The sequence below is a fragment of the Cydia amplana genome, chromosome 4 (genome assembly GCF_948474715.1).
Source record: "Cydia amplana chromosome 4, ilCydAmpl1.1, whole genome shotgun sequence".
Classification (NCBI taxonomy): Eukaryota; Metazoa; Arthropoda; class Insecta; order Lepidoptera; family Tortricidae; genus Cydia; species Cydia amplana.
This window is the reverse complement of record NC_086072.1, coordinates 21953137-22097315: the sequence shown is the minus strand read 5'-3', so window position 1 is coordinate 22097315 and position 144179 is coordinate 21953137. Positions and strand designations below refer to the sequence as shown.

General features: G+C 40.2%; 6 protein-coding genes across 6 annotated transcripts; 4 read left to right on the top strand and 2 right to left on the bottom strand.

The window, feature by feature from the left end:
* Positions 1–74551: 74551 nt before the first annotated feature.
* On the top strand, positions 74552–76273 carry LOC134647409 (uncharacterized). Its single transcript, XM_063501761.1, has 3 exons — positions 74552–74742; positions 75080–75346; positions 76151–76273. Exons 1-3 carry the CDS (start codon positions 74638–74640, stop codon positions 76262–76264), a joined length of 486 nt encoding a protein of 161 aa, XP_063357831.1. The 5' UTR covers positions 74552–74637; the 3' UTR covers positions 76265–76273.
* Positions 76274–77349: 1076 nt separating this feature from the next.
* LOC134647411 (uncharacterized) lies at positions 77350–79575 on the top strand. The gene is made up of 2 exons (XM_063501765.1): positions 77350–77536; positions 79303–79575. The coding sequence occupies exons 1-2, from the start codon at positions 77412–77414 to the stop codon at positions 79565–79567; spliced, it is 390 nt and encodes a 129-aa protein (XP_063357835.1). The 5' UTR covers positions 77350–77411; the 3' UTR covers positions 79568–79575.
* Positions 79576–79833: 258 nt separating this feature from the next.
* LOC134647405 (uncharacterized) lies at positions 79834–80731 on the bottom strand. The gene is made up of 2 exons (XM_063501758.1): positions 80423–80731; positions 79834–80204 (listed from the first exon to the last, which is right to left on the bottom strand). Exons 1-2 carry the CDS (start codon positions 80661–80663, stop codon positions 79867–79869), a joined length of 579 nt encoding a protein of 192 aa, XP_063357828.1. The 5' UTR covers positions 80664–80731; the 3' UTR covers positions 79834–79866.
* A 510-nt stretch (positions 80732–81241) lies between these two features.
* On the top strand, positions 81242–83144 carry LOC134647377 (replication termination factor 2). The gene is made up of 4 exons (XM_063501715.1): positions 81242–81422; positions 81553–81732; positions 81875–82081; positions 82507–83144. The coding sequence occupies exons 1-4, from the start codon at positions 81354–81356 to the stop codon at positions 83029–83031; spliced, it is 981 nt and encodes a 326-aa protein (XP_063357785.1). The 5' UTR covers positions 81242–81353; the 3' UTR covers positions 83032–83144.
* A 799-nt stretch (positions 83145–83943) lies between these two features.
* LOC134647416 (protein pigeon) lies at positions 83944–109984 on the bottom strand. The gene is made up of 16 exons (XM_063501770.1): positions 109727–109984; positions 109123–109545; positions 107735–107874; positions 106572–106700; positions 105247–105408; positions 104522–104702; positions 103327–103475; positions 102287–102433; positions 101829–102008; positions 101197–101397; positions 100557–100733; positions 98554–98735; positions 97062–97276; positions 96059–96158; positions 94638–94741; positions 83944–84096 (listed from the first exon to the last, which is right to left on the bottom strand). Exons 1-16 carry the CDS (start codon positions 109785–109787, stop codon positions 83948–83950), a joined length of 2700 nt encoding a protein of 899 aa, XP_063357840.1. The 5' UTR covers positions 109788–109984; the 3' UTR covers positions 83944–83947.
* Positions 109985–110527: 543 nt separating this feature from the next.
* On the top strand, positions 110528–127433 carry LOC134647558 (G1/S-specific cyclin-E). Its single transcript, XM_063501912.1, has 9 exons — positions 110528–110803; positions 111570–111623; positions 111711–111777; positions 111849–112129; positions 115231–115429; positions 124192–124303; positions 124780–125211; positions 125932–126155; positions 127254–127433. Exons 2-9 carry the CDS (start codon positions 111610–111612, stop codon positions 127431–127433), a joined length of 1509 nt encoding a protein of 502 aa, XP_063357982.1. The 5' UTR covers positions 110528–110803; positions 111570–111609.
* Positions 127434–144179: the final 16746 nt, after the last annotated feature.

The window sequence follows — 144179 nt, the reverse complement described above, 5'->3', positions numbered from 1 at the left end:
ATGCCCTTAAAGTTAATTTTTAAAGTTTTATTGACACACTAAATAACGAGGCTGGCCTTTAGCCTTCTGACGACCGGCGCGGCGTCCTACACGTAGGCCTCAATTAACTTTTGACTCTTTGTCAACTTGACAGAGTTAAATTTAAGTTGGATAAATTTTGAAACCCGGTCGACAGGAGGTTTAAGCTTTACGACGTGACCTACGTAAAGTAGATGTCGGATGACCATTGCTCCATACAAACGAAGCCCTTTATTTTGAATAATGACAATAAATTTGCTTGTACAAAATGCCGTTCAAAAAGTTATAAAGCTAAGTAATAAAAACAGCAGCATTTCCATTAAACCGCACAACTAGGCTCTCAAACATTTATGAAAACCACTCTATTGCCTACATTTTATAGCATGTTCTGATCTAAATTTAATATATTTTAGCACTTTTGCTGGTTAATGGCATCGTAATTATATTAAATATAGTAATATAAAAAATAAAAAATAAGCCAAGTCTATAAACATGCCAATAGATATTGGACAGGGTTCGGGCGTGGCAATTCAATTAATTCAGGTAATAAGCGTTTTAATCGAATTATACGTTAATACAGTCGCGGATTACGGGCTCTATTACCTACCGCATAACAGTTTAAGAATAAAAAGCATTTCTCACAAGCGAAATTAAATCTTAAGTCAATGGCGTAAGGACTTTAGCATGAGCAGGTCTCGCCCTAATGTAATTAATTATAGACACGTTTGTCTAATCAATAGTAAACTCCAAAAGATTTCTCATTATCTGTAGTAGGCAGGGATCGGAACCGGTTTTTTGCAAAAACATCGAAATAACCATATTTTTCGAATTATTTTATACTCGAAATGTAGGACTCAGTTGTGTGTTTAGGGAACGACTTCGTATTATTAGATTTCCCAATTAGAAATGAAGTAATTAGCAAAGAACGAAAAAATACCGTTTCCGTTCCCATACAAAAAATACCGGTATCCGATCCCTGGTAGTAGGTACCTATTTAAATTCAACCGCATATTCACGTTATGCGTAATTACATATTTATTAGCATAACGCTTAAACTTCATTTATTTTAGAAAGGACATAATGGTGAACTTCTGTGGGTGAACTCGATTATTCCACGCATTTCCAATAGAAAATTTCAACACACAGTTAAGATTTTCTGATAAATCAACCAATCCAATAAATTCATCATTATTCGCGTGCAATACCAATAAATACAAGCAAGATGATTTTAAACAGTTTATTGAAGGTTTGCGTTTAGCTTCTATCTTCCTATTAAGTATTAGCCGAGGATATTCTTATCTTCCGTTTATATCGGCTTGCGTTTTGAGGTGGGCAACTCACCGACCAAGTTTAGTATGGTTCCGTATTGGTTAGAGTTCCGCAGGTAACATGAAACCCATAAACCTTCACCACAAAAACCCTAGGCGGGAATTTGCTCGACACTTCCTCATAGTTGACCACCGTAGACTCAGAAAAACAAATTATATTTATTTTATACGATTTCACTCTGCGCTTTTTGTTTGTGGGGTCCGTCTGTCTGTCCATGGACAAGTACCTAACACGTGTCATGTTAGCTGTCATGTTAGGACTGTAGATTTTACAATATGTACTTACCTACTCCAAAAGACATGAGCCTGCTTTTTTTCATCTGTCAATTAATTACTACTCAATCAAATCGATTTTACTCAATTAACCTGATTTTACTACTCACAGCACCTGGTCCTACTACCTGTCAGTCGTCTGTCTGTATCTGATAAGGTTTTATCTCGGAAACGGATATTAATCAAGTGGTCGAGCACCGCGAACGGTGCAGATGTGGCATACCTCCAAGGATTTCTGCTGGAAATTATAATTTTAACCGGGAAGATTAAGCTTATGCTCATTGTATAATATTAATTACTTATCAAAATTAATCTCTTATTTAACAATGAATATTAACTAATTTAATATTTATTTCCCCTGTTATAAAAGTAGGTATATAAAACCTACCTAGCCCAACTACCTAGTTGTGCTGGTTTAGTAGATATAGTTTGTAGCTTTCTAATAGACCCCGAAGGCTAATCCTATTGTCTATTGTTAAGAAAAACCGCTCGTGCCACGTGCCACAACCACCTGCATAAAAAATCGGTACTTCGGTTACTGAGTGCCGGCGAGTCGAACGTTACAGAACCAGTCTAAAATGTGTCATCGAGATGCGTAACAAAGGCGCGTTATCGGAGAGCGCACCTACACTGGTTTTTTGAGCGTTGGACTAGCCCGCGCTCAGGTGCCAAATATAATAATTAGGACCCTTTTTTGCAGGTAAGTAGCACGTGCGGTTTTACTGAACAATAGACAATAGGATAAGCCTTCGGGGTCTACTAGAAAGCTACAAACTATATCAGCGATTTTCAAAATTATCCTGTTTTCGAAGTTACCCTACCAATTCACCTTATCTCTGATTAGTGATTACCTACGTTGAAATAACATTTACAAAAAATACTGGACCTCAACGCTAACATCAATAGTTTGTCAAAAGACTGTCTCATTTCAAACATAGACAGAGAGAATCATACTATCTTTGTCTTACACTAGTACCCTACTACCCAAAAGAAAAGGATGAGTATAGTTTTTTGTTCTTATATTTACTGACAAATTGGTTTGACCAACTATCTAACTCTACACCATCGTACCTATTCAAAAGAGTCACATAACATCAGATTGTATAGCGGTACCAAACCCACAAAATGCCGCATAATTTCTCCTCACTCCGATAACCTAAAAAAAATGTGTCCACATTTATGAAGCCTCACAAAAAAGTCTTTGAAGAGTTGTTTAATAAGTAATGCCACGTATAATCGGATTGCGCTCATTGACTGCCGAGAGTGCCGAGCCCTTTTATGTAAGCCTGCCACAAATGACGTGGAATTATAAAAATAATGGCCTGGAACGAAATTTCATCAAATATTTATGGAATGTAATTTTGTTAGTGAGAGTAATCGCACGTCGATCAGAATTTTCGTGATTGGATTACCTAGGATCATTTAGTTTGGACTAACAATATTAATCTATGAGCTGTTATTTGGGGTTACTGTCGATGTCGCAATAGACTAATATGTATTATTATGTAGTTTACGCCCGTTCGAGAAATGTATCCTTATTATTCATCTTCCTCGCGTTGTCCCGGCATTTTGCCACGGCTCATGAGAGCCTGGGGTCTGCTTGGCAACTAATCCCGAGAATTGGCGTAGGCACTAGTTTTTACGATAGCGACTGCAATCTGAGTTTCTACCCAGAGAAAAACTAGGCCTTATTGGGATTAGTCCGGTTACCTCACGATGTTTTCCTTAACCGAAAAGCGACTGGTAAATATCAAATGATATTTCGTACTTACATAAGTTGCGAAAAACTCATTGGTACTACACGTCACAAGGTCTAGATAATCATAAGGTCAGTTAAGAATCTCCGTACCTTAACTTTTACTGCTTGTCTGACCTCCGGACGGGGCACGGAAAAAATAAAGGGCCTTACGGCCCTTATTACAGAAGGTCCTAACTGGCGTCATTTCGCTTTGGGATTTGCCATTTTGTGTTAGGCCTGTCGAGTGGCCAGGTAGAGGCTTTAGTATGGGATATCTGCTGGACTTTTTACTACCCGGCTGCGCAGTGTAGACTGGGTTATGTTTAAAGAGGTCTATTTGGGCGATTTGTAGATATTTTGTCGGACCTTTTTTCTTAATTTTATGATAAAATTGGTGGAATCCAGAGTTCCCTATTCTACACAATACCTACTTGTTTACAGATTGTATGGAAGTTTGAAGTATTCACAATTTATATACAGATTTGATAAAGCAACAGGATAATCGACCGCGGCCGTTGGCTCCAACACAAAAAAATCCTAAACCCCTTTAGATTGTAAAATTTACCAAATCATTATAGCTGTTCGATAAAGTGATAAACATTCTTGATTTTATCATTAAATACCAATTTAATTCATGAATGCCGAGATTTACAATGCTATTTTTAATTCTAGATAGGTACGCAGGCAAAAGCTTACTCTGTTTATTCCACACAATAGGGATCCGTGTTTAAATTGAATTGAACTTATTCCGAACTAAAGTCCACTTAGCAACAAGCCCGCCAAACGTAAAACAACCAGCTCATATATGTATATATATATATATATACCTTCTTACAGCACCCAATCCTAAAACACCTTAAGTTTTCTGGAACAGCACTGCACCTACACCGTTTTTATATGCATCGGCAGATATATTGAACCGCTTAAGTACATTAGCTGTATAAGGCGCTTATAGCTTTGTTAACATACGTTAACAATGCCGTAAAACGACGTAAATGAGTTGCTAAAGTCTGTCGCTTACGTCGTTTAGTGCGATAAGGTCCGCATAGCAACGAGACGCCTACCTGGGCTGCGCGGGCGCTCCCAAAAGGAACAAGAGGCTGCATTCCTGCCTTCGATGGGTAGGGGTGCCGCCACGGGTGTCGGTTTAATTTTATTATGCCGAGGCGTGGTTTTATTGTATGTCTGTAGTAAGTACGTATATTATAATAGTATTCGAAGGTGTAGTTGAATAATATGGAATTTTATTTTACATATCGGTCTAGTCTTATATGATTTAATTAGTAAACGTGGGTAGGTATTTGATAATATAAATAAAACCTATGTATGTAGCTAACGTACTTTTTTATTTAAGTGCTGAGTTTTCCTGAAACCGTAAGAATTTAGAAAGTTATTTTATAAAAATTCTGTTAGTCCGATCGTCAAGGCTTTTAATAACTAAGCTACTGATACAATTTATAATATCATCGTTGCAGCTTTGCAGAAAAAAAACGCTACGACCTGAAACATGAAGAGGTACCACTTCATGTTTCAGGTCGTAGCGTTTTTTTTCTTCTCAGGGCTTTATTATTAACTAGCTTCCGCCCGCGACTGTGGATTGATGATGATAGATAGAAACTATCCAATGTCCTTCCCCAGGCCTCAGTATTATCTCCATATCAATTTTAATCCAAAGCGGTTCAGCGGTTTAAGCGTGAAGATGTACAGGACAGACAAGACATACAGACAGAGATACTTTCACATTTATAACATTAGTAGGGATTGACATATACATACACATTTTCATTTTAGTAGCTAAACTTTCTCGTAAATACTCACATTCGTACCTTAGTTATAATGCGTTCAAAAAAATCAAAGGGTGTGTGCAGCCCTACCCCTCCGCCGCCGCACCCCGCGCTGCGCCCGCGCTGCTATAAATGCGGCCGCCGATTAATTCGGCCGATTCAACTGTCAATTACTGACGAGCGCCCACTACTAATGAGAACAACTCATATTGAGTCATTTCACTGGGCAAGTAAATGATTCGTCACGAGACACTATGTTAGACATTGCACATAATTGGCACGGCTTACCCTTTAAAAATTATACACCTAAAACTTCCTCAAGAATCAGTCTAGTGATAGGTGCATATATGTGTGAACCGCAGGAAATCTGTTCAGTAGTTTTCGCATGTTTGCGACGGATAGACAGACGCGGCGGGGGACATTGTTTTATAAGATGTAATAGATTTAGGGCTTCCAATACCGGGATCCCGGTATTTCGGGATCCCGGGATCCCGTCTTTTTAAACGCATTTTTCAATACCGGTATTTTTAAAGGCAATACCGGGATCCCGGTATTTTAAAAAATGAGGGAAATGGGCAGTATACAACCTTTAAATCCATTATATTCGGCTGTATCAAAAAGGTTACTAAACGTCAAACGCATCTAGAGTTAGACCAAGAAAAGTCTGCAACGATTTTGATAGCACGCGCAGTGCAAGTGTTATATTAAACGTCAAACTTCTATGAAATTATGACGTACAAATAACACTTGCACTGCGTACTGCGTATGCTATCAAAATCGTTGCAGACTTTACTTGGTCTAACTCTAACTGGTCTCTAGCCCGCATTTTATTATTGAAACAAGATCGTTGCCTAATGCGTCAGATAAATATTTGGTGGTTGGTGGTGGATGAATCCTGAGTGTGTGAGTGATGAATATGATGATAGTGACATTAACATTAACATAATTAGGTCTTATAATTTTATCAAAAAATAAAACGAAAGAGCAAGGATAACTGTAATAATGGCAAACCAATTTTGACGGAAATTTGAAAAAATGTTGTCTGGTTGGTTAAGTTGGACTACAAATGTGACTGGTGAGGTGAAGTCAACAAATTGGATAAAATTATTGCCAACGAAATAAAATTATTGCAGATGGCGGTATTGATTGTTTATTGTTGTAATAGCTTTTAGGACATATCTGGTATTCCAGTTAGCCTTTCGAATTCCCCTTTTTAATAAAACTATATATTTTTAAGCGATTCATATCCAATACCGGGATCCCGGGATCCCGGGATCCCGGTATTGATGAAGACAGTTTCGGTATTAATACCGGTATTGTGAGAAGTCCGGTATTTGGAAGCCCTAAATAGATTACATGCAACTTTTAAAAGTTTAAAAAGACCTTTAGTGTAGATTATTTTCACTAGTTATCATAACACGACGGTGGTGTCCACCCAAACGCTTGTTCACCACCCTTAAAGAAATGTCCAAACAAATATGTATAAAAAACAAATACGTAGAAATAAAATTACAGATGCTTGCCAGCGCCTTCTCGGTCCCACAATCAAACCCATTACACCGATGTACATTATTCCAAGGGTTGTCTTAACCGCGAAGGTCGGGCCATCAATCAACTAGAAAGTAGACCGGCCGTTATGATCGGACATGTTTCTTACAACTAAAATAACTTAAGCGTATTGGAAGTTCTTATGTTGATACGACCTTCTTCATAGAAGCTCGGCACAGTGTCTTAGAACTAAAAGAGCTTAAGCATATATGAAGTTCTTATGACGATACTACTTTCCTGATAGAGGTTAATATGTACTGAGCATTATTGTGGTGCTCTGATGTCATAGAGAAAAGCGTGTATAATATACGACCGCTATAATACACGACCTATGTATTTCAAATTGTAATTTATTTTCGGCATTACGTGATAATTAAGGTTTGGAGTGTTAAAAAAAGTAGGATATAAAATGATGATTGATGATGATATTTCTCAATTATATATACTTGTCATAAATATGCCAAAAATGTTTATTGTCTTGAGTAATGAGTAGCTAGGTATTGTTCTGGAGTACCTAAATGATCCAACTTAGAAGCCTTCAAATATATATATAATGAATTAATGACTTTACGTTTTACCTACCCACTCACAAGTTTGTAACTTTAATAAAACTTACAATATTTACATATATGAAAATCGGACAAATGTGGAATCAATAAATACTTAACCCTAAATGCCAAGGACATCATACTATAAACAACTTGTAATTTATTTTCAGAACTAGGGAAAATCTTTATTTATTGCGTCAAAAGTCCTTTTTCAATTAACGCTTTTTTCATTCAATACAACGTGCACTCTTGCTACCATCGCACCCAGCCCATATTTCCTATCGCACTATTCGCACTAGATCAAAGCCAGGCAGTACCAGTTCCCTAGATTTTCGAGAAAGTCTGCACCAGATAGGTACAACCGGTACGATAAAGGGCTGTGCACACCGCACTGGAAGTAAACAAAAAGGAAGGACTGTAAAAATTTAAGTATTCATCGCTTCGGGCAAGATGCGAACTTCCGACCTTATGGAACATCGATTCAACCGCTCTTAACCGGTTGACCAAAGCGATGAATTCTTCAATTTTTTCCTTTAATTTCTAAGCTTGTAAAATGGATAGTAGACGTTTCTTATGATTCATATCACAAGATGTCACATAACATATAGAAAATGCAAACCCTCCGGTCGTGAAGGATTTGAAACCGTCTTCAGCTTTCGCGTCTGACACCATTCACAAAATAACCATTCAAAAACAAGTTACTGTAAAAAAATACATAATCACACTTTATGCTGATTGTACTTTTTCTCATTTGTACGTCTATCAAGTATTTTTCAAGACCTTTCTAATGAGCCTAAACTCAATGTGTTTGTGGTTTTCCATCGAAGAGTTCCATTTGCTAGATCAGATCGTCAGATCAACTCGATGTTAGCATGTTATTGTAAAGTCGTCCGATTTAGGGACGTACTCCAAATTTCAACGGAATCATAAACCTATACTCGTAGGTACTAGGAACGGGTTTATGTTTAATTTACAATATATGAAGCACAATATACGCATATACATATAAGTACAAATATATGCCACTGCATATAAGCTAATCTAAATAAAAGTGTGTAAAAAATAACAATTGGCCCTGAAAGGGCCTCACGCCATGATTAATCAACGAGTTACTCAGGCCCTCTTAAGAGCAGTGACATTCAAAACCCCGGGCCCCGTGCGAGTACAATTTCCTCCCAATCCACCTTCATCACTTTTATGCCAGTCACTGTACTTTGTACAGTCACCAGCATTCATATATTACATAATTATCTGATCAGAACGAAATCATAAATAAATAAATGATTACGCAGTCATAATATTTATATCTTTGTGGTCGGCATTACTTTGCATAGAAGAATATACGTAGTATTTTCCATTGAGCATACATACACTTTAGTCGTTTCGTTTTCGTCAGAGGATAACGTAATAAAGCACCTTAATTGAAATTAGGGAGAGAAAAAATATTGTTCGAATTAAAAACCTGATTTCTAAAAGGCGGGATTATCAAACTTTATTAATTTTTACATTTTTTTTCTAGGCGATAGAAAATAATATAATTTCAAGTAAGTTTTATTAATTTCATAGTATAGGAAATACAAAACGGTTTTACTTAATCGTGAAATTAATATTCTTTACTCGGAATAACAGATTTGTATAAATTCTATAAAACTTTCCTTGAGTTTATAAATGGTGTACTAGTTACAGTACGTAAAGATTACTAGATAATACAAATGGGATTTATTAAAATCGGTGGCTACAAATGAGTATTAATAATTATAAGTCAATTCTGATTTCTATACTTGGTAATCTTGTAATAACAAGTCCCTTTCTTATTCTTATGAGTTTTATTCTTATTTCCGTAAATAGTAAATAGCTTTATAGATATTAGTAAAGTGTACTAATAACAAGATTCCTAAACGCACTAGCCGCCCCTCCCCCCGCACACGTACTCCGTATCCATCTTTGACTCGTCCATTTTGCTTGTAACCTCATCGGCGAAAAGAGCTTATCGGAGAAATTATGTTTGGTGCATGTGGTGTGTCGTTGAATGGAACTATGACTAAGTCTAGTTTTAACTACGTTGAACATATGGTTTGGTTTATATTTTACATATAACAAAGAAACCTGTAAAATTGGGCCAGCGACTTGTAAGTAACCATAATTGCAATTTACAGATGCACCCGTACCTGATCCTGATCCAATCCATTCAAGCGCGATTGTGGCGTGCCACGCAAATTTAGATCACATAAGAAGTGATCGTTCCTTACGGGATCTAAATATGTCTGGTACGTTTCGATAGCGTTTGGATCGCTTGTAGACCGCGAGCCACGAACAGGTTTCCATGACCAATCGCCTCCCAGGCGATAACTCCTATAGTGGTTAACGGCTACGTATGATGAATCCTCGTGGACGTCAGCTGCCGCTCCGTTGGTGGGTTGAGGAATGGCAGCCACCGAAACACGTAAAAAAAAAATATTTTTTCAGTCATCGCCTCCCGTTTGATACTTTGCCAGATGATAGTTTAGATGCTATTGTTAATAAAAAAAATCGTCAGCCGGTTGTATCGCGGTGGAAACACCGTCAGCTGGTCACATCAACATGTAAAAAAAAATTTTTTTTTCAGTCATCGCCTCCCGCTTCATACTTTGTCAGATGATAGTTTAGGTACTATTGTTAATAAAAAACATCGTCAGCCGGTTGTATCGCGGTGGAATCACCGTCAGCTGGTCACATGAACATGTAAAAAAAATTTTTTTTTTCAGTCATCGCCTCCCGCTTGATACTTTGTCAGATGATAGTTTAGGTGCTATTGTTAATAAAAAAAATCGTCAGCCGGTTGTATCGCGGTGGAATCACCGTCAGCTGGTCACATGAACATGTAAAAAAAAATTTTTTTTTCAGTCATCGCCTCCCGCTTGATACTTTGTCAGATGATAGTTTAGGTGCTATTGTTAATAAAAAAACTCGTCAGCCGGTTGTATCGCGGTGGAATCACCGTCAGCTGGTCACATGAGCATATCAAGCAAATAAATAAATAAATAAAATCTAATATATGTTCATGTGATCCAGATGTGTTTTTTAATTAACAATAGCACCAAAACTATCATCTGAAAAAGTATCAAACGGGACGCGATGACTGAAACCAATTATTTAGGTCTCCGTGCCTTCGCTTGAACCACTTACGAGATAACACCCTTGTAACTCAGACTAGGGCTTGCGATATCCGCCCATTTTTCGTATCCGGATATTTGGAATATTTATTATTTTAGTATCCGGATATACGGATAAAACGGATAATTCGAATACTTACTTTTTATTTCATAAAACCCAGATGAATTTAATAAAAAGTGTAATATAATACAATTTTATCTACACACATGTCATTAGTGCTCTATAATGCGTTCAGAAACCGTAGGAAATGACCAGCTTTATTACAACAAATTTTACTATGAGAACTTTCTTATCTGTGGTAGTAGGAAAATTTGTACTTTAATGTACATAATGTTATAGATTGTTGTAAGGTTATGAGTTTAAATTTGGAACAGCAGTCAATACTCAAGTGGGTCTCTATTATAGTATCCATATAGGTATTAAAATAGTTATCGATACGAAACGTCAATTTAGTATGTTTTTTTATTATAAACCGCACGATATTTGATCTCGAGTGACATGAGATTAGGGACTTCATTCTTTTGTCTAGTTATTTAAAAAAACTACGGATGCGTGACATGCTTGAAAAAATTTTCATTCACCGCCATTTGATCTTTTAATTCGTTTTAAGTATGTGTTTAGATAAAGTAGTGTATGTAACTGTACATAATTAGGTATTAAAACACTCGTGTGATCCTATTAAGAAACTCACTACCGTTCGTTTCTTAAACCCACACTCGTATTTTAATGCCTCTCATTATGTAGCAGTCACATAAACTACTATTACGTACACAAGGCTGCGTACCAGCAAGTATTAAGCTATTTGTGGCGTTCTACCTTTTCGCCGATGATTTGAAGTTGATGTGCAAGTGCAAACATACAGCTGGTGTAACCGCGCGTGAAGTTAGGTTAGTTAAGTTAGTACCTACGAATTATTGTGTTGATTTGCCACGTAATGGTAAAATTAAATTATACTCTCCAAAAACTAAAAATGAATTTCGGCAAAGATTTCATACACAACCTTTAATTGCCTGACTAGATTAGATATGGTTTTTCGAACAAGTGATACAAACTATACCACTACATAGTATAAAACAAAGGCGCTTCCCGCTGTCTGTCTGTCTGTCTGTCTGTATGTATGCTTAGATCTTTAAAATTATGCAACGGATTTTGATGCGGTTTTTTTAAATAGAGTGATTCAAGAGGAGGGTTTATGTATAATTTGTTACCCGTGCGAAGCCGGGGCGGGTCGCTAGTTAGTAATAATTTACTAGGTTATGGCGATACTTCAACCCTCAATTTAATATTGGCAGTCTGCGCTGCGAAATTCATTTCTTGATAGGGGTTTTGATAATATTTAGAGAATCGAATATCTTCTAAGTGTTAGACCAGTCTCTTCTTGTTGAGATTTTACATTGCATTTAAAGTCAATCAAGATTTTCATTACAGATTTATTCAAATACAAAATGCTAAAACCTTCTTTATCGTCTGCTAAACCCTACTGCATTTCGTTCGGCAGTTCAATATCAACCGAAGTCCTCCTCCGTTGGACTCGATCTAGTTCTGTTCGCCCTTTGTTAATAACGTAAGTATTCGGACGCTAACAATAATAACAGCAAATCATGTTTGACAAGAACACGGTACAAAGTACGCTCAAAGTTACTTTTACGGAGCTAGGTCGATCTGCATAAGAATATCGACGAAGAGTCGGCAATCAAGGAGTAATATTTCAATAAACAGATTTTATAACGTAAAAAATGTATCCAAATAAATAAAATCAACCGAAAACGTGAATACTATTATAAATTTCAAAGTTTTTAAGATAGTTTTCTTAAAATTTGTAGTATTACTTAATCTAAATACGGATATTAAATTGGACGGATATCCGGATATACGGATTGCAAGCCCTAACTCAGACATAATCAAGCGAATTCATCAACTAGTAGCGACATTTATCGCGCCACTCAAGTAATAATACCGCCCGGTTGCCAGCACTCGGCTGCTTTCACCTCGGTACCATATAAGCCGGCAAGGCCCTTAGCGGTGGTTCAAGCTTCGGCAGGAACCTAAATATCCGTTTTTTACCCTTCGGGGGAAAACGGTTCTATTTAGGTCTCCGTGCCTTCGCTTGAACTACTTATACGTGTTTAAACCTCTGCCGGCGCGGGCCCGGGCGTACTGTGACTGTTAATATTTATGCAAAAATCACATAATGAGAATATGGGCCTGAAATTTATTCCGTATTGACATAATAAAGGATTGTTTGCGTCAACCTTTAAGTAGATTTTCATCATATGGATTTACCGATAGATGAGACAATTCTTAGCACTGACTTGCCACATAAGTTAAACATTGCCACTATAAAACTACTTGAATTTTTATATAAAACAAAACGGTTTGACTATTACTTGAATGACTTTTCCTTAAATGATTATTAAAGACATAATCTTATATGAACCTGAATGTACTATCTTACGCAAATAAATAAATTATGAATTTAGTACGTGTAGGTTGTACACATTTTTGTGTAACCACTATCTGAGTAGTAGTTCTGATGCTTGTAAAATAAACCTCATAAGTGAATTTTACATCAAACCCTTTCAGACTACCTCTGATGCTTTCTTTACAACAACCCACTTGGTGATAAAAAGGTTTTGTTGTATTATGTAATGATATTATTTTAAGAAAATAATTATAATAAAATACTACTTGTCTGTTGCTTAACCACAAATAATAGCACTGCCGGCCCATCGAAAAACCTGTTTTAAATTTGTAACTAATAGGAAAAGCTTGGGTCCTCTTTTAACATATTTTCTTTCTGGTGGAATCTCCACAACCGCCAGGTGTACAATCTCAGGAATTATTTTCTTAACAACGAGTGTGGGATGCATCGTGATGTGGTGGCAGTAGACAGTAACCTCACGCCGCTCTCCTTGGCTAACGAGAACTGGCGCAAACCTGTGGTACTAAGTACTGCGGATCGCAAGCCGGCATGGGAGAGTAAGGTGCTACACGGGCGGTTCTACAAGGCCCTCACGGGACCCGATGTGGACCTGCTCGGGTCGGTGAACTGGTTACGATTCGGGGACCTCTTCGGAGAAACCGAGGGTTTTGCCTGTGCAATTGCGGACGAAGTAGTGATGACGAACAACTATCGGAAATACATCCTGAAGGACGGTACGGTCGACATTTGTGGGGCATGCCGCCGTCCCGGAGAGTCACTCAGGCATATCATTTCCGGTTGTTCTCATCTTGCTAACGGCGAGTACTTGCACAGACATAATCTCGTAGCCAGGATTATTCACCAGCAACTTGCTCTTCTATATGGTCTTGTGGACCGCGAAGTACCGTACTACAAGTATTTACCTGCGCCTGTTCTCGAGAATGGTCGTGCCACGCTCTATTGGGATCGATCTATCATCACTGACAGGACTATTGTAGCCAATAAGCCTGACATTGTGATAATAGATCGATCGCAACGTCGGGCCGTGCTCGTTGACATCACCATCCCCCATGATGAGAATCTCGTGAAGGCCGAGAAGGACAAGTCCAGTAAGTACTTGGCTCACGAGATAACCGCCATGTGGGATGTTGATTCGACGATCATTGTCCCGATAGTCGTTTCAGTGAACGGTCTAATAGCGAAGAGTCTCGACCAACATCTTGAGAGACTCTCGCTAGGTGGTTGGATCAAGGGCCAGAAGGCGCCAGATGCAGCAGAAGGCGGTGATGTTGGAAACGGCGCGGATAGTCCGCCGGTTCCTCTCTCTGCGGCCCTGACCACCAGCAGCTTGGGCCTTGCCCCGCTGCTGGCGGCACCCTAGGTTAGGTTTTTTATAATGTGTTTATATGTATTTTTTATTGTTTTGTGTTTTTATATTTTACTTTTATATTCATATTATAAAAAAACCTAACTTAACATGAAAGATAAATAAAGTGATTAATAATAAAATACTTTATTGCACACTACAAAAGAAATGTTACAAAAGTATGAACAGGTACAAAAATGTAGGTAACAACAGGCGGACTTATCGCTAAATAGCGATCTCTTCCAGACAACCTTCAGATAATGAGACGGCGGAAAAGATTCAAGTTAACGGAAGTTAAGAGCCAACAGGAGCTAAGATTTAAATATTTTAGGTAAATATACCCGTCTCGCTAACGGAAGCGGCTCCTAAAACTAGTGCGATAAGGACAAGGCGAAAAATCCTGCGTAAAAATATCAAAAATCGAGGTTTCGTACTCGACTGTTTCCTCCTCCAAAACTTAACCAATCGTAACCAAGTTTGGAAATCTAAATGATTATGACATTATCTGTGTCGGACCGTTTTGCTTTTTTGACTAATTGATATCAGTTTTGAATAGAACGCCTCTAATTGCGGCATAGTCAATTAGGCCATTTTGGCCATTTTTGAAGGGCTCTAGCGCCTTAAAAAACAAAAATATCAAAAAAAGTAAAACGGTCCGACACAGATATTGACAATATTAATCTGTGTTGAAAAAATCATTGCTCTAGCTTCAAAACCCACGGAGGAAACAGTCGAGTACGTTTGTATGGAGAAATGACCACTCCTGTTGGCTCTTAAATAAAGATGTTGGGAACTAATACCAACGGTCCCTGAGCGCGAGCGCCGCTGCACTGCACCGCAATCACCTCCGTTTAGATATCTACACTACACGCAAATTTATTATAATTTTTATGTATACATAGATAAGTATCTCAAAAGACGTAGAAGATGTAAGGTCACAATAACTAAATAAAAAATTAATCTGTCGTGAAACTATCCAGTAGGTAGACAACTCATTCTGCATAGGATAATCCTATATTCAGTTATATCGTACTTATTTTAAATTCCTTTATTGTTTTAAATATGTACTTTCTGTACCTACTTGCGTTATGCTGAATAATGTTTTGAAGTGAATGCGTGTCTAAACTAGGGCTCCCGGTATCCGTGTTACACGCCGAAACGAATACCCGTGTTCTTAAGCCCGGCGGTGCTAAGAACACGGTTTACACGGAACCGCCGGGATCCGGATACGTCTCCAATAAACGTTCCCAAGACACGTTTCTCAGATACGTATCTCCGTTTACACGGGTACTTAACACCGGCCCGAACGGATCCGAAACAAGTTGACCCAATCAATGCTCTAGGTCTGTGGGTATGTAAGGTCTAATATTGAATGTTGACTTCAGATGCCACTTTCCCGAATGAAGGTTGAGAGAGGCGATGGCTGAGATACGCGTCATACTCGTGAACGGGTGCTGTTTGTGGAGACTGGTCTATTTAAGCTAACACGAGCTATTATATTTAGTAACTTTATTTTTGAGTATAATTACATGGACACACCTCATTCGGTTCTCGTATGCTATTTTATTTTTACTATCATTTTCTTTAATTTAATGAATGTTTTAATTAGGTATACAGGATTTTGACTCTTGGAGACCCTATACATCTCTAAGGATAATTTGATTAACTACTATATATTGTAATCTTTTAGTTATGATGACACTTAGAGACATTTACATCTCTAAATAATTTTAGATTATAGTTTTTGTATCTTTGTGTTTTTTTTTTCAATACTATTGTTATTGCGTTTTTTGTAATTCGACATTTAGAGGCTTTATACATCTCTATGTTAGTTTGATTTGATATTTACGGCTTAGTTGTATTTTATAATTATTGATGTGTTTTTTTTTGCTGTATGTAAATTCCATATTAACGTGTAAAAGTGCCCTTGTGGCCTATTTGCTGAATAAATGTTGATATTTGATATTTGATGAACTCGTTTGGCGTACGATTTTTTTTTTTATTATTTATAACTGTGTTGATTAACATATTTAGCCAACTATACAATATATTAATCGAAGTAGGTGTCCCTATCCTATATTGTCTACTATTTTTAATTTTAAACCTACTCGTCCCTAGTTGAAATTAAAACCTTAATTTTTTTTACTATTATTGCTTTTAAGTAGAGATGCCACGAATATTCGGCAACTATTCGGTATTCGGCCACTTTGCCGAATATTCGGTATTCGGCCGAATGTTGCCTACTATTCGGCCGAATACCGAATATCTGTTGCCCCTAACTAAAAAGAAAAGCGGCCAAGTGCGAGTCGGACTTGCCCATGAAGGGTTCCGTATTTAGGCGATTTATGACGTATTAAAAAAAACTACTTACTAGATCTCGTTCAAACCAATTTTCGGTGGAAGTTTACATGGTAATGTACATCATATATTTTTTTTAGTTTTATCATTCTCTTATTTTAGAAGTTACGGGGGGGGGGGGACACACATTTTACCACTTTGGAAGTGTCTCTCGTGCAAACTATTCAGTTTAGAAAAAAATGATATTAGAAACCTCAATATCATTTTTGAAGACCTATCCATAGATACCCCACACGTATGGGTTTGATGAAAAAAAAAATTTTGAGTTTCAGTTCGAAGTATGGGGAACCCCAAAAATTTATTGTTTTTTTTTCAATTTTTGTGTGAAAATCTTAATGCGGTTCACAGAATACATCTACTTACCAAGTTTCAACAGTATAGTTCTTATAGTTTCGGAGAAAAGTGGCTGTGACATACGGACGGACAGACAGACGGACAGACAGACAGACATGACGAATCTATAAGGGTTCCGTTTTTTGCCATTTGACTACGGAACCCTAAAAATTACACGAAAAAAAACCGGCCAAGTGCGAGTCGGACTCGCGCACGGAGGGTTCCGCACCATCAACAAAAAATAGAGCAAAACAAGCAAAAAAACGGTCACCCATCCAAGTACTGACCCCGCCCTACGTTGCTTAACTTCGGTCAAAAATCACGTTTGTTGTATGAGAGCCCCACTTAAATCTTTATTTTATTCTGTTTTTAGTATTTGTTGTTATAGCGGCAACAGAAATACATCATCTGTGGAAATTTCAACTGTCTAGCTATCACGGTTCGTGAGATACAGCCTGGTGACAGACGGACGGACGGACGGACGGACAGCGGAGTCTTAGTAATAGGGTCCCGTTTTTACCCTTTGGGTACGGAACCCTAAAAAAATACCAAAAATTAGGTATGTAGTATATTTAATATTTAAAAAGTATTATTGGAAAGTTGTTAAAAAGGGAGACCCTTTTTTAAGCATTTGTTGATTATGGAATATTTTCATTTTATCATGGGTCTGATTTGATTGACTCTATTTATTAGTTCTGTTTTACAAAAAATATATCTTAGCAAACGTTGTGCTTTGTTGGCGAACAGTTTTCATAATAATTGTGACTCACAATGTTCGCATCTCATGCCGAATATTCGGTATTCGGCCGAGAGGGTGGCCGAATATTCGGTATTCGGTATTCGGCCAAAATCACTATTCGGGGCATCTCTACTTTTAAGCTAACATATTCATCATTAATTACATAATTAATATAATTATATTTCAATCAAAGAAATACATTTTATACATGTATAATTGTGTAAGTAAGTAATATAAGTAGTTTCGTGAAGAATAGATGTGCAGACAAAAACTACCTATATTAGTTAAAAATAACAGATAATAACAGGTAGTAAGTATGAATTACTTACTTCGTGGTTATTTCTTATTATTATCAATTTACTGCTGAGCGAAAACAGCAAATCTGCCAACGACGCAAAAAAAGTACACACAAGCGGCATTCGAAACGAAGGATTTCACGCGAGAACCTTAAAAAATAAAAACCCATGCTACTTTGGTTACCTAGCGATTATATTGTTAAGAACATTAAGATAGATCTCAAAATTGGTAATCATTCATGTTCACTTGGGTCACTTTCACACGAGTGTTCAGGTAATAAATGCCGGCCGCTGGTGTTCCATTCATTAGAACGTGTTGTTTTCCAATACCCTTTTGTCTGATATCGCCGAAAACAAGTTGGTTCCCAAACCATTATCAGAACTGCCACAACCAATTATAAGCTTTATGTCGGTGTAATAAGGTGAACACGTCTACATAAGAAATTGTAACAAATGCAGCGGCAGGTTCACATGATTATTTATCAATTTTTACATGGTTTACTATAATACTTAATACCTAGATGCCTGGCTTTCGTAAGCCCCTGGAGCGCCCCAGAATTACCGTAGTATGGAACTCCTATACTAGTTACTAGCACACGTGTCTTGTTAGGGCGCTCCACGGGTTAAAAAATAATACGATTAAAAAATATACATTTCTTATTGACAGAATATTTATTCGATAAAATATACCTATTCGAGAAAACTCACACATACATTGTAGGTAATATCAGTAATATGATTGACAATTGATTGAATTTTAATTATAATTATACTTATAGGACTTATATCTACAGATTATTAAAAATATAAGAGCTGTTTAATAATGTGCAATTGGTAAGAATATTGTATGTATACCTACCAGATCATGCATGGCCAGTTTTTATCGTACAGTCTTCTCTTTATACTCTTTATTGCTTTTATTTTTTATTACTAGCACTTTATATTTATTGCTTTCAAATTATATAATATACCATAAAGTATTAGTATTTGAAGTCTTATACAAAATACTATTTTGATAGTAGCATGTAGGTATACCTACTGTATTTCTAATTTTCTACTCGTATTGCAACATTGCAAGCAAAAACTACCTGCTCAGAAAAGGGTTTTGTAAACCGTTTATTGAATTTCGACTCTATGAACCACGAAATAAGGTTAAATATGACAGAAACTCCTCATGAATCTTTTGTCTATTCATTTGTAGCTCTTAAGTACCTACGCCGGTTCGTTCCTTCGCTACTCGTCAAGGACGTCTCCGGAGCCACGGGTAAATAAGATCCGTTTCTTCGAATACCCGTTTATCCGTGGGAACGGATCTTAATTACACGTTTCTTAATTACACGTGCGGAACGGGCCAGAAAACCGTGTACGTGTTATTCGAAAACGGGTATTCGAAACGTGTAAACGAAACACGGACTCGACCGCGAGCCCTAGTCTAAACTAAATGCGTGTAGGTATACCTACTTCAGTACGGTCCGCCGTGCGACTCAAAACATTTTTTTAAATACAATTATTAGTCAAAAATGGTTGATAAGTTTATTATTCTATATAGTAGAATAACTGGGCTATTCACATGTATTTTTTTTAGAGCAGATCCTCATAGTTTTAATTTTGTAGAGGATTTTCAAAAACAAAAAGTGTAAAGATTTTTTTTGAATTTTGAATTTCTCGATTTTTTTGTATGGGTGAGTGAAAGTTTAGTCACAGAAATGAATTCTTCATCCTAGAATTATACGAAAAAGACACCAAACTTGATATAGTTGCTAGATGTATGCAGATATAAAATTTAGAGTGAGGCGCGCCGGAGGCACTTTTCTCCCCCCTCCCCTGCCCACCTGCTGGGAGTGACCTCTCGGCAACCGGGCGAAATTAGCTCGGATCACCCCCAGGAACACCTGTTCCAAGCGGTTTGCTTTGTCTCCAAAATGCAAGGTCCCCTTAGAAAACGGGATCTAAGATCTAATACTACTAGGCCTACATGAATAAAGTATATTTTGACTATTGACTATTGAAATAAATTAATAATTGTATCCTTTATATGCATAAAACATACTTATGTTCAATAGACATTTGATTTTAAGAAGTGTGAAAAACTGAAAAATAAAAACAAAGAATATATATTCCTATTAGCAAAATAGCACGATTATAGCAGCTTCACTGTTACGTTGAGTAAGTAATCTATCGTAGTAAAACTTACGTAAGTTTTGACACAGTTAAAATTGAGGTGAAGAATATTCTTGCCCAATAAAATACCTTACTGTGGGTTGTTTACATTTTGTTATGATATCGGGTGTATTTAAATCGGCGATGCCGATATATCGGCCTGCCGATTATATCGGCCTGCCGATTATATCTGCCGATATATCGTATCGGTATCGGTATCGTTACATCCCTTTGTCAAATAACATAATAAAAACAAAAATTACAAAGTATTCTAAATATTAAAGGTGATTCGCTACTTGCGTAGTTTTATATTTTCATTCATTTACGTTAATATTTCGCAGTCAGAAATTCTTCTATATTATAGAACGACCGCTCAAAAAGCCAAGTTTTTAGTTTGTTCTTAAAGAGTAACAAACTAGGTGCGTCTGTTATTATTGCTGGCAGGTTATTATACACGGAGGGGCCCATGACGTGTATAGTTTTTGCTCTCTTTGCTAAGCTACGGGGCACCGCTGCTAGTTTTTGTCCGTATCGTGTAATCCGGTCGCTATTGTCGGCCCGTCTGGGGTATTTATCTCAATTCTCTCGCGTGTATAAGGCTGTTTGCAGTATCAATAGACCCGGCAACGTGATAATAGGTCAGATGTAATGTAATATGTTTTTTTAATGTGGACAAATACCCAAATATTGACATTATTTAGATTTAGACATTAATAGTTATTGACTAGGTATACCAGCTTTATTTGTATATAGCCCATTACATAAGGACAACATATTCCGTAAATGTGTAAGAAATTATGTACATGATGCGTTTATTTGTGAAAATAATTTAATATTATTTCGAATCGAGCACTCCTCTGCCTAAATGTAGCGTCAGAAGTGAAGAAGACAATACACTGCACGATTTAATGTATACGTTATTAACTAGTAACAATTCTCAGCTACCTAGTAATAGTTTCAACTAAGCCGATACTACATCCTATAGAGGTACCTTAAGTCAACGCACAGTATCATAGATATAAAGATACACCAAGTCAATTACTATTATTGTGTAAATATTGACAATATTTGGGTATTTGTCCACATTAAAATACATATTACATTACATCTGACCAATGATACATCTTACCATTTACATTAAATTGATAGAATACGTTAAACCAGAGAGGACCCAAGCTTTTCCTATTAGTAACAAATTTAAAATAGTTTTTTGGATGAGCCGACAGTGCTATTATTTGTGTTTAAGCAATAGACAAGTAGTATTTTATTAATTTTTTTTTGTGAAATAATATCATTACATAATACAACAAAACCTTTTTATCACCTAGTGGGTTGTTGTATCATCAGAGGTAGTCTGAATGGGTATGATGTAAAATTCACTTGATGAGGTTTACTTTACAAGCATCAGAACTTCTACTTCAGATAGTGGTTACACAAAAATGTGTACAACCTACACGTACCTTATAAGTAGGTCTTAGGTATTCATAATGAATTTATTTGCGTAAGATAGTACATACAGGTTCATATAAGATTATGACTTAAATAATTATTTAAGGAAAGGTCAATCAACTAAAAGCCAAACCGTTGTTTTATATAAAAATTCAAGTACTTTTATAGTCGCAATATTTATCTTCTGTGGCAAGTCAGTGCTAAGAATAACCTCATATATCGATAATTCTAAATGATGAAAATCTACTTAAAAGTTGACGCAATCAATCTTTTATTTATTATGTCAATACGGAATAAATTTCAGACCCATATTCTCATTATGTGATTTTTGCATAAATATTAACAGTCACAGTACGCCCGGGCCAGCGCCGGCAGAGGTTTAAACACGTCTCATAAGTGGTTCAAGCGAAGGCACGAAGACCTAAATAGAACCGTTTTTCCCCCGAAGGGTAAAAAACGGATATTTAGGTTCCTGCCGACGCTTGAACCACCGCTAAGGGCCTTGCCGGCTTATATGGTACTGAAGAGAAAGCAGCCGAGCGCTGGCAATCTCGTAAGTGGTTCAAGCGAAGGCACGGAAACCAAAATAATTGGTTTTAGTCATCGCGTCCCGTTTGATACTTTGTCAGATGATAGTTTAGGTGCTATTGTTAATAAAAAACATCGTCAGTCGGTTGTATCGCGGTTGAATCACCGTCAGCTGGTCATATGAACATATATTAGATTTTATTTATTTATTTGCTTGATATGTTCATGTGACCAGCTGACGGTGATTCCACCGCGATACAACCGGCTGACGATGTTTTTTATTAACAATAGCACCTAAACTATCATCTGACAAAGTATCAAGCGGGAGGCGATGACTGAAAAAATATTTCTTTTTTACATGTTCATGTGACCAGCTGACGGTGATTCCACCGCGATACAACCGGCTGACGATTTGTTTTATTAATAATAGCACCTAAACTATCATCTGACAAAGTATCAAGCGGGAGGCGATGAATGAAAAAAAAAATTTTTTTTACATGTTCATGTGACCAGCTGACGGTGATTCCACCGTGATACAACCGGCTGACGATTCTTTTTATTAATAATAGCACCTAAACTATCATCTGACAAAGTATCAAGCGGGAGGCGATGACTGAAAAAAAATTTTTTTTTTACATGTTCATGTGACCAGCTGACGGTGATTCCACCGCGATACAACCGGCTGACGATTTGTTTTATTAACAATAGCACCTAAACTATCATCTGACAAAGTATCAAGCGGGAGGCGATGACTGAAAAAAAAAATTTATTTTACATGTTCATGTGACCAGCTGACGGTGATTCCACCGCGATACAACCGGCTGACGATTCTTTTTATTAATAATAGCACCTAAACTATCATCTGGCAAAGTATCAAACGGGAGGCGATGACTGAAACCAATTATTTTAAATTTTAGACTGTATTTATTTATTTGCTTTATAAATTCATGTGACCAGCTGACGGTGATTCCACCGCGATACAACCGGCTGACGATTTTTTTTATTAACAATATCACCTAAACTATCATCTGACAAAGTATCAAGCGGGAGGCGATGACTGAAAAAATATTTTTTTTTACATGTTCATGTGACCAGCTGACGGTGATTCCACCGCGATACAACCGGCTGACGATTTGTTTTATTAACAATGGCACCTAAACTATCATCTGACAAAATATCAAGCGGGAGGCGATGATTGAAAAAAAAAAATTTTTTTACATGTTCATGTGACCAGCTGACGGTGATTCCACCGCGATACAACCGGCTGACGAGTTTTTTTATTAACAATAGCACCTAAACTATCATCTGACAAAGTATCAAGCGGGAGGCGATGACTGAAAAAAAAAATTTTTTTTACATGTTCATGTGACCAGCTGACGGTGATTCCACCGCGATACAACCGGCTGACGATTGTTTTTATTAACAATAGCACCTAAACTTTCATCTGACTAAGTATCAAACGGGAGGCGATGACTGAAAAAAAAATTTTTTTTTACGTGTTTCGGTGGCTGCCATTCCTCAACCCACCAACGTAGCGGCAGCTGACGTCCACTAGGGTTCATCATATATGGCCGTTAACCAGTATACGAGTTTTCACCCGGGAGGCGATGACTGACGAAATTTGCGCCTGGCTCGTGGACCATTGGATCAGGCTCAGGTGCGGACGCATCTGTACATTGCAATTACGGTTACTTGAAATCAAATCGCAGCTTACTGAATCCCATGAATTATTCTATAGATTTGTAATTTCTAGTAAAAATATTACTGAAAATAAGAGTGCTGCTTTATTGTTTCCAAGCAAACTATTGTGAATTTTAGTCACTGGATTAGTAAAACCAAGAAACAAAACACTAGTAAAAGGCGGCATCGTCAAACAGCGGTCTTGACATCACTACGAGAACCGGGGATAGAGCAACACTATGCTGTCTGTCATCTAGAGATCGGTTTTTTTTGCGCGTCATCGGCGTCGCGTATTACCTAAGTCCAAAACTCTGATTATTATTGTGATTCCCTAATAAATATTGTTTTAAATGGTGCTCTGGTGTTTTTACCCTTACAGCTTCAGAAGTGGGATAGTGATTCCTCGCCTACTACGATATAATTTGTCGAAATTGACATTACGAAATTTACCGCGCGTAGTCCTTCCTTGTTTCATTGTTCTGATCGTTAATCTGATTGTAATGAGTAAATGCACCAACACCACTCATCAGTTAGGGACTTAAATATACAAAGTCCAAGATTGGTGTCAAAATCATACCTACAAGAATAGCCTACAAAACTAACCTGTGCCGGCTATTGGCTGGCGTATCGTACCTTTGCCGTGTGTTTTGTGTGTTTTGTGTTTGATTTCAGATACCTATTTCAGTTTATGTACATCAATGATCATGACTGTCAAAAATAAAACATATTGACAGTGTAATAAAGCTGCTGGCATGTATGTATTACAATATTCACAGCAGAAGATCACAAGACATAAGCTGACAGATACCATTAGGTACAATTGAATTTTGATATTGGTATGAATGAAATAAATCCTTGGGATTATAGAGTAACTCAGGTAAAAGTTAACTCAGGTAAGAAGTCTGTTGATCCAACACCTAACAGTGCTCCGGGGCCAAAGTGGTAAATATTCACTGCCTCACTTATATGTTGTGTTATTTTGGTAATCCATGTGCTTTCAGATACATAACATAATGTGATTAAGTATGTCTACATGACATAACAACAAAATGCTATAAACATTTTCTAAAGTCTGTGTCGTGGTGAAATTTACATTCAAGTAAAAAGCATATAAAACAAGTTTGGTAATGTAGCCTTGATTGATGCTATATGTATGGTGGTAATATGCTTTCATGATTAACAATGAGTGCTATTTAATACTTTATCCTTTCAGTCAAATTAAAATAGATTACAAGTTTTCAAAAACACTGGAATATTGGTTACAACAACAATGAGGAGAAATTACTTGTTGTTTCATATGTGTTTGTGTGTGTGTGATATTACACATGCTTATTGCAACTGAAATAATGCTTTGTTGGTATGTTTTTAGTCTGTGTAATTTCCAGAAATTTGACAGCAATGATTCTTGAATTGTACGACCATACCGTCGTTGAAGGCACTAGAGTGGCTATCGGGTCAGGCCTCTGTAATGAACCCGGATGGACATGGCTAATATTTCAAAATTAGTTGGTTATGGATGCCAGGTTTAATATGTCCTAGTGTTCAACTAATTCATTATATGGAGAAAATATGTTGATAAGTGACTAATCTCCGATGTCATGGAAAATGAGGTATTTATTTAGAAATAAAATGTTTGTTCATGTTGTACATGTATACTAACGGTCAGTACGTGTTACATTGACTGTGTGTGGTTAGTAAAATGCGCTTTGTGAATAAGCGAAAGGTGACATTTATTTCAAGCTGGTTAGTAGTGTCTGTGACAAATGTAGTCACTCCATGTTTCCGGAGCCTCCTCGGACTGAATATTTTAAAAAACAGTCCATATCACATATAACCTCATGCATTCTCGCAATTAACATTAAGTTGCAGACATACTGATGATGTACAATTTCTATCTGTACATATTATTGATTGGTTCTATGTATGAAAAATCTTATGAATAAAATGTTTGTACAAATTAATTGCATACAGCTTATAGTATGTTGTGGTTGTTGTTTTGTTCATTGGGATGTTGGTTAAAGTTTGCATTGCAAATATTTTTACAAAATGTCATGTTATAAAATGAACCAAAGACATATATTTAAACAGACTTACCAAACTAATGAAAGTTTTATTGGCATGACATTGTCAAGTGTTTGAGTTATTGACAATGATAATCATTTGTGTTCTAACAGTATGTTTCAGATGCATTTCATTATAACAAAACTTTATTACTGATGAAGTTTGATGAATTTCCAAGGTTAAAATCTTGTCAAAGAGATGGACATATTGAACAAGATATTTACTGAGCTGAGTATGACACTGGTAAAGCAGGTTGTTGCTAATGGTAAGCGAGGTAAATACTTTCAGGAGTCAATATGGATATTGACGGTCTACATGATACATGTCTTTTACATACAAGTGCGACTGGACTCTAAACGTTCCAGTCCGATAAGTGTTTTATGGGTGAATATTAAACGAAGGTAAATAGCTTGGTTAAAGCTTTCCTAATAACTATTTTAACCCATTCACTGCTAATGAACATTGACCGAAGAGTATCATGTCATGAGCTACTGTTTGAAGTTATTGACGGTTTTCGTCTGAACTTGTAGTGTGTTATGGTACCGTTTGCATTAATAAACAGTACACTTTTATTACTTCTGGGTTTCATAAATCAGAAGTTATAAATAATAATATGTTTCGCAAATTTTGTGGGTTCACTAAGTATGTATTTCATTGTTTTGAAAAATGCATAAATTGTGGTTTATTATGTTATGAACTCATTTATCTTACAATGTGTGCTTGCATGGCATTTAACAAAATTATTTAGTTTTGTGCAGGTATAAGTTAACCTGGATGATGATGTGTTGAGTTATCTACACATAAAATGCACATGCACAGCTGGAGAAAATCAACCATGTGTGTCTTGGGATTGGAAGCTTTATGGTTTAAGCATATGTGCCATGATTTGACTGATTGGTCATTATCAATATACACTTCATGATGGTTGAAAAATACAATTTGTGAAACCTCGATAAGGCGAACCTGGGTAAGAGAGGAACCTCGATAACATGAACTTCTGTTCAGGCTTTAAGAAGCGGACCATTGCATGTGATATAAGACTATCCTTCAGAGGATGGTTGTTACAGGTATTTGCAGTGTAGGCCTTAAGAGGCGGACCATTGCATGTGATATAAGACTATCCTTCAGAGGACGGTTGTTACTGGTATTTGCAGTGTAGGCTTTAAGAAGCGGACCATTGCATGTGATATAAGACTATCCTTCAGAGGATGGTTGTTACAGGTATTTGCAGTGTAGGCTTTATGAGGCGGACCATTGCATGTCATATAAGACTATCTTTAAGAGGATGGTTGTTACTGGTGTTTGCAGTGTAGGCCTTAAGAGGCGGACCATTGCATGTGATATAAGACTATCCTTAAGAGGATGGTTGTTTACTGGTATTTGCAGTGTAGGCTTTAAGAGGCGGACCATTGCATGTCATATAAGACTATCTTTAAGAGGATGGTTGTTACTGGTGTTTGCAGTGTAGGCCTTAAGAGGCGGACCATTGCATGTGATATAAGACTTTCCTTAAGAGGATGGTTGTTACTGGTATTTGCAGTGTAGGCCTTAAGAGGTGGACCATTGCATGTGATATAAGACTATCCTTAAGAGGATGGTTGTTACTGGTATTTGCTGCAATGCAGGCCTTAAAAGGCGGACCGTTGCATGTGAGCTTAGATTATCCTTAATAGGCTAATTTTGTTACTGGTATATCTGCAGTGCAGGCCTTAAGAGGCGGACCATTGCATGTGATACAAGACTATCTTTAACAGGCTAGTTTGTTCCTGGTATCTGCAGTGCAGGCTTTAAGAGGCGGACCATTGCATGTGATATGATATTATCCTTAAGAGGACCATTATTTCTACTACCGATGAATGTTTTATCTATATCGTATCGTACTATTTGTTGTTGACCTTGAGAGGTTGGCTTGAGACCTTGTTTACAAAAGGATATTTTAATGACCTTAAGACTGATGATCTCAAGGTTACCTTGAAAGGGTTGCTTACACTTATACCTTCTAGGGATCGCTGGCGAAGTACCGGATCCAGTAGAGTTGGAGGGAGTGCCTGTTCGAAATACCCAGTTGGAGCGAGTGCGTGCACCGGGCTCCGTGACAACCTTATCGTGAAGGGCTGACTTCTACGGTCGTTGCGCCTACAAGGGCAGTGGTGTCCTAGCCTAGGCAGCTCCGCACATGCATGAGACGTGTCCCATGTTAGCCTCTCACGAGTTGTACGCATTTTTGTGCGTGCATGCGAGGGAGTCTTACATCCTACAACGGAGAAGCCAATTGTGAGTTTGTTCCAAGTCTTTGCTTTTAAAACGACACAAATAGTCATTGTTACGTTAAGCGGTCAGTATGAACGCACCGCTCAATGGAAGGTTTGGGCTAGCTGCATGGGTATACATGCTAGAAATTTATCAAAATCTAATAAATCCTTGAAAGTTATATGACGTTATTCACAAGAAAATAATTTATGTTAGATGGTGTTACAAAAAAGGGGGTGGTTTATCTACCTGCCGCTAGATGTCACGCTCATCGCAATATTTTATTATTTTGCATAATTAATTAATTGGTATTTATATCCTCTTGGTGTCATATGCACGTGAATTAAGCCTTTTGTGTATTTCAAGCAAGTGCTGAGCAGACTTGCATATCCTAACACCTCTCATACCACGGATTATTTGGTACCTAGCCTGGTCATGCTTTCTTACATTTGGTTCAGTCGGCTTAAGCCCTTACTCCAATTCGACTGAAATAGAACTAAATATCTTGGTGTAAGTTGACAATAACGAAATAGACCGTTTCAACGGAACTCGAGTCGAATTACTCAAAAGGACCAAGGCTTGTATATCGGCTGAGCGTAAAAGGTGGTTGTTCAATTCGCAGAATATTGAACTGGTGGAGGCTACATCCACCTGGTGAAGACCCAGCTTGCTGCGACTGCGTTGGCTGTGGCAGACTTCAGTGGCTGCACTGATGACAGTGACCTGCGGGGCGCTGGTCGGGTCAGGCGATGGCCGAGCTAAAAGGCGGCATCGTCAAACAGCGGTCTTGACATCACTACGAGAACCGGGGATAGAGCAACACTATGCTGTCTGTCATCTAGAGATCGGTTTTTTTTGCGCGTCATCGGCGTCGCGTATTACCTAAGTCCAAAACTCTGATTATTATTGTGATTCCCTAATAAATATTGTTTTAAATGGTGCTCTGGTGTTTTTACCCTTACACTAGATAAAACTTCTCAGCTTTATAAATTCCATGACTTTTTTTTGTAATTTCTAGTAAAGTTTACTTGTTTTTAGTAAACAGTATTGTTGTTCCAAAAAGGACAATTTTTTTGGTGTTAGTAAATACAATTAGTAAAACTGGTTCATTCATAACCGTTAGTATAATCTACTTGTCATGGGATTCACTAAAATTTTACTAATGATTAATATTTTTTACTTGATTCTACAAAAAATTTCTCTCCGTGTATAAGTAGGCAATACTAACTGGCCTTATTTTCTAGCCTCACCTCTAGCCGACCAAGAATCGAAACTTGCCAAGACAAAGTTAATACTTACGTTTAGTAGCAAATGTATGAACACATACTAAACACTAAATAAATATGCAAACAGGCTCTAAGGCAAGTGTACACAGCTCGTAATAGGGGCCTTATCAAATAAAAATAAATAATGAAATATCTCCAAAATGGAGTTAATTAGAATACCTTTCTTTGAGAAAGTTACTTAATTTAAACTCAGGAATGCACCCTTGAAATTAACGGATCCATGCCATATTTCAGCTTTCTAGCACTAACGATCACGGAGCAAAGCTGCGAACGGACATGGCGAAACTATAATAAATAGGTAAGGGAAAATACATAAGGGGTCCTAGTTGACTACGGAACCCCAAAAAAGTTCTGCGGCCCTTATAAGCTAAATTGACATAGGTAGTATTTCCATACAAAGTAACCCTTTTTTATTGCTCTTGCTTGAGTGTAGTAGGTACGTCGAGTTGGTTGACTTTAATCCAAGTAGGTACGAGTTTAGTTGCAACTTGCAATGTCGATATATTATCTTGAATGCCCGGATATTCGGACGAGTTCTTCAATGTCCTGCTGCTACATTCATATAAACACGCTTTTTACATACTTACTTACAGATAATAAGTAGGTAAGTGTGAAATTAGTACATTACATACCTAGGGAGGTGAATTCGTGAATGTTCCAGATCGCAGATCATAAATATGCGATCTGGGGCTTTACGAATTACCGCCCGTGGTTTGTCTAAAGTTTTACGTCTTGCCTTGGCCAGGAAGGGAGATTTTCTCCTCGCGTAGCGGGGAGAAAATCTAGTGATAAACACGACCGAAGGGAGTGTTTTAAATCGACACGAGTTGTGAATTACCTATTCGAACGTGTATCGTACAACGTTTATTTAGATTCAAATGTGAATCTTAACCACATCTATTTAGAAATAACAATAACACTGAATCATCCTTTAAATTTATAACATCGACACTAGATCGAAAAAGAATTAACATAATAGCCCCCCGGCGTCTCATCTCAGTCTAATAACAATAACTAAATAACCTAACTTTCCTATTTCCCTCAAACAATCAAACATTCCAACCTAATTAGAACTGTCTTACACCACAACAGGATTTAAATTACTTTGATATAGTTAGAGAAGATACGAGATTGTAAAGGTTAAAACGAAGTACATGAGAAGACAATCTTGGTCGTGACCAGTTGCGTGTCTGTGTGAGTTAGATACATGCGTGTGCGAGTTACGATTGTATGAAACTGTGTCCATTTCCATGTATGCATTAATCCCCGTCTTGTTCCTGAAAAGGTTTGTGGTAGTTGTGGTACATAGCCGAACATGTATTGACGTTTGGAATGTAATCAACAAAACGGCGCTCTCAATCAGTGATAGTAAATATCCCTGTTGCCTTCGACAAGCCAAGCAACAATAACAAGCCAAGCCACAACGAGACAAGGCAAGTCAACATCGGACACTGAGAGCCACTGAGAGAGAGCACTGGAGTATATGAGTCAGACTAATGCAGATGACGAAATTTCAATTTTCACGGTAGCCTCTCTGACTCTAACGTGCAAGAGTGGCGGTTGCCTACCTCTTTATATTTATTTATCAGTTCAAGATAAACAAAACAAATTCACTCTACGATTCGCAGCAGCAGTGCAATGGGCACGCGCTCAACTCGTCCGAGTACCGTCTACCACTGTTAACTTAATCTAAACCTTACATTACACAGACATACGGTCAACCGATGGTCAGTCAAGTGTCGAGTTAGTACCGATAATAGTACACCGGATAAATGGACCAGCTGGGCTTGGAGTCATCGCACTGCCGCTGACAGAGAATAGAATACTACATACCTAAGTATCCCTACGAGTAGAATTTTCACTTTATTATTTACGAAAACGGGACTTAATCACGTATAATTAAGTTTTAATACTACCCCAGATGTTTCGAGGACGACGTTGTCCCCGTGATCTCGGAGAAGACTGGCTGAAGCAGACATCAACATCTATTATATTATATAGTAGGGTGTAAAATCAGGTTTCAGGGAGCTTTCCGTTCAAGTCATCTCGGATATGGGTAAATATGATATTAAAGCATTCAGTATGATACCTATCATGAATACAAGTATATGAGATGACAAGCGCGAAAATAGTGGGATTGGTGGGGGTAGTAACTGTGAAGTCATGAAGTCGGTGGTACAAAGAAAAAAATGTTTTTCTTTTAATACCAAACGGGGTACCAAATGAAAGGGCTTTGTGAGTAGATTACAAATACATAACATGCTTTAACATTTACACTACTAGATCTAACAAATTATTAGAAACGTCTAAAAATTTCACAATGCAGAGTTGACTTTGAATCGCTCTAGATTAAAACGACTGGATGGATTATTCCAAAATACATACCTATACCTACCAAATGACTGCGAATATCCACACTATACCGCTTAAAAAATAAGGCTTCTCCAGACGCCCCGTGATTTTATAGCCACTTCTTACGTGGCTGTAGGTATTATACCTAACTATATCTATGTGTAGTATGTGTATATGTATGTCGGTCGTGTCTCGATAACGTAACGAGCGGCGGGCGGGGCTGCAAAAACTGGCCGCAGGACCAGTCCCCGAATACAAGTGTAGCGCGACTGATGCGCGCGCGACGCTCGAGGTTCCACACTCAGAGCTCGCGCAGGCAGAGAGCGGTCTGGACTCTGGAGTTCCGAGTTCCGCGTTCAGAGTTCTGCGTTCTTTCGAAAGTACACAGCAAGCGGTCAGAACTCCGCTTTGACCGCCGCGTTCTGACCGCCTGCTGTGTGCGATATCGTAAAGACTCACGTTACATTCGAAAGAACGCAGAACTCGGAACTCCAGACCGCTGTCTGTCTGCGCGGGATCTTAAAGTCTTCGTTGAGTTCAAGCTCAGAGTCACATACCTACTCAGAGCCTTCGTCGAACTCAGACTCGAGTCGCATACTCATTCTGTAATTCTGCTCATTCGACGGTGTCTGAGCAGTGAGGTTTTGCAGCGACTTTTGAGCCGACGCCGAGTGCACCAAGACACAATTTTCATTGGCAGCTCAACAGACAGGATGACGAAGGAGACTAGTCAACAGCACAAGTTTGGCGGATTGTTGTTGAGATAATTTGTACGACGTTCATTTTCACCCTTTGAGGCCTGTATAAATATTCGCGGATTATGTAATTTCGGAGTAATTTTACTCTGTGAACGCTACGGGTGTGAAAACCCCTGACGATATTTCAGAGATTCGATCAACACTCTCGTGGGGCTTAAAATACAGCCTTATTTTGTTCAATCACTCAATCACAATCAATCGCGCACTCATATAGTTTGTTGAATTGATAATTCGCTAGGAGCAATGACATTAAAGTAGCCGCGTTATACTAAAATGGCGCCGCTCTCGGTCCGAATGGCAAAAATACTGGTCGAGTAGTAGCGTTCACCGAAATCTTTAACGATGCAACCGTTACGACGTGATTAATTATTGCTCCGAGCTTCCCAGGCTCCGGGAGATGCGGTCGATCTTTGGAAAATCTGATCTTGATTTAATTTTGTATTAACCAGAAACGTCTGCAAACGGTACCACAATGCTTAGAAATAAAGTACAAGTGAAAAACTCAGTCTCGAGCGGGACTCGAGCTCATATGCGCATATCCATGACAGATCCCCGCTTCTAAAGTGTTATTCTATTGTAAACACCATACAAGTGCCGCCATATTGAAATTGTCTCTGAATGATTAATTTACTAGTGCCTTTTGAAATAAAACTATTTAAACGGATTATATCGCGTATATTGAATTTATACTACATATTATACTACGTATTTAGTGCGTCTTATTCAGTTTGTTAGCAAGTTCCCTAGAATGACACTTTATGGTTTGTTGTCAAAACGACAGCAACTCGTGGCGCAAAATACTGGTTCTCTGTGCCGGTTCTATACGTTAGTAATAATAGCTTAGTTCAATGACTGCCAGTCGCACATTTAAAATCAATATCAAATCAAAATCAGGATTATGAACTTCGAATGCAGGGCTGGGCTCCGCCTCATATGCTAATACACGGTTATTTGAGCCCTTATTTCTCGAAACTACGTGCAAGAATAAGATTGCATACGGATGCTTTTAGCAGAACCGTCAACTGCTGTACTGTCGGCACCGTTGCCATCAGATATGGGCCCGATTCGGATTTTGAACTAGATATCTATTAGACATCGCCAAGATATGTCAGTGCCAAACAAGTGTCAAAAGTGACGTTTTTGTTTGAAGAAACGTTTTTTGACATCAGTCTAATAGATATCTAATATTGACGTATCTTAAAGTTCGAATATGGCTGTATATCGGATTGGCCAAGGTGCGCACAAATATCTGAACATGCACTCTATCTAACGCCTTGACAGTAGAGGCACGTTCAAACATTTGTGGGCACCTTGGCCGCTCCGATATATCTGATGGCGACTGTACTACAAAATACTTTCGCCTTACAATCCGGCCCGCTGGTGGAGCCCTGGGTGAGGCGTCACATTTTTCATTTTATTAATTTATTTATAATAACGGTATTTACAGCTATCATAACAGTTTCCCAATGCGATCGATAGTGTAGCAAATAGCAATTAGAGACCCCTGATCTAGGCAACATTTCTTACACATGAGCTCAGAGGGCCTACCGCGAACCACGTTCAACGTGTTGCCTCTCTGTCGCACTTGTAAATTCGTACGTAAGTGTGACAGGGAGGCAACACGTCGAACGTGGTTCGCGGTAGGCCCTCAGCTTCAAGATACTCCGCTAAGTAGCAACCCGTGTACTCTGACGTCTCAGAAGGGCTACCGCGAAAACCGTTTTACGCAAATTGCGGGGATCTTTCTATTTTACTCCAATGTAGGCGTAATTAGAGTGACAGAGAAAAATGCCCGCAATTTGCGAACTTCGATTTTCGCGGTTATAGCCCTGACGCGAGCTTACTATAGCGGTTGACACGACGCTCCAAGACCACATCGACATCCAAAAACAGAAGACTTATTCCAAACACAAAAGCTTTAATACTAATTTGATTTCAATACTGTACTTGGTCAACCAGATCTTGACAGTAGAAAAAGGCGGCAAATTTGAAAAATGTTGGCGCGAAGGGATATCGTCCCATAGAAAATTTGAATTTCGCGCCTTTTTTCACTTTACTCGATTATTTTTATTGTGTTATTAGAAATATTCCAACATTTTTTTAATGTTTGAAAATGAGTGGATCTATTTTGTATGTTGTTATATTGTCTCCTTGTCTAAGGGACAATAGTGTGGCACAGTTTGTTAGGAGAATCAGAAATTTAACAGTTGTTTTTCCCTGGACTACTAACATACCTAACCCTGGCAACAAGTGACTCTAAAAAGTTGTTTCACTCAAATAATAAATGTTACAAGTTTGAAATAACTTCCAGCAATCGGAACACCTCATTACGTAAAGCATCATGCATTAAGCATCAGAACCCTCGCGTAGTAACGATACGATAGTCCAGCTTGCGGTATGCTAATCTAGGCTTTACTCGAATAGGACCTAACGATGGTCGAGCTAGCTAGAGAATATATAACTTGTAACAGGGTTGACACTAAAACTTCTAATCAAATCTGAGGATCTTAGACACCAAGTAAACCGTAAAATTAGTTTGATTATTAAATGTTCTTACTTTAAAAAAGAAAAATTCACCACCTCTGATGTTCCAAATAATGGTCGAAAGTTCAAGTTTTGCCGGAGGTAGTGTTTTTTTATATTTCCGTAATATAAAAAATATAGTATCACTCGCAGACGTTTCTGCTTCATAAAATTGAAAAATAATATATGTTACAAATTTTTACTTCCAGCACTCCTATATTTTCGACACCTCATTACATAATTTACATTACAGCATTTACGAACAGTGCAAGACACCCCCACAACACCCCCACAACCACACAATATACTATAGATGCAACTTGAAATAGGTAAGTTGTCGCGGTCCTAAATATAATAGATTGGTACGAGTTACGAGAGTTGTCCTAAAAGCTTCTTCCACTAGTTGAGATAAGCTACGGGTCATCAAACCATCATACAAAATAGGAGAGGAAACCTCCTACACGATCGCGTATTACTAAACATTTTGGAGGGCAAGGGCAAGGTCGAGGCAGGAGACAAAAGAAAGCCAAGATATACATATCTCTGATAAAGGAAGGATAAAGTTGCTGTCACCTTGTGCCACCAGGAAGTTAAGAGACTTAAGTACAACTTAAGTATTGATGATTCTTCGTCTTCTCGTGTCGATGGTTATAGACTGTGCAGCCCTGTCTGTCGCATCACAGATTCTGCTCAGAACAGGCATGCGAGCAGGCTGGACAAGATAGCATGTGCTCCATTGTTCGGGGAGCCATCCCATGCGGATCTCGGGCATCTTTAGATGGTTGGCAGTTCTCAACTGTGCAACAGTATCGATGATGATGATGATGTGCCAAAACTGCAATTGAAGACAACCCTACCCGTCGTCCATGCTAGACGGGCCGGTGAGAAACGAACTGATATTGAATGAATAACGACCACCCGCGCCGCGCCGCGACCCTAGCACGGCACGTCACGACTCCCGTCCCGTCTGAAACGACAGAGACTAATTTCCACGCCGATATGATTTGTGCTGACCAATTTAATTTTGCCATTGAAAACCTTGATCCGACTTAAAATTTTATTCCCGTGTTCTTGGGTAGGTATAGAATTTATACATATTATTTGTAATCTAGATAACTTTTTGATAAAGCCCCAATAATAATCTTTGTAGATTTTAGCAGAAAACTTTAGTTTCTTTTGACTCAGCGTAACAATAACAATGAATAAACACAAATACACCAAAATCACTATACAGTTTTACGTACGACAAGGATGATGTAGGATATCCTAATATAAGATATATCTACATAACCTATGAGTATCACAATTAGGAAGAACTAAGGAGATGAGCAGAGACAAAAGGAGCGTACGGGATTCAAACAATAGCATTGGCAACAAAAAAGCGGAGCGGAGAGAATATGTGGATTACAACCAATGATATTGGTTGATTCCCGGACGTCTCCTGTCATCTCCGCGCTCATCTCGGCCTCAGTGGAAAGGCAGCCTTATGGATATACCTAAATTCAGTCTGTATTTCCGGTAAGAAATGAACAAGGGTTTCAGTTTCAAAACAAAGGCTCGTCTTGTATACCTATTAAATACCCGATGTGCCGGGGGAATATAGCCTTTATTATTATAACTGAATAACTGTCCAATCCAAACCAATACACAATAGGATATTCTGAAGCTACTCAATCACGGCGATGCGAACGGCACGGACAGACTGAATTAATCATTCTTTGTCAATACACCTAATTAATGAATACACTCAGCGGCTCTGTACAATGTTAATTTACTAAACTTACCTTATGACTTGACATATAAGGTTAATTTTAGAATTTTTTTGAAGCGTATTAGATGCATTGAAGCTTAGTTATTAAAAGAGTTACCATAAAGGTGCCGGGAGCGACGGAATAGGTATATAGGTATAGAGGAAGTTCTCAATACCTACATATTTGACTTCGAAAAACTATATCACTTAAAGTTATCCCTTCTGTGTCCCTTCTGCATAAAAATACCCCAAAATATACAGTTTTAAATAACACCTACATTTTGAACAATGCTCCATTTTCCGCTACGTATTAAAAAGAATCGGTGTCTGCCGGACACCCTTCCTCGGCTTCCTCCCAAAACTCCTCCTTGGTGAAGGTCGCTAAGAGACGTTCAGTCGGAATCGGAACGCTAGCCGCCAAATATTTTTATAAAAATTCACATTGTGTCGAGATTCCACCTTCGCGACCCTTAAGGACGCATCCGAACTCGATTCTTATACCTACTACTATGCAATGTCCTCATTGTTAGAATGTGTAAATGTGTTGTGTGTTGTCGATTTCGCGAATTTCCCAAGATATTATTGCATGTGGATATACCACATTAGCTAAACTCAATTTAATTTCAATTGCACTTCCATGCAATATTGGATACACCGATAATAGCTTCTATTACTTAACACGCGACCAAGCCATATACTCGTAGTCGGTTACATTTGCGTGCCGGATTCAACAGCCAAGATAAACAAATGTACTGCATTAACGTGCTCTTGCATGTCTTCTATCTTATTTTAAATTTGAATAACATGATATATAAATAATAATAAATAATGCCTTGCTGTACTCTGAGAGCTGAATATGTCATACTAAAAATATTATTTTTTACCGAAAAACCGACAAGGTGTAGGTATTTAATGTCGGGGATTAAGCCACATATATGTCCAGTTCAAATCTCTGATGGAGAAGGCGGGCTGAGGCGCATATATGAAGGATATGGTAGAATTCTTCGCTATCAGAGGTTAGTCTCGGTAGCTCAGTTGATATAGGAGTCTCAAGTTGGAGTCTCGCCCAAGACAGTCAAGACAGTAAATTTTTCCCATTTTACTTAATTTCTAAGCATTTAATGTTACCTACTCAATAAAATACTCGTAGGCACACATTAAATCACATATCTATAATTTCAAACAAATTATCCTTTGTATTCATAGCTTGAATAAACAAAACAATGAATTAATTGGGATCCATTACGAACTAAGCCTCATTAAAATGTCTGAACAGTGAGATGACAAATCGCCGCGACCAATCACCACAGTCAATTAAACCCGCATTTGTATAACCTGTTGTAAAGGGACGTGGCCCTTTTCATAAAAGGTACGTTATACCCTATGTATATGTACACATGTATGTCTTTTGATGGAATGGATTTGCTCGGAGCTTTAGCATGAAAAAAATACGTATTAAATTGATATGATTGACTGGAAACCAGAGGGCAAAAATACTTCTGATTAGTTATTCTAAAGATTTCACATAATTTCCAAAAGTTAAGCCATATACATACGATTACGTAATTATGTGCAAATTTTACAGCGTGACAATCGTACATTCCACGATACCGCTATCGCAACTTGACAGCATGACATACGACATACGGCGCGACTGTCAAATTAGCACACGACCGATAAATCGGTACGATATGACGAAACTGGACGATATATCAGACTGCGCATTTTCTTTGCACCGATTTAAAACGAACAAAGTTAAAGAGTATCCTTATAAACGTCATAATTTTCATAGAACTTTGTCATTAATGATGACATTCCCATAGTATACATATATGCAGTATATCAAAAACCCGCTTAAACGCGCCTATAAGGCCATTCGTATAGGTATTTACAAATTGTTCAAGGAACTTAATTATTATTTTAAGGTAGGAGTAATACACACGAGTACACAGGAGTACACTACGAGTAATTTTAATTACGATCTTTGCAAAAATATTATTATATATTATATTACTGTCTTAACGCCGAATTAAGGGCTCATTTAGACGGTGCAAGAACTCGCAATTGCATGCGAGTTGCATTACATTGCGTCATTTGATCGGTCGGCTGAATTGATGTAACCTCAATGGTCCGCAATGTAAAATCGTATACGAGTTCGGACGCCGTCTAAATGAGCCCTAACACTGTCTCAATGTAGATAAATCAACATCTTTCACATAAAACCAGAGATATGTGTGGAAATAACCAAACAAATACTGTGTCTCATCCGCCACATCAAAGCTTCACGAAACACGACATCATCAGATAAAGTAATTGTTAAATACTTAATAAAATACATGAACGTTATTCAATCATAACAAACTATATTTTTCAAGTGACAAGTGTCAGTACAATAACAACCGTTACTAGGTAATGCGTGTGACGAGGTCGTGACGCTGAAGGTTGGGCTATGACACGCCTCCGCCGTGATTTCCTGGAATCCCTGGAGCCGGGAGCAGCTGGTCCAGGTGGCGTACACGCCCGTCGTCAATCGCAATTTCGTAATGTAGATTCCCGAGCCGGCGTTTTACTGTACCAAACTGCCACTTCTTACCAGACAAAGAGTAACTTCGCGCCTGGACTCTACTACCTAAGGCGAATTGCCTTGTTGCAATCGGAGCTAGTCGGGGAGGAGACTTGGGAGACGCGCGGATCTTTGCCGTCAACCTTGTTCTCACTTCTCTCCCGAACATGAGCATGTAGGGAGTATCTCCTGAAGTGCCTGGCGTACCTCGAAGTATACTCTTAACTTTTAGAATCTTCTGTGTTATCACACCAGTCTCCCCCTCTAATTTGTGCAGTGCTTTTTTAATTGTTTGTACAAAGCGTTCTGCTTGACCGTTGGTCGCCGGGTGGTATGGCGCAATGGTCTTATGCACAATACCATTATTGCTTAAGAAAGTTTGGAATTCTTGTGATGTGAACTGTCTTCCGTTGTCAGAGACCAGGGTGCAAGGGAGTCCGAACGTGTCAAATAATTCGTCTAATTTTTTAATTTTATCGAATTTCTTCTCGTAATTTTCTAAGCTTGACAGTCTCTGACTTACTTCTAAATCTGATGTAGGTTCGTTTTGTTGTAATTGTTGTTGTAATTTCGTCAGTTGGCCGCGTATTGATGCTCGTAGACGAATAAGGCGTTCGATTTCTTCCGCCATCGTCGCCAATTTGTTAAATACTTAATAAAATACATGAACGTTATTCAATCATAACAAACTACATATATTTTTCAAGTGACAAGTGTCAGTACAATAACAACCGTTACTAGGTAATGCGTGTGACGAGGTCGTGAAGCTGAAAGGTTGGGCTATGACAGTAATCGCCACCCGTCTTGGTGTAGCCGGGTCCCATGGTCCCGTAATGTAATTAGGTAGCTCGGGGTCTTGGAGTCGAATGGGACCTTGTAATGGTGGCGGGAATTTATTCGTGTTTGCGAACCAGCCGCGGATACATTCGAAAGCTTGTATACGCAGACTAGTTAGATACAGCAGTTCCAGATCTTCGTTAGTGTCGAGAGGTCAGGGCTATAACCGCGAAAATCTAAGTTCACAAATTGCAAGCATCTTTCTCTGCCACTCTAATTACGCCTTCATTGGAATAAAAGAGAAAGATCCCCGCAATTTGTGAATTCCGGTTTTCGCGGTAGGCCCTCTGGCACTTATCGACTAACTAACTAACTATTTACGGCTCAGCGATCCAAAGAGGATCTTGGCCTCCGAAACAAGAGCACACCACTTTTCCCGATCTTGCACCGTTTCCTGCTAATTATCGGCTTGAAGCTGACGCAGATCCGTTTCCACACTGCCCCCCCAGCGGTATCTGGGCCGACCTACCGGGCGGCCACCAGTCGATCTTCCCAGGTACGCCCTCTTGGCAGCTCGGTCCTCTCCCATTCTCAATAGGTGACCGAACCAGCGAAGTCTGTGGGATTTCGTATCGCCGATGATATTGGGTCCGGCCACTAACTCCTCGATTTCGGCATTCCCCCTTATCCTCCAGGTGCCGTTGTCTCTCTTGATAGGTCCCAGGATCTTACGAAAGATTTTCCTTTCCGCTACCAGGAGCTGACTTTCCTCTTTTTGTGTTAGTGTCCAGGCCTCACAACCATACATAAGGATTGGTCGGATAACGGTATTATATATCCTTAACTTAGTATCACTTATCGGTAAACAAATATTTTTCACCTCAGATGATTCAACACGCCAGAAGATCTATAGTCTCCATCAAGTTGATCTACATACTCATATTTATTCACTTAACAATCAAAATTTGTTTTTTCATTTCACCCGTTGTTGGCTATACATAATAATGCAATTACGAGCAAAACCGCGTTTTGTTCACTGCATGCAGAGGAATTCAGTATTTTCAGCGAATTTTCAGCCAACGCCGGGTAGCGAAACTTGCGAACCCACTGTGTACGAAAGCCGCTGCACCTTTGGGCTGCAGTTACTACAGTCATTAAATGAAGATCGTATCGATTAGCAATGGATCCACTGTCGCCTACTAAACTGTGCGAACACGATCGCTCTCAATGTACACTGGGGACTAGATTTTCTGTAAATAGTGTGCATTAGCATAACTCGAGCAAACGGGACACCTCGGCTGGAAACATTCTCCAAGGAACCGTATTTCTGTGTACACAAAGGAGGCATATAGATTTCGTGTTTATACGAGTGTTCGTGTCATTCTGATATCAGAGTGTACGTTCTAATTGGCCTGTAGCTCAGAAATTTGTCAGCTAAAGTAGACAGGGCTCTCTGAGTCCATAAATTTTGTGATTGTTAAATCAGTATCAAATCAAGTTAAGGTTTTGAAACTTCGAATACGCCTCAGGGCTCCAGGGCGCCTAGACAAGATGACAATCATTGATAGAAAACGCCAATCGAAACTTCAATCATGATCATCGGCCACAGCATCTGTTGTAGATGTTTATTGCGGCGCATGTGGGTTTACGGGGTCCCGCATCGCCGTCGATGGCTAAAGAGTCCTATAGCAGCGCAGCACTTTTTGCCGCATCGATCGCACACAAAACGCGAGTCCGCTGGAGGTGGTAGAGCACGAAGAAGACTTTTCCGCTTTAGTTTCTCAAGCCAGCCGTCGTCATGTTTCGATGTTCCGACTTTAATGTCGTGACGCCATTCGGGTCTCATCTCGGCGCGCTTCTCCCAATCGTCGGTTCGAATACCAAAACTGTTCATGTCCCGCTTACAGGAGTCCTTAAATAGAGTTGGACGCCCAACTGCAATGGTCTCTTTATGTCCGCTAACTGACCCAGCAGTACCTTTCGTGGTAGTCTCTCAGGGTCCATGCGTTATACCTACGTGTCTGAGCCAGCGGAAACTTCAATAATGCATAAAAATAATCACGTGACTTTTCGTGGCATCTGTCATCCCGATACAGGCCGCGTAGCCAACGTGCCAATCGCTTACGCTCCGTAGCGATCGAAAAGCAACTGTCACTGTCGCACTAATATGGAAAAGTGATAGAGAGACACAAAGCGATTCGATGGCGAAGCGATAGCGATTGTCACCTTGGCTAGGCCGTCAGTTTTCGTTTTGCGTCTGTCGCTACGATAGTCATCTTAGGTACACATAATTCGAACATGCCTGCAGATTAGGTATACCTACTTAGGTATACTAATTGTCTACGTCCCACATTCAGACGCAGGCATAAGCAATACGCATCATTGCCGAGATCCGGGAATGATGTCATACCAATAGGTACACCAGCAACGTCAAAAATATATGCACATTACTGCACCTTATCCCGTTGTAACAAAGACCCTTATAGTAAACATGTTTTTGACGTACCGTATATACTTTACCTACTTTCTAATGAGTCACTGAGTGTTATTGCTAATATATAAACACTGATTCCTGGAAATGTTATATTATTCCATTAGTAATAACGGTACTTGCTTGTCCTAAGTTGTTATATAGGTACCCATTATGTACCGAGAGAGACGGACGGGTAATAAACTATAAAGTAGATAGTTTATATTTATTCATTTCAAGTTATTATGATCATTTATACCATAAGTAAATACACTTCTATCTAGCTGTATGTCTGTCTATATGTTCACGCTTAAATCGCTGAACTGATTTAGATCATGATATGGAGATAGTTTGAGACCCGGTAGGGTAGTTGTTATCAATTACCATTCCACGCAGACAAAGATGGTCGTTTTTAGGGTTCCGTACCCAAAAGGTAGAAATGGGACCCTAAGACTTCACTGTCCGTCTGTCCGTCTGTCTGTCTGTCTGTACGTGTCTGTCTGTCTGTTCGTCTGTCCGTCTGTCTGTCTATCACCAGGCTGCATCTCATGAACCGTGATAGCTAGGCAGTTTAAATTTTCGCAGATGATGTATTTATGTTGCCGCTATAACAACAAATACATACTAGTATATACATACTAAAAATAGAATAAAATAAATATTTAAGTGGAAGTATACAATAAATTCGATTTTTATGCCGTTTTTATGCGTAATGGCATGGTCTAATAAAACATGGTCTTCTCTTCCCAGTGTGTCACTTGCCTACGTCACAATAACATTGCCACTTTATTTCAACATAACATGTTACATGGGTACGTTATATCTATGGTTAATAAGTTAAAATATTTCTTTATAATTTTCATTTATATGTATTTTGTCTTAAATTTTACAATAATACGTCATTTTTAATTATTCGTTAGCAATATCTTCCGATTCACGAAAGAAATTTCAGACGTTCGGGTAATTCTGTTTACACTACTGGCAACACAGGATAGCGCTGTCACATTTGACAATCCGCCATTTTGTCCCTGACCGTTATCCTTGTCGAACGCGTGTTAATTGTTATTTCCTTCTCGCTCAGTGTCAGCAGTCGCAGTGTTTTCCAAACTTTTCACGTCGTAAGCTTGGTAATTAATGTTTTGTTACGAAAATGGTTGGCCGCTCTATTCGGAACTGTAAGAGTAGGAGTGAAAAGTGCAGTATAGATTTGTTTTATTTTACTATGTTTCTACATGAATAACTTAAAATTAATGCCATTAAAATAATTTTCATCGTTGGTTAAAATTCTCCCACTTTTTAAAGTTTGAGAACCTGTAAACAGCATGATGACGTAGGCAAGTGACAGTTAGGTCATTCGCGAATCTCGGAAGAGAGTACCAGGCGGAGTATATTATTATACCATGGCGTAATGGTATGGAACTAGGGTTGCCAACTATTTTTTGGTGGAATATAGTATTTTCCAGAATAAGTCATCAAAAATATAGTACTTTTCAAAAAAATATAGTACTTTTAGATAAAATACTAAACATAAGTGTATTATACGTTTAATCGGAAATATAGTATTTTAGCGTACTATATATTTTTCCAAAAGTATATAGCACAGAGAGCCAAAATATAGTACAATACTATATAATATAGTACGGTTGGCAACCATATATGGATGGAACCATGCGTGCGCGAGTCCTACTCGCACCGCCGGTTTTTTTAGTTTTACTCATGCATCCTTTTAATTTGAAACCGTCTAAAATTGACACTGACGTCATAAAGCAAAATAGGGTGTAATGGTAATTAGATGAGTCAGTCTAAAATATTTTTATTGGCGATCGTTTTTAGATTTATTAGTAAAATAATAACGAGCAGTCAGGATCTCACGGAGTTCACGGAACAGTCATTATAGAGTCATAAAATATGAGTTATTTAAGTCAGTTTCATCTTGGGCACCTACAGGCCAGACATTTCTAATGGCGGAGACGTTTTTTACGATTTGAATATACAAAAGCAGTGAAATGAAGACGACACAAGATGTAAAAGAAGTAGAAATGAAGGTAGAAAAGAGGCATTCGACGTCATACACACACTTTTGCACCTGCCTACCCTACTGCTTTGTAATATCTACATAATATAGTATACGTACCTATAACGAGAATTCCATGTATCTCCGTTCCTGTTGAAAAACGTAAATAAAGAAAGAATGACGTAAGCTGAAGCATCAATCCGAGTCATTGTCATGTAATGAGTCCCGTTTTAATTGGCCCGCCCACTCGGCTCGTGGTGTACAGTACACTGGGGAGTTAACTAACGATCCCACGTAAAATAGGAACAAAAGAGTAACTATACAGAGTCAAAGTAGAAAAATATACCAACACACAGTCGCATGGATCACCATTGTTAAAATATACCAACACACAGTCGCATGGATCACCATTTTTATGTGATAGGTAGTTCGCGAGCGAGCAGAGGAGCTACCGCGAAAACCGAAATTCGCAATTTGCTGGGATCTTTCTCTTTTACTCCACTGAAGGCGTAATTAGAGTGACAGAGAAATATTTTCGCGGTTATAGCCTAGACAAGCCGCCTGATGGGAACACCGTCGCCGTCACCCATAAGCAACATCGGAGGAACCACTTTTGCGTTGCTGACCCTCATGAGAAACCTGAATATCTTGAATAACTGTGCCATGTCGTAGTGGAAAAGAAGGCAACTCATTCCACATTCTGCACGTTCTAGAAAGAAATGAGCGAGATGCGCGCTTATTTTTGATGGTGTTGGGGTCACTTGTCGAACATAAGTAATTTCTGGGTATCGATGATAGATTTTTATTATTACAAGAAGGCCAAGGAGTCGTGAACTTTTATCATTATCATTAAGAATGTCCTATCTATAACTGGAATACTTCCATACTTGAACTATGACTATTTGCTCATTGGCATATGTCCACCACGTACAGAAGACACGCCAGACTGCCCAAAACTGGCCCTTATCCCTTTCTAATACGATTCACAAATGGTCAGTTACCAGTGTCCTCGGTACAAGGAAGATCGGAACCTTTGCCAAATAACCACGTAAGATAATTACAATTGTAAATACACCTACGTATGTACGTGACTTGCGTTGACAAGGTTTTGAAGGCTAGACTTGGTTTCCTTTGCTTTAGGGAATTCATTATTTTGGTACCTACATCCATAGTAATTAGGTTTTCCTGAGGACGTAGTTTACCCAGGACAGGGCCTAGTTCCGATTGAACCCTTATACGCACTTGGTACTTATATAAAGTCCTTTTCAACTACTTTTATTAAATGCGCTACATTGAGATTGTGCTAGTTAGTTATATTATAACGTGTTTTTGTTTGTTCTCATGTAAGGAATAGATATATACATATACATATGTATATAAAGGACAAATATGTTAATTTGATATCAATCAATCATCAACGACATCAACGTTATATTTAAAACGTTACAATTTGTAGCGTTCCGTGCCAAACTTGGCTTATATTGTTTTGTTTATTATGTCATAGATTATGTACTTATAATTTCATAATCTGGGTGTGAAATGAATGCCAAAGGTTCAAATTAATTACTTCTTACAACAGTATTAAAAAAGTAAAATACCATAGTGTGTGCAACCTAAATGTATCAACTTTAGCACAAAACCATCGCTAACACATTAAACTGTTCATTCGTAAACCTTAATACAACGTCATAAGTACTACCAATGATCAATGTGTTATCGCTGTCAAAACCATATTTAGTCGACACACAAATTTAAACCTTACGGATTCTACATAAGGTCTACTCTACAACGGCCGGTGTTGTCGCCACGAGCGGCGGAGGTCCGTGACACACGACCGTCTGGTCACGACGCGACCTGTGACGTCACAGGCCACAGTCTATGCACGCTTTGGCTATGTCGCAGTCGGATCGTATAATCCACCGTATTGCATTACGGCTAGCCGTTTTCAAAAACAGGGGCGTTTTGAAATGCGGCGGTTTAACGATTAGCCGGATTGAATACGGAATACAAAGTATTGCTGCAGTCATAAGCTACCTAGTAAACTTGTCATTCACTAGTGGAGTCTTCCCGGAGCCCTTAAAACTCTCTCTTGTTAAGCCACTTCACAAAAAGGGTAGTAAAGAATGTGTAGAAAATTACCGACCAATTTCGCTGGTACCTATTATCTCGAAAATATTTGAGAAGGCGTTTCACGAACGCCTATTGTCATTTTTAAATAAGTTTAATGTATTGAAATCCGAACAATTTGGATTTCAAAAAGGTAAATCAACATCACTAGCTGCCTTTACGCTGACAAACAAGATTTTAGGTCACTTGAACCAGAGCTTACCAGTAACGACGATTTTCTTTGACATGACTCGAGCTTTCGATTTTGTGTGCCACGAGACACTCCTGGTTAAATGCGAGCACTACGGTATCAGAGGTGTAGTTAATGAATGGCTCCGAGATTATTTACGCACTAGGGCTCAATTTGTGGAAGTATCTCAAATTGACTCGGCTAACACTATTGAGGTTTAAAGGTCTTTCACGAGAGTAAACAAGGTCGACGTACCGCAGGGGAGTATCCTGGGTCCTCTGCTCTTTCTGCTGTATATTAACGACCTACCGAATGCGATAAATTTTGAGTGTATACTCTTCGCGGATGACCTATCGGTCGTCATACCATGTAGTGATGACAAAACGTACAATAGTAACATAAACAAAACAATCGCTGATGTAATAAACTGGTTGCATAGGAACAACCTTCAAGTAAATCTATCAAAAACCACATTTGTCCAGTGTATAAATAGAAATGGCAAAAAGCAACAACTGACTGTAACTTTCGCAGATCAGGTGATAACAGAATCAAGTCAGACAATGTTTTTAGGCATTTGTTTAGATGACAGATGTTCTTGGGGTGAGCATATTAATAAATTGTGTAGTAAAATTAACACGTTTGCGTATGCTCTTTGGAAATTGGCTAAAATTAGCACCAAGCAGACCGCAATACAGGCCTATCACGGCTATGTTTGCTCACTCCTCAGATACGGCGTTCTCCTCTGGGGAAATTCAATCCATGCAAGACGCGCACTTTTAGCACAAAAGTCCCTCACCCTCAAGGGGAGGTCCCCAAAAAAGCACACAGTGCATCAGGGCGATCTGTAACGTAGACGTCTTAACATCTTGTAGGCCGCTATTTATAGACCTGAATTTATTGACTGTGCCGTGTATCTATATTTATGAAGTTTGTTTATTCGTCAAGGCCCACCCAGAACTCTTCAAAACATTCAAAGATATATGCAACTTTCCTACAAGGTACCCAAATCGTCTCGTTGGTCCTGGCCGTAAGACACAATAATTGTAAATAATTGTCTGGAAGAAGTCGCTTTCCAGCAATAAACCTGTTGTTTATCTGCTTAAAGAGCCTTTTCTCGATTATTGTTTTGTTTATTTTATGAAGGTTTTTTAATCATAATAAAAATCTTATCTAATCTATCTCTCTATCTAATACCTTTAAACGAGCAATTCTTGTTTATTTATTTATTTATATATATATTTCTGGGATCTCGGAAACGGCTCTAACGATTTTGATGAAATTTGCTATATGGGGGTTTTCGGGGGCGAAAAATCGATCTAGCTAGGTCTTATCTCTAGGAAAACGCGCATTTCCGAATTATTATATGTTTTCACCCCATATATCACCCAGATATTATTGACAGTGTTATAAAATAAACGACCTCATCAGTCGGTATAGTGACCGGCCTATCGTACGAAGCTAACCTAGGACTTCCCTAGGTTCGAATCCCGGTACCTACTATTTGTGTATTTAAGGGTGCATGTGCCCTTATATTACGAAGGAGCCCACCTCAACAGTAATCTGTAACCCACCCCCGCCGAAAAAAGACTTACTCTGCAAGCTTCAAATTCTAAAAGAAAACTTAGGCACATTATACATTTTCTTGTGTAGAAGTTTGACCAACAAAGCGCATAGCGATCGTTCCGTGAAACGGAACGTTCAGATCACAGATAGCACAGAATGCCACAGATAACATCGGGCACGACTAACGCATTTATAAGTCTCGCCATTTTTAGTGGTGGCCAAAATTGGAACTAAATTTAGATTAGAGTTAGACCAAGCTACGTTGTTAGCGATTTTGATAGCACCCATACTGCGGGAAAACCAACAGAGTTGAGAGTTAGGTCATTAGATAGGTATTTTTCTGTACTTCATTTCGTTCTATGGGCACCAAGCGGAATTCCATTGCAGAACTGAGATATTGGTATTTTAGTCAAAATGTTGTCACCCTTATTACCTAGGCAATATAGTCCACCGCCGGGCCAGCGCGGCAAATCATTCAGTGTGCTCGCCCGGCGGTGCGCGAACATCTACCCTGCAGCAATTAATTTACTTACTTGGACTCTATTGCCTAGGTAATAAGGGTGACGACATTTTGGCTAAAATACCAATATCTCAGTTCTTCAATGGAATTCCGCTTGGTGCCCATAGAACAAAATGAAGTACATAGAAATACCTATCTAATGACCTTACTCTCATTTCTGTTGGCGTTGGGTCCAGGCTCCATACAAAGTTGCCCATGGTTTTTTCATAGAAATGTGACGTTTAAAATAACACTTACACGGTCTGGGCTATTAAAATCGCTGCCAACTTAGCTTGGTCTAACTCTAGATTAGTTTATTACAGGCTTTTGTTTAACTTGCAATGTATGTAACTATGTTAGGATCAAATCTTGCAAGCTAAATTAGACCCATGCACTTTCCATTATTTGTGAACTGAAACTTCACAGACCTACTTATGTCAGTTGGGTGACAATGCAATATTATAGTACCATCGAGCTAATCTGATGATGGATACACGAGGTGGACATAAGAACTCTTTTAAAAACAAAGCAACCTAATTGTGTTTGGTTTCGTTACAATTGTCTCGATGAGTATTAGTTGTATATTGAAAGAAAAGTATACACCCAGCGATTACCGCTTGTCCTTCCATAAAAAAAAAACAATTTCGCGCCTTTTCTACTGACAAAGTTGGTTTGCCAGAGAATATCATATGCGGTTCCGCCGCGAGCATGAGTTTATAGTAACGGCACCAGTCATGGGACATTTAAGAGGAAATTTGGAGTATTTGTGATATTTCCCTGATACATGTAAAAGTTCTACCGCTTAGCTTGTTAAAAGATGAATATCCTATCCTTCTTTCATGTTTCAGGCGTGTTGTATCAAAGATACTGCAGTTAGTTTCCACATAATTAATAAATTAAAAGTATGTTTTTTTTCTCCAGTCATGGACACCAAAGCTCCAGTAATGGAACCCCGGTAATGGACGTGGATCCAGTAATGGGCCCCCTATAATGGGCATATCAGTATAAGATATTGGAATAGGGAATAAGTTTTTGGCAAAAAACTATTTATTAGTCATTTTTGTCACCCGATTGCATTGTCATTCGATTTGCATACGTATCCAAAATTTCAACTCAATCGGAAATCCGAAAGTGGCTCAAATGCCATTTCCAAGATTTGAACCACACTAACTAATACAGGGTGGATTTTCTTTTTGGGTCAGTGAGGGCAGCTACCAGATCCCGTGCTGCTACGAGAAAACGGTCTTAGAAGACATTCCCTCGATTTCAAATTAATGAAGATTGGCTTTTACAGATTTTGGAAAAAACATACAGGGTGCGAGGAAAAGGTAATTTTTGACAAACTTTTTTTTTGGTGCCAATCGATCCCATTCCTATTGAGGATCAAAAGCTTGTATGGAACAAAAAAAAATCCGGCTAGAAAAGCCACATATCGAGGAAAACATTTCCCATACAATTTGTATGAAAATGAAAACTTATATTTTTCACATGCTATTTTTGTATGCCAATCGATTCCATTCCTATCCAGTATCAATAGTTTTTTTGGGGTCAAAATTAAATTTCACATTTTCTCCATAGTAAATGTACCTATGGAAAAAGTTTTTATTAATTTTTGGCTTTTTAGTACATTATCGTAAGTTGACCCCAAAGAAACTATTGATACTAGATAAGAATGGAATCAATTGGCATAGAAAAATAGCATGTGAAAAATAAAAGTTTTGATTTTCATACAAATTGTATGGGAAAAGTTTTCCTCAATTTGTGGCTTTTCTAGCCGGAATTTTTTTTTTAGTTCCATACAAGCTTTTGATCCTCAATAGGAATGGGATCGATTGGCATCAAAAAAAAGATTGTCAAAAATTACCTTTTTCTCGCACCCTGTATGTTTTTTCCAAAATCTGTAAAAGCCAATCTTCATTAATTTGAAATCGAGGGAAGGTTTTCTAAGACCGTTTTCTCGTCGCAGCACGGGATCTGGTAGCTGCCCTCACTGACCCAAAAAGAAAATCCACCCTGTATACAAACTAACAGGGCAAGTTAAATAAAATTTTGTAAAAACGATATTAATTTATCCGAAGTCCGAGAAGACCTCGACATAGTTCGTACGAGTAACTACATTATACTTCTGTATTGTTTAAACATGAAATTACGCCATGGCAAGCATCATTATGTAAATTATCCCATCATAGGAGGTATGCAGTTTTACAGCTCCTATAATGGGATTGGGCAAAATACCACTATTTTTTATACATCTCTAGAGTCACATCATAATGTGTTGTATACCTTATCTCATGGTAAATGCAATTAACAAAACACATTCTAGTTTACACCAAGTAATAATTAATTACAATTTAATATATGAACTCACCTCTCTTAGCGAAGTTGTTAAGAATTCTTACTGGTTATTTTTTCCAGTGACACGACAACTTTTGGGTTGGCGCCAATTTCTTAAAAATTAACCGAAATTAATAAAAAGTCAAACTTAAACAGCTCTATGACTCTTATTTATGGTAAAATATTGCCAGTGTTTATAAACTACTTTTACATACTTATTTTAGAGGATTTGTGGTTTTATGTCCCATTACCGGTTCCACGTCCATTATAGGGTCCATTACGTTATATGATGACTTCTCAAATCTCAAGAGGTCAGTGGCCTCGCCCGCGGTGCCAAAAAAGTGGACTCGCCCGAGGCGCTACGACTATGGAGTTCGATTAAATGCTTTGTTCTTTCCGTTTCAATGAATAATGTTCATTATACGAACACCTAGAGGCGTATACAATAATTCATGTACAATGAGATATAAAAATATTGCTTTAATGCGATGGGTCCTCACTCGGAATAATAAACCAACAGGAACCGCCATTAACAGGCGTTCCCCTCTGCCAAAAGTCGGCGGCCGCCGGTCAAGGATGTTATATAAAACTAGTTGCCATACGTCATACGCCATTCAGCAAACGTCAGTCTAAGCGGAATGTTAGGAGCAGAAAATGCCGAATTGTAGCGTTTTCTCCTGTAAAAACCGATCGGAAACTTAAAGAACTTTAGGTTAGGTTAGAATCAGGCCCAATTGCGGAGGCCGCAGCGGGTTATGGCGGTAAGGATGGTGAGGGCATACCGCTCCGTCTCACACGAGGCAGCGTGCGTGTTGGCGGGGACTCCACCCTGGGACCTGGACGCAGCGGCACTCGCTGATGTTTATTGGCGTGTCTCTGAGGCGCGGGCCACGGGGGTCCAACCACCTCTGGAGGAGGTCAGACGGTGGAGACTTGACTCCCGTCGAGTGCTCCTCCAGAAGTGGAAAGAGCGATTGGAGGCGCCAAGTGCCGGCCACTGGACCGTCGAAGCCATCCGACCCGTTCTGGAGCGATGGATCAGAAGAAAGGGGGGGTTCCTCTCCTTCCACCTTACTCAGGTCCTCTCAGGGCATGGTTGCTTCGGGAGATACCTGTGTAGGAGGGCAGGACGGGAACCAACGATGCAATGTCACGACTGCGGCGATGCCGAAGACACGGCGCTACACACGCTGGCCATTTGCCCAGCCTGGGCGGATCAGAGGGCCGCTCTCGTGGCCGTAGTGGGGAGAGACCTTTCCTTGCCAGCAGTGGTAAAATCCATGCTTGGTGGGGAGAGTAGATGGAAGGCGGTGGCCTCCTTCTGCGAGGACGTGATGGTGCAGAAGGAGGCAGCGGAGCGTGGCAGGGAGGAAGATCCGGCCTCTCAGCCAATGCGCCGCAAGCGCGTGGGGCGGCGGCGGTTGGCATACGACCGCCGGTTACCCCCATAAGGGCACTTGTGGGCGGCAGGCCCGGGGACGTCTGTCGCCTACAGAAAAGTCCCTGCGTGGGCGGGCGCGATGCGTAGCCAACGCGCCCAATGAGGTGAAGGGGTGATTTCCCCAAGGGTCGGGTCCGAGTCCGGACGGCCGCTGGCGAGGTTGCGGAAGAGTACTTCGGCGTTCCTGGGACCTCGCCTTATAGCAGCGAGGCGGCAACAGAGGGGTTTTAGTGGGTAAACCTGGGGTCTCATTAGCCCACAACAGGGAGTCCCACATAACCATCCCGGCCCGTCCCCGCGCCGGGTGGTATGCGTAAAGCATTTCCCCTCTTAAAAAAAAAAAAAAAAAAAAAAAAAAAAAAAAAAAAAAAAAAAAGGTACTAGCGTACTTAAAGAACGCGTTTCTTTTCATATGTAAGTACTATTACATCTAAATAGTGTACTAATTTAGCAAAAAACTAAAAAACATTGTCAATCTGAAAGTGATACCACTTCATGGTACTAGATCTAATTTAGGGTAATATTTAAAAAAGACTTTCTAAATATTAATTAGGTTTCTAATTTGCGTTGCTTATTATTATATAATTTATATAACACATTATTTTTCTATAACACCTTATTTTAATATCAACGTAATCCATTCAATCAAATAAATAGTATAAATCATAAATAACGTGATATTACCGAAAGCTAGTTTCCGTCCATGCTCTAGTTTTCGTCCACATGACAGATTAGCAAATAACATATTTGATATTTAATTTGCTACTTGCCAAATACATTTTTTATGTAGATAGATATATTGTCTCGACATTAAGGATTGCATTAAGTCCAAATTTGTGCAGCAATGTAGATTTATATTCAATTTCGTCAAGTGGACGAAAACTAGAGCTGGACGAAAACTGACGCACCTACCCTACTACTGTTTTGAAAATTCATTTTTCTCTTAGTTTCTATCGTATTTTTTATTTGATATGTCCAATATTTGTATTGTATTTTATTTACTTTAAGGTATTTACTGCCGTCATTTTCCATAAATAGGCACTTTTAATTTATTACTCTGGTATCACTCTACCATAGTTAGTGATGGCACACCATAAAAACCAATATCGATAAAATCTATATGTACATTATAAATATATTGTTATTTTGATTTATTTTTTTAGATTTCCAAAAGATGCAATAAAACGGGATATTTGGTGTTTTATTTCGTGCACGGTTTGAAATAATTTATTTTAAGTAGATACAGGAAATATCCATATTGTATTATAATATTTACTTACAAGTATAAGATTTTACAATAGTTGTTTTTTGTTGTTTTATAAAAGGCGTTATTTCCAAAAAATAGTGTTAGAATGTTCTGCCTGAGCCGAGATTAAAGAGAAAAAATAATCCTTCTAATAGTCTTTACAAGATCGTTTGTTAGAAGTTGTCCATTAATCCTGTCATATATCTGTATTATCTGTGTGGTCTGAAATAAACAAAACAATCATTAGGAGAATAAATATTTCCATACGGTTCTTGTCATATAACCAGGCATCGGAGTTTTTATCGCATGGTAAGACTAATAGCAAGCTATGGAGTCGACATTTGCCATAAATGTAAACTCTTATTCATACTCATACTCATTTACATATTTCATTTATCTTAAAATGCCTTTAGAGCGGTCGGTCGTCTATATTATCTTAGTCGAATTATATATAAAAATATTTTTCTATTACATTATGAATTCATAACTTCAAATATTTTAACATACAACTACTACTACAAACTACATCGCTGCAAAAGACCTAATGTCATGTAGGTACTGACCGCTGATAAAATTGATTAGTATTTGTCATGTGTCAATCACTGGTGATTGCAAACGTAGTAGTTATTTATATCTGTAAGTGGTAAATACGTTGTGGAATATTCCATAATTAATTATTATGCCTAACCCAGAAATAGCTGCAATTTTGGCATGGATAGAGCCATACAACGATTTACAATATGACTATGAAAAATCTGCTATAGTGTGCTTGAGTTGTGAAGTACAACTCACCCAATTAAAACATACATTTATTTTAAAACATATCTGTGTCATATCATCATTAAACTCATATACGTAGTAACTATTTAGTAATCGAGAACAGATTACTAAATAGTTACTACATATTAAATAAAATTAATCATGAGTATGAGTATGAATAAGAGTTTACATTTATGGCAAATGTCGACTCCATAGCTTGCTATTAGTCTTACCATGCGATAAAAACTCCGATGCCTGCATATAACCTATTTTTCTTCTTAACCTCGGTTTCTTCCTATGTCGGTATCTTTGTTTACGCCGCACACCCAGGGCTCGGAAACCGGTTTCGTTTATTCACCCGGGAATAGGGTTTGCAATCCGGATCCGGAATGTATGAAATTATCCGGATCTGGATCCGGATCCGCGGATCTTCCCATACATTTCGGATCCGTTGTGCAAACTCTACCCGGGAACGAAAAGGATTTCGTGGTTAAATAACTGTTCTATTACAGATTTTTGGAGCGATTGAATAAAAGTTTCACTTTAAAACAGACAAACTAACATGCATACAATAAGTACAAACATTGAAAGTTAGTAAAATGCTCGTACAAAGATTTGATATTTAATTACATATTACTAAACATTGACTAAAGCAGACAGTTAAAATTCAGTCAATAAAATATCGACAATATTATCGACAAGTCCCTCGCACTTCTACGTTTACTTAGAACTGACATCATCTCGTTCACGGACAGGGTTGTCTGTGTTTGTTCTTGTATTTGTGTGAATATAGTTTATGCTAGTGTTTGATAATTTTGTCGTGTGCGTGTGTAACGACGCATGCGAAAAATGCATTAGTGTTTACATTGTTTGTGTGCGTTCCTCGCCCCCCGCGCCGAAAACGGCAGAATTTTTCACATAGAAATTAGTGCGTGTCACCACTCCATATTGGATTATTCCTCCGAGGGTCCTCAAAACAAATCCGATTAATTGAGTACCTACGTAATTGATTCGTTTTTAGGGTTCCGTACCCAAAGGGTAAAAACGGGACCCTATTACTAAGACTCCGCTGTCCGTCCGTCCGTCCGTCCGTCTGTCACCAGGCTGTATCTCACGAACCGTGATAGCTAGATAGTTGAAATTTTCACAGATGATGTATTTCTGTTGCCGCTATAACAACAAATACTAAAAACAGAATAAAATAAAGATTTAAGTGGGGCTCCCATACAACTAACGTGATTTTTGACCGAAGTTAAGCAACGTCGGGCGGGGTCAGTACTTGGATGGGTGACCGTTTTTTTGCTTGTTTTGCTCTATTTTTTGTTGATGGTGCGGAACCCTCCGTGCGCGAGTCCGACTCGCACTTGGCCGGTTTTATATTATATTCCATCCATTTTCAAAATTAATTCTTAATTGTATCATAAACCCCACTTTGCAAGCTGCTACATTGTGCCTTCCTGAAGCACCTAAACAGTGAAATACTGATATTAAAGAAGAGAAGTTTTAACGTTAATTACTAATAAATGTTACAAAATAACTGAGCGCAGCCTAAAACCAAGGAGCGAATGGTTGTGCTTAAAAAGAAGATAAAATACAGACTATAGGTAATGAAATTCCGTCTGTTAGCTCAATTGTATCACTTTGTAATTTGTAGTTAGTTTAGGTAGAGAGAAATTAAAAAAAAAAACATTAAAATGCCATTACCAAACCAAAATATACATACAAACATGAACGCTGAAAACAATACACTCTTTTTGTTTTGGGCAGTCGTGTAAAAAGTGACTTTTAAGGCTTTCAATTTCTGAAGCAGTATTCGAATCTCTTAATAATTATTGTACAGTCGCCATCAGATATATCGGAGCGGTCAAGGTGCTCACAAATATCTGAGCACGCCACTATTGTCAAGCTGTTAGAGTGCGTGTACAGATATTGTGAACACCTAACATTACCATTTACACATTACCACAGTGCCTACATTAACCATTGCTATACGAGTATGCCCCTTCGTTTGATTTTTTTCGGTTTTTTGATTATCATACATAAAAGTTATTAAACCACATTTTCAACCGGGTATAACGCTAATTTATTTTATTACTAGGTACCTTTATTTACTGACGTTTCCCGACTCGACCCGACCCGGTTGTAAAAGAGATTTAATATGTGTCCAAAACGCGAAAGTTATAAATGTTATATCATAAGAATTAGGTACTAGCGAAAAACAAATTCCATACTAATTTTTAAAAGCTGACACTAATCATCACTACATAGTATAAAACAAAGTCGCTTCCCGCTGTCTGTCTGTCTGTCTGTATGTATGCTTAGATCTTTAAAACTACACAACGGATTTTGATGAGTTTTTTTTAAATAGATGAGGAAGGTTTATGTATAACCTGTTAACCCGTGCGAAGCCGAGGCGAGTCACTATAGTTATTAAAAAATCTAAAAAAATATAATAAAAGGGCATAGCTGTGGGTAGTATACTTAAAATTCAAGCGTCAAAATATTTTCTATCACGTGACTTCCAGAATATCCAGGCGTATTCTGATTTTAATATCAGGTTATGAATTAGATCAGATCCATCACTAATCCAGATCTAATAACCTGTATTAAAATACGCCTGTTAGTCCCCTTTCGTCGTCATTCTTGGCTGTCCTTTATCTAAGCTATACAGGGTGTCAGCGGAAGAGAAAGGCCCGATAAAGCGTTATTCAATACTCTCCAGATAACATCTAGATTAGAATTGCCGATTCGAGCCAGTTTCATCCTTCAGCCGGATCTAAGATAGAAGATATCTTGAGATAATAGGTTATCCTTATATAGATGGATCGAAATTGATGAAATTAGCTTCTCTTTGACAAATAACTGAAGACAAATAGCCATTTGTTTCTGCCGGCCATTTCAGCAAATCAAAATACATATATGTATAATATATACTAACAATAAGTACACAAAATATTTTAATATAAAACTAGATGGATTTGTTGATTGGACAAAAACAGTATTTTAGTATCTGGAATATATTTAAAAATCGATTTTAGACAAATATATCCAGTATAATAATAACAGCCCATAATATATATTTCAAAGGCCTTTGTGATCGGCGGCTATTCTCACAATTATCTTAACCAGCCGATTTTTAAAGCAAAACAATGACTCCCTAAAAAGACCTGACAGCTCTGTCAAACCGAAATTCTCTCAATTGCACATAAAAACACTTAATTTTGCTCCAAATCATTTCGTTCCTTAGTTTCGCTGGCACCTATAAAAAAAAGTTAACCGATCGGTTCCGCTTGTCAGTCGAACAAATGGAATCGGTTTGAAAATGAGCCTTATGTGCAGGGTGTAAGGTTAATGTGTGTTTTGGTGGATGGCATGTGTAAGTTGGTGGATTTGTAACATGTTGGGAGAGGTGGAGGGAGGGAGGAAGGAATGCGGTCTTCTGCGGGGCTAGCACGGTCGGGAGGAAGGTGAGCTTTTTAGTGTCTGCGGTGATAGTTTCAAACAGAAAAGCTACATAGGTACATAAATAAACCGGGAGTTTGTACGGAGAACAAAGTGAAAAAGCTAAGTTTATTCAATCATACTCTGGGAAGTTCTCTTGAAAGTAGCTTTTAGGGGATTTTTAGAAATAAGCTCTTGAGCTCTCAAGGGAATTAACTGCCCCATAAAGAAATAGCGAGCGAAATATCATACTCGTATGTGCAAATGCCGTAAGTTCACATTTCCTTGCTTCCAATTTTTGTTTTATGGAAAACCTCCAGTGTTTTATAAGCTCCTTGATTCCGCGTGGAGCTAAAAAAGCTCAACCTAGTAGGTACCTAGTTACCTACTCAAGGTTCTAGCGTACATCCAAGAGTGGAATGCATATTACGATGGTCATGATTTGAATTTGTCACAGGGTTATTCTTGGAGGTGCTCATGGGGTCGGTCAAGAAATGGTCGTGGGGGCTGTCATGGGGGATATTAGGCATGGTGTTTGTCATGGAGTCATTGGGGTTATCAATGTAACCTAGGGGGTTGGCGATACTATTCCTACTCAGCAACTCCATTCTACTCGTATACTGATAGTGATAATCAAGATTTCGGGTGAAGTCAAAATTACCTAAATATGTATTAAAAGTTCTTGTGAAAATATTCGCCTTCGATTTCGTATGGTCGAATTTCAATAATTGGCTCCCTAGGAGAATCATGTAATTCTTAATCCCACCAAAAACATTTTCATGTAAAATGTTGCCAAGACGAAACCATAAGGCTCGCACTGACAAAAAGTTATCAGATCTCTTGTAGAGCCAAGCTTCTAACTCTACAAGCCCTAACTACACAAACTCTACACCTTAGTCAAAATATGTGGCTTGACCGTTTCGCTACTGTCACATGGACGTAAGGTGAAAAATGTATTCACTAGGTATTCATAATTTTTTATAATACAATAGTTCTTGGAGTAACGAAACAGCCAAGCCACATATTTTGACTAAGGTGTAGAGTTTGTGAAGTTAGGGCTTGTAAAGTTAGAAGCTTGGCTCTACAAGAGATCTGATAACTTTTTGTCAGTGCGAGCCTTATGGTTTCGTCTTGGCAACATTTTACATGAAAATGTTTTTGGTGGGATTTCACTTCTTTTTGTAAGTTACTTCCATCCCCTATTTAAAGGGTTGCGCGTGTGATTTAAGGACCTACTATTAAAAATCCTTAAATACGTATCTCGGGGCATCTTTTATACAATCTGCTTTTTACTGATGCCCCATACAAACTTCAACCCTCTTTTTCCCCTAACGCCCTTTTCCACCGCCTTTTCACCCTTACGGGGTGATTTTGGGGTTGAAAACTATTCTATGCCATTCCCCATTACAAAAACTATCTACATACCAAATTTCAACTAAATCGGTTCAGCGGTTATTGATTTCCCATACAAAATTCCACCCCCCTTTTCCCCCCCCTTAGGGGCAAAAAATTTCAAGTTTTTGAATTTTTTTGTTGTTTGTGTACTAATACTATCTTACATACCAAATTTCAGCTTCCTAGGACTTCAGGAAGTACCCTAGAGGTTTTGATGATCAACAGTGAGTGAGTGAGTCAGTGACGAAATCGGGGATTTTTAGATATGAATAAAATCTTAAGTATAAGAGCTATGCAATTGAATTTTTTTATGTTTAATAAGTCCACTATTGACACCATATCCCGAGAATTTTGTTTATCTGGTATAATCCAAACCCAAGTTATGAGGGTTCAAAAAAACGACGAAGCACTTCGAGAAAAGGTAGGTAGTGCCCTTGCGCTTCGCTTTGCTCGTCTTGGCGGGGGCACTACCGTGCCCCCAGATTCATGTCCTTACATTTATTTATTTTTCATCACATTCGCTCAGTAAATGTGCAATTGCACGCAGGCTTAGCGGGAGTATTAGAAAAAGCGTTTTCCCTAGGGGAGTAATGAAGTTTCTAGTACCATAATTAACAGTTTTTTGTCTTTATACCTACTTCATTTTTGTATCGCAAGTGTGATGAAAAACATTGTGTGTAATAACTCGGGACGTAATAATATTGCAAACTCGAGTCTATAAATCGCTCCGGCAAGCCGTCGCGGTTTAACTTACTCTAGTTTGCAATATTTAACTTACGCCCCATATTGCACAATGTACTATTCCTTCCTTGAGCTAAAACCTTTCTCACGAAAAGAAAGAAAAAACGTTCATAAATACAAATTTCCTTTAATCTTTCCACTTCTAAGAGATTGCAAAAGAGCCAAAAGAAAAATGAATTGAAAATGCTTTAATTTCCGATCGAGACGTACCCGTACCTACTCCATCATGCTAGTCTCGTAATACCCCTTCAGGCTAAAACCCCCCCAGAATCAAAACGGCATAACTCACCACCATTATACCATAACATAAAACTGTTCTACACTATCGTGTTTGCGTTGTATTCGTGGCCGTGTACTGGACTGAGTACGGGATCGTAATATTTTAATTAAATAAATTTTGTGAAATTTGAGCAGAGTTGCAAGTTACAATTATTTTACGTGTTGTTTTCTACTGGATGAGCGAGAAGTTTGTCTGTTTAAATAAACATTTTATTCTTGAGTTATGTATCATAAAAGACGTTTGCAATAGCTGCCACATAATTACAACTCAAAACTGCAGATCATCATGTTTCTCGCGTTGTCCCGGCGTTTTGCCACGGCTCATGGGCTTTTTCCCATATCAAGGCCTTGGATGGAGGATTGGGCCCGGCTCAAAAAGTTACAAATCAATTCCAAATATTTATCATTCCAAATTAGTACTAAAAAGTAAATTCCAGCAGCCAACACGAGGAAAGTACTCAAAATCTGCATCAAATTATTTTGGCACTCTTGTGGATTAAATGCAACTTTTTTCTTCATTTTTTGACGAATAAAAAGGGACTTTACAAGCTGATGAGGTAAAAAAAATCCCTCTGTGCAAAATTCGTAAAACTCTTACATATATAATAGGTACTAGTACCTACTAGTAGTAATACACGTGCATTCATTGCACAAATAAGCACAGAAAAGTAACTCAGGTAGACATTCTTATTGCACACATACTACCAACGTAATTTGTTTTACATCACTCAGTAATTAAGTGAATTTAAAGTGCAAGTAATTAATTAACTCACGCTACGAGGAGACGGACAGGTTAGGTTTCCGTTTAGACGGGATGTGACGCTTTAACTGTGTACCTATAAAACTCTACGTGAGATTTAAACAATTTAAATTAATTACATTAACAATCTCAGCTATGCGGACGATATGGTGCTGCTGAGTCCGTCTATCAGTGGTCTTCAGACGCTACTCTCGGTCTGTGAACGATATGCGGCGGCTCATGGTCTAAAATATAACGTTCAGAAGACCGAGATGATGGTATTTAGGGCTGGCAGAGGTCCGGACAGGATACCTAAACTAGTTCTGAATGGCTCGCCGGTGCAGGTAGTGAATAAGTTTAAATACCTTGGACACATCTTGTGCAGTGACTTAAAAGATGACCTTGACATGGAACGAGAAAGACGCGCTCTGTCCATCAGGTGTAACATGCTCGCGCGCAAATTTGCGAGATGTACAAATGATGTCAAAGTGACTCTGTTCAGAGCATTTTGTCAGTGTTTGTATACCTGTCAACTTTGGGTTAACTTCAGTAGAAAAGCATTTTCAACTTTGCGGGTCCAATACAATGACGCTTTTCGCATTCTACTGAGGTTACCCAGGTATTGTAGCGCATCGAGCATGTTCGCAGAAGCAGGGGTGCCCGACTTCTTCGCCATCATCAGAAGTCGGATAGCAGGATTCTGGGAGAGATTGAGAAACTCAGACAATCGAATACTTAAGACCGTCTCCGAGAGCCTGTACAGCCCCATCTTTCGTTACTGGTCATCCGTTCACCACAACGAGAACAAAAAGTGAAAGAAATACCTATAGTGACAGTAGGTAACTACATTGTAAAATTTGAACAAAATAAATATAAGACTAGTCATATGGCGACTGAAGCAACTCTTAGTTTAAGTTTAATATTTTTATATTATAGTAATTTTAATTTTATATGGACTTATTGTCTGAAATAAAGTGATTTTATTTTATTTTATTTTATTTATTTTTTAATTACTCTCGTACAAACAACAGTCCATCGGTGGGCCTTATGCCATTTGTAATAAGGTTTACGAACTGTCAGGTCAGTGTGGGCGATGGTACTAGGAATGTCGAGCGAAATAGCGATATACATATTCATATATGTGCAGCGCACGACTTGTCCATGTGAAGATCCTTTTGGGAGACCTAAGAAATCCGCCAGTAGACCATTATGCTACATAATGCAAGCCCTCTCGCGCATGAGAGGAGGCCTGTGCCCAGCAGTGGGACTTTATAGCAGCAAATAGGCCTCAAGGGCACCCGTCAGCTGTTCCAACACTGAATATAATTATGTAGATTGCGTGAACAGAAATGGGCAGAAGCCATCCGTGTCCGAACAAGTAATTATAAATGCCTCGCGGCTTATTTGGCGACACTGCACGTGATAATTGGACATGACGCACATAGCTGCAGCTCTATCCGACATATGCCACATCGATGCCGCCTCGTATATCTTAGAACAAACATCCCAGTTGGAGAGAGACAGTTGTTTTATATTTTGAAAAAAAAATGCTATCACAATTACTGACGGAGGGCGGCTTTCTATTCTTACTGAGGCGGAATGAGAGGAGACGTGCGAGATCAACCAATAGCATTATAGCTAAATAAAAGTGTGTAAAAAATTTTAGTAAAGGTTTACGATTTTTGTACACAAATAAGTTTTTGGCAAAAATTTAATTTTTGGTACAAACTTTTATCGCTGACTGTACTTTTCTTACGACAGACAACTAATACTCATCGAGACAATTCTAAAAACCCCTAACACAATTAAGTAGCGTTGTTTCATCAAAGAGTTCCTATGGCCACCTCCTGTCTCCATCATCAGATCAGTTCGACAGTACCATATTATTGTACTGTCATCAGAACTACATACAGCTGCCAATTTTCATGACGCTACGATCCTTGGAAGATGGTTAAATTAGTTACCTTAGATTCCATTACATAGTTACATACAGGTCGACCTAATAAAAGCTTGTTAATAATAAACACACACGTTGTAATTTATTTGTAATATTTGTATTACAATTACATACTAACAACGAAAACTATTACCAGACATCTAAATATATGTTACTTGAATGTTCATGCCAAATGTCGTTGATGAGAGCGTAACTTCGATTATAACTTATATGTGGCTGGCTATAGCGTGTCAAAGGACTGTCTCACTTCAAACATAGACAGAGAGAATCATACTATCTTTGTCTTACACTGGTACCAGCATCCAAAAGAAAAGGATGAGTATAGTTTTCTTTGTTCCTATTTACTGACAAATATGTTTGACCAACTATAGGTTCGTGTCATTCCAATCTTAAAAGTGTCAACAACCAATCAGTGCAATCATTATATTTGGAGTTTCAAAGAAGCATTCAAAAATACATTTCCTTTCCACAATAATTTGAAATTCTAGTGAAAGAGTTCTCTACAATGAGTTTTGCGAGCTGCTCGAAATAATGGCGTCGCCGCGAGCGCGGCTCTTGACTCTTGAGCTCTTGACTTGAAGAGCCGCCGACTATTGTTCTTGACTCGAGAGCGAGAACAATTTCTTATAACTTATAACATGTAGCATGTAGGTAAAAGCAGCGGAAATACTACCAAGGCCGCAAGGACCTGGTTTGGTGCCTTTTTGAAAAAGATTTGTATCTATATAAATTACAGAATAAAATTATGTTTGATAAATACAGCGTGTATTTATGACGACCGGTCTGGCCTAGTGGGTAGTGACCCTGCCTGTGAAGCCGCGGTCCTGGGTTCGAATCCCAGTAAGGGCATTTATTTGTGTGATGAGCACAGATATTTGTTCCTGAGTCATGGTTGTTTTCTATGTATTTAAGTATTTGTATATTATATCTATCGTTGTCTGAGTACCCACAACACAAGCCTTCTTGAGCTTACTGTGGGGCTTAGTCAATTTGTGTAAAAATGTCCTATAATATTTATTTATTTATTTTAAATATAATAGAGGGGTCGTAAGTGCGCTGCCGGTTCTTAAGATGGGAGTACGCTCTTTATGAAAATTTGTCATGTAAATAAAGAATACTTTTGGTCAAGATTCGGTGGAATAATAATAGACAAACATTATTAAAGACTTTCCTCACCCAACTAAAAAACGAAGTGCCATGATTGCATACAAAAGACATCAACGCGCGACCTGCGCGGGCGCACCCCTCAACACCAGAACGACTTAACTCCATACAAACTTCATTGAAATCTCAACCTTATCGTGAATACATAAAGTTGTATTTTAAAGTTAGTAATTGTTATTGACTGTATGTATGGGGGTTTAGAGTGCTTATGGGTATTTGTAGATAACATTATGACATCGTATTGCGTAGTGTTGGACATCTGGTTGTGAAATATTGGAGGGAGATGCGGTAGGTAACACCGGGAGGCCTGTAATTGATGTGGATTTGTTATGGATACGATCTGTCAGTGTCAAAAGTGACCTTTATTTTTTTACGTAGGTAAGACGAGAGGGGGAGGATCGATCATATCTTATTTCTTCTTACGTGGATGGGAGGAAGTCAAATATTCCTGTAACAATCTTCTTATAACATACGTACCTAATGTAACTGTACATCACTGGACCTTATTACAAAAGGCATACGGTCCGCCGATGTACAGTTAACAGTGTGTTTGATAGTACTGCGGTTACCGCCGCCGTTCAATGGAAGATACTCTCAACGACATTCGGTAATGACATGAATATTCTTCAAGTACTTAAAACGACGAGCTGCAGGCAGCTGGACTAAGTTGGAGGGACGCGGAGCGCGAGGCACAGGACGGGAGCGGATGGCGACGTCTCACGAAGGCCCTCTGTGCCAATGGGGTACCATAGGAAGACAATACGACACTTAAGAGCCAACAGGAGTGGTCATATCTCCATACAAACGTACTCGACTGTTTCCTCCGTGGGTTTTGAAGCTAGAGCAATTATTTTTTCAACACAGATTAATATTGTCAATATCTGTGTCGGACCGTTTTGCTTTTTTTGATATTTTTGTTTTTTAAGGCGCTAGAGCCCTTCAAAAATGGCCAAAATGGCCTAATTGACTATGCCGCAATGAGAGGCATGGTATTCAAAACTGATATCAATTAGCCAAAAAATCAAAACGGTCCGACACAGATAATTTCATAATCATTTAGATTTCCAAATTTGGTTACGATTGGTTAAGTTTTGGAGGAGGAAACAGTCGAGTACGAAACCTCGATTTTTAAGATTTTTACGCAGGATTTTTCGCCTTGTCCTTATCGTACTAGTTTTAGGAGCCGCTTCCGTTAGCGAGACGGGTATATTTACATTATTTACCTAAAATATTTAAATCTCAGCTCCTGTCTCGTCTTAAAACGTTGCAAATTTTTTCAAATGTGTCCGTAGGGACCGTAGGTAGGGCAAATATTAAGTAGATCAATGTTTCTATTCGGTGAATGATTTGGCAACCAAAAAATATAATTATGTATCTTAGGCATAGCCTAGTGTGGGGCCACTGGACATTATGTATTGTTAATAAGGTTTTTTCTTTCAAATAAATATTCATTCTTATTCTAGGTACATACAGTTTGTTCCTTTATTAAAGTTTTCGCACGTGAAATCAACCTTACTGCGGTGGCTACTTAAAATCAGGCGGGCCGCACGCTTGTTTGCCACCGACGATTAAAAAAACACCAGAATTGGTTTCCGATGTAGGTAGGTAGTAATAACAATCGATTTCTCTACCTGCCTGCCTCCGGCCTGTCAGTGGTCGCGTCTTCTCACCCTTATTTAAAAAGAAGTCATTTTTCACATCTAACCCAAAATCAACTCTACTAACCAGTAGATTAAGTCTAATATTTAACGCTAATTGCTTCTAAAAATTGTTTTATTTGTACAAAATATCCAGTCATTGGATTCGAGCGCTTTTACGCACAGGTGCTTCGATAAAAAACGTAATAAAAAAACCGTCCCAATCTCGGCAATTAATGGTTGATACATAAAATGAGTCGCTTGCCTAAATTATACCATAAAGAATCTAGTCTTTTGTATTGCTTTACCAACTTATCTTTGCGGGCGAAGAAATATAGAACCAACGTTCTCTTATACAAATATGTATCGTTATTCTTGAAAGCAGCGGTAAAGGTAAAATGGTATAACATTGGAAGAAGGTATGAAAAAGTTTTTGATATTATCGTTGGTGTGAGATATCGCTTGGTGAATGGCTTTTGAAACATGACTGATCATGATTGAATCATAATTTTAAAACAACAGTTAAGGCACCACGAGTTTTGTAGGGGTCAAAAAACTGATTAGGTTCAGGGTCAGCGATATTTATTCTAGAGAGTACCTATAATCAATCCTATAAACGGAACGTGTTGCCTCCCTGATGCGCAGAGTGCGAGAGAGTACCAATAGCCTCCTGAGTGCTGTTATTGAAAAGTGTGAGTGCCCTGTTATGAGGCGTTGGAACTATCTGCATACAGGCGACAGACCTCTCATTTTTAATGTTAAATAAATAGGAATTTAATTGATTTAATTGTTTTAATTTTAATTTTGACATATTTTTATTTTTATTACATGTTAATTAGTTTTGTGCCGTGGATATTATAATATATTTATTAGTTATTTTAATGTATGTTTAGCATGTAGGCACTAACTCCTAAATGTAAGTACTTGTAATACTATAGTAGTTTATGCAACAGTGATATAATAAGGGTTCTTAAAATTCAAGGGTCGAAGTTACAAAACGAGACGTAGTCGAGTTTTGTAAAAAAAGACCCGAGAATTTTAAGAACCAATTATGAGCTGTTGCATACATTACTTTTTCTATGACAGCTGCAGCAAAAAAAAAAAAAAAAAAAAAAAAAGTTATTATTAAAAAAAAAGAGATTATTTAAAAAAAATTGAGTTATTATTTAAAAAAAAAAAGAGTTATTATTGTAAATGAAAACATACCTCTTTCAATCAAGATGATCGGAACTTGTGTCTTTAAAAAAAATAAAGCAGTTGTATTATACTCATAAGATGACTGCTAGCAGTCATCTTATGAGCCTATAGACAAATCATTCAAATGACATTGCTTTAGATATCACTGTCAGTCATTTAATTGACGCATTTAAGTGCTGGAGTAGAAAATTAGTAGTTTATGCTGCTAGCAGTCATCTTATGAGTATAATACAACTGCTTTATTTTTTTTAAAGATACAAGTTCCGATCATCTTGATTGAAAGAGGTATGTTTTCATTTACAATAATAACTCTTTTTTTTTTTAAATAATAACTCAATTTTTTTTAAATAATAACTTTTTTTTTTTTTTTTTTTTTTTTTTTTTTTTGCTGCAGCTGTCATAGAAAAAGTAATGTATGCAACAGCTCATAATTGGTTCTTAAAATTCTCGGGTCTTTTTTTACAAAACTCGACTACGTCTCGTTTTGTAACTTCGACCCTTGAATTTTAAGAACCCTTATTATATCACTGTTGCATAAACTACTATTTAGACATCGCCAAGATACGATAACGATATGTTTAAGATCTAACCTGTCAAATTTGACATTTCCGCGATTCTGGAGATACTCTTGTACGATTTCCACAAGATATTACTCAGAGATCTAATTCACATATAATAGATATCTAACACGATCTATCGTAAAAGTGACATTGGTTGCCCGAATTGCACTGCAAAAGAGAACTAGTTGAAATCTAAACCATAACGTATCTATTAGAATGGATCTAGTACGTGTCGTCTCTTGTGAATATCTTGAAGTTCGAATACGGCAGTATGTAATGGGAATATATGGGTTTGCTGAATGTGGAAACGCTAGGGTAGGATTCGAGTTAAAAATAACGAAAACTATTATTAGTTAGTAACTGTAACTACGCTTAAGAAGTGGCATTTTTCCGATTTCAAGAATTGTATGAGAATTAGTATTAAAAAAAAGCGACCAAGTGCGAGTCGGACTCGCCCATGAAGGGTTCCGTATTTAGGCGATTTATGACGTATAAAAAAAAACTACTTACTAGATCTCGTTCAAACCAATTTTCGGTGGAAGTTTACATGGTAATGTACATCATATATTTTTTTTAGTTTTATCATTCTCTTATTTTAGAAGTTACATCGGGGGTGACACACATTTTACCACTTTGGAAGTGTCTCTCGCGCAAACTATTCAGTTTAGAAAAAAATGATATTAGAAACCTCAATATCATTTTTGAAGACCTATCCATAGATACACCACACGTATGGGTTTGATGAAAAAAAAATTTTTGAGTTTCAGTTCGAAGTATGGGGAACCCCAAAAATTTATTGTTTTTTTTCTATTTTTGTGTGAAAATCTTAATGCAGTTCACAGAATACATCTACTTACCAAGTTTCAACAGTATAGTTCTTATAGTTTCGGAGAAAAGTGGCTGTGACATACGGACGGACAGACGGACAGACGGACAGACGGACAGACGGACAGACAGACAGACATGACGAATCTATAAGGGTTCCGTTTTTTGCCATTTGGCTACGGAACCCTAAAAACGAGCGTCCAATCCCAACGATCGCAGTACCTACCTCTGTAGTGGTGCGCGTAATGGGTGATTACGGTACGATTCGAAGTTCGAACTCGAACGCTGATAATGCGAGGCGGCGACTAGGCGCAGCGTAGGCGCGATCCGGCCCGCAACCAGACTTATTTTTACTGGCCTGCAACTGATCTGACTGATGACTGTAAGGGTTCCTTGTTAAGTATAATCCCATCAAAAACATTACATGTAAAAAGGCGCAAGTCTCACAACGCTTTTACTACAAAAAAGTTTTGAGATGTAATGTGAAACCAAGTCGGTTATTTTAATCAGTGCCAGGGGGTGTAAAACCGTATCAATAAGATATCTTTAATTTGTAATACGTATAATGACTTGGCCATCGCACGGCTGCATAATGACAAAAGGATCATCGTCACCTATTAAAAATAATTCTAATTGAACATAACGGTAGCGCTAATTGCAGTTTGAGCATTACACATATTTACGAGTACGGTACGAGTAAAGCATTATGTGCGATTGCCAAGTCATTATATGTATTACAAATTAAAGATATCTTATTGATACGGTTTTAACACCCCCTGGCACTGATTAAAATAACCGACTTGGTTTCACATTACATCTCAAAACTTTTTTGTAGTAAAAGCGTTGCGAGACTTAATTGCGCCTTTTTACATGTAAGGTTTTTGATGGGATCTCATCTCTTTTTGTAGGCAGTCCTTCTTTTCGGGTACTCATACCCAAACTATATATACACATATCATAACTAAACATATCTTCATTCATACTCACATCGTACATCGTAGTGTACCTTTACTTTACCTACTATTTGTAGGAACTGCAACAGTAACTTTGTAATATCATATATTTATATGGGATTACAAACTTACTTATGCAGTTCTTAGATCTTTAAAACGTGACTGATATTGCAATATTTTTAGGTTTTCCCTTTATGTGGCCATTAAACCCTTACTCTGTACCAAATTTCAGCTCTCTGAGTTTATGGGAAGTACTAGTTCCATTCTGATGATCATGAGTGAATGATTGTCATAAATGCGAAACTTTGCTTTAGCTTAACTTCGGAACTAAATGACCTACAGACTTGAAATTTTGGATTTTAAGTATGTGATTATAGCTTACTGGATGACGAAAATTTCTGCGTTCTGGTCTTATCCAGAGGTTCTCAAATAGGGGCCTGAAAATGCGGCGAAATGGTTCCAGTAAAGGATGGTACGGCAGTGTTTGCTTCGCGCTCGACTTGGCGGGGGCACTACCGTGCCCCCAGATATGGAACCCTAAATCAGATCGTTGTTAATGTTTGAACACCCCCCATAGCTTTAATTTATGAAGAACAAGTGAGGGTAGTTCGAAAAGCTCGCGTAGCTGTCAATCTTCTTGGTGTCTACTATACGTAGCCGCATATAGCCTATAGCAGTCTTTCCCCAGGACTTCGGAAGTTCGGAAGCGTCCAGGTTTAAGTAGTAGTAGTTTTACTTCAAAATATTACAATTTTATAACAATTTGGCAGCAAAAATGTCATAAACGTGCCACTAAAATCCGCAGGTCTAGAATTTTTAAGTAAGCGTTATGTATACGTGCTAGAAGCACCGGGTATACCAGGTACCTATAGTTGAAATACCAGCACCCTGTGTAAAAGTTGTTAGCTGGAACTCACAGACAGAATTGCATTTCCTGTAAAGTATACGTACTTTCTGTGCTTTTTCCAGAGAATATACCTACTTGTATTGTACACGACCGCAAAGGCATTGAATGATAATGCCAGCCACGAAGAGTATCGAATAAATCAAGCTTTTTACATGTATGGTTAAAACGAATTCCCATTTACTTACATGCGTAGCCCGAGTCCACATTATGGCCGCAATCTCCATCACTCTAAACAGAAACACGTTACACAACGCATGCACAACTTTTCGAACTCACTGCAAAAATCTCTTAAAACAAGTTCATACAATATGACCCTCGTCAGCCGAATAGTTCTTAGTTGCTAATAATTTTTGGGTAATTTTAAATCAACCGCTTTTTGACTGAGTAATAAAATGATTAAAATGAGAGTTTATGGCCTCTAGGTCCGCCATTTTCCTGCAAACGTTTATTAGAATATGGTTCATATGGTTAGATTATTTTTCTGTCACTGAAACATTTGTCGCGGGTGACAGAAATGCGTGATCATTCAAAACAGCCAGCGTTTTACGTCATAATTGCTAGAGTCTGTGCGGAAAGAGAAGAGTCGTGGAATGCCCCGTGGACATCCCGTGGAAGACTATAATTGAGCCCCATACACTTCACGACTGTTGTCTTTCCGCATATACTCTATTATATGTATTGCTAGCTTTGTAGAGTCGATCCACACAAAGTTTTCATGCCAAGTGCTACGTCAAGTATCGAGGTTATAGGCATATGTATGCATTTTTACTGCCAAGTTTGTGCAAAGTTAGCGTGGCGTGTGGTGGCGTGGTCTCGCCAGATATTTTAATTAATTATTGTGTGAACAAAACATACGATGGTTAAACCATGCGTAGCATACGTCTCATAACTGCTTCACTGCACCCTTGGACACGCACCATAATAGTCGAGAATTCGAGATCCTGAGCAAGAAACACAGATTATAAGATTTATAATATAAGTTAAAGAATTAGTAGGCGCGCTAGGTGCTGCGAGTTTTCCCGAGTTATTTAATCGGCGCAGCCGGGATTGTCCGAGCCCGAGCCGACATTGTTCACTAAGTACCGACAAGCCTCTTCTTAAACTTCATTAAGTCGGTTAAGCTTGCTCTAGATTCCTGGAGTTTTCCTTCGCGCCTAAAATTAAATCGTAGGAATCGTTGATGCTTTACCTCTGAAACTTTCTTGTTGTTGTGATAGTGTTCTATAAAACTTGCTAACTATAGCTGGTCAACCAAATCTTGTCAGTAAAAAAGGCGCGAAATTTAAATTTTCTATGGGACGATATCCCTTCGCGCCTACATTTTTCAAATTTGCCGCCTTTTTCTACTGTCATGATCTGGTTGACCAAGTATATATGTAAACAAGTCACTAGTAAAATCATATTTTTGACAGTTTCAATATGGCGGTTTGTTTACATATAGCTGGTCAACCAAATCTTGTCAGTAAAAAAAGGCGCGAAATTCAAATTTTCTATGGGACGATATCCCTTCGCGCCTACATTTTTCAAATTTGCCGCCTTTTTCTACTGTCAAGATCTGGTTGACCAAGTATAGTTAGCAAGTTCCATAGAATGACACTTTAGAGGGATTTAAAAAAGCGGCCAAGTGCGAGTCGGACTCGCCCATGAAGGGTTCCGTATTTAGGCGATTTATGACGTATAAAAAAAACTACTTACTAGATCTCGTTCAAACCAATTTTCGGTGGAAGTTTACATGGTAATGTACATCATATATTTTTTTTAGTTTTATCATTCTGTTATTTTAGAAGTTACAGGGGGGGGGACACGTCCGTCTGTCTGTCCGTCTGTCTGTCCGTCCGTATGTCACAGCCACTTTTCTCCGAAACTATAAGAACTATACTGTTGAATCTTGGTAAGTAGATGTATTCTGTGAACCGCATTAAGATTTTCACACAAAAATGGAAAAAAAACAATAAATTTTTGGGGTTTCCCATACTTCGAACTGAAACTCAAAAATTTTTTTTTCATCAAACCCATACGTGTGGGGTATATAGATACCCCACACGTATGGGTTTGATGAAAAAAAAATTATATAAAAAAAAAAATATATATATATAGTTATAGGATAGGTCTTCAAAAATGATATCGAGGTTTCTAATATCATTTTTTTCTAAACTGAATAGTTTGCGCGAGAGAGACTTCCAAAAATGGTAAAATGTGTCCCCCCCCCCCCCAACTTCTAAAATAAGAGAATGATTAAACTAAAAAAAATATATGATGTACATTACCATGTAAACTTCCACCGAAAATTGGTTTGAACGAGATCTAGCAAGTAGTTTTTTTTTAATACGTCATAAATCGCCTAAATACGGAACCCTTCATGGGCGAGTCCGACTCGCACTTGGCCACTTTTTTTTTAAATGTCTTTAGTTGACCTATTCCATGTATTCCATCTAATTTCACAATATGCTACAGATTCTGATTCTACAAGCTCCCTCGAATGAATGTGTAACCGCTGTGTTGTATGTTTTCTTTTGCAATGTGACTCAAAGTCACGTTTTTCGTTTCACCTCTACGTACAATGTCCAAAGTTCGATATAATATAAACCGGACGGACGAAGTTCCGCCGCGAGCCGGATCGCACCGCGATCAGACAGAAGAAAGCACGGCGATGATAGCGACCGGCCCGACCGGTTCCACCGCCATTGTCCGACAACGGCGTAAGCGCCTGAAGGAGTGCTCGGGAAAGTCGGGAATAGGACAACTAGCTAAATATTTTTTATATGCTTGATAAAATTTTACACTAGTGTGTGTTACGACATAATATATGTGCTTTAAGGAGTGCTCAGGAAAAGGACAACTAGAACAATTATTTAGTAAAAGCATTTAAAACTCCGTACATTACAGACAGATTAGATATAGTTTTTTCATAAAAAATACATTAGATACCATAGGTACTTTGTCATCAAATGGCATGCTGAGTAAGCTTGGTCCGACTCAGATGTGAAAGTTGCGAGAAGTTTCAAAAAGTTCTCGGAAATTTCAGGAAAACTTCACATAAAACAAAGGAAACTTTAAAATTATGGTAATGGAAAAATTCGATTCCCATAAAAAAATACGAAAAGTTCAGGATTTTTTTCCAGGTCGAAATTTTTGAATTTTGTATACATTCCGACAGTACATCAGACTAATGACTTTCGATTGCCATAGTTTTGTTCAACCGATCTGCCATTTCAGTACAAAATTGTTACAAAAGAAAAGCACGATGATTTGTTGATGGGATAGTGGTTGGCCACTCAGGATATTAAATAAAAATAGCTTATGAAATGTCTTCAACACAGTCTTCAACAGTATTTTATAAATCTCTATTTCTTTTCAGAATCATTTAAAATAATCATAAGTAATATTTCCATAATTTTTCTCTTCAAAAAAATTTAATAATTTGATAACCAACGAATTTAAACCCCTGACCATCTTTGCAACTAACTCTAGAATAATCCCTTTCAAGGAATAGGTCGAATTACAAATCACCCTGTATACTATTCCAATGTTGTGTATTGTGTACTACACGCAATGGGGTTGGCAGGTCGAAGTATTTAGCAGAAGGCGCCATTGTAGCTTGCTCTGTCAATCCCTAGTATTGTGTCAAATTTTTGTTTTTTTAATGCCCTGGATGCCAGTCCTTTAAGCCTCTCATCTCATAGAAAAAGGGGCAAGCTATGATGGCGCCATCTATGCAAACCTTTGACAGTTGCCAATCCCATCCCATAACGTTCCAACAAGTGCATTTGAAGATGATTTGAAGATGCTGCAAACGCCATCTAGTGAGGACTTTCTAATAAAGAGCGGTTCTGGTGCTGCCACCTATACTTGTTCTCCCACACTGTTTATAGTTCCTTAATAATATTTTAATTTTTTTGGATGCAGCTCTATTATAAATTATTGATTTATATTAAATTTGTGGTTTAAATTGCATTTTAATATAATCAAGTCATACCATCACTTCATTTTGGACTTCAAATATGCCAGTGTTGCCTAATACAAATATTATGAATGACATAGGGAACATGCTCTAATCATCTCTAATCATTAACAGGGTTAAGTATATCTATTCTATGGTAGCTAAGCCAGTTGTCAAAAAATGACTTTCTGACGTGATTCGCCGAACATAAATTTACTTGGATTATTTTTTTTAATAACATGGGAGGCTCGCAAAGCACCAGAAAACTGAGCGTGGATAACGAAAATGCTATTCAAGTTTCCCAGGACGCGTTAGAAAGGATACAGGCTCAACTGGCCGCCAATGTAGGAGACTGATTTTGAATTACATAATTTACATCAATGTCGCCTAGATTAAACAAACTGTGCCAAGTGTTTTGTTTACCAAACCACTAAAAACTTAATTAATTACCTTCCGTTTAATTTCTTGCGAATAAAAGATCAATAACTGCGATTGTGTCGTGAAGATACTCTATGGATAACCTTGGAATTCTAGGTTATTTTTTAGTTTAGAAAACCAAGTTAAACTTGTGAATAGCCGGTTTTAAGTAGTACATTAACTTTTTAAACCATGACCGTGTAGATTTGAAAGCTAGAAAAAAAAAACAATTTCCTTTATTAATGTTATCAATGACCATTACAGCAAGCAGCTCAGCCAGCAGCGCCTGTGGCACCTCAGTTCGTTCCGCCTCAGTACTACGAGTCGCGAAGGCAGCAACTAGACAACGCGGCAGAGGAGGCCTACTGGGCTCGGAGGATTGAAGGACTAAAGCGAGCACACGAGAAAATCAACAGCGGGATGCAGATTGAATATCAAAAGACTCTGAAAGAGGCCAATGATTTGTTTGAGTTAGCGCAGAAGGATAAAATTGCCAGTAAGCTACCACCATGTCAAGAGGAAAAAGCAAAGGTACTCGATTATGTTATTCTGCTTAAGCTTCTGTAAACTGTTTTGTTTACATTAAATTTTTCTAATTCTGTCATAACAGTGCACATACATAAAGAACTGAGTAATGTTTAAAACAGAAGCTCTTAACACAAATTTAACCAAATTGTATGAATCTTATTGTCCTGTGTATGTGTGCTTTATGGAATTTAATGTCTTTCTTCTTCTTCTTCTTCAATAGGTATTTACCGATTAAATTTGACTAATACCTATTGATAAAATTTGCAGACTGAAGCTATTGTGTAAATACAATGTTTGATGAACTTACAAAATACCAAGCAGGCTTTTATGGGACCTGTTCAATACGGCTGTGGTCTAAATTTAAAAATTGAGAAGTCAGATTAATGCATATGTGTTTTCCTGTGCCCTAACATTTAACTAGGTTTATAACATTAAGTGACATTACGTTATAAGAAACATTATTGAAATAGGTAAATTACAAAATGGAAAAACCACTAAAGCCAAGCTAGCCCTGGGCTACCACTCTGTTAACTTCCTAAAATTATAACCTTGTTAGGAACCAGCTCCGCTGAATACTAGGCCCCCAAAACCGAAATTCGGTAATTGCGGGGATCTTTCTCTTTTACTTCTTTTCCAATGAAGGCGTAATAAGAGCGACAGAGAAAGATGTCCGCAATTTAAGAACTTCGATTTTCGCAGTTACAGCCCAGATTATAACTCTGTTCATTTACTTCTTTGTCACCTTTTGTGATATCTCCGTTCTTCCTGTAACAAACTATTTGAATAACATGTTATCTCTCATTCCAGGTCCTGCAATGCTACAGCACAAACCCCAACAAGTCCCTGCTGTGTGCGGTGCTAGTGAACAACTTCAATGAATGCGTCTGCAACAGCAGAGTGGCCGCCGTCTCCGCCTCCTGAGCTAACACACAAATAACGCTTCCCACTGGACATTTGTTTTGACTGGATTTGTCCAGTCTAATACTGACACTTTGTACAGTATGCTTTGTTTCTGCAAAGTGTATGTACAAGATTTTTACAATAAGATTTTTAATTCCTCTCATTGTATCTGTGATTACCTATTTGTTGTCAGTAGGTAAGTTTTCCCAAAGATTTATCGGCCAACAGAAGATGTAAACCATCCAGGATAGCAATTATACCTGTAGAAATATTGATATCTTATTTTATTTTAGCCAGAAATAAAATTCGATTACCTGTGGTTTGACAGCAACATTTATACTTTATTTTGAATATACTTTATTTTACAACAATATCATTTTTCATTAAGTGTTGATGTCATGATCTCATTATTATACCATTTTGGCTAAAAACTGAAAAATTTGCTGTTAAATTCTCTATGCATAAATATCACTGCCTACATCAAACATTTTATAATTCCTGGATATCACACATACAAGTAGAGGTGTTACTTTTCTGAAATATAATTGAACAATCCATGTTGTCTTGTTGAGTTAGAGATTTTATCATCTTTGTTATTTGTTGAATAACAGGAAGAGTTGTATGCAAAATAATCTTGTTTTTGGCATTTAAACATATTTGAGTAATGTGAATTTGTACCTTAAATGTATAGTCTTAGGGTCTAATTAATATCCTACAATAATTTGAACAAAGGTCCAGTGGAAAGTTTCAACATAGTGAAGATTCCTAGCCGGAAAAGTTATCAATTTATGTAAAGTTAACAAGCAAGGGAAGGTTGGGAAGTAGTTTTAATAATTTAAATGATACTACTGTATGAATAATAAACTGTTAATTTAAGTTTGGCTTTTATTGTAAAGAGAAATTAGGCTTTAATTCCTATGTCCTATGTGATTATAACATAACAATAGATATGTTTGTCTCCCGGTCCATAGATTAGTATACATATGTTATTGGGGTCCCTAAATGTTATCATAATTGATATAACAACCTTATTTTACAAACTATTTCAATCGACAATAACGATCAAACATTCCCTAGCAACAGTCACCCCCAGACAACCCTTCAAATACCTGTAAATGTAAATATTGTACCCCAGCTACAAGTTTTCCTATAGAACACTACTCTAAGGATGCAGAATCAGGCAGAACAGGCTGAGCCAAAGAAGCGTCGGGTGCCGCTGTACCCGGGGTTCCCGGAATTAGCGCGGTCAGACGTCAGTATCCATCCGAGCTACACCAAACTGGCGCTAGCATAGTAAGTAGACAAGTTGGTAGGGTCGACTACAAAGAGATGTATCCACTTTTTCACCTTATTACAAGGCAGTAAGGTGAAAAAGTGGATACATCTCTTTGTAGTCGACTGTACACTACAAATAAAAAACTAATCGGATCACGGGGCTCGGTCGACTCGTTTAAAAAGTACTGGTGGATCCTGTATTTTGACTTAGGGGGGCTTGACTCCAATAGAGTAGGTTTAGATAGGGACCCTAAATGTTTCATAGGACTCACAATCAGACACCTCTTGTCCAGTTATGTAGCACCTGTGTGGGCTTAGGCTAATATTTTTGATTATGTTTACTGATTTAATGTAGCCAATAATATTCTTTCACTCTAGATTTGTCACATGCGCGTGGCTGAGCAAGGTTCTTTAAGTGAAACCACATTGTCAAAGTCAAGTCAAAGTCAAAAATATCTTTATTCATGTAGGCCTAGCAACAAGCACTTATGAATCGTAACATACTTATAAATTATCTTAAGCTAATTATCAGAGCAATTTATTGATGTTATTATTCCATAATAATATTGGATTATTATACAAATCAGATTTAACACAAATAGGGTCATTGGGCTAGTTTCCGTCCATGCTCTAGTTTTCGTCCACTTGACATATTCGCAAATAATATATTAGATTTTTAATTTTCTACTTGCGAAATATCATTTTTATGTAGATAGATATATTGTTTTGACATTAAGGATTGCAATACGTACAAATTTGTGCACCAATGTAGATTTATATTCACATTTCGTCAAGTGGACGAAAACTAGAGCTGGACGAAAACTAACGCACCTACCCTATAAGAATTTCACAAAAGGATCGTCAAACATGAAAAAAAAATTGTATAAAAAATACTAGTCTAGAATGTTTCTAGAATAAAATCTAAATGTCAAATAAATAAGTAAAAAACACAAAAGAAGTACAAACATCGGAATATTCGGAATATCAATTTCCTCATCATTAATCAAATATACCTAATATATAAATAATCATTTCGAATAACAATTAATCCCACGTTGTTTTATCATTCATGTAGTCTTGTGTGGTATAATACGCTTTAGATATAAGTTTACGCTTTACATAATTCTTAAATTTATTAATAGATAATTCAGTAATATGGTTTGGAAGTTTATTATAAAATCTCACACAATTACCCATGAATGATTTTTTAATTTTATGGAGCCGAGTGAAGGGCACTGCGAGCTTATGTTTATTTCTAGTATTAATATTATGAATTTCACAATTTTTTCTAAAATTTACAATATTTTTATGTACATACAGAATATTCTCATAAATGTATTGACAGTGCACTGTCATTATGTCAATTTCCTTAAATTTATCTCTAAGTGAGTCTCTATGGTTCATTTTGTATATTGCTCGAATAGCCCTCTTCTGCAGAACAAAAATGGTATTTATCTCTGAAGCACCACCCCATAGTAAAATACCATATGCCATAATGCTATGGAAGTAACTAAAATATACTAATCGAGCTGTTTTCACATCAGTTAACTGACGGATTTTGCTCACTGCAAAAGCTGCAGAACTCAGTCTATTCGAAAGAGTAGCAATATGGGGACCCCACTGGAGTTTAGAATCTAAAGTTATTGAATCCTTGTATACACGTCTTCATCAACGCACTTGTGACACCGCTAGAGTTGCAGGCGTATAGGCTTACCATCAGGCAGGGCTTACCTGTCACGTCTTGGTATTAAAAAAATACTGAAATCCTAACAATCCCTTTTCAGTCGTGTAGTGTGCCGCCACCGCTACCACTGGGCCAAGGTCGCGCAACGCCGCCAGTTCATGAAAGAGCTGCACAGCTTCGAGCGCCTGCAGCCGCTCGCGCTCGGCGGCGTGCGCGTGCACCGCGAGTTCTCGCAGGGCATACTGTCCCATCATATACCGCCGCGGAGATACATACAGAAGCTTACGCCCGACCCGCTGAACAGTGCGCAGAGGATGCGGGTCGAGGAGATTGTCAGTGGACGGGTTGATTTTAGCCAGAAATAAAGATTAAGAAAGATTTTGTATGGGTACGGCAGGTTATTATTATTAAATGCTATGGTGATAATTTTATGATTCAGCAAAGACAGCAATGATTTTTTTATAGGTACTCAGATTTATCTTTATTATCACAATAAACTGGTTTATCTGATATAGATTAATAATTTAAATGCCTTTCGAAAAGCCAGAATTTTGGCTGACATACAGTTGGCATCAGAAAGATACAATGTTTAGTCATAATAAGCAGGAGCACTGGAAATAAAGACAAAGCATAAATTAACTTTTGTTTATTTAAAACCTTAAACCTAATCCTCCTTAAGAGCTTTCTTTTTCTTTAACCGTTTGCTCTTCTCCACATTGGTCTGCAAGTAATGGGCTTCCTTCTTGGCCTGGGAGATCTCCGCCCGCAGTCTCTGCTTCATCGCAGCCTTCTCATAAGCCAGCCTCTCGCTCAAGTGGATCCACTTGAACCGTGGGATGTATTTGATGTTCCAAATCATGTCATAGTAGCGGGACTTTTTTCTTGTGCCAATTTTAGTGTTGTTCAGTTTAAGAGCTACTTCTTTTGCTACTTTCTTCTTCTGGAACTCTACCCAGCCCTCGGTGAATTGGTTTGGGACGCGCTTGCGCTTTTCTCCGGGTTCTGAAATAAAACTCTGTCAATCAAAATAATATTTCAGGAGTTTTATATCGTTTGAACTACTGATGAATGTTTTTTTTTCCTGTTTGTGAAATTTAGTGTTATACTTACTAATACTACTATTTTCTGTTAGTACTAATGCAGACGGAAGATAGAAAATTTGCATGACAAATGAGAAATCAATTATTTTCCACTGAAAAACATAACCTCTAAACACTTACTAGCACTGGATTGAAGATAAATTCTTCCAACTTCACCGAACTGGCTAAATGTTTCTCTTATTTTAGCAACATTCATGTAAGGAGGGATAGTAGATAGGAATATTATTCCACGTTTCCTAGTTTTCTTCTTGTTAGTTAACTTTCCAGACTTTGTTACAGAGGTGTTGTCTACGCTATCTTGAGTAGTCGATTCGGCATCAGAACCGTTATCTGGGACCCGATCCATTTCTACATCTGGCATTATCAAACAATAAACACGTCTACTTGTTCGTAATTAACATCGGGGCTACAACTTTTCGTAAAATTGTGCTTAATCTTAATATGTTTCGTAAAGTGCATTGACCATACAATACACACGTGAATTTGACGGCTGAGGTTTGACGTTTAGCACTGTTATGATGGTCGTTCTTGTCTACGTGACAGCGTGATAAAACGGTGTCCGTCACTTTCTTTCCCACGGTGTTAAACAGTGACAGTTATTTTATCACGTGGATAAAGATGGATAAAGCTATCCATAATAGGCTGGCTGGTAAATGTACCCTATCGCAGCGATTATAAAATGGTGCAGAACATACTGAACAAAAAGTTGATGTGCACAATACCAACAACTTTGCTGACATGGCTGCATCACTCTCATTTTATGTATTGAAAAAAGAGATGCAAGCAAAATATTTCAACATATAGGGTTAAGTGGGTTCCGTACAAAGAGTAAAGTATGTATATAGGTACCGTACCGTGGTTCCGTAGCTAAATTGTCAAGTTAAATGTCTATGGATTTGCATGTGTCATGGCTGTCATGTCATAAAGTATTGTTGTCGTTTCACGTTCACGACGTATTTTATCTTTTTATATCAATTTAATTTCACTGTTTACTTCTACGTTATATTACTTCTTACATTACACGTGATATTGTTATAACAATAACAACGGAATGGGTTGTGATGGCGGTACCATTCCTCGGCGAGATGAACTCGTTCGTATGAAAAAGAAACCTGAGCAAGTATGTATTTGTTTTATCTGCTATCTCAGTTATTTAGCTTAAAATATGCAATAAACATGTTTTCACGTTGATTTCTTTTGTAATAATCCTAAATTCGACTTACGTTACTAATCTAAAAGTGATATTTTAGAAAGACAAAGATGCAGAACGCTCCTTCAAGTGGCGCAACTGCGCGCTGTCTCAGCAGCCCCTGCAGGAGCCCGTGGTGGCGTGCGGGCTCGGCCGCCTGTACAGCAAGAGCTCTGTGCTGGAATCCTTGCTTGACAAGGAAACCAAGCCTGAATCCATCAGCCATATTAAAAACATGAAGGTAAGAATGGTGCTCAGTTACTGTGCTGCATCCTTTCTCTATGGTAGAATTGTATGTAAAAAAAAATTTCCTACTTAAAAAAGAAAATTTACCTGTAACATATTGCTTCAATTATGACTTACAAAAGGATTGCAAATTCCAGGACATCAAAGACCTGAAGCTAGTGAAGAACCCTGCCTACGTGGCCACGGAGCACACAGACGGAGCTGTTGGTGACAGCTCACCCTACATCTGCCCCATCAGCGGCATCGAGATGTCCGGCAAGTTCCGCTTCGTGTTCCTCTGGAGCTGCGGCTGTGTGCTGGCTGAGAGGGCGCTGAAGGAGGTCAAGCAGCATCTCTGCCATATGGTAAACCTGACTTTTTAAATCCTATAAGTGATTTCATTTGTCCTGAAAAGAATGTAAACAAACAAAACAGATGGCCAGTGATAAAATTCAGTAGATACAAAGTATTCTTTAAAACAGGGGTCACCAATTAGTTTCTTCAGGGGTCCGGTTGTTTTTTAAATTACAACCATTGTGGTCCTTTCTACTTGAGTTTATTAAATAAGAAATAATATATATAAATTGGCAGTCCTTTGGTGACCCCTGCCTTAAAATATTGAACACATTGTTACAACAAAGATTTTAGAAAAAAGGTACTACACACTGCACATGCTTTCATCCTGTATTCTTCTAGTGAAGTGAAGACAATAATTTATCTCCATTTTTTTTTTTCTTTTAAAAATACAAGATAAATTGCTAATCAATCATGTTTAACATCTCTTCCACAGTGCCAGACACCCTTCACCGACAATGACGTCATCATCCTCAATGGAACAGACGCGGACATAGAGCTGCTCAAAACTAAAATGGCCACCCGTGTAGCCAACAGGAAAACCAAGAAATCCAAGACTGATAAACCTATCAAAACAGAAGCCACTAGTGCTTGCACAGTAACCTCAGAGGCTCCCTCTACCTCAACCTCAACTGACATCAAAACTGAGGTGTCTGAGGTAAAGGAAGAGCCAGAAGCTGGATCCAGTCAGGCTGTTAAAAAAGAAATTGAGACCATTCCTCTTTCCCTACCTAAGTATAACCCTAACAAAGTGCCTAGAGGTCACTTAGGGTCACAGAAGCGAGCTTTTGGCTCTAATGATCTGGTACAAGACCCATCTTACAAGAAGACGAAGAAGGATTACAGCATAGCAAAGGATCCGCAGACGACGGAGGTGTACAAGTCTCTGTTCACGTCGCACACGAGTGATCAGAATCAGCAGAGGGCCCATTGGGTTACTTATAATCCGTTTTACAATTAAGTGTTGTTTAGGTGACAATTTGGATGCGGCATATAGATAATGTAGTTGGGAAATTAAGATATTACCTCACTTTCCACTCGTCCCTTGGTTTCCACTTTGCAAATTTGCAAAATCATGTGGCTGCAGACAGTTTATAAAATTAATTGGACTATTTTCAGGCATTTTTAATTAAATGCCTCTTTGTGTAGTGAATGTTGTTAGGAATATAACTAATTAAATTAAATGAAAGAACGAATTAATTGTTTTATTTTATTTCAATTACGAATAAATAATACATAATATTGCACTAAAATTGCACATACATAAAGTAATGTCAACGTACTTTTAATTACATTTCTAATATAAATTTGTGCTATCTTTCATATTTATAAGAAAGACAGTGTGGATAAAGAATGTCAATGATTTTGGAATGTTTATTATACGATCGTAATTAAACACAACAATTAATACAACAGCTGAGATCACCTTAAAAACTAATTTCGCAACGTATTTGACAGTTTTTTGTACAAATTTAAACTAGTAAAAATATGAAAAAACAGCATTTGCTAATATACTCGTACAATGTTAACGCCTTCCCATAATAGATGGCGCTATTAGTAGTTATATCGAGACCCACCAAGCTAGCATTCCGAATTATTAGGTCCTTAATTGACCATCAAAATAGAAAATAAACACCTATATATCTAAACGTTGACCCTAGAACCTAGTTTTTGGCTTAAATATATAGCCGTTGCAAAAAATTTGCATTATCATATCAATCTTAACAGTAAAGAAATGGCAAGACACCGCCTGTCACTACGCCCGTCACTTTCGCACTTACATACTTGTTAGAACGTGACAGACATGGTGACAAGCGATAAAAATGCGACCGTGCTACCGCCGCTGTTTATAAAGTAGTATTTTGTTGTAGTTTATTCTAGTTGGCAGCGTCCTGCTGCACTAGGGCCAACGTGGCTTCGATGATGAGGTTGAAGTCCAGGTCGTTGAGGGAAGCCTTGGCCGTCAGGAGGTCCAGGAACGTGTCCAGGGGAGACAGCCGCTCGCCCGACGGCAGCGCCGCGATGCCTGCGATATAAACAATACAATCTTATAGTTTTTATGACATCAAAACCAGAAATATAATCAAAATAGTCAAATATTTCAGGACTACTAGCGCCATCTAGGTACGATTAAAAGTACTAATGGTCAAATTGTGGACAAACAGTAGATCGTGGGCCAGGAACTTCCGTGGAGGTCAATATTTCAGGACTACTAGCGCCATCTAGGAACGATGAAAGCGACTAATAGTGAACTAGTAAAAAAGTAGGAGGGTCGAATACAAGTATGGACGCGCCGTACGTTTTTTATGGTTAGTCAGAGGGGCTCCCGCGAAAACCGAAATTCGCAAATTGCGGGGATCTTTCTCTTTTACTCTAATGAAGGCGTAATTAGAGTGATAGAGAAAAATGGCCAGAATTAGCGAAGTTCTATAGGGGGTGATGATGAGGTTCCGTAGTAACTGATAACACTGTTTATTTATATTGTCTTTATTTAATTAAACAGGCAGGCACATGAAGAAACATATGTAAAAAGTCACTATTACTGAACGGTAGAAATACCCCAAATAAAAATTAAGAAGGCGCTGCACAGGATAGATAAGTCTATGTAGTTTTAAGGTTATAAACACAACCACCGGATTAGCCAGTAAGCCTTAGGTCTATAGTTTAGTTTATATCACACACTTGTTAGTGTATTAGTTACTTGATATGCACAGTCGCAAGCACAAACATATTAGTAACGTTAGTATAATTAATAACAATTACAGATTTACGTAAATCAAAACACGGCCGCGCGAGCGCAGGCGAGCCGCGTAGTTGCGTCGTGAAGGGCGAGTATCGACTGGTTTGGCTTTCGTTCATCGGCGCGCGCGGCGGCAATGGCGGCACGCTATGCATACCTACCTATAAGTATACTACGCGATGCTTATGTAACGGACGCGGCGTGAAACGCCGATACTTGTTTAAAATATTATTTATTGACAAGCTGTTAGGTTGTGTAGTGTTAGGAAAGGTAAAATTTGTATAGGCTAGGCCACACCACTCCCCCCCAGAGACCGTCAAGGGCGATAATAATCCTTGTAATGATCTGGGAATCTCACCTGGCGACCTGAACGTGTGGTGTTCTGTTCAGTTGCAGCTGCAGGAGTTATTACAGCCTGATCAGGTTGTTGAGGTGTAGCACTAGGAGTGATCTGCTGACGAGAGTGATGATTTGCTACCGTAGGTGGATCAGTAGTGTGATTATCACTTCCCATGTCGGGAGACAGTGTGAAGGCCGGCTTAAGTCGGTCTATGGACACTGTCTTCTCTGTATTGTGCAGAACAATCCTGAAAACCTTGTCATCACGAGATATTACCTTATGGGGTCCAGAGTATGCTGGTTGCAGTGGACCTCGTGATGGGTGTTCTCGGAGGAACACGTACTCGCAGGTTGAAAGTTCTTTGTATACAAATACCTTAGGTTTCGTGTGGCGAGAAGCAGGTATAGGCCTTAGCTTTTCGGCGAAGTTCCTGAGTCTGGCGGTGAATACAGACATGTCTGTTGTACCAGTCATGTTTGAGTCAAAGAACTCACCAGGAAGCCTTAGAGGTTCTCCGTACACCAGTTCGGCTGAAGATGACTGTAAGTCTTCCTTGAAGGCAGTCCTTATTCCAAGTAGAACCCAGGGTAACGATTCGGTCCACTTCTCGTTCGCGTGACATACTATTGCGGCTTTTAATTGCCTGTGGAAGCGCTCCACTAATCCATTGCACGCTGGATGATAGGCTGTTGTCCTTTTGTGTTCAAATCCGGCCAACTTTGACAGACATTGGAACAACTCGGATTCAAACTGGCTTCCGCGGTCGGTTGTTATGTCTGTTGGAGAACCGAATCGAGCTATCCAGTTTGATAGTAGAGCCTTGGCAACAGTTTCCGCAGTCATGTCCTCGATCGGTACTGCTTCCGGCCACCGGGTGAACCGGTCTACGGCTGTCAGACAGTACCGATATCCATGCGAGAGAGGAAGAGGTCCGACCAAATCAATGTGAACCTGTTTGAAACGGGCGCGCGGTAAGTTGAAGGTACCAAGGGGGGCGGTCACATGTCGATTGACCTTCGCCCGCTGGCACTGGATACACGCGCGAGTCCACTCTCTACAGTCTTTCTGAACGCCGGGCCACACAAACCTTTCGGCGACTAGCTTAGCCGACGCGTTGGATCCGGGGTGACTAAGAGAGTGCAAACTATCAAAAACTTGCTTGCGAAAGTACTTACTGACATAAGGCCTGGAGGTCGGGGTACTGACATCGCAGTACAGAGGGACACGACTACCAGGTACATGTAGCTTTCGCAGCTGCAGCGAGGAACCTTCGCTTAGGAGTGCTTGCAACTCAGGATCAGAAGCTTGACCTTCGGCTAGAGCCTCAAGACTTACCGGTGCTCCCAGTTCTTCGATACGCGACAGGGTATCGGCGACAACATTATCCTTTCCGGATATATGCCGGATGTCCGTTGTGAACTGGGAGATGAAGTCGAGATGCCTATACTGACGCGGCGAACAGTTTGTTTTTCGTTCGTGAAATGCGAAACTGATCGGTTTGTGGTCAGTATATACGACAAAATGCCTGGCCTCGAGCATGTGTCGAAAGTACTTAACAGCTTCATAAATGGCAAGCAGCTCCCTGTCATAGGGAGAGTACTTAACTTGTGCAGGTGTAAGCTTCCTCGAGAAGAACGCGAGCGGTTCCCAATTGCCGTCCTTGAACTGCTGCAGTACTGCACCAAGGGCTTTATCTGATGCGTCAGTAACCACAGCGAGACTAGCGGAGCAGTCGGGGTGAGCCAGCAGAGCAGCATTGGATAAGCTCTCTTTGCAGGCTTCGAAGGCTGCTAGAGTCTCTCCTTCGAGAGTGATGGGTTGGGAACCTTTTACCGAACCAGTCAGTAGAGCATGAAGAGGAGCCTGGATCTGGGCTGCTCGCGGAAGAAATCTCCTGTAGAAATTGAGCATACCCAAAAAACCTCTAAGTTGCCGGACGTTTGTAGGAGGCGGGAAATCCTTGACTGCCTGTACCTTGGAGTCGAGCGGTTTGCAGCCTCTCTCTGAGATCCGGTATCCTAAAAATGTTACCTCTTTTTCGCCAAAGACGCACTTGGCTGTGTTCACCATGAGGCCGTAGTCCTTGAGCCTCTGGAAAACCTTGCGGAGATGTTCCTCATGCTCAGCTTCACTGCGTGAGTAAATGAGGAAATCGTCCAAGTACGCATAGACGAAATCGAGGCCTCTGGTCACCTCGTCAACAAACCGTTGAAAAGTTTGCCCCGCGTTTCTGAAGCCAAACCCCATGTAGGGAAACTCATATAGACCGAAAGGGGTTGTAATAGCGGTCTTTGGTATATCCTCGGGGCTGACAGGTATCTGATTATACGCTTTTTCGAGGTCAATTGTGCTAAATATGCTACAACCTGCAACACTGTGCGTACAGTCGTGAATGTGTTTAATCGGATACATGTCAGGCACTGTACGGGCATTTAACTTACGGTAATCGCCGCAGGGACGCCACCCGTTGTTTTTCTTCGGCGCCAGGTGAAGTGGTGATGACCACGGGCTTTCCGAAGGTCTAGCTGTGCCATTGGCCAGCATAGACTGGAATTCCTGTCGCGCGATTTTGAGCTTGTCGGGGGCTAAACGGCGAGGTGGGGACGAGACTGGAGGGCCTGGTGTTGTTCTAATGTGGTGTACGGTGTTATGCTTAACGGTGTGATGTGTACCGGCTGGACGAGTGATTTCGATGAAATCGTCAAGAATTTTATGATAACGAGACTCGCCAGTCACTACTTTCACAGATGAAATATTACAACCATGGGCTGAGGTAGCAACAGCTGAGAGCATCGTGAGATTATCTATTAAGCGTTTACGGCGACAGTCAACCAAGAGATCATAAAAGTTTAAAAAATCTACGCCAATTATTGGTTTTGTCACATCTGCTACTACAAAGCGCCATGGAAATGTTCTACGTAAACTAAGGTCTAAATCAAAATGGACATACCCATATGTACTTATACTAGAACCATTAGCTGCACATAAACTATAGTCCGTTTTTGAACGACGTTCGCGAAGTGATGACCTTGGGTAGACACAGAGGTCGCTACCAGTGTCGACCAGGAACTGCGTCTTCGAAGATCGGTCGGTCACGAACAGGCGGCCTCTTGAAGTTGGAGGGCAATCGTCAGCCGCCATTATCGACCGCCCTTCGCGTTTTCCGAAGAGTAGTCACATGGGCGGGTGCACCTGCTGGCTTTCTCTCCGAATTTGCTATGATACCAGCATGTTGGGTATTTTCTATAATTCGATTCGGAGCGTTGCCTGGAGCTGCTGCGGCTGCCCTGCGCGGATGAGGTGCGGGATCTGGAGCTTCGACCAGGTCCAGTCTTCAACTCCCGAAGCTCCCGCCGAAGTTCCGCGAGTTCTTTTGCGAGGTCACTGATCACCGATCCGGGTACTGTATTGCCGACGGCTGCCACGCGTGGCGAAGCTGAAGCCAGGTCGTTGACCCGATCCGCCAGGTCGGCGAGGGCTTCGAGCGTCGCTGTACTGGGTTGCCCGGCTAGCACTGTTTGAATTCCGTGCGGCAGGCGGCCGATCCACATAGTCTTCATGAAGTCGTCGTCTACGCTGACGCCCGCCAGTCCCTGGAGGTGGCGCAGGAACTCCGACGGCTTCCGCTCGCCCAGCTCCTCGTGCATCATCAGTTGCTTGATGCGTTTTTCTTTCGAGTCGCTTAATCTTCTGATAAGCTCACCTTTGAGCTTTTCATATTTGCCGCTTGCAGGAGGTTTTATGATTATATCCTTTACGGCCCTGGAGTGATGGTTGTCTAGATGGCTAATTACGTAATTGAATTTTGTAGTATCACTTGTAATCCGCTGTAGGTCGAATTGGCCCTCAATCTGAGCAAACCAAATGTCTGGTTCTTCTGGCCAAAAAGGAGGCACTTTTATTCCCACTCTGAACACATCGTGCGTGTTTATCGACACGCTCCCATCACTACTGCCGGGTGGCATAGATGTGTCGGTCGCGGGCGCGGGCCCTGTCTCCTCACTAGCGGCGGCGTTTCCAGGAACCGCTGGCGGTTGGCCGGTCGGTGGCGGCTGGTTATCCCGTGTTCCCATGGCTCTGTCGTGGTCACCAGTATAGGGGGGGATGATGAGGTTCCGTAGTAACTGATAACACTGTTTATTTATATTGTCTTTATTTAATTAAACAGGCAGGCACATGAAGAAACATATGTAAAAAGTCACTATTACTGAACGGTAGAAATACCCCAAATAAAAATTAAGAAGGCGCTGCACAGGATAGATAAGTCTATGTAGTTTTAAGGTTATAAACACAACCACCGGATTAGCCAGTAAGCCTTAGGTCTATAGTTTAGTTTATATCACACACTTGTTAGTGTATTAGTTACTTGATATGCACAGTCGCAAGCACAAACATATTAGTAACGTTAGTATAATTAATAACAATTACAGATTTACGTAAATCAAAACACGGCCGCGCGAGCGCAGGCGAGCCGCGTAGTTGCGTCGTGAAGGGCGAGTATCGACTGGTTTGGCTTTCGTTCATCGGCGCGCGCGGCGGCAATGGCGGCACGCTATGCATACCTACCTATAAGTATACTACGCGATGCTTATGTAACGGACGCGGCGTGAAACGCCGATACTTGTTTAAAATATTATTTATTGACAAGCTGTTAGGTTGTGTAGTGTTAGGAAAGGTAAAATTTGTATAGGCTAGGCCACACCACTCCCCCCCAGAGACCGTCAAGGGCGATAATAATCCTTGTAATGATCTGGGAATCTCACCTGGCGACCTGAACGTGTGGTGTTCTGTTCAGTTGCAGCTGCAGGAGTTATTACAGCCTGATCAGGTTGTTGAGGTGTAGCACTAGGAGTGATCTGCTGACGAGAGTGATGATTTGCTACCGTAGGTGGATCAGTAGTGTGATTATCACTTCCCATGTCGGGAGACAGTGTGAAGGCCGGCTTAAGTCGGTCTATGGACACTGTCTTCTCTGTATTGTGCAGAACAATCCTGAAAACCTTGTCATCACGAGATATTACCTTATGGGGTCCAGAGTATGCTGGTTGCAGTGGACCTCGTGATGGGTGTTCTCGGAGGAACACGTACTCGCAGGTTGAAAGTTCTTTGTATACAAATACCTTAGGTTTCGTGTGGCGAGAAGCAGGTATAGGCCTTAGCTTTTCGGCGAAGTTCCTGAGTCTGGCGGTGAATACAGACATGTCTGTTGTACCAGTCATGTTTGAGTCAAAGAACTCACCAGGAAGCCTTAGAGGTTCTCCGTACACCAGTTCGGCTGAAGATGACTGTAAGTCTTCCTTGAAGGCAGTCCTTATTCCAAGTAGAACCCAGGGTAACGATTCGGTCCACTTCTCGTTCGCGTGACATACTATTGCGGCTTTTAATTGCCTGTGGAAGCGCTCCACTAATCCATTGCACGCTGGATGATAGGCTGTTGTCCTTTTGTGTTCAAATCCGGCCAACTTTGACAGACATTGGAACAACTCGGATTCAAACTGGCTTCCGCGGTCGGTTGTTATGTCTGTTGGAGAACCGAATCGAGCTATCCAGTTTGATAGTAGAGCCTTGGCAACAGTTTCCGCAGTCATGTCCTCGATCGGTACTGCTTCCGGCCACCGGGTGAACCGGTCTACGGCTGTCAGACAGTACCGATATCCATGCGAGAGAGGAAGAGGTCCGACCAAATCAATGTGAACCTGTTTGAAACGGGCGCGCGGTAAGTTGAAGGTACCAAGGGGGGCGGTCACATGTCGATTGACCTTCGCCCGCTGGCACTGGATACACGCGCGAGTCCACTCTCTACAGTCTTTCTGAACGCCGGGCCACACAAACCTTTCGGCGACTAGCTTAGCCGACGCGTTGGATCCGGGGTGACTAAGAGAGTGCAAACTATCAAAAACTTGCTTGCGAAAGTACTTACTGACATAAGGCCTGGAGGTCGGGGTACTGACATCGCAGTACAGAGGGACACGACTACCAGGTACATGTAGCTTTCGCAGCTGCAGCGAGGAACCTTCGCTTAGGAGTGCTTGCAACTCAGGATCAGAAGCTTGACCTTCGGCTAGAGCCTCAAGACTTACCGGTGCTCCCAGTTCTTCGATACGCGACAGGGTATCGGCGACAACATTATCCTTTCCGGATATATGCCGGATGTCCGTTGTGAACTGGGAGATGAAGTCGAGATGCCTATACTGACGCGGCGAACAGTTTGTTTTTCGTTCGTGAAATGCGAAACTGATCGGTTTGTGGTCAGTATATACGACAAAATGCCTGGCCTCGAGCATGTGTCGAAAGTACTTAACAGCTTCATAAATGGCAAGCAGCTCCCTGTCATAGGGAGAGTACTTAACTTGTGCAGGTGTAAGCTTCCTCGAGAAGAACGCGAGCGGTTCCCAATTGCCGTCCTTGAACTGCTGCAGTACTGCACCAAGGGCTTTATCTGATGCGTCAGTAACCACAGCGAGACTAGCGGAGCAGTCGGGGTGAGCCAGCAGAGCAGCATTGGATAAGCTCTCTTTGCAGGCTTCGAAGGCTGCTAGAGTCTCTCCTTCGAGAGTGATGGGTTGGGAACCTTTTACCGAACCAGTCAGTAGAGCATGAAGAGGAGCCTGGATCTGGGCTGCTCGCGGAAGAAATCTCCTGTAGAAATTGAGCATACCCAAAAAACCTCTAAGTTGCCGGACGTTTGTAGGAGGCGGGAAATCCTTGACTGCCTGTACCTTGGAGTCGAGCGGTTTGCAGCCTCTCTCTGAGATCCGGTATCCTAAAAATGTTACCTCTTTTTCGCCAAAGACGCACTTGGCTGTGTTCACCATGAGGCCGTAGTCCTTGAGCCTCTGGAAAACCTTGCGGAGATGTTCCTCATGCTCAGCTTCACTGCGTGAGTAAATGAGGAAATCGTCCAAGTACGCATAGACGAAATCGAGGCCTCTGGTCACCTCGTCAACAAACCGTTGAAAAGTTTGCCCCGCGTTTCTGAAGCCAAACCCCATGTAGGGAAACTCATATAGACCGAAAGGGGTTGTAATAGCGGTCTTTGGTATATCCTCGGGGCTGACAGGTATCTGATTATACGCTTTTTCGAGGTCAATTGTGCTAAATATGCTACAACCTGCAACACTGTGCGTACAGTCGTGAATGTGTTTAATCGGATACATGTCAGGCACTGTACGGGCATTTAACTTACGGTAATCGCCGCAGGGACGCCACCCGTTGTTTTTCTTCGGCGCCAGGTGAAGTGGTGATGACCACGGGCTTTCCGAAGGTCTAGCTGTGCCATTGGCCAGCATAGACTGGAATTCCTGTCGCGCGATTTTGAGCTTGTCGGGGGCTAAACGGCGAGGTGGGGACGAGACTGGAGGGCCTGGTGTTGTTCTAATGTGGTGTACGGTGTTATGCTTAACGGTGTGATGTGTACCGGCTGGACGAGTGATTTCGATGAAATCGTCAAGAATTTTATGATAACGAGACTCGCCAGTCACTACTTTCACAGATGAAATATTACAACCATGGGCTGAGGTAGCAACAGCTGAGAGCATCGTGAGATTATCTATTAAGCGTTTACGGCGACAGTCAACCAAGAGATCATAAAAGTTTAAAAAATCTACGCCAATTATTGGTTTTGTCACATCTGCTACTACAAAGCGCCATGGAAATGTTCTACGTAAACTAAGGTCTAAATCAAAATGGACATACCCATATGTACTTATACTAGAACCATTAGCTGCACATAAACTATAGTCCGTTTTTGAACGACGTTCGCGAAGTGATGACCTTGGGTAGACACAGAGGTCGCTACCAGTGTCGACCAGGAACTGCGTCTTCGAAGATCGGTCGGTCACGAACAGGCGGCCTCTTGAAGTTGGAGGGCAATCGTCAGCCGCCATTATCGACCGCCCTTCGCGTTTTCCGAAGAGTAGTCACATGGGCGGGTGCACCTGCTGGCTTTCTCTCCGAATTTGCTATGATACCAGCATGTTGGGTATTTTCTATAATTCGATTCGGAGCGTTGCCTGGAGCTGCTGCGGCTGCCCTGCGCGGATGAGGTGCGGGATCTGGAGCTTCGACCAGGTCCAGTCTTCAACTCCCGAAGCTCCCGCCGAAGTTCCGCGAGTTCTTTTGCGAGGTCACTGATCACCGATCCGGGTACTGTATTGCCGACGGCTGCCACGCGTGGCGAAGCTGAAGCCAGGTCGTTGACCCGATCCGCCAGGTCGGCGAGGGCTTCGAGCGTCGCTGTACTGGGTTGCCCGGCTAGCACTGTTTGAATTCCGTGCGGCAGGCGGCCGATCCACATAGTCTTCATGAAGTCGTCGTCTACGCTGACGCCCGCCAGTCCCTGGAGGTGGCGCAGGAACTCCGACGGCTTCCGCTCGCCCAGCTCCTCGTGCATCATCAGTTGCTTGATGCGTTTTTCTTTCGAGTCGCTTAATCTTCTGATAAGCTCACCTTTGAGCTTTTCATATTTGCCGCTTGCAGGAGGTTTTATGATTATATCCTTTACGGCCCTGGAGTGATGGTTGTCTAGATGGCTAATTACGTAATTGAATTTTGTAGTATCACTTGTAATCCGCTGTAGGTCGAATTGGCCCTCAATCTGAGCAAACCAAATGTCTGGTTCTTCTGGCCAAAAAGGAGGCACTTTTATTCCCACTCTGAACACATCGTGCGTGTTTATCGACACGCTCCCATCACTACTGCCGGGTGGCATAGATGTGTCGGTCGCGGGCGCGGGCCCTGTCTCCTCACTAGCGGCGGCGTTTCCAGGAACCGCTGGCGGTTGGCCGGTCGGTGGCGGCTGGTTATCCCGTGTTCCCATGGCTCTGTCGTGGTCACCAGTATAGGGGGGGATGATGAGGTTCCGTAGTAACTGATAACACTGTTTATTTATATTGTCTTTATTTAATTAAACAGGCAGGCACATGAAGAAACATATGTAAAAAGTCACTATTACTGAACGGTAGAAATACCCCAAATAAAAATTAAGAAGGCGCTGCACAGGATAGATAAGTCTATGTAGTTTTAAGGTTATAAACACAACCACCGGATTAGCCAGTAAGCCTTAGGTCTATAGTTTAGTTTATATCACACACTTGTTAGTGTATTAGTTACTTGATATGCACAGTCGCAAGCACAAACATATTAGTAACGTTAGTATAATTAATAACAATTACAGATTTACGTAAATCAAAACACGGCCGCGCGAGCGCAGGCGAGCCGCGTAGTTGCGTCGTGAAGGGCGAGTATCGACTGGTTTGGCTTTCGTTCATCGGCGCGCGCGGCGGCAATGGCGGCACGCTATGCATACCTACCTATAAGTATACTACGCGATGCTTATGTAACGGACGCGGCGTGAAACGCCGATACTTGTTTAAAATATTATTTATTGACAAGCTGTTAGGTTGTGTAGTGTTAGGAAAGGTAAAATTTGTATAGGCTAGGCCACAGTTCTATTTTCGCAGTCGGTAGGTAGTTCGGCGCGCCTCACCGTGTCCGTGCGGCTTGGGGCGGCGCTCGCGCGGCGCCGCGCCCGCGCCGGCGCCCGACAGCAGCGCGGCGGCGTGCTCGCGCGCGCGCAGCACCAGCGCAGCCCTGAAACATAGACTAGGAATCCTCTAGACGGAGTTTAGAGCAATTATTTCATGAAACCGATGCTGCCAAAAATACTGGGGTGCGGGGGACGCGGTGAGCGAATCCCGTGCCGTGATTGGTCTGTTCAAAGACACGGACCAATCACGGCACGGGATTCTGACACTTGACTCGAAGATGGAGTAAAACTACCGTATATTTGTGGCAGAGGGGGTAGCGTTACTATACTCAGTCTAGAGGATGTCTTGTCTGTGCCCTGAAATGTTCACTCTTATTCAATGTTTTGCTCTTCAGCTGTTCAAATGCGTAGTAATTTCTACTTTATTAAACGAAAAAAGTCTCGCAGTTCACTAAAGATAGAGTCTGTGCGGAAAGAGAGGAGTCGCGGGGCCCGTTCCGAACACTCTGAACAGATTTTTTTTTAAATTGAAGCCTTTTGCGAGTAAATTTATTTTTTAATATTTATTGCAAAAAATATATACAACAATGTACAAATGGCGGACTTAATGCCAAATGGCATTCTCTACCGGTCAACCGTAGGGCCGAACAGATATGTACCTACAATCGGTGCGGAGAGAGACATATATTGAGTCAATTTTTATATATATTGAGTTAAAAACGGGACCCTATTACTAAGGCTCCGCTGTCCGTCCGTCCGTCCATCTGTCACCAGGCTGTATCTCACGAACTGTGATAGCTAGACAGTTGAAATTTTCACAGATGATGTATTTCTGTTGCCGCTATAACAACAAATACTAAAAACAGAATAAAATAAAGATTTAAGTGGGGGCTCCCATACAACAAACGTGATTTTTGACCGAAGTTAAGCAACGTCGGGCGGGGTCAGTACTTGGATGGGTGACCGTTTTTTTGCTTGTTTTGCTCTATTTTTTTGTTGATGGTGCGGAACCCTCCGTGCGCGAGTCGCGCACGCACTTGGCCGGTTTTAATTTTCGAGCTTGTTATTACCAAAATGTAAATGCACATAAAAGTTATACATAGTAGCATAGAGAAATAAGTAAGACAAGAGTGCTCACTCCATACATCAGTTCAGACTATTAATTTCAGTATCTACATCTAGCATCGAGTAGCGGAACTATCAGTACTGCTATTTGACAATAGATGTAGCACCGACCGGAAAGTCTTATCTCAACAACATAAGACTTTCCGGTCGGTGCTACATCTATTGTCAAGTAGCAGTACTGATAGTTCCGCTACTCGATGCTAGATGCTAATAGTCTTTTTGATACTAAAACTGATGTATGGAGTGAGCACTCTATGTATTTTTTTCTCTATGATAGTAGTGAAACGCCGTCCCACCTGTGCGGCCACGCGGCGAGCGTGCGCCTCGCGCGCCCCTCCCCGATCAGCTGGATGAGCCGCAGCTTGTTCTTCACTGTGCGCTCGTCTGTATCTTTCGCTAAAAAAATACGTTATATTTAAGACAACTTTTCTTTCAAACGATAACTTTTTACAGATACTAACAAGCAACGCACGGACTCGATGACTAAGATAAAACTTTAAAATTTAAAACGCATAACTTGACATATTAACTTATACTTCACTGTTGCAGAGTTCCCTAAAACGGTAATTTTGGGAAGGAAACGAAAATGGTTTTGAAAGGTTCTATCGAATTCTACCCAGACGACTGGTCACTACACCGCCAACTTCCCGTAGTAAAAGTTCTGAGGCCACTGTCTGATTTAGGAAAAAAAATGTGCAAATCAAGTTAAATTCTATATTTAATTCTTTATTTTGTAAGTACAATGTATACCAATTACGTTATGTGTTCCTAATGGCTGTGTATTTAATGTATGTTGTGATTTTTTGTAATGTTTAATTTGAATTCTGTACAACTGTACTTTTTTGACAATCATAAGTGCATTATGTTAATGCATAAATTGAAAAATAAAGAAATTGAATTGAAAAATGTAAAATGCAAGCGTTAAAGCTAAAATATAGTATAGTTTGTAGCTTTCTAGTAGACCCCGAAGGATTATCCTATTGTCTATTGTTCAGTAAAACCGCACGTGCTACTTACCTGCAAAAAAGGGTCCTAATTATTCTATTTGGCACCTGAGCGCGGGCTAGTCCAACGCTCAAAAAACCAGTGTAGGTGCGCTCTCCGATAACGCGCCTCTGTTACGCATCTCGATGACACATTTTAGACTGGTTCTGTAGCGTCCGACTCGCCGGCACTCAGTAACCGAAGTACCGATTTTTTATGCAGGCGGTTGTGGCACGCGGCACGAGCGGTTTTTCTTAACAATAGACAATAGGATTAGCCTTCGGGGTCTATTAGAAAGCTACAAACTATGCTCACTGGCGATGATATCCTTCATGACGTCTATCTGCATCTCCAACACGCCCCTGTGCACGAGCCCGACCAGCGCGGGGAAGGGCAGGGCGCGGTGCGCGAGGCGCGCGAACCACGAGCCGAACCCCGCGGGCAGCGGGAACGAGACGCGGACACACGCCAGGTAGTACTGCTCTAACACTTTGAACACTATTAGCGCGTGGGTGCCTTCCATTTCTTCACTGAAATAAATTAAAACTTACTTTACTTATGTATTTTTTAATTCAGTATAGTAAACAGCTGACGAATACTACCGTTTTTATATTTAAAAAAAAATACTTTTAAGCGTCTAATGCGAAAAAAAAAGGAAACGGTTCATCAAGGTTCTAGGTCGATCGAGCAAGCTTAAGTGGCTTAACTAACACGACACGGTTAAATGGTACAAAATGATAAAGATAATATTAAACTTACTAAATTAGCATAGATTAAGATCTATGTTAATTTAGTAATTGAATCACACTGTAAAGTGTAAATTAAAAATTATACAATAAAATTTCATAAATAACATAAAACAATTATACAACCAAAAGAGAAAAATACATTAACAAAACATAAACAAGCCGACACCCGCTGTAAAAACAGATGAGTGAAATTATACAAAACGAATGAGAACGAAAAATATTAGGAACAAAAAAACCTGCCTAAACAAAATTAACACACACAAAAAGAAAGAAAAAAACAAGGAATGAGCCAAATGAAAATGAACCAAATTCCTAAAGAAACGATGAACCAAATGATAATGACCAAATTCCTAAAAAACGATGAACCAAATGAAAATAAAATCACGCAACCAACAATACGATGAAGCGTCTAAAAAACAAAAAATCCTCACAGTTTTCAAGTCGATTAACGTTTAAATAGATGTAATATTAATGTTTTTAATTTATGTAATGTTTAGGGTAATATTCGATGAATTGTTACGATCTCAAATAAATGATGATTTATTTTATTTTAATTTAATAAGGTAAGATTTTTAAATAAAGGACATTTGCATTTTAATTATTTACATTATCTTATTTTACCAAAAAGAATGTCAAGCGAGACGCATTATTTTACACCGTAGGTATTTTACAGACTCGGGCACATAGATTTCGAACGGCCAAAAAAGTTAAATCAGGATAAACATCAATATCACATATTTCCGAAAGCTTCGGTAACATTTTCCAAACTTGTAAACGTAATAGACAACGTCAATCAACTCTCCAACCGGTTCAACCTTGGAGGATACAACTAAACGGAGTAGCCATTAACAGGCTTTCCCCTTTGTCGAAAATAGGCGGCCAACGGTCATACACAATGTATGGACTGACGTTTATCTGACATGGCTATTTTTACGTTACGCATACATTTGACGTTCCCCTCCCCCGCAAAAATCGGCAGACTGTTTTGTACAGAAAATTACAGACATGGCGTCTCCGTTTGATTATATCCTCCAAGGGTTCAACCCATCGAATCGTACATGAACGCGAATCCCTTCTGCTGCGCGGTGGTGGCCCCGACGGCCCTGCACGCGGCGCGGCACAGCGCGCGCGCGGCGTCGAGCTGCGCCGACACGTAGCGCGTGGCCGCCGCGTGCACGCTATCAGCACCCGAGCCCGAGCCCGCGCCGCGCAGCAAATGCGTGCTTATGGCGCGGAGGTTCTGCATTCATCATCGACATGTTCGAGCTGCAGAGATTACTGACCCCCGTAGACTAGGAATCCTCTAGACGGAGTTTAGAGCAATTATTTCATGAAACCGATGCTGCCAAAAATACGGGGGTGCGGGGGGACGAGGTGAGCGAATCCCGTGCCGTGATTGGTCCGTTCAAAGACACGGACCGATCACGGCACGGGATTGACTCGAAGATGGAGTAAAACTACCGTATAAGTGGCAGAGGGGGTAGCGTTACTATGCTCAGTCTAGAGGATGTCTTGTCTGTGCTGACCCCACTCGCGGCTTACTGTACGTAACTAACATGACGCTCGTCAAATTTGGAGTGGGGATTAATTTTGATATATAGATGTAGGAAAAATCATCATCTTCCTGGCGTTGTCCCGGCATTTTTGCCACATGGGTGCCTGGGGTCCGCTTGGCAACTAATACCAGTAATTGGCGTGGGCACCAGTTTTTACGAAAGCGACTGCCATCTGATCTTCTAACCTAGAGGGTAAACTAGACCCGTATTGGGATTAGTCCGGTTTCCTCACGATGTCTTCCTTCACCGGAAAGCGACTGGTAAATATCAAATTATATTTCGTACATAAGTTCGGAAAAACTCATCGGTACGAGCCGGGGTTCGAACCTGCGACCTCCGGATTGTAAGTCGCACGCTTTTACCGCTAGGCCACCGGCGCTCTTAAATGTAGGAAAAATGGTGAATATAAATATAGAGATTCTATCATAGAATACAGACCCGATTTTCCGCCGTCCTAATAATAGGCGCCGGTGTAGGTCCCGGGCGGGCCTTTTCCAAGTTATCCGGCTCCTGAGAGTACTGCTATAGACACTATATCGTCGTTCCGCTTTCTAGGGCCTATTAATTCATTTGATGAAAACCTCACACGTACAGATTTGGCAAGCGCGACGACGATATTATATTAGAATCTAGTATATAGGGTAGCGTAACGTGCTCCTCCGGCTCTGTTTACAAACATCCAACTCGACGAACGGTAAAGCGTCGCGGTCTAAAGACCCTGACTGATCAATCGATCATCAAAATATACAGGGCAAACCGTTAACGCTAGGGACACGAAATTTAAAATGGAAGTTTACTTCTTCAAGTAGATCTAGGAAAAAATGATGAATATGAATTTTAATGTAATAATTTGAAGTAAGATCATACAGAAAAAAATACATAGAGTGCTCACTCCATACATCAGTTTTAGTACCAAAAAGACTATTAGCATCTAGCATCGAGTAGCGGAACTATCAGTACTGCTACTCGACAATAGATGTAGCACCGACCGGAAAGTCTTATGCTGTTGAGATAAGACTTTCCGGTCGGTGCTCCATCTATTGTCAAGTAGCAGTACTGATAGTTCCGCTACTCGATGCTAGATGTAGACACTGAAATTAATAGTCTGAACTGATGTATGGAGTGAGCACTCTTGTCTTACTATATTTCTCTATGCAAATAGTTAATACCTAGCAACGAAACACATAATTAAGGTATTAATTCATTTGATGAAAACCTCACACGTACAGATTTGGCAAGCGCGACGACGATATTATATTAGAATGTAGTATATAGGGTAGCGTAACGTGCTCCTTCGGCTCTCTTTACAAACATCCAACTCGACGAACGGTAAAGCGTCGCGGTCTAAAGACCCTGACTGATCAATCGATCATCAAAATGTACAGGGCAAACTGCTAACGCTAGGGACACAAAATTTAAAATGGAAGTTTACTTCTTCAAGTAGATCTAGGAAAAAGTGTTGAATATTAATTTTGGTGTAATAATTTGAAGGGAGATGTACTTACCGCCGCAGTAACGTGCTCCTGTCTACTAGCGGTACAGACGTCTAGCTCGACGAACGGCAGCGCGTCGTGGCTGGCCGCGGAGGGGCGGCGCGGCGCCGGCAAGCCCGAGAGCGCGCCCAGGCCTCCCCCCGCGGCCATGGGGGACAGAGGGGTGCTGCCGCGAGACAGAGCTTCCGGCTGCAAGCAAAATATGTCTTTTAAGTTTTTTTACCTGTCTGCTTTAAGCTTTGAACTAAGCTATTTTGACATACTATTTAATGTTTGATATTCTAAGACGTTTACAAATTTTTAATGAAATATTCATTATAAAACGATATCTGCAACTATAATGTTTATGATGAATTACTTACTCTTTGTATATGTCACCGTAAAATTGTCAACACTCGTCATATTATAATCTCGCTAGTTACATTATAAACTGACGGTAGGGAGATTATAATCTAACCTAACCTACGTTAGATTATAAACTAACGGGTTCACAATCTTACGGTGTCATATACATAGAACAAAAGACATCAACGCGCCTTAAACCCAACAGGCCTCTGCTTTGTTTTTGTAAGACTTAGATTTTCGAATTATATCTAGTTACGATGATGAAAAAGGATAATTCGCCGTAATTGTACATAAAAGTATAGCATACTTGATAGCAATGCATGGTCATGGCCAGCCGCTTAGAGACCGCCTGCGGGTCGGCCCGCGCCGGCGCGGGCACCGACAGCCTCCGCCACAGCCTGGTCCAGGCATCCTCGCTGAACTGGCAGACGCGCTGTCGAGGAGCGAGGACTACGCTGGCTCCGCACCAGAGCTGCTCTTGGCTCACGCTCACGCACACATCTCTGACCTATGGAAATATATACTAACCCTAAGAATCCCAAGATCAACACTCCATCACACACGTTCATCGCACGTGAAAAAGTAGAGGTCCCAAAAGTGAACCTTGCGGTACTCCAAACAGAGTTTACTCATTTGACATGGTTTTATTTACAATTATTTTCAGAATTTCTTAGTTAAAGTTAGTTATAAATAACTGAATTATTTACTCCTGTTATCATTATCAAAAAGCAGTGATTTAGCTGTTCTTAGAGCCTCGGGCATTATGCTCAACCAATCAAATGCTTCCGAAGTGTCATACAAACAATTGTTACTATAGAAGCGGCATCTTGATCTCAAAATCCTTGAAGCCCAATTACAGTGACTTTTGTATACAAATTTTGGTGAACTGAGGATAAATTTCAAAAAACAAATATTTAAAGTGTCAATGAAAACACTTACCCTAACGTCATGGAGCTCGGTCTGCAGCACGCTGGGTAGGTAGTCCAGCAGTGGGACAGCGGAGGCGGGCAACGATCGCCGAGTTAAAGAAAAAGCGCTCGCTATGAGATATTCCTGCATCGCTCGGACAAAAACGTCTCCGTCTTTTGGACGCTGGTTTAGAGACAACCAGGATATCAGCTGCAATTAAAATGTATTTAAACATTAACATACTTAATTGCCAACAAATGAAAAATAACCGCCCTAAAAGGAATCAATTGCTATAATGTTCTGATTTTGGCTACTAATTTAGAATTGCTGTTTACCATTTAAATCTATTTTAAATTTAATATAAGTAACTTTATAATTTAGGCGACCAACTCCCCTAGGATGGAGTCTCTCTTATGTATTTTAGGAGGAGATCATATTATGGAACACAATTTCACAAATCAGGGGATGCAGAAAATATGGTAACAAACCTCTTCAGCCAGTTCTGTGTTGCCCTCGTGCTCCACTAGATAGTGCACGATGGCAATCTTGTTCTCAGCTACGGTGTTCTTGAAGGCCGACACGAGATCCTTCTCCGATATGCTCAGTGTTACGACGTCTAGCGTGGAGAGATCGACCTGGTTAACAAAAACACAATTTAAAATATTTTTATTTATTAATTAGTTCCGTATAAACTGAATCAAGAAGAAGGTACTTTTCATGTGATTTCATATACAAAATGTTAAATTTTCATGGCTTTTAAGTTTAATTTCAGATCCGTTTCCATTGATTTTAAGTGTAATTTGAACCCAATCGGTCAAGTATTTAAAACAATGACATTGCGGCAAATTTTCGAATTCATAATATTTGCATCAGTTATAAATACAAATAATACAATCGGCCGACTAACTAAAATAATTCAAACGGCGACCGTTTTTTTTCTGATAACGATTTATATAACGCCCGTTAGGTAGGTCTTGTGATATATTTGTCACGTCAAAGTCGCAGAATTAGCTTAAACGGGTTATATTCGAGTTTGCCTTGGAAGAAGTCATATAGTTTGTCAAAGGACTGTCTCATTTCAAACATAGACAGAGAGAATCATACTATCTTTGTTTTACACTAGTACTAGCACCATAGAAGGTAGCATCCTATAGAAGTGGTCTACGCGTGCCTCCGTGAGGGACAAAACATACGCAATGCGACGCTATGATTGGTCGAATTTATTTGTTATGGTGGGCAACAAATAAATTCGACGAATCATCCATGCTAATTTACGGTGGGGAATAAAAAAAAATGTGAGACTACGACAAGGACAAACAATAATAGCGCTTTCGCTGCTACTCCTACTGAAAGATACATAAGTCTATCCCATTCTGTCAGTTATCCCCACCACTCATGCCCAATCCAGTTTAATACTAGATTCATGACTAGCGCCCAAAAGAAAATATGAGTATAGTTTTTTTGTTCTTATTTACTGACAAATTGGTTTGACCATCAACTATAATAATTGTATGTAGTTGTATGGTACCATAGCATGGGGTCCCCATCCTTGCAGCGGTGCCAGCGCGCCGCCCGCCTCGTCACACGGCAGCACGACGTGGTGGCAGGGCGCGTGCTCCGGGCTGATGTCGATGAGGTGCGTGAACAGGTGCGGGATGTGAACTAGGAGGTGGTCATCTGTGGAAAACATGTCAAAACAATGTACACTTAGACTTGTATTAAAGATATATCCTCCACACTATCACTTTACTACCTCCACACGTGAGTCGTCAAGACGAACGCAGGCACTTATAATTCCTAGGCACAGACTTGCGAAAACAGGTAACTTTTCCCAAATTATAGGCCCACGCATCTACAACAGGTTACCGTCTGATATAAAGGATATTGCCTCAGATCTCATTTTTATAAAAAAACTCAAGTGTTTCCTGATCCAAAAGGCATTTTATTCGGTCAAGGAATTCATGGAAGGCTAATTAATGTTAAATGGAAGCAAGTATTATTATTCCTGACGTATTGGAACGGGGTATAGCTACTCTATTGACAATTTAATTATGTTCATTTTTCTAAAATTTACAATGATACCTAATTTTAATTGTATATTATATTTCCGACATACCCATTGTATATAATAATGTAAATAACGCGGCTGTGACAATGTATGATCAATACAAATAAAGAATATGAATATGAATATATCCTGTGGGGAATACTTTCCTTTGCGTTTAGAATTTTTATTTTTTCTAGTCTCTAGTGTGAATTCCGGGTCTCTATTGTTTCCCAAAAAGTTTTAAGTCATAATGTGTTGTTTGCCCGCATTTTCGTTACTCCTAATTCATTTGGTTCAGAAACGCGTCACTTTTCAGGATTGCCATGAAACAAACCTAACCTATCTATAGGATTATCTTACGAAAATCCTGTAAAGTTAACAGTTTCAGTTTTATGACTAATGGTAATATGACAAACAATACATTATGACTTAAAACTTTATGGGAAACAAAGGGACCCCGTAAATTCCATTCGATAGCGTGACGTGATGTAGGCGTTTGCGTTAAGTGTCATTTACCATGGGATTTCAAGTTTACAAAACATCCCGCTTGGCGCGCTGTTTCTGCGAGCTGTACAGTTGAGTCCCTCGCGGCACAATTAAATACACGTGGGGTAATTTCTGAGATCTATTCAGGTTTCTATAGTTATTCTAGTTTGTTGTGTTTGTGTTATATTACCGTTATACAGGGTGTGCGAGGGTCTCAGCGCCTTGGCTAGGGTCCAGGGCAGGTCGGGCAGCACACTGTGGATGACGCATCCGTGTTGCAGCACTGTGACCGAGTAGGCGAAGTTGACCCCCGAGTCCTTGAGGTCTGCGCTGTCTTCGAGGACCAGGGAGCTCGTGGACTCGTCAAGGGGCTGAACAATACTTCAATTTTATTTTATTATTCAAAGACCAACTGAGATCATTAGTCACTTCACTGGACTTATATCGACCGGGATATGAACCGTGATTACATTTTGTATTGTTTTTCTACACCCGTATTTTTATTTGTGATATAAAGGGTCGTGCACACACCTTTAAAACCCTACTTAATATTTTATTAATTTTTAAAATATTGTATGAAATACATTATTGCCAACCTTATTTTAAATGTCATCTCTGACAAATAAATGAACCATAGACATGTTTTTTTTTTATTTCATTCATTCTTTGTCCGCCCGTACCCTCCATTCTTTGCTACTTCTTGAATGAAAAATATTTATTAAATTTACAATTTTATTTCAAAGTAAGTCCTTGGTCGTAGAAAAAGTATTGTATGCAACGTTGTTTAACTGAGTCTAAAAATACTCGTGGCGTCTTTATTGACAATTTTCGGCTTCGCCTCAAATTGTTACTCACGCCACTCGCCTTTGTTGACCCGTCTTAAACAACGGTTGCATAAAATACTATAAAACCCACCTTATACAGATAATGGTGCACGACGCACAGTACTCCGTTAGGCCGGCACGCGATGCTCAGGTCCAGCGAGCAGTCGTGCACGCGCAGCGGCACGGGGTCGTCCTCGTAGGCGCCGCACGCCGCCGCCGCGTGCACGTGCGGGAGCGAGAGGGGGATGTTCAGCTCAAACATTATACCAAATAGTTTATGCACCCATTAGGTATAGGAGGAGCACTAGACTGAGCTTAGGCCAATTCTTTCATGAAACCGATGCTGCCAAAAATACGGGGGTGCGGGGGGACGAGGTGAGCGAATCCCGTGCCGTGATTGGTCCGTTCAAAGACACGGACCGATCACGGCACGGGATTGACTCGAAGATGGAGTAACGCTACCGTATTATTTATTTTATGATTAAGTTATTGTATAATTGATTAATTTCTTTAGTTAAGTATATTTGCTTGTAATAATGTAATTTAATTGGTATGTGTATACCTAATTTCAAATTTGTATGCCGGCCGGCGAAACATAGCGTTCTCAAATACTTTTTGTACCTATCCAACACTGTTACCTATGTTTACAAATAAATAATTTGTCTTGTCTTGTCTTGTCTTGTATGTGTGGCAGAGGAGGTAGCGCGACTATGCTATGTCTAGAGGTTGGATTGTCTGTGAGGAGGAGGATAATGCCACACACACCACGAGTTGTGTAGGTATAACACGAAACAGCTCAGTGGCACAGCAGGTCAGTGTGTGTGATTTTACACATTCAGTGCCGAAAACCCGCCTATCGGGTATTTTATGATTTCGTTCGCAGGCCGGACTACCCGAAAGTCGGGATCGTGGCATTACAGCTTTATGACGAAATGTTTGTGGCCTGGCGCGGATGTCTCGTTTGGCTGGGTGGCAATGAATGTGTTAATTCATCATTAGTTAAGTCACCTCTCTCAAAATTTCGACATGTAAATTAAGGTGGGGTAACACTAACATATGTAGTATATTTTGCACAGGGCTAGACTAACAGTACCGTAAAATCTCCCTACTATAGTCTAAAAGCTCCCAACTATGGTCCAAATTTAACTCTATCCTCGTTCAGGTGTGACTTTTATTTGATTTTTTAAGTTGTAAGGCAAAATAGTTTTACAATGATAATTCCATACTGATAAGTGACCCCGGTGATAATCTTACCCCACCTCACATTAGCTTTTTTAGAGTTTTAATTTTAGGAAAACTCGTTTAAAAATGTGGACTTGCATTGATTCTTTTCGCGTTCTATTGACTTCTGTGTGTGCTGTGTATTGACGTGGCTATAATGGATAATTGGCTATACCGTGGCGTGGCTATACGTACCACGGTCTCGTGAGGCAGGTCGGCGTGGAACTGCAGAGCAGACAGAGTAGGCGACACGTCACACGGAGACTTCACTTCCTCTTCGGCGAAACTCTGCGCGGGCGCGCGGTAGTGGATGTAGTACAGCACCTACATACAAATCAGTTTTTATTTATTGACCGACAGGTAACGAAGGTCTTCGTTTCAGCACCAGCAAAAATGCTTGCAACGTATGCCTGGCCGTTCTCCTCTACAGGTCGGATACATCCGAAATTTTGTAAGCGGGTTCAATAATTAAGGATACAATACAATACAAATCCTCTTTATTGCACAACCTCAATGAAGCATTTACAGAGAGACACATAATACATGAAGACAGGGGTAACAACAGGCAGCAGCAGGCGGACAGGGTATATTGTCGATTAGGTGTTTTAAAAATGGTGGAGCCATAAATAGATTGCGAGGTCTACATCTCACAGAGCCACTAGTTACTCTAGAGTCTAGAGTTTGCTCTCTATGGGGGTGAAATAAGGGTTGAAAGGACGGGAAAATAGACCAAGAGGGCTAAATAGTCAGAGGTATCTCGTGAGGGCGCAGGGAACCTAGTACAGGGTGGCCAACTTAGAGGTATACAACTTTTTTTTGCCGCCATTTTATTTTGGCGGTAAATATGACAGTTATTGCATGAAAATTAGTTTGTGTAGATACGGCAAATTTATTATGGAGCGTTTTACGACGGAACAACGTGTTTTAATCATTAAAAGCAATAGAAACATTAAAAATAACGTTTCCCGGTCGATTAATTTCGAGAAACGGTGACATTGACTGGCCCCCAAGATCTCCTGATTTAACAGCTCCTGACTTTTTTCTGTGGGGCTATCTAAAGGGACGTGTCTATGCTAATAGGCCAACGAACCTTCAGCAATTAAAACAAAATATTCGAAACACTGTCGCTGAGATAACGCCAGAAATGTGTGAAAAAGTGATGAAAAACGCGATGAAAAGGGTTCGCATCTGCCATGCTGCTAGAGGTGGACATTTGTCTGACATTATTTTCCATGTGTAATTGCTGACTGAATATTATATTTAACAAGGAATACTTAATATTTTTTATGTTTTATAGAATAAAATTTCAAAAATAAAGTGTATACCTCTTATTTGGCCACCCTGTATATGAAAGGTACCTGGTTGGTGGCGTCCCACTGCGCCCACGAGAACACGTTGACGACCGTCTCGGGCTCCGTGTACACGCCGTCGAAGCCCCAGCGCTCGCTGCCGTCCTCGCACTCGTTCAGGAACAGCGGGCTTCGGTATACTTTGATATCTGGAGATGTAATAATACCTAAGTAAGTACGTCTTGTTTATTGCACCAATAAAAAGTTACAAAGGAAAGGCACTCACTTTTGTGCAGGGCTGTCACTTTTTTAGTATACGATATCCAGTTTCACTGACGATATCTATTTCAATTTATAAGTTACAAATCAATTAAGAAGAAAAATTTGAATTCAGTAGCAACAGGGGAGGTCTTATAGCTAATAAGTGATCTCTTCTACACAACCTTTGGGAGCACCGAGCAGGAAATGAAGAACTCAGAAACGGTTAACAGATAGTGCAAAGAAAGTTGTTAGGTAAGTCAAAGTTATTTTACTTTATAAAGTTATCTCGATTTTCACCAATGCAGCTGTTTGAAACTTTTTACTAAACACAAATCAAACACGTCATTAAACATGCCTATTCATTTTATTACCGCAAATGGTTTTTATTTAACTAATATTGTAATTATGTCTGTGGTAATTATGTGTGGGAAATATTCTTCAAGGCAATTAATGTTAAGTGACATGTAATTATCTAATTAACAACATTAAAATTATCATAACTATAACTATGTTTCCATTGTTTGTCTATCAATAGATATGTATTTTATATAAAAAAAGATTCAGGCATGGTCAGAAGACAATAATAAACTAAAGGAATGTTGATTTTGCACACAATAAAAACAATAAGATTCTCACATTCTAATGATATTATTTTATTAGATATGATTATATGGGATGTTACATACCTACATGTTTAGATGAAAACAATTATGGGAAAAATAAGACAGACATCTAATGTAAAAACATGTTATTTGATGATGTACTTTTTTAAATTTGATTGAATTGTTTATTAATATAATGAAAAAAAAATTGTTGAAATTTATTATGGTAATGATTGGAGAATTTTATGTGGAGTAGGTTGCTTTTAGGTATTTAATAATTAGTGTATTTTTGGACATTTTCATTTTGTATTTTTGACATTTGTAATTGTAATATGTGTGCAACATAAAGTATTGATACTTATTATACAATAGTGCATTTCAAACTTCCATTGTGTTACACTATATACAATTGCAGGTTTGTTAATCACTACAAATAGTTTTATTGTATAGTCTTGTTTAGTAAAACTAAGTTTAATATTATAGCATACTAATATAACCTATAGATTACATGTTTGGTATAAATGTTAGTGTAAGTTCATTAGTAAATAGACTAAAACAAAAAAAACTTGAAAATGAAGAACAAAGAATACTTACATTCCAAATGCTTAAACAGCAAGAATCTATCATTCCTTATTCCTGGACTGTACTTATTGCTTTTCCCATACACATACTGCACCATAATCTGCTTCGTAGAACCTTCCTCTATCCCATGCGGAGTTCTATCCTTGTCTGGCAGTAGACATATCAAATATGGACAATACAGGGGCTCCTTTATCTCAGAATCTTCAGCAGGCAGTTGTTTCACGGAATAAACGAGCAGGCTGTGACTCGCATTGACTGAAGCCTGGATGATGTTAAGTTTCTCCTCAAATGTGTGTAGAATGACTAGAGATTTAGTTTTGTTGGTGTAGACCCCAATGTTTAGCACTTCTTTGTCGTCCTTTGTGGAGACCCAGGAGAGTACTTGGGTTCCGTCGTCCTCTTGCCCGAGCAAGCGCCATTCTCTTGCGGTCACCTCTGAAATGAGCATTCAATGAGATAACAGATTAAGTGTTTAAAAGGTATTAAAGCTTAATGGATCTTAGATTCTCTTGGATTGGTTGCTTCTATAAAGGATATACAAAAGATCTGAGAACATTAGAACTGTACTAGACAAAGCATATAAGAAGTAACAAGATGTTTTATGCATCATACAAACCTTCTTCACTTTGGCCTTGCAAAACACCGCAAAGTTTCACAGCGATATTTTGAACAGACATATTACTTCACTATCAACATAAACAACACCTGTAATTCACATAACAAACGCAATTTCACTATATCGCCACGTTATCAATAGTATAAATGCACACCCTTATTGACTTTTCTCGCTCAATTTTCTATCAGCTGGCGCCCAGCTGTAGTTCAGAATGACATTAGCCGATTCAGGGCTACCAACAACGCATATCAAAGCACAGCTGCCAAGCCATCGAGCTTGATGCGTCATTCAACCAATCAGAGCCTAGCATCAGAGGGCCTACCGCAAACTACGTTTGAAATGCTACCTCCCTGTCACACTTACGTACGAATTTACACGTGCGACAGAGAGGCAACACGTCGAACGTGGTTCGCGGTAGGCCCTCGGAGTGTCGATGTCGTTCCATTTTATGGCAGCAATTTCGTCTTGTTTTTGTAAAAACTTGAATAAATATAACAATTTTAACTTATTTTTGAGTTATTCATGAATATAAATTATTCAAATTTAAATGTTGACCTAGACACCATTATTTTTACAGAAAATATTTTATAGCATCACTTTATTTTTGTGTCTATTTAGAAAATGTAACCAAATTAAACAACGTTTCTAAAATTTTAAAAATTTACATAATCGGGCAGTATCCATTTAGTAAAAAATGAAATAAAGAAGGATAGAGTATTTTATTATATCTAAGACGGTGCATTCGTCGAACGGAACGTAAAGCCAAGCTGACGTCCGTTTTCAGAAGAAACAAACCTGAAGTTGGCCGTTAGTTGTCCTGCAGGGGTACCAGGGTTTACCGCGACATTTTCGCGCGGAAAGCCGGGCGTTATTGAGCCGTGAAAACTGAAAAGTAACATGTAAATTTTGAAAATTAGCATAAGTGTATCGTTTTAGTTCGTATATAGTGATATATACAAAGTTTGTGCAAAGAAAAATCTCTAAAATTCGTGTATTTGTGTTCATAGTAGAGACATCAATACTGATGCTCAAGGAAATTTTGTTCATTGCTATTTGGATTAATTTGTGAATGATCAGGTATTTTCTAATTCTATATTTTTCATGTCTAGGATATGGCCCTAATCGTGAAGTACTTAAAGGGGTTGAAAATTTTATTCGTAGGTCCTAATTAGGTTAGAAACCTTTGGTGGGCGATAAGCCAAGCCAATACTGTCAACGGTTATTTGAGGCTTTTATTTCGGTACTAATCGGTATGATTTTTCATTAAACGTGTGTCGGGGTGGCAATGTAAAGTATCCGAGCTATTTTTATAAATTTCCAAAAGCGGATGGGTAGTGAATTGGCGAGTTCGCGACGTGTCCCAATGGCGCTGACCGTGCTTTTCGCGCGCGATCGCGGCGGATTCGTGGCATTTTTTCAACCAGCTGATTGTTCCATTTCCACATTTTTATAATCTCTAATGACTCTTTATGTAGTCCCGTGAATGTTAAAAATAAAAATAGTGAAAAATATCGCTCGATTAGCTCCAAAAATACCCCTAGAAAAAAAAACTCCCGCCAAGCAGTAGGGGGCACGCTGTCGAAATGTCGGCCTAGATGGTCGCTTTAGCAGCTAATTTTTTCATGTTATTCGCTATAACACGCTTCTACAACACCACCTAAGTCTTTAGAAAGCATTTTTCTCGTGATTAATTTAGAAATACGGTCTCTATTACGGTTGTCAACTGACATAACCCTATTTGCAAGTTGATCGTGACATGCGGTAATTTTGGGTCATTATCCTAGACTTTGATGCCTATAATGATAAAAATCATTACGTATGGTTAATGACGATTAATTTCTAGGGTGAGGGACTCGCGCCGCAGCTGACCAGTCCCTCGCATCATGGCCCAACCTGGGTGAGTACCGGGGCCTCCGTAGCTCGTAACAGTGGTGTCCTGACCTTGACTAAGTATGTTTGCTTAACACTTGACGCATGTTCGCAGCTCCCCCGACGACTGCACTGATAAACGGATGACCCTGAAACGGAAACGGAACTCTACTGATGATGAGGTAGGCATTACTCTGGTGCTTAACTAACAACATACTAGAAATACTTATGTTACTTGAGTGAATGTTTTTAGGAGGTTGAGAACATGCCACCGATGAAGATGGCTCAGAAATTAGAAGAAGACTTAAGTGACCAAGCAGCCCACAATGTGGTTGTGGAATCCACATCCTCCAGTGACGAGGACACCCAGTTTGGGAACATTGAGCAGCCAACGAGTGTGTTCACCGACCTAGAATACAACCCAGATAGTTTCCTAAGCCCACCGAGTATACCTGAACTGCCAAACTGTGTGCTGAGCCCTCTGGAGAATGTGGCCAGGGGCGACTCCACTCCACACACTAACAAAAGGCCCAGGTAAGAAACTAGACATAATACACTGTCTATTTTTTGTGTAAGCTTTTAGGTTAATAGCACAAATCTCTAAAACACTTGAACCGTTTGATTTACAAGTGTTTTGTGACTACAATTTGATCCCTATGTGCATCCAAAACCCAATATGGCCCTAAACATAACACACTCAAAACAGTAATTTTCACCAAGGAACAATCAGGTTAGGCTTCCTATACCTTAGCCAGTTAACTTAGGAAGGTAATACTTTGAAAAATCACTAGAATCTTGTAAGATTTTTTTTACTCTATAAGATAATTTTGATCTCTTTGTGTGTCTTGTTCTTGATGCTTTGCATTTTTATCAGAGTGGGTGGTATTTATAAAGGGTTTAACTTACAATTAGAGGTTTGCAGAGCCTGAACCTGTTATTAATTTCGTGGGTGCTAAGCAGATGTCACATTACCAATACTTCTTGTAAGCCTCAATAATAGAAGACAATAATTAAAACTTGAGGTGTACCTCTACACCTCTTATGCCTACAAAAGGCGGTCTTATCATTGAAAAGCAATTTCTTCCAGAAAACCTTCCACTTTCACACTCACTTTGTGACTCTGCAAATGGTCTCTGATTACTGGTTAAAACAAGAGGTGGACAACAGGCGGCCTTATCATTAAAAAGCAATGTCTTCCAGTCGACCTACCAATTATCACATTGTGAATATGCAGTCAAATGGTTACATTAGTGATGATTAATTTCAAAACCCTAAGTCCATTTCTATCAGTACATCAGCTCTCAATTTCCATGGGTTTTCTTTTAATAGTACTTCCTAATTTTTTGTGAAAGCCACTACAATTCGGACATCAACACAATGTTCCGCTGAAGTTTTTTTTTAAAACCTCATGTGAACCTTTATTTATTACTGTTAATGTAGAAATAGCACATTCATAAGAGATGATGTACAGTGGGTAGTCCTGGATAAAGATAGATCTACTATAAAAAAAGCAACCTGATGATGGTGATGGTTGTAAGAATCTAATTAACCCTTTGTATGCCATCAACCCAATGGCTTTTGAGTTGTGTATATCGCCAAAAACGCTTGTGGTATTCCAAATTGCAGTCCAGTCCTGACAGGTGCATTACCACCCTAAGTGATGTGACGTAATTTACGTATGCAGCAAATGAGAATTGGATTTTCAAAATAGTCTAGAGAGAGTCTAGAGACATTACTAAAAATTGGAATGTCCGGAAATAATCGTAACATCTGGTCACCCTATTACAACACAGCTTTCCCAACACGCAGTCCTATCCTAACTTGCATGCCCGCAGTAATTAGGCCGCATTACTTAGATAACGGCGCCATTACCCCACTTGTCTGTGACAGTTTTACTACAACACCCACAATTAGGGCCTGTGCACACCGCATGCGTGATGTGCGCGTGCACGGCTCCAACATTTTAGCGCACGTGCACGTCTACGCACAGGCAGCCGGTGTGCTCTGGTCTTTATTGATAGGCGTTATCTGGGTCAGCTGTTGACGATGGTGAACAACATACTTTACTGAGCTTTAGTGTAAGGCCTGAGTGGACGCTCGAGTTGGGCGTGCAGCGGGACGGGGCGTGCGGCGTGCATGTTAAACAAATGCAAACGTATAGGAGCGGCCTTAGTGCACGCTGCTCAAATTACTTGTGAGCCCGACGCCACGCTGCACGCCCCGCCGAACGCTCCGCTTCGAGCGTCCACTCAGGCCTTACACTTAGACTTATGTCGTTGCATTTCGTCACACGAACTTAATCGCCGCCATAATATCGAAGTTACGCTCTCATTTTAAAACGACGTTCTGACATGTAATTGGGAATATTACGCGAAACTCTGCGTAGGTGGCGCCACTCCCACAATAAGTCACAATCTAAGGGTCTACCTCAAACGAGAGAGTCGAAATTTTGTTATCTATCATTTCTATCACTCTTGCATATTCGAGCGATAAAGAGGCAGTTAGCCGAGTTTCGATTTCGCGGTAGGCCCTTTGTAAACAAACCGCCTTGATGTATCAATGTCATATTTAATTGTTATTGAAAACTTGTCAAAAAAACAGTTTAAGGTACAGTATGTATACGTTACTCTATGGTTTACTAAAGATGCTAGTGCTGCACTCTGGTGGCAAAACATTGCAGTAATACTCCCTATTGGACATGAGTATTCAAGCAACATATGTCTATGACTCTATGTCTGATACAAGTTTTCGTTGCTAAACATTGTAATACAAAGAAATTAGAACGAGTCGAAGTTGTGTTATTGACCGCCGCCGTCATCATGGGATAACTACGCGCGAGCGATAGGGATAGTACCAGGCTAAATGTTCTTTCATCTTTCTTTTGTGACCTAGTTTTAGTTTTTCTAGTTGGCATGAACACCTGAATTGAGGTCGTTTTAATAACGTCGAAGGCAGTGTTTATTAAAACATAGAATTATTTATAAAAATCCACCGAGATTCGGAAATATTCGGGTCATTCAAGTCACGAGGCCAATACATTTTATAAATAGCGTGAGTGACCCGTTTTTATTTATTTGTTAAATTGCCTTGCATCTAAAAAAAATATAGACAGTCTACTAAGTTTACTTACAAAAAGTTCACCTACCTACCTACCTACCGGGTACCTATCAGGGTTTCATAATCTTAACTGACAATATTTTCATGTACAGTCAGCAGCAATAGTTGCCAAACGGCCGAGGTGTTCAAAATGATGACGCGACTTTATTGTTAAGAGAAATAAGAGCGCGTCGGGGTAATTTGGAACACCTCGCCCGCTTAGCAACTTCTGCTACTGACTGTTCCTATAGATAGCTTAGATTGCATTGAAGACATTGCAGTTTTAGTTTTGGTATAATTGGTACCATGTTTGTTGATACCAAATCATATTACGATAGCAATTTATTTTATGCACCTTACTTATCTATTGTGTGATTCGAACAGCAACATAGCAACATAAGTGGAAGGTTGCCAGGAAGGGATCACTGTTTAGCGACAAGACCGCCTGTTGTTTAGTGTTATGATCTTATTATATTAAGAATCGTGTATTGTTACTAGTTTAGTCATAACTCTCCTACTAATACCCACTCTCCCCACAGTACAAGCAAGCTGGAATACCCCCTCCCCAAACGCAAGTGCCCCCTCCCCGGGCTCTCCTGGGCGGACCCCAGCGATGTCTGGAAGGGAATGTGCGAGTGCGACGCCAGATCCAGCATGAGGAAGAACCCCAGCATGTTCGACAACCATCCCAACTTGCAGCCTAGAATGCGAGCCATATTACTTGACTGGCTTAATGAGGTGAGTGGTACCCTAGGGTCCCTAGGTAATAGGTTCTTGCAGCACAAAGCTTTTGTCAAGGTTGAGCTACGATTTAAGATATCAAAAGATCGTTGGATGAGGCCCTATGAAGACGCTTGTACTTGTATCATAGTCATTTAAAATATTCCCCGAAAACCCTAAAAACTATTCCCATGGCAACCTTCGAGTATGGCTGCCATCTTGGAATTTAAAGCGATGTATGGAAGGGCATGTGCGAGCGCGACGCATCCAGCATGAGGAACTTGAGGTAAAACCCCAGTATGTTCGACAACCATCCCAACTTGCAGCCTAGAATGCGAGCGTTACTGCCTGACTGGCTTAATGAGGTGAGTGGTAACCTAGGTCCCCTAGGATATAGGTTCTTTCAACAAATGCCCTCAACACGTTTGAGAGCCGATCTGAGATAGCAGAAGATCGTTGGATGAGAGTAGCGCACGACAGTTCGTTGTGGAGATCCTTTGGGGATGCTTTATGATAGCATGCTCGTAACATGTCTCGTCTCGTCCGTTACGATTTTATTTCAGATTACCAATATTACCATATATACCCAATAAACTGAAGAAATAATCACGTCGAATGAAGATTCCGTTAAACAGCTGACTTTCTTATTATAATTATATCGACCAAACGATTACATCTTAATTGACCATTTATGCGTCTTATGTCTTCGCAATAAGGTTGGAATACGTATTGTCAGTTAACAGTGTCAACATTAGCACTTCGGATTATTTGCATAACGTTATTGTTCTACTTAATTTTAATCAAAAGCACTTTAATCTCTGAATTCTGCTGACTTGTTAGTAATTCAGCTGTTGATGTTATTTTAAAGTAGGTATTAATGTATAAATTGATGTTTTCACGCTGCATCCAGTGACACGAATAATTGAGGTAAGTTGCAAATTTCAACGTTTACTTGAAAATTTTGTCTGTCTTTTGTTACGTTTATATCTTTTTTTGTTGTAATAGGATATATTTTTTTTAAGCTGACTCGAATGCTTTTTAAAGAAAATACATAAATCATTTAGAATTATTTCACTAAAACTCCCGTGAGACTCAAACATTTTAAAATGGTTTTAAAACAGGTCACTCACGTATTATTAAGTCAATAGGTAATGCGTGAGTGACTCGCTGTAAAATAATTTTAACATGAGAATAATTGAAATACATTTTTACGTAACCCGTAAATCAATCAATATATTTTTATATGTTATAATTATATTTTATAAGTTAGAAAGATATTCTGAAATAAATTTACTAAGTCAAAATGGCAAGATTGGCCCCGTTATTCAGGCCTGCCTTATATATAAAAACAAAAGCAAAGCTATGTTAGTACACTTATAATTTGTCATTAATTCATAACCTTTCACAATGAATTCATGACATAACTGGCCACTTCAAATTCTTGAGACTAATTCCTAAATAAAAATTAACACCAGCATCGGGACTGCGATATTGGGGCCGTTGACCCCTTTTTTGCGCGGTACGTTAACCTTTTCAGAACCTCCGCGTTTCGGCCACCATTATTACAACGTTTTTATAACGAACGTCATTTGTTATCGCTTATGAAAACCTGATATAATTTTGCAAATTAACTACGATTGGTTTTTAAGTTAAAAAAAGGAGTTTACATGTTTATGTGGGATTGGATAATGTTATGTTGATTGAGAGATGTGTACCTATTTCTGATCGTTTTGTTTGGGAAATTAAACTCGAATGTGATGCACTATACTATGTCAGGTTATATTATAACTTTCCTTTAATGTCAAGGTCAACTTGCTGGCGTATGATGGACGCGATTATTGACGTGATGTTTACAGGTAAAAGCTTCTCTTTATTATTATCTAGTGTTGTCGAAAAGTGACGATTAGTGTACCATTTTATCGCGTCGATAGCCGCGTCCATCACACAGCTGTGTATCGCTGTTATTCGTGTTATTACGGATATGAGTCACGTTACGCGGTAGACACTAGACACCACATGGTTACAGTAAATAATATATTAAAATTAAACAATATACATTTACATATAACGGGTACATTTTGTACATTGGTCTTGAGTAAAATATGTTTAAAAAAAATCGAAAATCTCTGTCGAAAACGAAGGTCTCCGTTTCGGCTTCGGTATGTCCAAATGTTGTCCTCTATAGGTCTCTTATTCTCAACCGATTCCACTGAAATTTTGTGAGCAGCCGGGCTAGCACATGAATGGCGCGACAGTATCTCGCGATTCTCGCGGCGAGATAGACTACCCGTCCCTCTTTTATTAACACAGTTAGAAAAAGACGGGTAGTCTATCTCGCCGCGAGATACTGTCGCGCATATCATGTGCTAGGGGTGGAGGTTCAATAATATAGCTTTTTTGCCGATCCCGTTTTTTAAATGGCGGAGCCATGGGGGTTAGTGAGATCAGCTAACAGAACTACTAGTTTAAGTGTTCTAAATTCTACAAACTTTAAATGTACCTACATGAGGTTGCATTCAGATAAACCATAGGTAAATGCACCTAGAACTAGTGTCCCGGCATTTAGACTCAAAAAAACGTCATTGAAATGTTTTAACAAGAGCATCTCGCATATTATTATGTGTACTTATACACGTGCAATATACGGTCGACAGATCTCATAAGACGAATGAAATACTATATTCCATATCTAGGGCAGTAAAGTAAGGAATGTCTGAGGCTTTCTTATTTACTGGCCGAAGTGTGTATCCTACTTTTCTGCTCGACGGAGCCGGAAAGCGGCTACTTGGTTTGACGCAGCGGGCCGAAAGTTGACGCTTCCCGAACGGAGGGCAGAAAAAGAAATGGGCATTCATTTGTAAGTTGTAATCGCCCCCTTCCGCTAGAATCGATCGAGCCTAGAGGACGAGCCTCCGACCATGTGTGTAAGCCGTTATTATGGTAATGACCCCGCATGGCGCCCGCTAGACAAAAAATATAAATAAACTTTATTAACAATAATAATCTGTGCTAAAGGACGCGTGCTACGATAACTTTCTTAATTTGCTAACGATTTGCAAATTATCCTCCGTAGTGTAAAGCGATCTTGAGATTCGCAAAAACTATTGTTAAAATATGCAATTCAACGTCGTGTTTTTGAGATTCATATGAAGAATGCGGACTGCAATCAAACATCGCCTTTTAATCTGAATCTACGTATTCTATGATAATATGACGTAAGGCAACATTAAAGCTTATTACATTCTGCATAAAAATGTCCTACATGACTACGGTAAAAAAAACATCATCTTAGAGAAAATACTTGCTCTACTTATTAATACAGTAAATTTAAACATTTAGCGCTTGCGTCAAATCCGTTAGTTCTGATTTTTTGCAGACTTATTTATGATGTTGGCCCAATGAATAATCCAAGTTTGTGACCTCGAGCGCCAAACGCAACTTTGTCAAAAACCGCGAAAATTTCGGTTTTCTTTTAGATTTGGGCAATTATAACCCTAAAGGACTAGTTTTTGATGTATCTTCCTTAGACGTTTTTAAAGAAGACTAAAGGGTATAGCCGGGTAAGCATGGCCAAACTACCCTTAGGGAAAAAACAATTTCCTTTTACTGGATTATTAACCTATATATAAGTAGTGCTTTCACCAAATATTAAGCCTCAAATGCTTCAGATTAAAAAAAAATGCAAAAAAAGAAAAATCATTTTTATTTTATTACCGCCAAAGTACTAATCCGATTTCTTTGTAATTTGTGTATGTTGTATATATAATTAAGGTCCCTTTTTGAAAAAAAATATATTGAATTATCTCTTAAAATAATAGTAAAAAATTGAGATGAAAATTTTCAGAAAAATAAAAAAAATACGTGCGAGATAGCGACAGTTATCAATTTTACATATTTTATGTAGAATTTAATAATGTTTAACATATATTTTTTTCAAAAATTAAAATCGGGATTAACAGTGTGAAAAACTCGAATTTGTAACATCCCATAATACTCTCTCTTCATACAAGCAAAGCTAAGTAGTCATAAACGAATGAAGTATATTGTGAACGCAGTCTTTACGAATTTGAGTTTAGAATGTGACGTATTTTATTCATCAAAGGAACAGACATTTTACAATCGTTAACGCTCTGTATAAAATTCGTGCCTATTTTCCTGTTCCCGAGCTTTTTTTTTTAAATCTCTGAATGCCGTTCGCCCTAGCCGCATACAGCCACGGAGTTTAAGGTCCGCGCTCAGCAAAATAAGTCGCGTTCTAAATTCAAATTGCGTTGGGAATATAACTTTTCACCTCAGCAGCTCGAACAAGGGTACTTTGATTCTTAAAAACAGTGAGCAAAATGCGATTTTGCTCACTGAGTGAGACAAAATGACATTCAAGTGACCTTTATAGTCAAATGTCATTTCAACATGCGGGGTCTAATAAAACTTCGAAATACTTGGGTTCTATTATCTCTGTCCCTTTCACACTGTTAGCAAAAAGAAACAGACAAAAAAAAGTTAAAACGACATTCAACAGTATATTCACGGTTTATAATAGACCCCCGAAAAACTTCAGACCGCATCGTTCCAAACCACGTACGAGTATGAATTCTTAATAATTAATAAATAAAAATAAAGTTTAAGATTTGATAAAAACTGATAAAATACTATATTTTAGGTATTTTATTGTACAATTAAAATAACGAACTCAAAAAATACGCAGATCATCACGCAAAATTAATTATTTTACTTTTAAGAATTTCTACCATAGTTGACAAATAGTACGTATCCGCAATTCGGACCGTATCTTACAAAGATTTTTTTTACAAAAAAAAGTTTGAAGTGTCAGTTAATGTTTGTTATTTCTATATTATTTTAATGGAATTTATTATTACGTTTTGTTTTTGTGTTCCATTGCGGTAATTAAACTTAATTGTTTGTATATCTTAAGAAAACATGAGTGCAGGTATTAAGTGATGAACAAGGATTACATTTTTCAAGTTGTCTAATAGGTATGTTCTCACTGTGCTGAGGTGAAAAATGTTGTGTACTACACGAGATCAAAGTTATTTACATCTCGTGCGCTTTTGAGTCCCTTACTACGCTCAAGATTCTAAATTAGATTCACTCGCTACGCTCGTGAATCTATTATAGAATCTTTCGCTTGCACGGGACTCAAAATAAGCACTCGAAGAAATATCAAACTTTGATCACTTGTTGTACAAATAACTATTCTAGTATAACGTATGGGATGTTACAAATTCGAGTTTTTAACACTGTTAATCCCGATTTTAATTTTTGAAAAAAATATATGTTAAACATTATTAAATTCTACATGAAATATGTAAATTTGATAACTGTCGCTATCTCGCATGTATTTTTTTTATTTTTCTGAAAATTTTCATCTCAATTTTTTACTATTATTTTAAGAGATAATTCAATATTATTATTTTCAGAAAGCGACCTTAATTGTATATACAACATACCCAAATTACAAAGAAATCGGATTAATACTTTGGCTGTAATAACATAAAAATTATTTTTCTTTTTTTGCATTTTTTTTTAAATCTGAAGCATTTGAGGCTTAATATTTGGTGAAAGCACTACATATACATAGGTTAATAATCCAGTAAAAGGAAATTGTTTTTTTCGCTAAGGGCAGTTTGGCCATGCTTACCCGGCTATACCCTTTGCTACAATACGAGATTAAAACTGTCTCTATAGATTGAACAGTTTCCGAGATAAAGGCTTTCAAAATTTAGATTTTTTTGAAATTGAGCTGACTATGTAAGTTAGATTTAAGGAATTTGTAAGCCTAATTTTATTTAAGAGCTACAAACTACTGGACTAGATATCTGTTTTATGAAAGCTTTAGTAAAAACGTTTGTAAACTCCTTTAAAAAAAATATTATTGATGATTAGTGTTGCCTCAATTCTGTCTTTAACACGATTCTGACATTTATGACCTTCAGACTTTCCTGCTAGATATACTCAGTCGTGAATTTCCTTAAACTTTAAAGGGAAGTCTCTTATGATAATGAAAGTAATGTAACATACCAAAACAGCTGATTTTGTTTACGAACATAAGCATGTTTATAATACATTATTTTTATGGTAGTCGACATAGCCAAGGGAATGTCAAAACCATTTTGCCCGAACCAAACATAATTATTATACTGAATAAGGGCTCATTTAGACGGTACGAGAACTCGCATGCGAGATGCGAGTTTCATTACATTGCGTTATTAGATCGGTCGGCTGAATTGACGTAACCTCACGTTTCGCGCGCCGTCTAAATGAGCACTAATAATACAGAACTTTGGGAACAAATCAAATTATTTTATTAAATATTTTGATTTGTGTTTTTTAAGTAGTCACACTACTATAAATAAATTATAAACTGAAGTATATGACATCTGTTTGAGTCCCAATAATGTCAAACAATTATCAAATCAAGATCCCAATGTTAAGCGCGAATGCCGCTTTCGGAATACTTTTAATTCATCTCTTACATTACGTCATTTCTGTGAGCACTCATAATCCTGAAGATTCACTGCACAAAAAACGACCTTTGAAAGTGGCACTTTTGGGCGAGACTAGTTTTTGCGGCGTACTAATAGCAACATTAATTCATGACCATTTGTGGATCTTATGTCTTTGGAAAAAGGTTTAAGAACTGTCAGTCAACAGTGCGGACGGCTCGCCTGCAGCGGGGCCTCAGTCGGCCTCACAGTACCGCTATGTTGGCATTATGTAATGCGAATTAATAATACGTGGGGATTCCGATTCGATTCCTGTCACAGGTGTTTCAGTTTTTAGGGTTCCGTACCCGAAGGGTAAAAACGGGACCCTATTACTAATGCTCCTCTGTCTGTCTATCACCAGGCTGTATGTCATTAACCGTGATGGCTAGACAGTTGAATTTTTCACAGATGATGTATTTCTGCTGCCGCTATAATAATAATAACAAATACTAAAAAACAATAAAATAAATATTTAAGTGGGGCTCCCATACAACAAACGTTCTTTTGCCGTTTTTTGTGTAATGGTACGTAACCCTCCGAGTAAAGTCCGACTCGCACTTGGCCGGTTTTTGTTTACAAAAATAAATTATTTACAAACTATCACTAAAGTTATTTTTTGTAGGATCTTTCTTGAACTAGGTTCAGCATTTCAATTTCAAAGCTTTCGAACTGCAGTTTAAGTTGACGATTATAGCTGTATTGCAATACATTGCAATTTCATTGTATTAGCTAGTGAAAGCGGGAAAGTACACATGCCCAGGTGATTAGAAACATTCCCGCTTATCGGGCCATGTAGGTCGCAACGTAAATCTATGCTAGCGCGACGTAGGTAGGTCATACGTAACGTAAACCTAGGTATAAGGATCGCGTACTTGACTAGATAAGTGTTAAGTGCGTTATCAATGGGACATCGTTAACGTACGGTTATGGCGACCATGTGTCTTGCATTTTATGTGGACAACTTTGTACAAAACCACCTACGTTACAAGGGGTACGTGGGCCATTTTATTTAAAGTTGTCCCCTACACTTTTTTTTTAATTTGTGAATTTTTATGTTATTTCTACTCAGAATCACGAGCTCTTACTATCCTAATTGCAGAAAAAAAGTGTCCCAAGGTTTTTTCCTATTCCGTTACCATTTTTCATAGACTTTGTATGGTGGTCATGGATTGGAAAGATCGAAAAATGTATGGAAATTTTGGGACACTTTTTCTCCTATTAGGATCAAAAGAGCTATGTTTCTGAGTAGAAATAACATAAAAAAACCCCAATTTGAAAAAAAAAGTGTAGGGGACAACTTTAAATAAAATGGCCCAAGTTGTCCAAACGAGGCAAACGATTAGACGAATCGTGGTATGTTAAGAACGTTGCCATTAATTGTTGATATCAATCTTTGAATGATGCACGGAGAATTGGAAAAAGTCGCGTGACTTTTCGTAGCATTTGTCCCGATACATTTTTTCTTTTCGCTTGGCGATATAGTCGATTTACGGTTGTCGTTTTGGTTCGGCCGCCAGGTGCTTGGACAAATAATATGTCTCCCTCATGTGATGTTGGAACCCAATTTAACGGCTATTTATGAAATCAAAGTAGAAACGCACTTACAACCCCTCTGGTGTTGCGGGTGTCCATGGGCAGCGGTAATCGTTTACCATCAGGTGATCCGTCTGCTCGTTTGCCTCCTATATCATTAAACATTAGAAAATCCTAGGCTATCTTATCTTACCAAACGTCAGTGTGATTTAAGGCCCACTTAGACGGTACGAGAACTCGCATACGAGTGTCCTTACATGGCGGTATTTGATAGATGTGTTGAATTGGTTAGGACTTAGGTTAGTTCTCACACATATCTGAATCTTTAAGCATAGGTATGTGCAAATTGCGCAAACTACACACATAAATAATGAATTCCTTAACCACCTGTGCTTTGATTATTCTTTGTACAAATTATTGATGACACAAACCACATAGGATCGTAGGCCTAATTGTTGTTTTTCCATAATACGCACTGAATAGGTTCTAGCAAAAAAAAAAATAGTGATTTCATTGGTGTACCGAAATAGTCTAGTCTTAACTATTTTTTCCAGGATACAGGTTATTCAGTGTAACACGCATTTAATGATGGCATGCGTTCGTTCGTGAACGATGTATTTGGCCATCAATATCTATTAATTTTGATACTGAATTTACAACTTAGATCTAACCACAATTTTCCCAAACACATGTTTTTTCACAAAGTGTATAATACGTAATGTTGATGTATTTGTTGTGCAGGTGTGCGAAGTATACAAACTGCACCGGGAAACATTCCACCTGACAGTGGACTACGTGGACCGGTACCTCTCCAACACGGACGACGTGCCAAAGGGACGGCTGCAGCTCATTGGTGAGTACTTGTAGCATTCAATGTTGAAACCTGGACATCTGGTATGGAATCGCAGCAGAAAGCAGTCGGGCTAAAAAATACGAGTCCATACAAACAAATCAGGACGGGAGTTATGTTACACCATTAATGACAAAAAATTGTACGCCTCACGGCACAACATAGTGATACAACAGTAATATTATAAGATCTGTACTTATGTACTATTCATACCTATGTTGGACAAATAAACGATTTTGTATTTTGTACACCACTACGCATAACAGCCGTTGGAAAACTCCAATCCTATCTGTATTCCCAACACATTCCAAATATGTAGTACCATCAGAAAAAAATAACACTGTTTGAGATTTACTAATTACGATTGGGGGAAATTCTGTTTAAGTGATACGGTAATACAGATTAAAAACACGCTTTCAAACCTTTAATTACTCCACACGCCACTTCACCTGCAAACTACAGCACCTCAAAAATTCCAGGTATCACCTGCCTCTTCATCGCCGCAAAAGTCGAAGAGGTGTACCCACCGAAAATCGGCGAGTTCGCCTACGTCACCGACGGCGCCTGCACCACCGACGAAATACTACTCGAAGAGCTCCTCATCCTCAAAATACTATCCTGGAACATCACGCCTATCACTATCAACAGCTGGTTAAATGTGTACATGCAGCTAGCCAGCGAAGGAAGGAGCGCAAAGCGGAGATTGATAAGCGAAACCGATGTGGGAGCGAACGCTTTAAGAGGATACACGTTCGTGTTCCCGCAGTACAGTTCGTTGGAGTTCGTGGTGTGCGGACAGCTGATAGACCTGGCCGTGCTGCATGTGGACGTGAACCAGTTCTCGTATAGTGTGGTGGCCGCGGCGGCGATCGCGCACGCCTTCGATAAGGAGCTGGCTATTAGGGTGTCGGGTGAGTGTTTTTTTCTTAATTTAATCGTATTGTTTGCATGCTGTTTGTGAACAGCTGAATAAGGAGGATGATAACATCTGTAACTGTACCCTTTTGAAGCAAATAAATGATTTATTATAAACATTAGGGGTTGTGCACAAATCACGCGAGGTGTTTTCGGCTACTTTTTGACTAGGTTGTTCTTAATGAATGAATGATCTATTAGAACTTATGTCCCCATCTATTAAATACACCTTTTTCTTTTTAGAGTTCATAGAAATTATCAACATCAAAGCCCATTGTAGTCAAAGTATTTCAAATAGCTTGGGTAGCTGTCATAATACAATTTTGCGAAATTTTGCCTTTATAGGTTACTAATTGTATGGAAATGACACCAGCCATACCCAGGCTGTTTGAAAAATACTAAAGAGATCGTTAAATAATTATTAATAATGATAAATAGAACCATCCTATCTGTAGCCATTGTAATAAATTTGTGCTATTAAAATTTAAATTACAATCTCCTAACCATTGTTATAGGACCTAAATTATATAACTATTTCATTAACACTGTCCAGTACCTAGCATAATTATTTTAGATTTAAGACTATTGCTGTGCCCTACCGGGGCTCATGTGAAACTTACTTTTACTACGTAACACCAAATGTAACTACCATGGATGCAATAAATAAACTGATAAACTGATTGTCTCCAACTACATCATAAAACCCCCGATTCCAGGCTGGACGTGGGAAGTCCTGGAGCCCTGCTACCGGTGGCTGGCGCCGTCCGTGGCCGTGGTGAAGGCCGAGGGCGCCGTCAGCGCCGTGCGCGGCGGCGACGGCGAGTTCCTGCAGCGCGCCGCCGGCCTCCACCTCATCTGCCCCGACCTCAACGTGGACGAGAGCCATCGCATACAGTCGCACAACGTCACGCTCGACATGTTTGTGAGTACCTCACGTGAGGCGTGTTACGGCCACCTCGTGTCCCGACCTCGACGTGGACGAGAGCCATCGCATACAGTCGCACAACGTCACGCTCGACATGTTTGTGAGTACCTCACGTGAGGCGTGTTACGGCCACCTCGTGTCCCGACCTCGACGTGGACGAGAGCCATCGCATACAGTCGCACAACGTCACGCTCGACATGTTTGTGAGTACCTCACGTGAGGCGTGTTACGGCCACCTCGTGTCCCGACCTCGACGTGGACGAGAGCCATCGCATACAGTCGCACAACGTCACGCTCGACATGTTTGTGAGTACCTCACGTGAGGCGTGTTACGGCCACCTCGTGTCCCGACCTCGACGTGGACGAGAGCCATCGCATACAGTCGCACAACGTCACGCTCGACATGTTTGTGAGTACCTCACGTGAGGCGTGTTACGGCCACCTCGTGTCCCGACCTCGACGTGGACGAGAGCCATCGCATACAGTCGCACAACGTCACGCTCGACATGTTTGTGAGTACCTCACGTGAGGCGTGTTACGGCCACCTCGTGTCCCGACCTCGACGTGGACGAGAGCCATCGCATACAGTCGCACAACGTCACGCTCGACATGTTTGTGAGTACCTCACGTGAGGCGTGTTACGGCCACCTCGTGTCCCGACCTCGACGTGGACGAGAGCCATCGCATACAGTCGCACAACGTCACGCTCGACATGTTTGTGAGTACCTCACGTGAGGCGTGTTACGGCCACCTCGTGTCCCGACCTCGACGTGGACGAGAGCCATCGCATACAGTCGCACAACGTCACGCTCGACATGTTTGTGAGTACCTCATGTGAGGCGTGTTACAGCCAAGGAAGTACTTTGCAGCTCATCAATAGATTAGAAGGCGGTCAAATTTAATTCTTTACTTTTAATTCAATTCAAATGTATACTAATATTCAGAATTTATCTCTTATTATAAATCCATCTTATTCCGTGCATTTTTAACTCGCTCAGTAGGATCGCCATGAGTACATCGCTACAGCTCGTCCCTTTCTAATTAATACAGTTAGAAAAAGAGGAGCAGTTTATCTCGCGGGCAGCAATTAAACCTTACCCCTCTTCATTTCAGGACAAAGTGATCCACGAGCCCGCCGACGAGCCCCCCGCCTCCGCGCAGCATCCCCTCCCCCTCCCCCTCCCCGCCGACGTGTTCCCCCCCACGCCCCCGCAGTCCGACCAGAAGAGCCCCCCGCCGCCCAGCAAGACCCCCTCCGGCCGGCCCGACGTGCGGCTGCGTGCTGACGAATAGGATACTTTCACTTGTGTACTTTGCTGAGGTATTTAGGTTTAACAATTTTGAGCTAGATTTCGAGCCCTCGTTTCACCAAGATGACGATTGTCACCAGTGACAATTTGCCATACGTTGCCGGTCCTGCAAGTGACAAGGATTGACGCTATCGTTATTTATCAACCCAGAAATGAACAGGGAGTTGTCAGTCCCCATGGTGAAATAGGTCTCATAGAAAATACTAAAGCTGTGTGCATTTTTAAAGGTAAGGACATAGTGAGCCCGCGTTTGCAACGTATGCATTGCGTTCAGACAATCTAAACCCTGAAATTACATGCGTGGAAACTATTCTAACGTTGGGTTGCATATGACAGGTATGTTTCCAATCCTAGAAATTTTAGGGTTCAAATTTCATAACGCAACGCATACGTTGCGTACGTGGGCTCAGTTTGTCTGCACCTTAACTCTAAATAGTAAAAATTGCGTATCAATTCCGTATCGTATATAAATATTTTTTAGTTTAGGTGTTCAATTAAAAGTAAACAAGCTAAAGGCTGAGACTAAACGTATAAAATCTCTTAGCGAAAACACTATTGATCTAGAATTCTAGAATAAGTCGTAAATTCGCAACCTTTGGTTTGCTTAGCTTTACTGGAAAATCTAAATAGAAGAATAAATCGATTCACAAATATTCAATTATAATAGTATTTTAGTAGATAACTCCTACAGTACCTCAGGTCGTAACTCACAAAACAGTACACAAGTGAGATTGTTTGTAAATGTTATTGTTGACAATTTTGTTATGTCGTTTCATTGGTAGTTTAGCAGAATTTTAGAGAACCGTTTTCAATACCACATTATAGTTTATTCCATACTGATCTAGTATAAATAAATAAAATAGTGACGCGGTCTTTCAGTTTAGACTTTAGACCAATGAGGTAATTTTTGTATCTTCCAGGAATGAAGGTACCTTTTGTATGGTGGCGATTACGCTGTGGTGCTACGTGACGTAAGCGTCAACCGCCATTAGGTACCTTTACCCGTAGAACGTCACATATCATGTCATTCAAACGACAGTCTCTTGTTTTTGTTATTACATTTTAAGATCCGTATGAAATGGACTTTAGGTACAGATGTAGTGCATAATTGTTTTCCATCGTATTTTCTCGGAAATGTTCGTATTTGTCAAGCTACTTCAGTCAACCTCAGTACTTTTTGTACCAAGACTGAGTGAAATAGCAAGACACGTTCGTACGTTTCCGTGAAAATACGATGGAAAATAATTATGCACTACATCGGTAACTGCTTTTGTGACTGCGTAAGCATTATTACGTATTTTTATGTCGTATCGACATTAGGGAACTTATTCGTTAGCTTTGTCTGAATTGACCTCTAGCTTTTAGCTAGTTTGTATAATGTACCATGAACCTTTCGGTAAATGTGAACGCGACTAAAAATTAGTCCGTCTTCTGGAAATGTATGGCCACGCCATACCTGACGTAGCACTTGGCGTAGACGGACTCTATAAAACACATTAAAGTAAACAGCGCCCCCATTTTTAGCGCTGATTTTGACTTACAGCAACCACCTATATGTAGGGTAGGTGCGTTAGTTTTCGTCCAGCTCTAGTTTTCGTCCACTTGAGGAAATTTGAATATAAACCTACATTGCTGCACAAATTTGTACGTATTGCAATCCTTAAAAATGATATTTCGGAAGTAGAAAGTTAAAAATCAAATTTATTATTTGAGAATCTATCAAGTGGACGAAAACTAGCGCAATGACCCTATATACCAAGAGCTTAATTGACAACAAGACAAGAACTTATGTACTAAGAAATGGACCTTAGCTAACCTAAATATACCAATAACTATATCATATGTTGAAAAATAACTCCATTTTTTGCATGACGACTAACTGTATTAATGTGTTAGCCAGCTTACTAACAGCGTATTTTGTAGGAATCCTTTTCCTGGTTATCATTCGTGAAGGAATTTTGAATAAATATTACTATCTCGTGATACAAATACGCTTCTTAACAAGCTGTGTGATGCATGAAGCTAACACTTCTAATGTTATTGGGTACAGTCGCCATCAGATATATCTGAGCGATCAAGGTGTTCACGAAATCTGAACACGCACTCTAACGCCTTGACAATAGAGGCGTGTTCAGATATTTTCGAGCACCTTGGCCGCTCCTATATATCTGATGACAACTGTACATATGTCAACATAATTATCCTGCAAGGAAAGTGTCAGAGAATATCTGAACACGCCTAGTCTTAATAACTTTTTAAGTTATAAAGTGCCCAAATATCTTAAGCTATGACTTAGAACTACCTTGTGTGACCACTATACCAAACCTTAAAATGTGACTATTTTTACACTATACAGAACAGTAGTTACACATTTAACAAAGGCACATAAACTGGTTAAATAATGTCTGTTTGGATTGTCCAGTTCTGTTTTAGAATGCTATGTTTTCGTCCTCTGTTGTCAATGATTCTCGTGACTATGACTAAAACAGAACACAGGGCTTGCATTGCTGTGCATTATAGCATAGAGCAATAAAAATGGGTTATGAAAATCTGTACGAAGTTCTCCTATCTCTTGACTCCGCTTACGAATAATCAATATTTTGATTTAACCATCGATAAAATTATAAGTAATGAGATATTCTAATATTGTTCCTAATATAAATAGCTTATTCTATTTTGTAAATCAGTTGGCAGTGCTGCTAACGTAACAGTGTTTATACATTTAAACATTCCAGCATTTTGCATACCTTATGTAAAAAATATTATAAAAAAACCTAAGATAATATCAACAATAGAAATCTTAAGTATGATTTGCACCTAAAGCAGAACTAAGCTCAGTGTGAATCGTACTTAAGTAGCGTTTCGTAAGTTCAAATTTTCGTGCAAGTAGAATGAATGTCAAAGTAGAGGGTACTTTAATGTTGTGTGAGTGAATTTCGTTATAATAAGTGTATATACATAAATGCATTGCAACAATCATTTTCAATCAAAAATATTTGGCAAGGAAAGCGCTTAGCTAATCAAAAATGTATCGAATATTTTTTTGTAATGCAGATAGTTTTAGTACTTTTAGTTTTCAAATGCAATCACTTATTCAAATCAAATTGAATATGTAAGGATCTTTTCATTATTTTAATCTAACGATTGGTTTATTTTGTAAATAGTTTGATTCTTTCTTCTAATTTATTTCTAGTAGTGCACTCGACTGACGCGGCTCTGTCGCATAAGATTTGTTAGAAAAATTGAAATATTGGTAGTTAACAGTAGTTAAGCCCACGATTTAACCAAAGACTGCAACCGATTGGCGAGCGGTTTACACTAAAGGCGCATTCACACGGGTCAACTTACCTTTTCTATGGCAAGTTAGGCAAGTGGACCTGTGTAAACGCGCCATAAAATTATTGGATGCGTGCTATCGGTTGGGTTGTTTATTTATAATCCAACCAGTTTGACTGATTCTACTTAACCTACATGTAATTGTTTGCCAATCGCCAATCGAGATCTAAGTATATTTGTACTGGGCAGCGACAAATTAGTGCATACTGTCTATATAAATGGTTAGGGAACGTTCGGATTAATTTAAAAGAAAATATATAGAATTGTTTGGATGTACCCTAACGTCAACTTTACTAACTTTTAACAAAAAATAAGCAAAAACGTAAAGTGACATCCAGTGAAAGCAAACCAGTCCTTGCAAATATTTATTCATTCCTATGACCAATTAGCAAAACTTTTTATTGACAATTTACATATAGACCGTGCATTAAAATTAGCAGTTTCACGATAGCTTTTTTTTTCTACGTTACGACAAAATCCTAGAGAGAGACTTGCACTGTTTACATTAACTGTCATAATAATATAGCCATAAATGTGGACTGGTTTGAGACGAATATCTTTTCACTATTACATTTAATAACTTTCGCAACCTCGTAACACGTTTACCCTAATTAAGAGGGCCAAGGCGTGTCCGTAATATTCTCTTTATGTTTGGTAAAATATCCAAATTATTTCCTATTTGTCTTTTTTTTTTTAAACTGTGCCCTCGCCTTTTGGACTAAAATGCAATTAAAATTTCGAATAAAAGCTCTACGAATTTGTGAAAATTATTATGCTCCATTTACACTTGACGAGTGCTCGACCGAGTTGACGGGTACCAGTACTCGCCGCGTGTAAACGAGACTAGTGGTAAATTCAGTTCTGAATGTATTATATAATGTAATTGAAATAGGCGGGTATTTTTCATGTTTTAGAATAGTTGATCGTAGTTAGTCCAACGAATACGCTTACTCAAGGCACTGGCCTTTAAATAAGACTTGGATAGATTTGTTACTTTATATCAGAATAATTTAATTGTATTCCTAGCAGTAAATAGTGCGCTTTTAGATTTAAGCTATTTTTATATCAATTTATTTGAAACTAATATAAAAAAAACTAATGATAGTACATATGGTCGGTTTCAAATTGATTTGCACTGAAGTTTTTTGATCATTTATAATTTTAGACTGACAGAAGTACAGACAAAATGTCAACGACCCCGTATAGATTTAAGTGAACTTAGATGTAAGTATTTTCCCTGAATATGTAAGTATATTGAAATAAAAATGTATAGAAAAAACTAATAAAAATTACGGGCGTCATTGCGTTAGGGAAAGTTAGCAGAAAATGTTTTTGTACTGACTGTACAAGGTTCAATGGACTTAAGTGGGAATGAATTTGGAGCTGACGTTAGGATGGTATTCCATCTGTCCAATATCTTGGACCTACGTGTATTTGCGTCTCACATTTTGCTTAATAAGAGAGTGAGACTCAATGCACATTGGACCAAGAAATTGGACAGGTGGAATACCAAACTTAGCAACTTTTAAAATTGTATTCCTGTCTGAGGTGCATGTGATCTCATTGACATTCAGAGGGCTTATGGTGGACGCGTGTCGTTCGATGGCGATAAAATATCTTGTCACTTTCGCACTTAACTACAACTAGAATTTATCTAGCTAGTTCAGCGCAAACTTGTCAGTGTTAAAGTGTAACAGCCCCACTGTAAACATCAGGTTGTCGTAGAAAAAAATACAACTGTTTTTAAAGGAATTTTATATTTGTGGTGGTACTTTCACACTGCTGTCGCTTGCAAGTCTGTGCAGAATTATCTTAAGTGTTTCACGTACTTAATTCAGTAACTGAGGACAGGGAGGGACGCAGCAATACGTAGAAGTGAGATGTAGATATCTTTACCGTGTCTAACTTATAGCTGTGTCCCTGTTGTCAGTTATAAGTAAGGTGTGTGAAGCGCTTTAGACGGACTCTGAGTATGAAAGTATTATCTTTCATTTGTATCCAGATTTTCAGAATTAGAGTTAATTGATAAGTTTGATATTTTATCCAGGGGTTTTTTTATTAAAATATTATATGAAAAGTATAAGTATATACCGTAACGGTATCTCATGAAATACGTGCAAGTAAGTCAGTCTACTCTAATTCTGTAGGGCTAAGATGGCCGACTCTTTATCATTTGTCACCATGGCTGTCACGTTTTAACAAATATGTAAGTGCATGGCATGATAGGTGATAAAAATGCGACCATGATAGCTGGTCTGAACCTCTGACTTGTCATGTGATAAACTTTATCGGCATCGATAAACGACACGCGACACGGAGCCGGAAGTGTATCTCACTGTGCAATAGCCATGCATTCATCTTCACTGCGTGTACGGTGTGATGTCCAGGTCTAGTATTAAATTAAATGGTGTTGAAGATAACTCGTGTTTTATTGCGTTGTTTTAAGCTTCCGAGGCTTTTCCTTTAACGGCCCCCTACCCCCTAGCCTAGTCTGTAATAGTGATCCGGCTACGAAACAGTCCGGGTTCGAATCCTGGTAAGGGCATGTAGTTATCACAGATATTCGTTCCTGAGGTATGGATGTCTTATATGTGTATAAGTATTGATAGACACATATATATTAGTTTTGTACCCGCAACGCAACACAAGCCTTATTGATCTTACGTGGGGTTAAATCGATTTGTGTGAGATTGTCCCGTAATAATTTTTTACTGAGCTTTGCTTTTATGTCCCTAATCAGAGTTTAATTGACTAATTTATTGACAAATCACGCTGTTATTTTAATATCTCGGATATAATAACGGAGTTTAGCCATGCTTGCTCCCATGCTCAGGATCGGGATAAGTGGCGTACTCGAAGAGAGGCCTATGTTCAGCAGTGGGCGATAAAAGGCTGATATGATGATGATGATAGTTAATAATTTATTCTTGCATGGGTAAAAAAATAAAACAGACCTTGGTCACATTGTAAACAATATAATATCAAAATCAGACTGAAAAAGTTAAAGGCAGTGCTCCATAAAATGCCATTGGTATCACCAAAATCTTACAAGTAACTCGTGTCATGTAAATAGCCCTTTATACACTAGAAAAACGTATCTTTAACCTTTTGGACGCCGCAGGTCCAACATAGAAGACTTATTAATCCGTCACAGGCCACAGATCAACATGGACCTACGTGCATATGCATAAAGTTCAATTTCAGTTTTGACACTTCGGTGACGTGGCGTCTTGGGACAGTTGTGTTTGACACGGCGTCGAAAAGGTTAAAGGCGACTTTTTATGGAAGTGTACAAATACTATTTGACAGATCCAAACTTCTGTCTTAACAGCGTGTTTTACACGTACACAATAAAATAACATTCTAATTAAACACAACAGTAATCAACTCTATCATAATCATAAATTCTTAAACTATGGCAACTCTTATGGTCGCGGGTCCGCCATCCTGAAACAAAAAATATAAGTTAAATGGAAAATTATAAAACAAGTCGCATTTCTCAACTGGCGGCCTAGCCAAGGTGACAATCGCTTGCGCTTTGCCGTCGATTCGCTTTGTTGCGTTTTGGCATGTTGTCATGCTGTCAGTAGGTTTTTTTAAATGGGTCCATGAAGGGTCTACGTAGTACGTACACATGTATGCTGATCTGCGGGCCCGACTTGACGGACGAGGCGTCCTGCGGCGTGAGGAACACGAACTGCCGCGAGGGGTTCTTGAGCGCGTGGTTCAGCAGGATGTTCATCACCCGCTGCCGGTTCACGTTGTCCTGACATAATAATACTACATTTTAGATTAATCTGTCAGCTCCCACGGCTCATATATGAGCCAGAACGCTTATGGTGACGTCATATCGTGGGATTCGATAGGTTAAAAGGAAAATTGAAAAATTGACCGCATCGAGCAAGACTCAAATATGCAACCTCGGAACACGGGTCCGATCGCTCTACCGAGTACCGACCATGGAGTGTTTTTTTACCTGTGCCTAGTTCTATGGTAGTCGATCAGAACGTTTCTAAATTAAAATCTAAAAACTTTCAACTCATATTTTTTTAAGTAGTAGATACTAAAATGTCAGTTCATTTGACGAATTTTATTTACTACCCAAACATTCTGCTGATGTACAAATTTTTTACAAATTATATATCTGTCGGACACATCGGGGCAATAGGAATATCTTTTTCGTATCTGGTTATAAAATCAAGAGTTTGCGGTAAATAAACAGGCGGCCTAGCCAAGGTGCCGATCGCTTGCGCATCGCCATCGAATCGCTTTGTGTGTTTCTACCACTCTTCCATAGTACTGCGACAGTGACAGTTGCGTTTCGTTCGCTACGGAGCGTAAGCGATTGGCATGTTGTCTACGGGGCCTGAGGTCTAGAGTGTAACTATTTTTCTACATACCATAAACACGTCAAACTCGTCGAGGAAGTAGAAAGGCAGCTCCACACAGGCCCACAGCGCCATGATGAAGGCGACCGTGCTGTAGGAGCGCTCCCCGCCGGACAGGGAGGCCGTGGTGGCCGCGTGGCGGGTGCTCTCGCGGCCTGTGCAAGTGACCTCCAGCACGTGGTAACATACCATAAACACATCAAACTCGTCCAGGAAGTAGAAAGGCAGCTCCACACAGGCCCACAGCGCCATGATGAAGGCGACCGTGCTGTAGGAGCGCTCCCCGCCGGACAGGGAGGCCGTGGTGGCCGCGTGGCGGGTGCTCTCGCGGCCTGTGCAAGTGACCTCCAGCACGTGGTAACATACCATAAACACATCAAACTCGTCCAGGAAGTAGAAAGGCAGCTCCACACAGGCCCACAGCGCCATGATGAAGGCGACCGTGCTGTAGGAGCGCTCCCCGCCGGACAGGGAGGCCGTGGTGGCCGCGTGGCGGGTGCTCTCGCGGCCTGTGCAAGTGACCTCCAGCACGTGGTAACATACCATAAACACATCAAACTCGTCCAGGAAGTAGAAAGGCAGCTCCACACAGGCCCACAGCGCCATGATGAAGGCGACCGTGCTGTAGGAGCGCTCCCCGCCGGACAGGGAGGCCGTGGTGGCCGCGTGGCGGGTGCTCTCGCGGCCTGTGCAAGTGACCTCCAGCACGTGGTAACATACCATAAACACATCAAACTCGTCCAGGAAGTAGAAAGGCAGCTCCACACAGGCCCACAGCGCCATGATGAAGGCGACCGTGCTGTAGGAGCGCTCCCCGCCGGACAGGGAGGCCGTGGTGGCCGCGTGGCGGGTGCTCTCGCGGCCTGTGCAAGTGACCTCCAGCACGTGGTAACATACCATAAACACATCAAACTCGTCCAGGAAGTAGAAAGGCAGCTCCACACAGGCCCACAGCGCCATGATGAAGGCGACCGTGCTGTAGGAGCGCTCCCCGCCGGACAGGGAGGCCGTGGTGGCCGCGTGGCGGGTGCTCTCGCGGCCTGTGCAAGTGACCTCCAGCACGTGGTAACATACCATAAACACATCAAACTCGTCCAGGAAGTAGAAAGGCAGCTCCACACAGGCCCACAGCGCCATGATGAAGGCGACCGTGCTGTAGGAGCGCTCCCCGCCGGACAGGGAGGCCGTGGTGGCCGCGTGGCGGGTGCTCTCGCGGCCTGTGCAAGTGACCTCCAGCACGTGGTAACATACCATAAACACATCAAACTCGTCCAGGAAGTAGAAAGGCAGCTCCACACAGGCCCACAGCGCCATGATGAAGGCGACCGTGCTGTAGGAGCGCTCCCCGCCGGACAGGGAGGCCGTGGTGGCCGCGTGGCGGGTGCTCTCGCGGCCTGTGCAAGTGACCTCCAGCACGTGGTAACATACCATAAACACATCAAACTCGTCCAGGAAGTAGAAAGGCAGCTCCACACAGGCCCACAGCGCCATGATGAAGGCGACCGTGCTGTAGGAGCGCTCCCCGCCGGACAGGGAGGCCGTGGTGGCCGCGTGGCGGGTGCTCTCGCGGCCTGTGCAAGTGACCTCCAGCACGTGGTAACATACCATAAACACATCAAACTCGTCCAGGAAGTAGAAAGGCAGCTCCACACAGGCCCACAGCGCCATGATGAAGGCGACCGTGCTGTAGGAGCGCTCCCCGCCGGACAGGGAGGCCGTGGTGGCCGCGTGGCGGGTGCTCTCGCGGCCTGTGCAAGTGACCTCCAGCACGTGGTAACATACCATAAACACATCAAACTCGTCCAGGAAGTAGAAAGGCAGCTCCACACAGGCCCACAGCGCCATGATGAAGGCGACCGTGCTGTAGGAGCGCTCCCCGCCGGACAGGGAGGCCGTGGTGGCCGCGTGGCGGGTGCTCTCGCGGCCTGTGCAAGTGACCTCCAGCACGTGGTAACATACCATAAACACATCAAACTCGTCCAGGAAGTAGAAAGGCAGCTCCACACAGGCCCACAGCGCCATGATGAAGGCGACCGTGCTGTAGGAGCGCTCCCCGCCGGACAGGGAGGCCGTGGTGGCCGCGTGGCGGGTGCTCTCGCGGCCTGTGCAAGTGACCTCCAGCACGTGGTAACATACCATAAACACATCAAACTCGTCCAGGAAGTAGAAAGGCAGCTCCACACAGGCCCACAGCGCCATGATGAAGGCGACCGTGCTGTAGGAGCGCTCCCCGCCGGACAGGGAGGCCGTGGTGGCCGCGTGGCGGGTGCTCTCGCGGCCTGTGCAAGTGACCTCCAGCACGTGGTAACATACCATAAACACATCAAACTCGTCCAGGAAGTAGAAAGGCAGCTCCACACAGGCCCACAGCGCCATGATGAAGGCGACCGTGCTGTAGGAGCGCTCCCCGCCGGACAGGGAGGCCGTGGTGGCCGCGTGGCGGGTGCTCTCGCGGCCTGTGCAAGTGACCTCCAGCACGTGGTAACATACCATAAACACATCAAACTCGTCCAGGAAGTAGAAAGGCAGCTCCACACAGGCCCACAGCGCCATGATGAAGGCGACCGTGCTGTAGGAGCGCTCCCCGCCGGACAGGGAGGCCGTGGTGGCCGCGTGGCGGGTGCTCTCGCGGCCTGTGCAAGTGACCTCCAGCACGTGGTAACATACCATAAACACATCAAACTCGTCCAGGAAGTAGAAAGGCAGCTCCACACAGGCCCACAGCGCCATGATGAAGGCGACCGTGCTGTAGGAGCGCTCCCCGCCGGACAGGGAGGCCGTGGTGGCCGCGTGGCGGGTGCTCTCGCGGCCTGTGCAAGTGACCTCCAGCACGTGGTAACATACCATAAACACATCAAACTCGTCCAGGAAGTAGAAAGGCAGCTCCACACAGGCCCACAGCGCCATGATGAAGGCGACCGTGCTGTAGGAGCGCTCCCCGCCGGACAGGGAGGCCGTGGTGGCCGCGTGGCGGGTGCTCTCGCGGCCTGTGCAAGTGACCTCCAGCACGTGGTAACATACCATAAACACATCAAACTCGTCCAGGAAGTAGAAAGGCAGCTCCACACAGGCCCACAGCGCCATGATGAAGGCGACCGTGCTGTAGGAGCGCTCCCCGCCGGACAGGGAGGCCGTGGTGGCCGCGTGGCGGGTGCTCTCGCGGCCTGTGCAAGTGACCTCCAGCACGTGGTAACATACCATAAACACATCAAACTCGTCCAGGAAGTAGAAAGGCAGCTCCACACAGGCCCACAGCGCCATGATGAAGGCGACCGTGCTGTAGGAGCGCTCCCCGCCGGACAGGGAGGCCGTGGTGGCCGCGTGGCGGGTGCTCTCGCGGCCTGTGCAAGTGACCTCCAGCACGTGGTAACATACCATAAACACATCAAACTCGTCCAGGAAGTAGAAAGGCAGCTCCACACAGGCCCACAGCGCCATGATGAAGGCGACCGTGCTGTAGGAGCGCTCCCCGCCGGACAGGGAGGCCGTGGTGGCCGCGTGGCGGGTGCTCTCGCGGCCTGTGCAAGTGACCTCCAGCACGTGGTAACATACCATAAACACATCAAACTCGTCCAGGAAGTAGAAAGGCAGCTCCACACAGGCCCACAGCGCCATGATGAAGGCGACCGTGCTGTAGGAGCGCTCCCCGCCGGACAGGGAGGCCGTGGTGGCCGCGTGGCGGGTGCTCTCGCGGCCTGTGCAAGTGACCTCCAGCACGTGGTAACATACCATAAACACATCAAACTCGTCCAGGAAGTAGAAAGGCAGCTCCACACAGGCCCACAGCGCCATGATGAAGGCGACCGTGCTGTAGGAGCGCTCCCCGCCGGACAGGGAGGCCGTGGTGGCCGCGTGGCGGGTGCTCTCGCGGCCTGTGCAAGTGACCTCCAGCACGTGGTAACATACCATAAACACATCAAACTCGTCCAGGAAGTAGAAAGGCAGCTCCACACAGGCCCACAGCGCCATGATGAAGGCGACCGTGCTGTAGGAGCGCTCCCCGCCGGACAGGGAGGCCGTGGTGGCCGCGTGGCGGGTGCTCTCGCGGCCTGTGCAAGTGACCTCCAGCACGTGGTAACATACCATAAACACATCAAACTCGTCCAGGAAGTAGAAAGGCAGCTCCACACAGGCCCACAGCGCCATGATGAAGGCGACCGTGCTGTAGGAGCGCTCCCCGCCGGACAGGGAGGCCGTGGTGGCCGCGTGGCGGGTGCTCTCGCGGCCTGTGCAAGTGACCTCCAGCACGTGGTAACATACCATAAACACATCAAACTCGTCCAGGAAGTAGAAAGGCAGCTCCACACAGGCCCACAGCGCCATGATGAAGGCGACCGTGCTGTAGGAGCGCTCCCCGCCGGACAGGGAGGCCGTGGTGGCCGCGTGGCGGGTGCTCTCGCGGCCTGTGCAAGTGACCTCCAGCACGTGGTAACATACCATAAACACATCAAACTCGTCCAGGAAGTAGAAAGGCAGCTCCACACAGGCCCACAGCGCCATGATGAAGGCGACCGTGCTGTAGGAGCGCTCCCCGCCGGACAGGGAGGCCGTGGTGGCCGCGTGGCGGGTGCTCTCGCGGCCTGTGCAAGTGACCTCCAGCACGTGGTAACATACCATAAACACATCAAACTCGTCCAGGAAGTAGAAAGGCAGCTCCACACAGGCCCACAGCGCCATGATGAAGGCGACCGTGCTGTAGGAGCGCTCCCCGCCGGACAGGGATGCCGTGGTGGCCGCGTGGCGGGTGCTCTCGCGGCCCGTGCACGTGATCTCCAGCACGGCGTTCGGGAAGTCGATGTTCATGTTGCCCTGGCCGGAAAACTTGGGTTAGAACTTACATTCTTAGCCCCAATAAAAAGTTTTTAGTTTTTGCGTTGTTATACTGAAGACTTTGAAAGGATATTTGGATATAACCAAACGAAGATGCCTTGTCTGTAATTTTCTGTAGAAAACGGTCAAATGTATGCGTAACGTAAAAATAGCCATGTCAGATAAAACGTCATGGGGGTTCAGAGTGTTCCAGTTTGTACTGCGCTCGTGCACTCACCGAGTACCCGTTGACCCTGAGCATGGCGTTGAAGTCGAACTGCACGCGCCGCGCGATGTTCTTCTGCAGCTTGTAACCCATGTGCCGGTGCCCCTCCGTAGACGCCGTGCACTTAAACACACACAAAACTACAGTAGAGTCCGGTTATAACGACGCCCAAGGGACCGCTGATATTACGTCGTACTAACCGGATGGCGTACAAAACGAACTGCCAATTTTAATATATTTTTTTAACCAAAATAATTACGTCATTTTGTATTTATTAATACTTATGCGACAATCAAAGAAAAAAAAACATTTCCTTTAAAATATTTATTTACGTTAGTATTACAACGCTTTGTCTTAAATGGAGAGACTTGTGTGTTTAGAAGAAGCCACTTTTCAAGGTACGCGTAGTCAACCCACTCGTCATCCGCAAATTACTCGAATCCCGTAAAATAAAAAGTCGTAATTCTTGGGGATCTAATCCAGCTGACGTTGTTTTATCACACAGTTCCTATATCCATATCCTGTGTCCATAGATCAGCTCGAAGGTACCTAATACCAAAATATGTATTGCATTGTACCTAACTTATGTACCTACATAGGTAATTGTGTATGTGAAGTTTAAGCTCAATTGAAAAATGGGAATTGGGTTTTATTTAGTTTGTAAGATTACGAAAAGTCACATGACTATTTCATCTTGCTGCGTATAGGCAAAAGGGGGAGGGGAGTTAGGTGCGCGGGACGGATTAAGCTTCTTACCAACTATTTATTTGTAAAAACTACGTCGCTCGTCGTTGTAACCGGACTTGACGGACGGATTTTGAGTCAATTTCCGTCGTTAAAAGCGATCGGTCGTTATAAGCGGAGTCGTAATAAACGGTTGTACTTTCATAGTAGCTTGTACTAAAACCAAACAAGTGCCTATACTTGGGTCGCTATAAGCGGTTGGTCGTTATATGCGAAGTCGTACTAATCAGACTCTACTGTACCACTACACTCTGACCACGCAAACATTGGGGCTCATTCTTCAGTTCAACCTGACGTCCCTTTGCGTGCACGACCACGGATAAGATAAAAGACTTGAATTTTGACAACCCTAAATAGCCGAAAGGGATATCATGATCATACCTCGCAACCGAGCTAGCAAATCTGTAGCAGTTGTACGCCAGGGTTATCACTACTACACATAAACTAAAGTACAAAAAATATTTTTTCTTTGTTTTCAAACACACCAATATGTATTTTCAAGCAATGAAGCAAATGAAACGCGAAAAAAAAACGTGATTTTATAAACAAAATAACAGATACATTGAAACGCATCTAATATTGACATTGACCTGTTAATTTATATTATTTGACAGTAAATTGAACCGGGTTATATCGGAAGAGGGTCAACAAGGTTCTCGATCAATTTTATTAATCTCACATACAATAAAGTTAAAGCAAAATGTTTCATCATAATCGCCAACCCTGACACAAAACTGTCATATGCTACGGTTTTGCTAGCTCCGTTGCGGGGTATGCAGATAAGATAAAGACTTGAATTTTGACAACCCTAAATAGCCGAAAGGGATATCATGATTCAACCCGGTGAAAGGGTTCGTATGCCTATGTTTTTGCCATACCTGGTCCACGAGGGCCTGTATGCGGTCCAGCTTGCTCTTGGTGTCGTTGTACTTGGTGGTGACCCTGAGCAACTCCTCGGCCACCTCGGCCTTGCTGCGACCGTCGGTGCGAATCGCGTTCAGCTTCGATTTGGTTTTGGCTATCTCCTCTTTCACTGTTTTCGTGTCCCTGTAACAGCAACGGGTAAGTAATAGAACGTATACACACCTATAATATATTTGCTCAGAATCTATAAATTCTATTAGTATAATTTTGTATGGCATATAACGTGCAATTAGTATAGCGTGCAATACGTATAACAATGAATTCTATAATGTATAATGTTTTTTACATATACATTATATTATTTTGTATCGTTTATTATAAGTATAAAACGGTATAACGTTGAAATAATATAATATACAAAACAAATACCACGCAATAAACCTAACCTTTTCTTTTTTGGGGGGTAACAGTTCTAACCTACTTTTCTGGTAGCAGTTTCTTTCTCTGAGGGGTCATAGATCTAACCTACTTTTATGGTAACAGTTTTTTCTGTAGGGGTCACAGTTCTAACCTAACCTATTTTTATGGTAGCAGATTCTTTTTCTGTGGGTTAATAGTTCTAACCTAACCTACTTTTCTGGTAGCAGTTTCTTTCTCTGAGGGGTCACAGTTCTAACCTAACCTAACCTACTTTTCTGGTAGCAGTTTCTTTCTCTGAGGGGTCACAGTTCTAACCTAACCTACTTTTCTGGTAGCAGTTTATTTCTCTGACAGGCATGAATCTAGTATTTTAACTGGATAAGGCATGATTGGTGGTGCAAATGAGCGAATGGGACAGTCTTATGTATCTTTCAGTAGGAGTAGCAGCGAAAGCGCTATTATTGTTTGTCCTTGTCACAGTCTCACTTTTTTTTTATTTCCCGCCATAAATTAGTATGGGTTATGGTGGGCAACAAATAAATTCGACCAATCATAGTGTCGCATTGCCTATGTTTTGTCCCTCACGGAGGCACGCGTATACCACTTCCATAGGATCCTACCTTCTATGCTGACGGGTCACAGTTCTAACCTAACCTACTTTTCTGGTAACAGGTTCTTTTTCTGGGGAGTCACAGTTCTAACCTAACCTACTTTTCTAACAGTAATTAGGTTATACATATTGAAAATATAGATTCAGTGCATTAATACACAAGATTAGTATACGTTTTGAACGTTTGTAAACTGAAATTATACTAAAAGTGCGAATTCATTATGATACGCTCCCAACAGCAACACTTAACTGTCCATCGGTACACCTTATATGCCTTTTGTAATAAGGTTTACGAACTGTCAGTTAACAGTGTGGGCGATGGTACTAGGAATATTAACTGGGGATTGCAGTCTCCTCAAGCAATATCATAATGGAGAGTAGAATGTCTGAGGGGAGCTACCTGTCCCCGTAGACAACGTGCCAATCGCTAACGCTCCGTAACGAACGAAACGCAATTGTCTCTGTCACACTAATACGGAAGAGTGAGAGACACAAAGCGATTCGATGGCGAAGCGATCGCGATTGTCACCTTGGCTAGGCCGGCTGGTCCCGTGTTAGTAAGCGAAAATGGTTTTAAGAGACCTCCCATAACCGTTTAATTCCCTCACAACGTCCTGCCTCTTCCCCAGGGTTGCGTCCATCTCCTGCAGCGTGGCGCGGTCTCCTTTGTTACCTAGTATCAACTACGTTACCTAGTATCAACTGCGTTACCTAGGGTTGTCAACGCGCGGGCACAGTTTCTCCGCGTCGGTGATCTTTTCCCGCACAACGTCCTGCCTCTTCCCCAGGGCTGCCTCCATCTCCTACAGCGTGGCGCGGTCTTCTTTGTTACCTAGTATCAACTACGTTACCTAGTATCAACTGCGTTACCTAGGGTTATCAACGCCCGGGTACAGTTTCTCCGCATCGGTGATCTTTTCCCGCACAACGTCCTGCCTCTTCCCCAGGGCTGCGTCCATCTCCTGCAGCGTGGCGCGGTCTCCTTTGTTACCTAGTATCAACTACGTTACCTAGTATCAACTGCGTTACCTAGGGTTGTCAACGCGCGCGCACAGTTTCTCCGCGTCGGTGATCTTTTCCCGCACAACGTCCTGCCTCTTCCCCAGGGCTGCCTCCATCTCCTGCAGCGTGGCGCGGTCTTCTTTGTTACCTAGTATCAACTACGTTACCTAGTATCAACTGCGTTACCTAGGGTTGTCAACGCGCGCGCACAGTTTCTCCGCGTCGGTGATCTTTTCCCGCACAACGTCCTGCCTCTTCCCCAGGGCTGCCTCCATCTCCTGCAGCGTGGCGCGGTCTTCTTTGTTACCTAGTATCAACTACGTTACCTAG

What these genes read in the sequence shown, in the direction of transcription:
- LOC134647409 (XM_063501761.1), top strand. Translation starts at nt 74,638, where the DNA reads ATGGGAGGCTCGCAAAGCACCAGAAAACTGAGCGTGGATAACGAAAAT. An exon ending in AGGCTCAACTGGCCGCCAAT is followed by an intron (nt 74,743 to 75,079) that starts GTAGGAGACTGA and finishes TGACCATTACAG; the next exon opens with CAAGCAGCTCAGCCAGCAGC. An exon ending in GTCAAGAGGAAAAAGCAAAG is followed by an intron (nt 75,347 to 76,150) that starts GTACTCGATTAT and finishes CTCTCATTCCAG; the next exon opens with GTCCTGCAATGCTACAGCAC.
- LOC134647411 (XM_063501765.1), top strand. Translation starts at nt 77,412, where the DNA reads ATGCAGAATCAGGCAGAACAGGCTGAGCCAAAGAAGCGTCGGGTGCCG. An exon ending in ACCAAACTGGCGCTAGCATA is followed by an intron (nt 77,537 to 79,302) that starts GTAAGTAGACAA and finishes ATCCCTTTTCAG; the next exon opens with TCGTGTAGTGTGCCGCCACC.
- LOC134647405 (XM_063501758.1), bottom strand. Translation starts at nt 80,663, where the DNA reads ATGCCAGATGTAGAAATGGATCGGGTCCCAGATAACGGTTCTGATGCC. An exon ending in TTATCTTCAATCCAGTGCTA is followed by an intron (nt 80,205 to 80,422) that starts GTAAGTGTTTAG and finishes GTTTTATTTCAG; the next exon opens with AACCCGGAGAAAAGCGCAAG.
- LOC134647377 (XM_063501715.1), top strand. Translation starts at nt 81,354, where the DNA reads ATGGGTTGTGATGGCGGTACCATTCCTCGGCGAGATGAACTCGTTCGT. An exon ending in GCCATATTAAAAACATGAAG is followed by an intron (nt 81,733 to 81,874) that starts GTAAGAATGGTG and finishes TGCAAATTCCAG; the next exon opens with GACATCAAAGACCTGAAGCT. An exon ending in AGCAGCATCTCTGCCATATG is followed by an intron (nt 82,082 to 82,506) that starts GTAAACCTGACT and finishes TCTCTTCCACAG; the next exon opens with TGCCAGACACCCTTCACCGA.
- LOC134647416 (XM_063501770.1), bottom strand. Translation starts at nt 109,787, where the DNA reads ATGTCTGTTCAAAATATCGCTGTGAAACTTTGCGGTGTTTTGCAAGGC. An exon ending in ACACAGAACTGGCTGAAGAG is followed by an intron (nt 102,009 to 102,286) that starts GTTTGTTACCAT and finishes TTTTAATTGCAG; the next exon opens with CTGATATCCTGGTTGTCTCT. An exon ending in CCCCAAGCCGCACGGACACG is followed by an intron (nt 84,097 to 94,637) that starts GTGAGGCGCGCC and finishes TTTATATCGCAG; the next exon opens with GCATCGCGGCGCTGCCGTCG.
- LOC134647558 (XM_063501912.1), top strand. An exon ending in TACTTGACTGGCTTAATGAG is followed by an intron (nt 115,430 to 124,191) that starts GTGAGTGGTACC and finishes TTTGTTGTGCAG; the next exon opens with GTGTGCGAAGTATACAAACT. An exon ending in GCTGGCTATTAGGGTGTCGG is followed by an intron (nt 125,212 to 125,931) that starts GTGAGTGTTTTT and finishes CCCCGATTCCAG; the next exon opens with GCTGGACGTGGGAAGTCCTG.